This window comes from Macaca nemestrina, chromosome 8 (genome assembly GCF_043159975.1).
Source record: "Macaca nemestrina isolate mMacNem1 chromosome 8, mMacNem.hap1, whole genome shotgun sequence".
NCBI lineage: Eukaryota > Metazoa > Chordata > Mammalia > Primates > Cercopithecidae > Macaca > Macaca nemestrina.
In genome coordinates this window covers 47,247,304-47,372,873 of record NC_092132.1, presented here as the reverse complement: position 1 = coordinate 47,372,873, position 125,570 = coordinate 47,247,304, and the positions used below count along the sequence as shown (strand labels likewise).

At 43.0% G+C, this 125,570-nt stretch overlaps 3 protein-coding genes across 7 annotated transcripts; 2 read left to right on the top strand and 1 right to left on the bottom strand.

The window, feature by feature from the left end:
• Positions 1–7,920: 7,920 nt before the first annotated feature.
• Positions 7,921–36,742, top strand: LOC105476090 (glutamate rich 5). 3 transcript variants are annotated; one of them, XM_011731738.2, is made up of 4 exons: positions 7,921–8,326; positions 30,232–31,185; positions 34,273–34,434; positions 36,662–36,742. In XM_011731738.2, exons 1-3 carry the CDS (start codon positions 8,269–8,271, stop codon positions 34,383–34,385), a joined length of 1,125 nt encoding a protein of 374 aa, XP_011730040.2. In that variant the 5' UTR covers positions 7,921–8,268; the 3' UTR covers positions 34,386–34,434; positions 36,662–36,742. The 3 variants fall into 3 exon arrangements, with proteins under 3 accessions (XP_011730040.2, XP_011730039.2, XP_011730041.2); XM_011731737.2 differs by lacking the exon at positions 36,662–36,742 and having other exon boundaries at positions 34,273–34,787; XM_011731739.2 differs by lacking the exons at positions 30,232–31,185; positions 36,662–36,742 and having other exon boundaries at positions 34,273–34,787.
• An 8,678-nt stretch (positions 36,743–45,420) lies between these two features.
• LOC105476089 (reactive intermediate imine deaminase A homolog) lies at positions 45,421–61,948 on the bottom strand. Of its 2 annotated transcripts, none has more exons than XM_071067962.1 (6): positions 61,776–61,948; positions 51,941–52,046; positions 49,307–49,361; positions 48,973–49,041; positions 47,446–47,501; positions 45,421–45,973 (listed from the first exon to the last, which is right to left on the bottom strand). In XM_071067962.1, exons 1-6 carry the CDS (start codon positions 61,838–61,840, stop codon positions 45,911–45,913), a joined length of 414 nt encoding a protein of 137 aa, XP_070924063.1. In that variant the 5' UTR covers positions 61,841–61,948; the 3' UTR covers positions 45,421–45,910. The 2 variants fall into 2 exon arrangements, with proteins under 2 accessions (XP_070924063.1, XP_070924064.1); XM_071067963.1 differs by lacking the exon at positions 61,776–61,948 and adding an exon at positions 61,526–61,755 and having other exon boundaries at positions 51,941–52,008.
• An 87-nt stretch (positions 61,949–62,035) lies between these two features.
• Positions 62,036–105,688, top strand: LOC105476088 (POP1 homolog, ribonuclease P/MRP subunit). Of its 2 annotated transcripts, none has more exons than XM_011731734.2 (16): positions 62,036–62,134; positions 68,650–68,793; positions 72,926–73,093; positions 73,687–73,862; positions 75,491–75,739; positions 79,306–79,393; positions 79,808–79,995; positions 81,814–82,070; positions 82,193–82,286; positions 85,406–85,517; positions 86,117–86,236; positions 91,874–91,989; positions 94,429–94,620; positions 96,366–96,520; positions 101,917–102,279; positions 103,484–105,688. In XM_011731734.2, exons 2-16 carry the CDS (start codon positions 68,652–68,654, stop codon positions 104,136–104,138), a joined length of 3,075 nt encoding a protein of 1,024 aa, XP_011730036.2. In that variant the 5' UTR covers positions 62,036–62,134; positions 68,650–68,651; the 3' UTR covers positions 104,139–105,688. The 2 variants fall into 2 exon arrangements, with proteins under 2 accessions (XP_011730036.2, XP_011730037.2); XM_011731735.2 differs by having other exon boundaries at positions 62,061–62,168.
• Positions 105,689–125,570: the final 19,882 nt, after the last annotated feature.

The window sequence follows — 125,570 nt, the reverse complement described above, 5'->3', positions numbered from 1 at the left end:
AAAATGTATGTAGATAGGCAGGTAGAACAAATGCAACAAAATGTTAATTGTTGAATTTAGGTAGAGGGCATATGAGTGTTCATTTTGCTGTTCAACTTTTTGTAAATTTAAAAACCTTCATACCAAAAAGTTGGGAAATGTATATGCTTTAAGAAAGGACTTTGCCATCCAGATGTTATTCTTTCTGATACTAGTCTAGCATTTCAGAGTGACTTTGAAAGAATACCAACAGGTAAATGTTGGACAGAATTAACACAAGGCCCTCCTTTGGTTTTCCTTCACCAAAATTGCCGCTCCAAGTTTCTGAGAACTCCATATGCACCTGAAATTATTGTGCTTCTGGCTTTTACTTGCTATGAAAATTAAAAGTGACAAGGCTGCATTTCCTGTTGAAGCAAGTACTAACAAGTTCATCTGATTTGTATTGGCCCATCTCCTTATTGTCAAGCAGTGAAAAGTATCATATTCATTGTCATCTACTATTTAGTGTTCAGATTAGGAAGCCGCCTATTATTGATTTCGAACTTAATTTGCCTAACTCATCCTTCATATTCTTGCCAGTCATCCTGGACATTAAACATGCTCACAAAGATCAGGAGAGGGAAGGACAATGAATCCAAATGAGAGAACCCTGTAAACTCAGTGAAAGCTGGTGGCCTTACAGCTAACTAAAATATACATAGACTGGGCACTGTGGCTCATGCCTGTAATCCCAGCACTTTGGGAGGCCAAAGTGGGAGGATCACTTAAGCCCAGGATTTTGAGACCAGCTTGGGCAACATAGTGAGACTCCATCTCTATTAAAAAAAAAATTCATTTTAATTAGCCAGGCGTGGTGGTTGGCATGTGCCTATACTCTCAGCTACTCTGGAGGCTGAGGTGGGAGGATCGCTTGAGCACAGGAGGTCAAGGCTGCAGTGAGCTGTGATCATGCCACTGCACTGCAGCCTAGGCAACAAAGCAAGACCCTGTCTCAAAAACAAACAAACAAAACCCATAAAACATTAAAACATATATACACCTATACAGAATTCTGAACAGGGGACAAGAGGGAATGAAGGTTACCTATTCATCTCTACCATTTCTGCCTCCACAATAATAAGAGGGAATGAAGGTTACCTATTCATCTCTACCATTCCTGCCTCCACAATAATACGGAATCTGAAATACTTCTCTATTTCTTTCTGTTCAGACTGGGAGTGCTCCAGACTCTTAACAGTTTTGTTTTCTGGCCTTCACACTCTACGAATCCTGCTGGACTTGGTTAAAAATAGGCCAGATAAATGCTTTCTCCCATTTTTTTCTAAAACTTTTTTTAATCCAAAGAAGCATATGCTTTTTATATTCTGGGGTACAGAGAACTCACAGTACTTTATTCACTATTTTACTGTGGAGAAGTGACACTTCTGGAAAGTAAAATGTTATCTAAAAAGGTTGGTCTTTTGGTTGATTTACATTTCTTAGAGTCAGTTTTTGAAATTTTACTATAACTGATATTCCTGTGTGTCTCTGTCCACAAGAGTATGAAGTTTTACATACCATTTTCAATGATTTGAAAAGCCTACAATGTACTTTTGTCCTTAATAAAGCCAGGAAGCACAGGCTAAGATGTCACATGTTTTTTGCTTTTAGTCAGAGTAATATTAATATAACACTGCGTGTCATGCTGATCAGAAAATATCACTGATTACTTAATGGATCAATACATAATAAATGCAATTTTGTGATAAAATCAAAACATAAGTATGCGGAAGAAAAATGATAAAAGGAGTCCTTGGAGGTGAAAAGATTTATGAATTACTGTCTATTTTCAGCTATAAAAATCGCAATATTAGGCCAGGCAAGGTGGCTCACGCCCATAATCCCAGCACTTTGGGAGGCCGAGGCAGATGGATCACTTGGGCCCAGGAGTTTAAAACCAGCCTGGGCAAGATGGCAAAACTCCATCTCTATTAAAAATACAAAAACTTAGCCAGGTGAGGTGGCCCGTGCCTGTAGTCCCAGCTACTCAGGATGCTGAGGTGGGAGAATTACCCGAGCCCGGGAAGTCGAGGCTGAGGTGAGCTGTGATCATGCCACTAAACTCCAGCCTGGGCAACAGGAGTGAGACCCTGTCTCAAAAAAAAAAAATAATAATAGTAATAATAAATTTTTAAATCACAGTATCAGTTATGACCTGGTATGAAGTTAGTCATCAAATAAGACTAAAGAAATAAGACAGGACAGGTAATTGTTGAGAAAGCAGTCAGGAAAAGGGGAGGTGGTATAAGTGTGTGTATTAGTTTGGAGACTTATAAGCAACAGAAACAAAGTAGCTCAACTAAGCAGAAAAGAAATTTATTTTGCAGTTCAACAGGCACAGTGGCTCATGCCTGTGATCCTAGCACTTTGAGAGCCCTAGGAGGGAGGAACACATGAGCTCAGGTGTAGTCTGAGACCAGCCTGGGCAACATGGTGAAACCTCGTCTCTACAAAAAAAACACAAAAGTTAGCCAGGCATGATGGCATGCCTTTAGTCTTAGCTACTTGGGAGGCTGAGGTGGGAGGATGGCTTGAGCCCGGGAGGTGGAGGTTGAGTGAGCCAAGATAGCGCCACTGTACTCCAGCCTGGGTGACAGAGCCAGATCCTGTTTCTAAACCAAAACCAAAACCAAAACAAACAAACAAAAATGAACAAGAAGCCAGATCTGCATATGCAGGTCATGGGAGAAGCAGTACAAGTTATTAGTCACTGATTCAGAGCCCACCATGCAAACTGCAGGGTGGCACCTCAATCTTACCTTGTCTGGTACTATAATTGAGTGTTTTTTTTGACAGAGTCTTGCTATGTCACCCAGGCTGGAGTGCAGTGGCATGATCTTGGCTCACTGCAACCTCGGCCTCCCAGGTTCAAGCAATTCTACTGCCCCAGCCTCCCGAGTAGCTAGGATTACAGACATGCACCACTGCTCCCAGCTAATTTTTGTATTTTTAGTAGAGATGGGGTATCGCCATGTTGGCCAGGCTGGTCTCGAACTCCTGGCCTCAAGTGATCTGCCTGCCTCGACCTCCCAAAGTACTGGGATTACAGTCATGGGCCACCAACTCGGCCCCCTTTTTTTTTGAGTTGGAGTTTCACTCTTGTTACCCAGGCTGGAGTGCAATGGCACGATCTTGGCTCACTGCAACCTCGCCTCCTGGGTTCAAGCAATTCTCCTGCCTCAGTCTCCTGAGTAGCTGGGATTACAGGTGTGCAGCACCACACTCAGCTAATTTTTTGTATTTTTAGTAGAGATGGGGTTTCACCATGTTAGGCAGACTGGTCTCCAACTCCTGACCTCCGGTGATGCACCCGCCTCAGTCTCCCAAATTGCTGGGATTACAGGCGTGAACCACTGCGCCCGGCCTTGGCCAAATATTCAAGGTGCCATTCCACCATCGTATATGTTTGGCTGCTTCTGGATGATGAGGTAAATGGAAAGACCAGTAAATCACACAGAAATTAACCTATTACCTTACTTGTCTCACACTACCTTACAATAAAATGAGTTTCTTGATAAGATACAGTACGGTCTTCCATCAGTATCTCTGGGGAATTGGTTCCAGGACCCCCTCCCCTAGGATACCAAAATCCGTGGATGCACAAGTCCCTTATGTAAAATGGTGTGGTATTTGTATGTATTTTATGCACACCCTCCTGTGTACTTTAAATAATCTCTGGATTACTTGTAATACCTAATATAATGTAAATGTTATCCAAATAGTTGTTATACTGTATTGTTTTTTGTTTGCATTTTTTATTGTTGTATTGTTATTTTTATTGTTTTTTTCTGAATTATTTTGATCTGCAGTTGGTTGAATCGGTAGATGTGGAGCCTGCAAATATCAAGGGCCAACTGTACTGAATGTACTATCTTGCTGGCATGCACACTATTGGGTGATGCTGGCAGAAGCATGATAGGCAGGAAAAGCAAATCTAATGCAGTGTCCATTACAGTAAAGATCATCTGCTGTCCTCTCAAAGTATGGTACCATTTCAGCCTCTTGCTACTGCTGGCAAATTAGGCACTCAGCCAGGTAAACCTTAGTAAGAGGAAGAGCATGGTGTTGAGCCCATAATTATGGTTGTTCACCTAATTAAAAAATGTTTCCTCTGAAGAAAATAGAAGATACCATGGCTTGGCTGACAAATTACCCTTAAGGAAAAGTGAGAGATCCAAGGGAGCTCCTAAAAGATAATTGATGGGGAAAAGGGGGGAACTTAACTGGGCTCAATAAGCCCTGGTTTAACATGAAAGTATTAAGATTTGGAGAATTTTAAATTACATATTGATATTTAATCTGTGAGGTTATTGCATTTCTCTTTTGGGAAGAATGGAGTTTTTAGAAATTTCACTATCTAATAAAATTAAATGTGATTTTAATTTTAAAATGCGCCATCAGAAGTAGAAGCCTGCTGTCACCTGAATTGTGTTCCCCCCATCCGCAACCCAAATTCATATATTGAAATCCTAACCCCAATGTGACTGGATTTTTAGGAGATAACTAAGGTTAAATGAGGTCATAAGGGTCCGACCCTAAGTCAATAGGACTGTGGCCTAATAAGTGTAAGAGAATATAAGAAAGAGAGAGAGAGGCCAGGCGTGGTGGCTCATGCTTGTAGTCCCAGCACTTTGGGAGGCTGAGGCAGGTAGATCACCTGAGGTCAGGAGTTCCAGACCAGCCCGGCCAACATGGTGAAACCCTGTCTCTACCAAAAATACAAAAATTAGCGGGGTGTGGTGGCCCACACCTGTAATCCCAGCCACTCGGGAAGCTGAGGCAAGAGAATCACTTGAACCCCTGAGGTGAAGGTTGCAGTGAGCCAAGATTGTGCTACTGCACTCCAGTCTGGGTAACTGGAGTTACCCAGAGGGAGACTCTGTCTCAAAAAAAAAAAAAAAAAAAAAAAAAAAAAAAAAAAAAAAGAGAGAGATCCGCCATGTGAGAACAGAGCCAGAAAGTGGTTGTCTGCAAAGCCAGGAAAAGGGCCTCAGCAGGAACTGAATTGACCCCCACCTTGATCTTGGACTGTCCAGCCTCCAGAACTGTGAGAAATAAACTTCTGTTGTTTAAGCCACCCAGTCTATGGAATTTTGTTATGGAAGTCCAAGCTGACTAATACGGGGCCTTTTGTAAGCATTTACATAAGACACAAATACTCCCCACATCTGGACTCACTCTGAATGGTTCATCTAATTCATTTCCCCTAAACTCCTTGTGCTAATCCTGTAATCTTGTTCCTTCCAAGTCTCTAACCATACAGCGAAATCACTAGCCACTTTCAACATATTTCTCTTTCCTTGAGGCACAGTAACTCTTGGTGGAAGGCTGGAAGGTAGAATCACTGTACATATTGGTATTGTTATGAAGGACACTTCCTCAAAGGTACTCAGTCTCCCTGCATTCAAAGGGATTAGTGATTCGATTGCTAGGTGGCCAAGACTTTTTCAGGCCTGAATTACAGGGGAAAGAGGGCGAGGAAGACAAAGATAGTAAAAAAAAAGGAGAGGAACAGGAGGAGGAAAAAGAAGGAGAGAGGGAGGAAGGGAAGGAAAACAAAGAAGGAAGGGAAGGACCTCTAAACATATAGTAAAGCCCAGGGCTGTGTATACATGACCCATATAGACAAATAATGGCAAATGTTAGGCAATTTGAGCATCAAAGTAAATAATGACGGTGTTGTAATCCCAGCTTTTGGAGGTCAAGGCAGGAGAATCACATGAGGCCAAGAATTTGAGACCAGCCTGGGCAACATAGCAAGACCCCATCTCTATTAAAAAAATATTTTTTAATTACCCAGGCATGGTGGCGCATGCCTACAGTCCTAGCTACTCAGGCGGCTGAGGCTGGAGGATTGCTTGAGCTCAGGAGCTCGTGGCTGCAGCCAGCTATGATTGCACCACTGCACCCCAGCCTGGGTGACAGAGTGAGACTCTGTCTCAAATATTTTAAAATGATGCTATTATGGACTGAATTGTCTCCTGGGACACTTATATGCTGAAATCCTAACCCCCAGAACCTATGAATGTGACTGTACGGTATTTGGAAATATAGCCTTTGATTGGGTGATTAAGGTAAAATGAGGTTATATGGGCCCTAATCCAATATGACTGGTGTCCTTATAAGAGGGGGAGATTAGGACACAGACAAGCACAAGGGGAAGATTAAGTGAAGACATGGAGAAGGTGGCCATCTACCAGCCAAGAAGAGAAGCCCTCAGAAGAAACCAGTTCTGCTGACATCTTGATCTTTGACTTCTAATCTCAAGAACTATGAGGAAATACATGTCTGCACTTCCAGCCATCCAGTCTGTGGTACTTTGTTATAGCACCCCTAGCAAACTATTACAGATGGTAACATACTACATTGGATAGTGTGAGACTTCAAGAGTACTCACTGATGTAAGTGAATAAATGGGGGAAAGGAAAAGCACTTCCTTACTTCATAGTAGAATGGCAGCTAATCAATATAGAAGAAATAATGTAATTAGAAAATCACAGGCACAGTGTCTCATGCCTGTAATCCCAGCACTTTGGGGAGGCAGAGGGAGGAGGATCCCCTGAGGCAAAGAGTTCAAGACCAGCCTGGGCAACATGGCAACATACCCATCTCTACAAAAAAAAAATTTTTTTGGATGGAATCTTGCTCTATCATCCAGGCTGAAGAGCAGGCTTGTCACTGCAAACTCCACCTCCTAGATTCAAGAGATTCTCCTGCCTCAGCCTCCCAATAGCTGGGATTACAGGTGTGTGCCACCAACCCCAGTACTTTTTGTATTTTTAGTAGAGATGGGGTTTCGCCATGCTGGCCAGGCTGGTCTCAAACTCCCGACCTCAGGTGATCTGCCTGCGTCAGCCTCCCAAAGTGCTGGGATTACAGGCATGAGCCACTGCGCCTGGCCTCTCTCTCTATCTCTTTAAAAAAAGGCCCGGCCAGGCATGGTGCTCATGCCTGTAATCCCAGCACTTTGGGAGGCTGACGCAGGCAGATCACCTGAGGTCAGGAGTTTGAGACCAGCCTAACCAACATGGAGAAACCCCATCTCTCCTAAAAAATACAAAAAATAGCCAGACGTGGTGGCGCATGCCTGTAATCCCAGCTACTCAGGAGGCTGAAGCAGGGAGAGTTGCTTGAACCAGGGAGGTGGAGGTTGCAGTGAGCTGAGATCTTGCCACTACACTCCAGCCTTGGCGACACAGTGAGATTCAGTCTCCGGAAAAAAAAAAAAAAAAAAAAAAAAAAAAAAAAAAAAAAAAAAAAAAAGGCCACGCGCAGTGGCTCACGCTTGTAATCCCAACACTTTGAGAGGCCGAAGCAGGTGGATCACCTGAGGTCAGGAGTTCGAAACCAGCCAGACCAATATGGTGAAACCCTGTCCCTACTAAAATTACAAAAATTAGCTGGGAGCGGTGGCAGGCGCCTATAATCCTAGTTGTTCAGAGGCTGACGCTGGAGAATCGCTTGATCCCGGGAGGCAGAGGTTGCAGTGAGCCGAGATTGTGCCACTGCACTCCAGCCTAGGCAACAGAAAGAGACTCGGTTTCAGGAAAAAAAAAAAAAAAAGTCTGTTCTCTTAATAAATATCAAAGTCATGAACGACAAAGCAAGACAGGAGGAACTACTTCAGATTAAAGCAAACTAAAGAGAGACACAACTAAATGCAACGTGCAGTCCTGGATTGGACATTTGGCAACAATGAAACATGGAGGGTGGATTAAACCGTACTGTACCAAAGTTAAACTTTCTTGTGGTAATTGTAGTTATGTAAGAAAATAAGACTGTCATCGTACATCTAGTCCACCAATCAATAGCCCCTAGTCCCAAGGCTGCCTCCCGTCCCTGGCTATTTAGTGATGAGTCAGATGATACCTCCCAGCGCTTCGCCCTCGCCCCCTGACATCCTCTCTATCCCTGCTTTAGGGGTTTTTCCTCTCTGACCGTGCCATACCCTCCACCGTCTCCCCTCCTGCCTCCTGGGATCCACTTGTCCCTGCCCTCCTCTGCGTCCTGGCCCTCCCGCTCTCTTCCGCTCTGCCCTCCCTGGCTCCTTCCACCTCCTGCCAGCTACCTTTCTCCTCCAGGTGCGCACCCCTACGCCTAGCTCCGCTGCGCGCTTGCGCTCTACGCCCAAGGGAGCCGGGCTGCAGAGCTGGAGAAACTTCCGCGGCTACAGGTGCGGTTGCCTTCGGATCCCGGCTCCGGGCTGACACCCGCGCGGGGCTGAGACAGGTGTCTGCGCTCCCGGAGATGGGCTGCTCCAGCAGCGCTCTCAACAAGGCCGGCGACAGCAGCAAGTTCCCTAGCGGTGAGCAGGGGACTGGCGCCGCCGGCGTCCGGGCTGGGGACTCGGGTGGGCTAACTCCCCGGGAGGTCCAAAGGGTGTGCCCCGTGCCCACCCCGGCTGGCAGGAGCCAGGCCTCGCCCCGGAGGATGCCAGCAGAACCCGGGACAGAGCGCGATTTCCTCCCGAATCTGGAGCGGCGCTGCTGTGACCGCGGGTGCGGTGGCCCTGGTGCGCTCCGCAGCGCTCGCTGCCTGAGGCCGGGCGCTGGACTCACCCTGTCCGCTGATGGGATCTCGGGGAATTGGTGTTGAAGCCCTAAGGCGGTTAGCCTCGGCATTGCCTTAAACACAGGAGAAATGTCCTATCAAGGCCTTCTCCCAAGGCTGGGGGTCGTGACTGACGCCTGCAATCTCAGCACTTTGGGAGGCTGAGGCGGGGCGATCGCTTGAGACCAAAAGTTCGAGAACAACTTGGGTAACAAAGCGAGATCTTCCACTCCCCCATCTCTACTAAAACAACAACAAAAACCACTTTTCCCCATTTACGCCTCCCATTAGCGTTTCAGCATCAAAGATGGCAAAAGATGCGGAGAATCCAGAGGAGCATTCACTCCATCAAATGGGTTCCTGCACTCTGAATAGGTCAGACACACTTTCCCCTATCTTTGACTTAAGTATCCATTGAGAAGTATGTGTGATCAAAAGTGGTCATCACTGACTCTTGCTGAAGAAACTCAACAAGGACGTTTTGTACATGTACTATATAATACCCCAGTGCTTGGCTAGATGCTGGAGATACAAGTGGAGATTGTTTGTGGAGATTGAGGGTGGAGGAGACCGACAAGAAACACGTGAAACAATTGGCTAAGATCGTTTCTGACAGTGATAAGTACTGTGAAAAGCATACACGCAGATACATGAATTAGAGAATGGGTTTTACAGCCGACTCACTTTTCTTAGATTTTGAATGTCTAACATTTTGGACAATGTTATGGAGGTTAAGCAAACTCAGTCAAGCTAGTTTACAGTCTTCTGCAAGGCGAACTTTAGCAGGGATTTTGTACTGGAGTGAATTCCTTTTCACAGATCTTCTCTTAGCACCTTGTGTTATTGCAGTAACAGAAAAGTCTTCCTCTCTGATGTTGTTGGTAGAGCGCACCAGATGGTCATGAATGCTTTTCAAAGCTCAGCCACGGTGTCCTAGTCAGGAAATACGTTGTGTTTCTATTATTTTTGTGGTGTGTGGTAGTTTATTTCTAGTTTCCATAAATAACAGAAAGCAATGACAAGTCAGGAAGTAAACAAAAAATAAAAAAAAATTTTAAAAGTGATTCCAAACCCCTTTTCACAGACAACAATGTGAAAAGATGGAAAAATTCATTTATAATGCACAGTGCTCACTAACTTTTCTCCTAAAGAGCCCAGAGCTTCCATACCCCCAACGAGATGCCAGAGCAAGCTGTTTCTCCAATGTTTCATGTTTTATGTTATGAAATTAAGTAGAGTTTCGCATTCTGTCTCTGATAAATTTTTGTGGGTTTCAATATGAAAAGCCGAGGGAAAATGGATGCTTCAGGAAGATACATTTTATTATTCTGACTTCTCTTAACCCCTGCTGTGCTTCAGTTATCCTAGGAGGAGCATCCTGGTTTCACAAGCAGAGTACTGACTCACCATTACATAGTTCTAAACTGATTAAAACATGTATTTCAGGGAATGTAACTCTCGGGGCAAAAGTATTCAGTAGGTGTAATGCAGTTTTTAATCCTTTCAGAAAATAATGAATAACTTTATCTTAAAAAATATTTTATCATCAGTATTGATAACTATTCCACTTGAGTTATACTCTTCCATTTTTTATTCTAGAACTCATTGCTGTTCTGAGTTTTCACAGATGTTGTTATGGAAGAGGTGTTAAAACGCCTGACAACCAGTTCTAGCCTTTAGAAAATTAACCTAATATGCTGCATAAATTGCTCAACACACACGTTGAATCAATCAACAGGTCTATTTGCTTCTGACCCTCGATCAAACAATACTCTCTTGTAATTAGATACTATTCTGTGTTCGTCAACATTTCAACTTCATGATCTTAGGCCCAATAAATAATTCATTCCTGTTTCTGCAGCTTTAAACTTCTTTAAATCCTAGGTACAACCCCAAGCTTGAGTGTACATACTTTTAGACAAAAACAATCCAAGTTTATTACGTGTCTGGTACATGTATTTATTCACTGTACTCTCAGTGCCTAACAATGTTCAGCATATAATAGGTCTTCAGTAATGATTTGTTGAATGAATTACTTCATTTAATCCTTATAACAATGTTATGACTAAATATTATGGTTGTCCTGTTTTTACAGATAAGAGTAAATAATTTATCTAAGGTCACAGGGCTCCTAAGAATCAGAGCTGGTGCTTTGAACTCATATGCTTTGCTGGGCACAGAGGCTCATGCCTATAATTCCAGTGGCTCTGGAGGCTGATGGGAGAGGATTGCTTGAGGCCAGGAGTTCAAGACCAGCCTGGGAAACATAGTAAGACCCTGTATCTAAATTTTTTTTTTAATTGACACGTGTATTTCAGGGAATGTAACTCTTGGTGGTACAGACTGGAAGTCCCAGCTACTCAGGAGGCTGAGGTGAGAGGATTGCTTAAGCCCAGGAGTTCAAGTCTGCAGTGAACTATGATTGGGCCACTGCACTTCAGTCTGGGCAACAGAGTGAGACTCAATTAAAAAAAAAAAAATGAACCTATATGTTTAAACCAGCTTCTGCTAATGAGATGTAAATCTGTTTTTGCCTCGGATCACTCTGGATCCCCATTAGGTGTGTGGTCATCCACTATAAAAACAGTGAAATCAATACAATAAACACATTATACTATATATCTTTTTTTTTTTTCTTAGACGGCGTTTTTTAGACGGAGCCTCTGCCTCCCAGGTTCAAGCAATTCTACTGCCTCAGCCTCCCAAGTAGCTGGGATTACAGGCATGCGCCACCACACCTGGCTAATTTTGTATTTTTAGTAGAGATGGGGTTTCTCCATGTTGGTGGAACTCCCACCCTCAGGTGATCCACTCGTCTCAGCCTTCCAAAGTACTGGGATTAAAGGCGTGAGCCACTCTGCCCAGCCTATACTATATATATTATTTAGGGATAGAATAATCCCTTATTATGATTCTAAATATTAGTCTAATCCCTAAATAAGATACATATTATAATGTGTTATACAAATATTATATATTTATTTTACTTTTTATTAAAAAAATTGAGACAGGGTCTTGCTATGTTGCCCAGGCTGGTCTTGAACTTCTGAGCTCAAGTGATCCTCCCACCTTGGCCTCCCAAAGTGCTGGAATTACAGGTATGAGCCACTGTGCCCAGCCTTTGTTATAAATTTAAAGCAGACAGCAGCTACTAGTAGACAGACATTAGGTTGCACAGGAATAATCTATTCTACTGATTATGTGGGGATATTTGCCCTGACTCAGTAGACACTGAATCTCACAGAGCTTCTTCCTATTGCCTCCCAAGATGACTGACCAGATAGGTGTGTGTGTTGGGGAGAACAGAATTGGAGACTCTGATTGTAAACAATTATCCAGTGCTCCTCAAAGCGTAGAACAGTGCCTAATATGTGGTAGTCACACATCGATTTTTATGACGTGCCCTGAAATGTGTGAGGAAAGAGATTTTCTTTCCAAAGGATAATCAGACAGATTAAGTTTGGAATTTCTTGTGTTTGTGGAAGCAAGTTTTAAATATTAGGACAATTGCTGTTCTTTTGAGTGTCCTGAGGATCCGATGCAATCTGAACACAAAGGTTTTATTGACTCCACAGACTTTAATGTGCCCGAAGGTGTCTAGATGTTCACATCCAAACCCTCCTCCCAGTGTTCCTAGCCCTCTGCTAACATGGATAATCACTGCTCAATTCTTTCCTAATATAAATGCGATCTGTTTTGGCAGACTTCTTTCCAAGGTGTTACAGCCCAAGCACCAAACATGGACAAAGTCAATAGGTGGTAATTATTGACAAGTTCATTGCTAGGTTAATGTGTACATTTCCACTGACAGCTATAATCATTTGTTTGTTCTAACCTGAACTTTCACTAGCTGCTTGCTGTCCATGCTGCCTAGGCAATCAGATGAAGCTTGAATTTCACACAGTTATGTGAATTGTTCTTTGTACTGCGGTCATACCTTCAGTTTTCACCCAATATTTCACACTGTGACATCTAGTTAGGTCATCTGGTCCTAACTGCACGAAAGTTTTCCTTTTGAATTGAAGAAGAAACTTCATTAACATTAAACTTAATTTGTACAGGCTTTTCTTGCATATAGAAATTATATAAATTTTTTTTCTTTCAAATGTGTGCCTTTGTGTCATTTCTGGAGCCTGGCACATAAATAGCATTTGGTATGTCTTTGTGGTAGGCCTGGTGATTGCATACAGCTAATTGAAATGGAATAAAAAAACTACATACATGGTTCAAAAATGTGAAAATATTTGGAAAAGTCAGGCCTGAAAAGTACACCTTCCACCCCATCCTCATCATCTATTTAGTTCGAATCATACACATGAATAAACACTTATTATTTTAGGGGTTTTTTGGATATATTCTTTCAAAGTTTCTTTATGCATTGCAAATATTATTTCCTTCTCTCATCTTTATTTATAAATGTAGTGTACTATACCCACTGTTCCTCACTTTGTTTTTTTCACCTAAAATATGGAGATTTTTCCATGTTGATATATAGAGAACTTCTTTCTCCTTGTTTATACCTGCATAATAATTTCTTCCTTGATTTATTTAACCAGTCCCCTATTGAGGGACATTTGATTTGTTTACAGTCGTTTCCTGTTGCAGACAAGACTGCCATGAATTCCTTTGTGCCTACATCATTTTGAATGTGTGCAAGTATATCTATAGGACAGTTTCCCAGGAGTGGCATTACTAGGTCAAAATACGCACTGATAATTTTGATAGATAACTGCCTAAATGTGTTCTGTAAGAATTGAAGCAGTTTACACTGTCATCAACAATAAGGTAAATCTCTTTCTAAAATGGAAAACTTTCAGACATTTGGGTAATCGCATCGAAACATAGATGTGAGAGAGAAGTCAGGAGACAAGGTAGGGAGCATGCACTTGGTTTCAGGTGCTTTAGTTTGTGATCTCATTTAATCCTCACAATAGCCTTAAAACACAAACATTAGTTGCAGAAAATACAGCTAGAAAACGGAAGCTTGGTGCAGATAAGTCACTTGCCCTGGTCTCAGAGCTAGTAAGTCTAGTTAGCCTACTTACTAGATGGATAGATGGACCTGGGGCACATGGCTAACTTGTGTGACTCCAAAGCCCCTATTCTTTTCACAACTTCCAGTTCCATCTGGGATCTGGTCCTAGTTCTGCAAGAAACCTGTAGTGTGGCCTTACACATAGAACACATGCAATCAGCTGAATGTGGATGCTTGAGTCTGTAATCCCAGCTACTTGGGAGGCTGAGGCAGGAGAATCAGGAGGTCAAGCACCACTGTACTCCAGCCTGGGCAACAGACTGAGACTTCTCTCTAAAGAAAAGAAAAAAGAGGCCGGGCGCGGTGGCTCAAGCCTGTAATACCAGCACTTTGGGAGGCCGAGACAGGCGGATCACGAGGTTAGGAGACCGAGACCATCCTGGCTAACACGGTGAAACCCCGTCTCTACTAAAAAATACAAAAAACTAGCTGGGCGAGGTGGCGAGCACCTGTAGTCCCAGCTACTCGGGAGGCTGAGGCAGGAGAATGGCTCAAACCCGGGAGGCGGAGCTTGCAGTGAGCTGAGATCCGGCCACTGCACTCCAGCCTGGGTGACAAAGCGAGACTCCCTCTCAACAAAAAAAAAAAAAAAAAAGAAAAAAAAAGAAAAGAAAAGAAAAAAGAGAACGGGCACAGTGGCTCAAACCTGTAATCTCAGCACTTTGGGAGGCCAAGGTGGGCAGATCACCTGAGGTTGGGAGTTCGAGACCAGCCTGACCAACATGGAGAAACCCCATCTCTACTAAAAATATAAAAAATTAGCCAGACGTGGTGGCTAATTTTTTACAGGTATGCGCATGCCTGTAATCCCAGCTACTCAGCAGACTGAGGCAGGAGAATCACTTTAACCCGGGAGGTGGAGGTTACAGTGAGCCGAGATCATGCCATTGCACTCCAGCTTGGGCAACAAGAGCAAAACTCTGTCTCAAAAAAAACAAAAAAGAAAGAAAGAAAGAAAAAAAAAGAAAAGAAAAGAAGAGAGGCAACCAATAACTGTTGAGTAGTTGGATGGGTAAATGGATGATTGACAGAGACAGGGATTTAGGGAGGTAAGAGTATTACTCAGAAAAGTAGAGGAGGAATCAGAACCTAATGAATACCAGAAACTGAAAGGTAATATTGGCCAAGATGGGCTTGGGAAGAGAGTGTTGGGTTATGAAGAGGGCCTCCTAGCTATGCAGGAAAAGGTTAACACTGTAGAACAACGCTTGATTGACTACCATTAAATCATGCTTCTGGACTGAACGCAGTGGCTCACGCCTGTAATCCCAGCACTTTGGGAGGCCGAGGCGGGTAGATCACCTGAGGTCAAGAGTTTGAGACCAGCCTGGCCAACATGGTGAAACCCCGTTTCTACTAAAAATAAAAAAAAATTTGCTGGACGTAGTGGCAGCTGGTGGTAGCTAGGACCTCTAATCCTAGCTACTTGGGAAGCTGAGGCAGGCGAATCTCTTGAACCTGGGAGGCGGAGGTTGCAGTGGGCAGAGATCACGCCATTGCACTCCAGCTTGGGTGACAAGAGCAAAACTCTGTCTCCAAAAAAAAAAAAAAAAAAAAAAAAATCATGCTTCTGTAAGGTGGCCCCACATCCAGCTCATGTGTACAGTTTCACTTCTATGTTAATGTTTTAACAATATCAAGTTGAAAGAAACCCTGAATACCTGTGTGGGTTAATGAAAGGCTCACCAAAGCTGATAAAAACCTGACGAGGCTTCTAATCCTAGAGTGTGTAAGTGTGAGTAGTACTAGGTAGTTTTTTTTTCTTTTTTAGAGACAGGGTCTTGCTCTGTTGCCCAGGCTGGAGTGCAATGGTGGAATCAAAGCTCACTGCGGCTTGGACTCCTGGGCCCAAATTATCCTTCCACCTCAGCTTCCTAAAGCACTGGGATTACAGGCATGAGCCACTGTGCCCCACTGTAATTTTTTTTTTTTTTTTGAGCAAAATGCCAGACTATAGCTCTCCAGGTGTGTTTATGTCTTGAAAGTACTGTAATGACCTCAGAAGCTTCTTCACCCATCTCAGGGCTATTGCTGTTGTTCATAGTCCTTGAACCACTTCTTGGGAATTGCCTTTGGGCTCTCAAGTTCATTCATTGTATATAATCAAGGGTGTCTGAGCTTTGTCCTTTAAGGATGAAGATTGAAAAAACAATAATCCACATTGTTTTTATTTTATTTTTTAAGTTTTATTTATTATTTTTTTGGTAGAAACTGGTTCTCACTATGCTGCCCAGGCTGGTGTCAAACTCCCGGCTTCAAGCAACCCTAATACCTCAGTCAGCCTCCCAAAGTGCTGGGATTACAGGCATGAACCACCATGCCCAGCCCCACATGGTTGTTAGCAGCTAAAACCCCCTAGGAATTAAACCTTATGAAGGCGGGTGAAATAAGACAGGCAATGCAGGTGTGCATGATTTAGCACTACCTAAGTTGTTATATCAGAGTTTCCCAGCCTGTGAGAATAGATTATAGCCATGCCAGCATTTCTCCTAGCCTTTAGGGCAGCCAGGTGGGATCTTGACAGACTGAGCCATCTGGAAGCAGCTTCCTCCATTTGTTGCAGTGTAATGCACAAATATCATATTCTATGTATGTCATGACATTGAAAAGATCAGGAAGTGTTGGTGGCTCAGTGCAGTGGCTCATGCCTGTGATCACAGCACTTTGGGAGGTCTAGGCAGGAGGATCATCTGAGGTCAGGAGTTGGAGACCAGCTTGCCCAACATGGTGAAACCCCATCTCTACTAAAAACACAAAATAAATTAGCTGGGCATGGTGGCATGTACCTGTTGTCCCAGCTACTCAGGAGGCTGAGGCAGGAGAATCACTTGAACCCGGGAGGTAGAGGTTTCAGTGAACCGAGATTGTGCCACTGCCCTGCAGCCTGGGTGAGACTCCATTTCAAAAAAAAATAAATAAAATAAAAATTAAAATAAAAAAGAAAGTGTTGGGATGTGCATTCCAGCTCGTCTGTCATTTTCACTAGTAGTTTCTTTTGCTTAGAGATAACTTCTGCCTTCAGCCACCCCAGCAAGGACTTCTGTTGAAATGTTCTCCCTAAAGCGTTCTCTTTGCTTATTTCTTTTCCTCACTGTTAATGATAATGATAATGAACATTCTCTCTCTCTCTCTCTCTTTTTTTTTTTTTTCTGTAAGGTGATTTTTTTTGTGTGTGCCTGTTTCTGCATCTTCCCATTTTCTCAAGACTCTGATATAAACCACACAGTTTCTTTTTTGCTAATTTCCTTTACTTAGTACTTAGTCTACAGGTATAGGACCTGTAGACTAGATGTTATGGGAGGTTCTGGTTACCTGTACACCTTGCATTAATGTGTGGGTATGAATTTCAACATTTCATTTCAACTGAAAGACAGTATAGAGTGCTGATTAAGAATGTGGGCCTGGAGTTAGACTGGGTTCAAATCCTCATCCAGGATCAGTTATTAGTTGTGTGACTTTGAGCCAGGTACTGACCCTCTCCATGCTTCTTCATCTATAAAATAGGATCAACAATAGCACTTAATAGAGCTGAGGAATAAATGAGTTAATACATATAATGCACTGAGAATATAATCTGGGCCAGGAACAGTGACTCATACCTGTAATCCCAGCACTTTGGGAGACTAAGACAGGAATCTTGCTCTGTAGGCCAGGAGTTCGAGACCAGCCTAACCAACATAGTGAGACCCTCATTTTTTTTTTTTTGAGGCAGAGTCTTACTCTGTTGCCCAGGCTGGAGTGCAGTGCTGTGATCTTGGCTTACTGCAATCTCCTTCTCCCGGGTTCAAGAAATTCTCCTGCGTCAGCATCCAGAGTAGCAGGGATTACAGACATGTGCCACCATTCCCGGCTAATTTTTGAATATTTAGTAGAGATGGGTTTCACCATGTTGGCCAGGCTGGCCTCAAACTGCTGACCTCAGGTGATCCAACCACCTCAGCCTCCCAAAGTGTTGGGATTACAGGTGTAAGCCACCGCACACAGCATTTTTTGTTTGTTTAAGATCAAGTTCTAGATCTCTGAGTTTGTTGATTTCCTTCCTTTTTAAATTTTTTTTTTTTTTTTTTGGAGACAGGGTCTCACTCTGTCACTCTGTCACCCAGGCTGGAATGCAGTGGTGCGATCACAACTCACTGCAGCCTCAACCTCCCACCTCAGCCTCTCACCTCCACCTCAGCCCAGCAGCTGGGACTATAGGCATGCACCACCACACCTGGCTAATTTTTTGTGTGTTTTTTGGAGAGTTGACATTTTGCCATGTTGCCCAACCTGGTCCCTAACTCCTGGGCTCAAGTGATCCTCCTGCCTCAGCCTCCCAAAGTGGTGGGATTATAGGTGTGAGCCACCTCACCTGGCCTTGCTCACTTTTTTAAAAAGTAAATTTATTTAAAGAAAAATGGTGACAAAATATTAAGTCAATAATAGCACAAATGGTAAAGAAATATTCAAAAATCATAAAAGTGGTATGTGAATGGCCACAGTTTATGAGACAGTTTTTCTAAGGCTACCAGGTCTTCTTATTTAGCTAGATTACTTGCTCTTGTATTTGTGCTGCTATAATTTTTTAATTTTTTTATGTTAATTTACTTTTTTTTTAAGACAGGGTCTCACTCTGTCACTGAGTGTGGCCTCAACCTCCTGGATTCAAGTGATCCTCCTGCCTCTGCCTCCTGAGTAACTGGGACTACAGATGTGTACCACCATACCCAGCTAATTTTTTATTTTTCGTAGACAAGGTCTCACTATGTTACCCAGGCTGGTCTCAAACTGCTGGTCTCAAGTGATACTCCTGCCTCAGCCTCCCTGCTATAATTTTTAAAAATAAATTTTATTTTAGAATAGTTGTAGATTTACAGAAAAATTATGAAGTTAGTACAGAGAGTTCTCACATATTGCACACTCACTTTCCTCTTTTTTAACATCTTATATTAGTAGGATATGTTTGTCACAATTAATGAACCAAATCTGTTACGTGATTACTAACTAAAGTCCATGCTTTAGTCAGACGTTCTTAGTTTTTCCCTAATAACCTGTTTCACTTCCAGCGTCCCATCCAGAATCCCACATTGCAGGTAGTCATCATGCCTCCTTTGGCTCCTCGTGGCTAAGAGTTTCTCAGATTGTCCTGGTTTTTTGTTTTTTTTTTTGAGACAGAGTCTTGCTTTGTCGCCCAGGCTGGAGTGCAATGGCCGGATCTCAGCTCACTGCAAGCTCCGCCTCCCGGGTTTACGCCATTCTCCTGCGTCAGCCTCTTGAGTAGCTGGGACTACAGGCGCCCACCACCACACCCAGCTAGTTTTTTGTATTTTTTAGTAGAGATGTGGTTTCACCGTGTTAGCCAGGATGGTCTCGATCTCCTGACCTCGTGATCTGCCCGTCTCGGCCTCCCAAAGTGCTGGGATTACAGGCTTGAGCCACCGCGCCCGGCCTGTCCTTGTTTTTGATGACTCTGACAGTTTTGAGGAGCGCTGGTTAGGTATTTTGTGGAAGGTTCCTCAACTGGAATTTGTCTGGTATTTTTCTCAAGATGACACTGGAGTTATGGGTTTTTGTGTGAGTCACCATGCCTAGCCTATTCTTGTTTCTCTATATTTAAATTTCAACATTAAGTTTGTCTTCCAACTTCATCACATTTACTTTGTGATGATCAAAACGAATTCTAGATATGTAAATTCAGGTGCTTTTATTAAAAAAGAAAAGTGGTCTGACTGATTTTTATTTGCCCTCAAAGAATTTTTTGGTTGATAATTTTATATGTCAGTTACATGGAATATAACCTAAGTTCGCCTTTCTTCAAATGAGTGTCCTGTTGGCATCTACCAGCTGATGGAATGCACACTTGGGGATTAGCATTTGTACCATGGCACACAAGACAGTGTTTGTACACGCTTTGATGTGGGAAAAGGGCAAAAAGATCTAGAATAATGCTGCTTTACAAATGTTGACTGGATGGATGGATGAAGGATAGAATGGAATTGAGGCAAAAGCAAAGTAAGAAAATGAGAAGGAAGATGAGTGGACCACTCCTCTGGAGTTGACTCATGCTACATCTTGGTTCCAAAACGTCAAAAGCTCAAGAACCTAGAAATGGTGACAGCAAGGAAAAATACCAGGACCCCCTTCCTTACAAAGTTGCTCAAAAACCCAGCAGACAGGCCAGTGAAGTCTTTAGGATGTCTGATATGGCATGGTCTTAGGAAATAACGACAAGATTTTGTTTTTGTTGGGTAGGAACTTTTCACTTCTGATTAGGGTTGAACTGAGTTGAAAAGCTTCCACCATAATGTGAATTTCAGGTATGTTAGCTCTAGTTCTAATCCCTTCTGTAATGTTGCCTAGTATTTAGTTTCTTTGTGTGCCTATCACAACGGTGCTTACAACAAGGGTTCTGTTAGTTCAGCTGTCACACTGAATTTATGCATAGATCAATTTACAACAGAATCAAGGGAGATAATGAGCACCAAAGGATTAGGCTCAGAGCAGTGCATGATTTGATGAAATGTGGAGTTCAGAAAACAGACACATCTTTAAACAAATTCAGATGTGAAAACAATGCATCTGTCTACAATATTTATTATGTAATAACATAGATTAGGCATAGAATGTCTCCTGTTTGTGGACAAAAATATATCTCATTGCTTTTCAAGTTAGCCTGCTAGAAGAAATGATGTAGTACCTTTTTCTACCTTGCAGAGGTATGGTGAGGATTCACAAACTCATATGGACAGAGTATATGGAAATACTTGGGTAAGAGGTAATATATAGCCACCAAGTTGTGCTTAATGAAGGGAGTAGCTATTTGAATTTCCCTGAAGACAGTAAACCCTAGGATACCAGGAACCACATTTTCCTCTTTTTTTTTTTTCTTTTTTTGAGACAGGGTCTCTGTCTGTTGCCCAGGCTGGAATGCAGTGGCGCAATCATGGCTCACTACATCCTTGACCTCTGGGGCTTAAGCAATTCTCCCACCTCAGCCTCCAGAGTAGCAGGGACTACAGGTGCATGCCACCTTGCCCAGCTAATCCAAATCTTGCTACCTGCTAGAACCCCTGTGGCCACCCAGATCTTGCCTGTAGTATGCATTTGATGAAAATGTGATGAATGAGTGAAATCAAAGCCAGCAAACAGAATGAAACATTTATTTGTACACAAATTATGAATGGCCTTTATTAACCCCAATCAAGTTTAGTTAAATCATTGCTAATGTTACGAGTACTTTTATTTATTTATTTATTTATTTATTTGAGATGAAGTTTTGCTCTTGTTGCCCAGGTTGGAGTGCAGTGGCACCATCTTGGCTCACTGCAACCTCTGCCTCCCGGGTTCAAGTGATTCTCCTGCCTCAGCCTCCTGAGTAGCTGGGATTACAAGCATCCACCACCAGCCCAGCTAATTTTTTGTATTTTTAGTAGAAAAGGGGTTTCACCATGTTGACCAGTCTGGTCTCGAACTCCTGACCTCAGGTTATCTACTTGCCTCAGACTCCCAAAGTGCTGGGATTACAGGGTGAGCCACCGTGCCCAGCCTACTTTTCTATTATTTATCAATGATCATGTTTTAAACTGTACCATGATAACAATACAACTTTGTAGGTCAACACTGACAACTTCACAGTGTTTAGGAGACTGTGTAAGCCCTTTAATGTTGCAAGTTAGCTTTTCTGTTGCTAATTTAGCTATAGTGTATTGACAGGTCACTCCTGGTACTCAAGGGACCTTTGTACAATTAGAAAGAGGCCTTCCCCACCAACAACACATGCACCCTTCAGGTGCACCCAGGCTGGAGTTCTGCCTCATGCAGTGAGAAGCTTGTACAGCTGTGCGCTGCGTCCTTGTTTAGTGGCTACCTTTTCATGTCAGATACCATGCTGGGCAAATTATACACATTATCCACTCTGTCAGTTCCCCTAACAAGCCTGAAAGGCAAACAATATCCACATTTTACAGATAAGGAAACTGAGATCCAGAGAGGTTAGGAACTAACTTGTCCAGATTGCACAGTTAAGTAAATGAATGGCCAAGTCAGGATTCACACCCAGTGTTAGAACAGTCTGAATGCTCTGCTTTGGTTAGAGGGGAGGGAGGGAGATCAAACACTAAAAAATGTACTTCCTTCAGCAGCTCAAGGGTAAGAATAAGGTGAGGGTTATGTAATCTGGAGCCAGAAAGGAAGTTTTAATGGTAATTGTAGACTTTATTGTGTTCTCTGAGAGATGGTTCAAAACAACTATTTGTTTTCCAGTCTTTTCATTTATTTCCTCTATCTTTCTTCTTCTTCTCCTTCTCATTCTTCTTCTCATTCTTCTTCTTCTTCCTCCTCCTCATCCTCCCCCTCCTTTTCCTCCTCCTCTTCTTCTCCCACCTCTTCTTCTCCCTCCTCTCCTTCTTCCTCCTCTCCGTCTTCTCCATCTTCTTCGTCTTTGTCTTTGTCTTGCTGTGTTGCCCAGGCTGGAGTGCACTGGCATGATCTCTGCTCACTGCAACCTCTGCCTCTGAGGTTTAGGCAATTCTCCGGCCTCAGCCTTCCAAGTAGCTGAGATTACAGGTGCTCGCCACCATGGCCAGCTAATTTTTTGTATTTTTTTTTTTTTTAAAGAGATGGGGTTTCACCGTGTTGGCCAGGCTGGTCTCGAACTCCTGGCCTCAAGTGATTTGCCCGCCTCGGCCTCCCAAAGTGCTGGGATTAGAGGCGTGAGCCACCGTGCCCAGCCTAATCTTTCTTCTTTCACACAAATGTACCAATATTAGAATGAATGAAATCACCTTACTTTTCTGTTTGTGCATCATAATTTCTCTCTCTCTCTTCTTTTGAAACAGGTCTCCCAGGTTGGAGTGCAGTGGCGCAGTCATGGCTCACTGTGACCTGAACCTCCTGGGCTCAAGCTATCCTCCCATCTTGGCCTCCCAAGTAGCTGTGACTACAGGCCTGCACCACCACATCCGGCTAATTTTTACATTTTTTTGTAGGGACAGGGTTTCTCCATGTTGTCCAGGCTGGTCTCGAATTTCTGGGTTCAAGTGATCCACCTGCCTTGGCCTCCCACAGTGCTGGGATTACAAGTGTGAGCCACCACACCCAGACACTGTGCATCTAATTTCACCCTTGTTTGGGCCACTATGGGAGGTATAACAATAGTGATGCTAAGATTGACAAGATTAGTGGGTGCTAGTCTCTGTACTAGTTCTCAGTATTATCTCATATAATCCTCATGTCAGTTCCCTTGTTCAGTAATAACACTATTCCCACTTTATAGGTGATGAAACTGAGGCAGAGAGAGGCTTAATAAGGCTAGTAAGTGCAGGAACCGGAGTTAAAATCTACTACACTGGCCGGTGCCATGACTCACGCCTGTAATCCCAACACTTTGGGAGGCCGAGACAGGTGGATCACCTGAGGTCAGGAGTTCGAGACCAGCCTGGCCAACATGGAGAAACCCCCATCTCTACTAAAAATACAAAATTAGCCAGGCTGGTGGCTCATGCCTGTAGTCCCAGCTACTCGGGAGGCTATGGCAGGAGAATCGCTTGTGCCCGGGAGGCGGAGGTTGCAGTGAGCCGAGATCGCACCATTGCACTCCAGCCTGGGCAACAAGAGCAAAACTCCATCTCAAAAAAAAAAAAAAAAAAAAAGAATGAAAACGGACCGACCTGGGCAACATAGAGAGACCCTGTCTCTAAAAAATTTAACACTTAGCCGGGCGTGGTAGCACATGTCTGTAGTCCCAGCTACTTAGGAGGCTAAGGTGGCAGGATCACTTGGGCCTGGGAGGTTGAGGCTGCAGTAAGCTATGGTCATGCCATTGCACTCCAGCCTGGGTGACAGAGTGAGACCCTGTCTCAACAACAACAATAAAAGAATGAAAGTGAATGAATATCGTGATCATGGGTATGAATATTCTAGCTATGGCAAAAATCGACAGATCACTTGGACACTTAGGACACCATTTGTGGAGAAATCAATTTTCTCAAACTTTCGCAAAACTTTTTGTTGGGAGAGAAAACTTAGACTGATAACATAATATGTTTTTCAAAATGTAAAATTGTGTGGCTGTGTTTTGGGTGTGCCAGCACATTTTTTCCCACACAATTTTTGCTGTAGGAGAATGATGCCTTTAGAATGTACTCACTATTGGCACAGGTGGATGAAAATGGTTTGTCTCATTTAACTGACAGTACTAATCACTGTAATAACTATTTTACCAGAAAATATAATTTGGCAGACATCCGTGATTAGTACATTAACACATTTCCTGTTTTTTTCCCTAAGGCAATTATCACCAGACCATCCTTTATGTGATATCTAAATGCATTGTATTCTCAGGATGAATTTCTTTTCAGACCTGAAAAATCACCTTGATTAAGTCGCCCTACTTGCAATTAATTTGAAGGCTTCATTCATGATGAGGCAGAAGGGGGAGGTGAAAAATAGCCCTCTCCTCAATTCTAATTGAGCCCTAAGTCTCATAAGGTTTTTCTTGAGTTCTGCTTCTCTACTTCCAGCTGTAATCCCTCTCTGCAGGAGGATTCACACCTAGTCCCCGAGGCAGGGTAGAGATGCAGATATTCACACACACACACACACACACAGACACACACACACACACACACACCGCTACCCTCCTCATTTCCCTCCTCACAGGAACCTCTCTGTAAAAACTGCCCCTTTCTCAAAACAGAAGACATATTTGTTAATAAGATAGAGAGCTCAGCTCCAGGCTGTTACATATGTTTCCAGCTAAGATTTATGTCCAATAGCCTCCTGGATTTGCCACCAGGATGTACAATCTACAACCATCTCCAAGATGCCATGCTCCAGCCTGAGCAATTCATGTCTCTCTCACTGGCCCAAATCCATCTATCCCTCTCCCCTTCCCCAGAACACATATTTTTAGAGGCAGGGTCTCTCTTCCTTGCCCAGGCTGAGTGCAGTGGCACGATCACAGCTCACTGCAGCTTTGAACTCCTGGGCCCAAGTGATCCCCTCCATCAGCCTTCTAAGTAACTAGTACTACAGTTGCACACCACCATGCCCAGTTAATTTAAAAAATTTTTTGTAGTGATCAGGTCTTGCTATATTGCCTAGGCTGGTCTTGAACTCCTAGCCTCAAGTGATCCTCCTGCCTTAGCCTCCCAAAGTTCTGGGATTACAGGCATGCTGTGCCTGGTCTATCCTATATTTTCTATCTCCAGCATCAGAGCTATGAACCAGTGTTTCTCTAGACCCTCCCTCTCTCTCTCTTCAGCCCATGAACTGTCATTATATCCAGTCATTTTTACTTCTCATTTCTGAGTCCTATTTGCCCTGTGTCACTGGACACATTGACTTCTGTGTTGCCTGCCTCTAATTCATTCTACAGAGGGAGGTTTTTTTTGTTTTTTTTTTTTCTGGTTTTTTTTTTTTGAGATGAAGTCTCACTCTTGTCCCCCATGCTGGAGTGCAATAGTGCTATCTCGGCTCACTGCAACCTCTGCCTCCTGGGTTCAAGTGATTCTCCTGCCTCAGCCTCCCAAGTAGCTGGGATTACAGGTGCATTCAACCATGCCCGGCTAATTTTTGTAATTTTAGTAGAGACAGGGTTTCACCATATTGGCCAGGCTGGTCTCGAACTGCTGACCTCAGGTGATCCACCCACCTCGGCCTCCCAAAACGCTGGGATTACAGGCGTGAGCCACTGCACCCAGCTGGGAGGTTTTTAAAATCCAGATTGGATTGATTCATTTCTCTGCTCACAATTCTTTTTTTTAGTTATCTTTATTTTTATATTTTTTAAATGACCAGTTTTTGGAGGTATAATTGACATACAGTAAACTATACACATTTATAGTGTACATTGTAGTAAACTCTGGTATATCTGTACACCATAGAAGCATCAGCACAATCAAGATTGTGCCCCTTTGAAATCTCCCTCCTGTCTACCCAATCCCAGTCTCCAGAGAGCCATGGTTCTGCTTTCTATCACTGTAGATAAGTTGGTATTTTCTAGAGTTTATATAAATGGAATCATATGCTATGTAATCTTTTTGTCTTCTTTTACTCAGCATAATTATTTTGAAAATCATCCATGTTGTTGTACTTATCAATTGTTCATTTCTTTTTTTATTACTGGGTCATATTCCCTGGTGTGAACGTTCCACAGATTTTTTGGCCCATTCACCTGTTGATAGACATTTGGATTGTTTCCGGGTTTGGGCACTCACAAATAAAGATGCTATGAACATTTGTGTATAAGTGTATGGACATGTGGTTTCTTTTCTCTTGGGAAAATACCTATAAGTTAAATGGCCGAGCAATATGGTGCATGTATATTTATTTAACTTTTTTAAAAAGTCCTGCTAGAAATTCTTGTTCTTCGTGCTTCAAGGATAAAATCTAAACTCTTCAGCACCACCTGCAGGGCCCTCCCTGACCTGGCTTCTGCGCTAGCCTCCAGCCACACTATCCTTTCCTGAGTCCTCTAGTGTTCCCCGTGTGTTCTCCTGGAACTCGTAGAAACTTTCTCAGCACACTCAACTCATGTGTGACCTCTTGCCACTCTGAGTACACAGGGGTCACACAGCGTTTATCGCATGGGATTGTTTTTGTTAGATTACTGCTTCTGATGGCTTCACCTGTGGTACTAGAGCCTGTAGTTTTCATCTTTGCACGTAAACTGCTTTTGTACATCCCGTGTTTTCATTTGGAAAGTTTTCTTTTTTATGTTATAAATAATCTTTAAAGCATCTTCGGAGGTGTTGGTGAAGGTGGTAGATTGAAGATATGGATCTCATTTTGTGCTTTCCTGAAAACCACTAATATGACAGTAAAGAGATTTAAAAAATAGTTTAAACCCACAGAAATGGGAAGAACAGGAAAAAAAAAAGACAATAATAGAACAATACTGGAGTTTAGGAAGCAGACAGACATGTGATAACTCTTTTAACATGCCAAGGAAAGCTCAATTTGATTAGCAGTAGAGAAAACTGAGAACCACCCTAGATACCACAGGCTGCTTAAAATGCTCAGGAGCTGGTGGCTTGGTATCTCAGTAAGTCCTTCATCTTCATGAAGATTAAATTGATAGGCTGTTTGATATGAATACATGTGTTCAAAAGAGAGAAAAATGGCAGTGAGTTGAATAAATGATAATACCCGAACTCCTAGGAAATGAAAAAGCATGACAATTATTAACTCGGGGAAAAATAAAAAATTGTAATAACTTAATATATGGCTCAGTTCTTCACAGAAGACACAGTCATTATACAGACATATAATTGGATATTGGTATGATCCAAATTACAACATTACTATTTTAAATAATTAATATACAGTCACGAACTGAAAGGAAATGTGGGCCGGGCGCGGTGGCTCACGCCTGTAATCCCAACACTTTGGGAGGCCGAGACGGGCGGATCACGAGGTCGGGAGATCAAGACCCTCCTGGCTAACATGGTGAAACCCCGTCTCTACTAAAAATACAAATAAATTAGCTGGGCTTGGTGGCGGCGCCTGTAGTCCCAGCTACTCTGGAGGCTGAGGGAGGCTGAGGCAGGAGAATGGCGTGAACCCGGGAGGCGGAGCTTGCAGTGAGCCCAGATCGCGCCACTGCACTCCAGCCTGGGTGACAGAGTGAGACTCTGTTGTGACTAAGCGAATTATAGAGAAACGCCACACTTTGAGACAAATTAAAGAGTCCTTTTATTTGCCGGCGTCCGAGAGGCAGCTAACGCTCAAAATTCTCTGGGCGCCAAGGAAGGGGCTAGTTTTGTTTTTATACCGTGGTCTAAATAGGGGAGGGAGGGTTTTAGCTGAAGCAATTTTTACAGAAGCAGAACTGGCAAAAAGTTAAAAAATCAATTGGTTACAAATGCAGTTACAAAAAAACTAAACAGTTCCAGGTGCAGGGGCTTAAACTATCACAGAGATAAATGCAGAGGTTTGGGTGCCATCCACCGAGCGCGTCCCCAGGAGCTGCTGGTGCAGCTTGCCTCAATATCTTATCAGTAGGTGCATTCCTGGACGTGCTTTGAGTCAGTTTTACACTAGGTGTGCCTTAAGGGAGGGAGGTGAAAAGGAGCTGCAAGTGAAGAAACTAAAAATGGAGTCTGACTGGCTCTCTCTCTGCTAGGAGAGAGTCACTCGGGTAAAACAAGGTAGGGTATCACCACTCCCTCTCAAAAAAAAAAAAAAAAAAAAAAAGGAAAAGGAAATGTGAATTGTAACAGGAGAGAGTGGCTGGTGGTGGAGGAGAATAGGAAAAGAGCTAAGTTTTTATCTTCCAGAGTAAAAGTTAATTGAGCAGGGCGTGGTGGCTTACGCCTATAATCCCAGCACTTTGGGAGGTCAAGGCAGGTGGATCACTTGAGCCCAGGAGTTTGAGATCAGCCTGGGCAACTCGAACCGCGTGAGACCACATCGCTATTTAAAAAAAAAAAAAAAAAAAAAAAGTTAATTGAAAGGCCCAAACTGAAAAATCCTGAAGCACAATTCATTTAGCAACATAGAAAAAAATATTCCTCCAAAACAGCTAAAAGAATTAGCATCTGGCCGGGCGCGGTGGCTCAAGCCTGTAATCCCAGCACTTTGGGAGGCCGAGACGGGCGGATCACGAGGTCAGGAGATCGAGACCATCCTGGCTAACACGGTGAAACGCCGTCTCTACTAAAAAAATACAAAAAACTAGCCGGGCGAGGTGGCGGGCGCCTGTAGTCCCAGCTACTCGGGAGGCTGAGGCAGGAGAATGGCGTGAACCCGGGAGGCGGAGCTTGCAGTGAGTTGAGATCCGGCCACTGCACTCCAGCCTGGGCAACAGAGCAAGACTCTGTCTCAAAAAAAAAAAAAAAAAAAAAAAAAAAAGAATTAGCTTCTATAAGCGAATTGTTGCTTCTATAAGCAAATATTTCTTTTTTAGAAGGGGAAATGGGAGAGGAGACCTGAGTATTACTTGTCTTTAGCTTACACTAGATAAGCAGATAACTCTAAACTGCATGTACATATGACAGGTGGATGGTAACTTAGTGGGAAAAAAGAAAAGAAGAAAAACAATCTTTGGGGAAAAAAAGAAGAGGAAAAAGATCCCCTAGAGACCCGCTTTCACTTTTGACTTACTTTCTTCCAGTTTCCTCCCTGCTCATTTGTGATTTGTTTTCCCTTTTGCCCTCCCTCCCCTGCCTGCCTTTCTTTCAACATTGCTGTAATCATACTTTATATGAAATTGATAGCTAACTTGTTGAGCACTTAATTGCACAGTAGACTTTGGGTTAATAAGTACTTTATATGCATTACTTTATTTGACCAACCCAATCATGAGTGATTTCTCAACTTATTGTATCATAATTATTTTCTTATTTTAGCATCTGGTCTTCATAATCATCTTTTTCATGGTATAATAATATCCCATGGTATGGAATATTTATCCATTCTCTAACTTATTAGACTTTTAAGTTGTTTTCTAGCTTTTGCTGCTATAAAGAACACTGTGGGGTGGGTGTGGTGGCTCACGCCTATAAATCCTAGGACTTTGGGAGGCTGCAGCAGGAGAATCACTTGAGCCCAGGAGTTCAAGACCAGCCTGGGCAACATAGCGAGATCCTGTCTCTTTAAACAGAAAAGTAAAACAAAAATAAAAACATGGAAGAATATTGGGATTTTATATACATACACATATATATTCTCTCCCAAAGCATCTACATAGGTTTATGCTTTTAGAATAAATTTTCAAGAAGTAAAACAACGACAACAAAAATTTCCAGAAGTAAAACTGCTGGGTCAAAGAGTATCAACATTTTGCCAGTCTTAAACATATTGCCTATATTTAACTATCCAGCGCACTTTTGCATCCTTTAAACTATCATGCCTCATGCAACTCTGAGATCAATATGAGGGAGAGAAGAGAGATTCACTGCTGTTTTAGAGACAAGATCACTGGGAGCTAAGTTTCCAAGCTCATACAGTTGGAACAACGGTCAGAAGTAAAATGCATGTTTCCCTACTTTCTGTTGATTTCTTTTCCCACTGTGCCCCCCAAATTACATGAAACTCAGGCTGAACTGTCTCTGCTACTTCCCTTCCCAGACATCTTAGCCTTTTCCTATGAGGGCTTCTCTACCACAGTCCCTTTTCCATTTGCTGGGGGCTTTTCTGTGTTAGAAGGAAAGTAAGAGCTCTCTAGTGGCCCAAGGACCTCACATCATGAAACCTTCTAAGTTTGGGAATCTTCTATTGCCCTCCCCTCTGCAAAAAATGGAAAAAAAATTTCAAAAAAAAAAAAAAAAAAAAAAAAAGGAAACCTTCTAAGTCTCAAGACGAGAAAGTGTGAGACAAGGAAAAGAACAGAGAAACAACGTGGAGTAAGCTCAGTTAGAATCTGGGACAGGAGCCGTGAAAAGATGCACAAGGAGCAAACAGGAGAAAACTGTGGTTTTGGAGGACTTCAGAGCTTAAGATGAAATGTTTGAGCTGAAGACAATAAAGGGATTTGACTTGGAGAGTGTTAGGGTCATGGTATGGCCTTTCTGTACTCAGATATACTTGGAACTGTCTTGAACTGTTAAATCTACTTTGTGATGTCAATTCACTTTTCAAGATAAAACTAAACAATAATTTGTGTTTTCTCTTTTCTTTTTATTTTTCAAATGAATAACCAAAAGTAACTTCAAATGAGCATTTTTCAACCGCAGAAGAAAGTGGGTCCTGCTTTGCCCAACCAAAGCCACGTACACTGGGGAGAGAATCTACTGTTGTTGGCAATGTACAAAGGGAAAGCCATCTTCCCTTACAAAAGCTGAAGGTTTCAGCAGAGCCTACAGCAAATGGTGTTAAACCCCTCCAAGAACAGTCCCTGGCCAAGGACGTAGCCCCTGGAAGGGATGCTGCAGACGAATCAGGGTCCACAGAAAAGACTCAGCCTGGAGAGGGACTGAAGGAATCTGGGCCACCTCAGCCAGGTGGCAAAGAGGATGCCCCAGCAGCAGAAGGAAAGAAGAAAGATGCAGGAGCAGGGACAGAAGCTGAGCTTCTAAAAGGAAATGTGGAAGCTGAGCCTTTAGGACCAGAAGCCAAGGGTCAGCCTTTGGGGACAGCAGGAGAGAAGGACACCCTCAGAGCAGTGGAGGCCACTGAGAATCCACAAACTGCTGCAGAGATGAAGCCTCTAGGAGCAACTGAGAATGTTCTGCCTCTGCAAATAGCTGGAGAGCTACAACCTCAGGGCACAATGGGAAAGGATGAGCAGGCCCCGCTTCTAGAAACAATTTCCAAAGAGAACGAATCTCCAGAAATATTGGAAGGAAGTCAATTTGTGGAAACAGCTGAAGAGCAGCAACTTCAGGCAACACTGGGAAAAGAGGAGCAGCCCCAGCTTCTAGAAACAATTCCCAAAGAGAATGTAACACCGGAAGTATTGGACAGAAGTCAGCTTGTGGAAAAGCCTGTTATGAATGATCCACTCCATAAAACTCCTGAAGGTCCAGGAAACATGGAGCAGATTCAATCTGAAGGAATAGTTGGAAGCATGGAACATCCAGCACGAAATGTAGATACAGGAGCATATGTGGAAATGGTCAGGAACATCCATACTAATGAAGAGCACCAACACATTGAAGGTAAAAGTTATGCTGGCAAACCTTCTGGATGTTTAGATGTGTTCCATAGGAGACCAGCTCTGGGGGGTGGGGTGGGGTGACTGACACACAGTCCCTGAAGTCACTTTCAGGTGGTTGAAGTTCGTTTGAGCAAACCAAAAAGGCTTCTATGCCTGGGAAAGAGGCATTCTATTAATGCTCAGTTTATCAGCAAAACTTTTCCGAAACATCATCTCTGTCCAAAATTTTAACCTAGTGTTTAAATAGTATCTAACTTTGAAGGCAACATGTGAAACTTTCTGAATTTTTCCAAGTTGATGCTTCATCAGGCCCCATGTATGAAATAAGGGTTCAAAGTAAAGGTGAATAGATGATTACTGGAGGAATTCACTTTCCAATGAAATGATATATACATAATGGATCTTAGAATGTTATTTTCATCTTTGTGAAGCTTATCTTAGAAAATGACTGTCAGGACAGGGTGCAGTGGCTCACATCTGTAATCCCAGCACTTCAGGAGGCAGAGAGGGGAGGATAGCTTGAGCCCAGCAGTTCATGACCTGCCTGGACAACATAGTGAGACCTCGTTCTCCAAAAATAAAAATAAAAAAAGAAAATGACTGTCAGTCTGCTCTTGTTCTTCTGTAGTTTTAAAATCTGTATTAGAAGACCAGAGAAAATGTACTATGTCTTAGCATATAGTGTTTTAAAATTTTAAATGTATTTTACCAGCATAAAACAAATGATGTTTACAGTGTTCTTTATTGGTATTATAATTTAAAAAAATATTTTCTTCTGGGGTATGATTTACATTTTGGTAAATTTTGGCTTCACAGTTCAGTATAATTAAGTGAAGCATTCATCATAATCATCCATCTGTTTTTTTTTTAATTCTTTCACTTTATTTATTTATTTATTTATTTATTTATTTATTTATTGAGATGGAGTCTCGCTCTGTTGCCCAGGCTGGAGTGCCATGGCACAATCTCGGCTCACTGCAACCTCCGCCTTCTGGGTTCAAGCGATTCTCCTGCCTCAGCCTCCCGAGTAGCTGCGACTACAGGTGCACACCACCATACCCAGCTACTTTTTGTATTTTTAGTAGAGACAAGGTTTCACCATATTGGCCAGGCTGGTCTCCAACTCCTGACCTCATGATCCGCCACCTCGGTCTCCCAAACTGCTGGGATTACAGGCATGAGCCACTGTGTCTGGCCAATTCTTTCATTTATTAACTGAACATATGCTAGGTGCTGAGATGCAGACTGAGGAAGAGTTAGTCTCTGTCCTCAAGGGACTCACTGTCTAGTGTGGGAAGGCAGGATGTGTGTGCATCACCATAGTCTGTTGTGGGAATTGCTTTCCTAAGAATGTGTAAGAAGTGCTCTGGGAACAACTTGGGAGAGGCAAATAAAAGCAGATAGTTTTTACATCAGGATTGGCAAACTCAAAAGTCTTTAGGCCTAGGATACTGAAAATGAGTGAGGTGAAGGACACACGTCATATCGTGGGAGCCCAGGGGACCTTGGCAAACAGGAGAGCACAGCCTTTTCAAAAGAGGAAGCTCTGCACAGCTCCAGCCATGGAACTAGAGCCAATGTTGCCAAAGCCAACTTCTCGGGGAAACAGGGTTGTATATGCAATGTCCAGACTTGTTAGTGTTGGCTGTCTGTAAATGTTTAACGATTGTATTTAAACACATAATGGCCAAGCCAGACAGGTCTGGGGGCACCCCTGGACCACCCTTTGATTTACTTACAAATTAGTCTTGCTTGCTTTCTCTTTTCTCCCTTCTCTTCCCTTCCCTTCCCTTCCCTTCCCTTCCCTTCCCTTCCCTTCCCTTCCCTTCCCTTCCCTCCCCTCCCCTCCCCTCCCCTCCCCTCCCCTTCCCTCCCCTTCCCTTCCCTTCCCTTCCTTTCCCTTCCCTTCCCTTCCCTTCCTTTCCCTTCCCTTCCTTTCCTTTCCTTTCCTTTTTCTTTCTTCAGAGACAAGATCTTCAAGCTGGAGTGCAGTGATGCAATCATAGCTCACTATAATCTCCAACTCCTGGACTCAAGGGATCCTCTTGCCCCACCTCCCAAGTAGCTATAGAACTACAGGAATGTGCCACCATGCCTGGCTAATTTTTTTTTTCTTTTAAAAAATTATTATTATTATTATTATTGAGACAGAGTCTTGCTCTGTTACCCAGGCTGGAGTGCAGTAGTATTCTTAGCTCATTGTAACTTCTGCCTCCCAGGCTCAATACATTCTCCCTCCTCAGCCTCCTGAGTAGCTGGGTGCCACCGTCCCTGGCTAATTTTTGTATTTTTTGTAAAGACAAGGTTTTACCATGTTGGCCAGGCTGGTCTCAGACTTCTAGGCTCAAGCTATCTGCCTGCCTCAGCTTTCCAAAGTGCTGGAATTACAGGCGTGAACCACCACGCCCAGCTGCCCAGCTAATTTTTGAAAAACATTTTGTAAAGACAGGAGGTCTTGTTGCCCAGGCTGGTCTTGAACTCCTGGCCTCAAGTGATCCTCTTGCCTCAGCTTCCCAAAGCATTGGGATTACAGGTGTGAACCATCACACCTGGCCATGAACTTTCTATTGTAATATGTTCTACTGCCATTTCTTTGGTAATTTTGCATCCTGATTTTATAGAGAGAATTTATTTCATAAGAGTATGCCAAGACTCGAGATGTTAATTGACTCAACATCAGCCAGTCAGAGGCTCTGAGAGAATCGAGACGATTACTTTTCTTTTCCTTTTTTTTTTTTTTTTTTTGACAGAGTCTTCTGTCTCCCAGACTGGAGTGCAGTGGTGTGATCTCAGCTCACGGCCCAGCTAATTTTTGCATTTTTAGTAGAGACGCGGTTTCATTACTTTGGGCTAGGCTCCTGAACTCCTGACCTCAGGCAATCCACCTTCCTCGGCCTCCCAAGGTGTCGGATTACAGGTGTGAGCCCCTGCGCCCAGCCAAGATGATTACTTTTCTTGATACCTCCAGATAAACTTACTGTTCAGACCTAAAGATCAAGAACTGCCCCCCATTGGAGACAAACTGTGGGATAATTTATGTTAACTCTAAATAAGTGTCTCTTAGTATCTCCTTTGGTTACTTTTCCAGGTGAGACAGGGGAAAAGGTGGAAACAGAGATGGAGAATGAGAAAATGAGGGAAGGGGCTGAAACCAAAGAAGAAGAAACAGGAGAAGCGGTGAACCTTTCAACAGCCAAATAGATAGAAGAGTGAACCCACCCAGCATGTTATCACAGAGAAGACAAAAATGGTAGTGAAGCTTGTGGTTATGTATCTTATCTTTCTACATTTACATGTTTTCTGTAAGGAGTGCGGTTATAGAGAGACTGTTGGAACCATAAGAAGGATGTTTCCATGTTCTTGATTATATTGTTCTACAAAACTGCTAAGCCATGAACAGTTTTCTTAGCTACTTAGAATGGTTATACATTTAAAACGATAAAAACCAAAGCCAATAAAAATTATGTGATTATTTAAGAGTGTGAGGGTGACTTTCTTCATTGTGGCCATGGGGCCATTCAGTATAGAAAATGGGACCCTAAAAATGAAGTGTAAACCTTTAGGTACAGGTAGCTAGAGAAAGGAATTAGCGAATTTTAGGGAACTCACAATAATAAAGTCATACAGTCATAATCATGATGGAATGAGAATGAACAACAGCAAAAATAATAGGATGAGCTATATCAAATATTTCTGTTTTGTTACAGAATTCAGAACTGATAAGAACCTTAGGAAATATGTCATTTACACACTTGCTCTCCTTTAAGGTTGTCAACTACCACAGATCCTTATTTATCATGGAATATTAATTATGTTAACAGAATCCTTTGCAAAGGATGGCAAACTCTGGTGCTATCACAAGGTTAGGCATTTTTCACGACGAAAGGCTACACATTTTCCATGTGCCATTTTGAATCAGCTATTGATTTTTTTACTCACATGAGGTTTTTCAATTGTTATCCTTTTGAATAATATTAAAAGTATTTTAAATTAATTCACTTTTAAATGTATTTTGGAGACAATAAACAGCAAGGATTAAAACCTAGATTGTTGTTTATGTAGAGTCTACTCCTGGGCTCTATTCTTTTTTTTTTTTTGATATGGAGTCTTGCTTTGTCACCCAGGCTGGCGTGCAGTGGTACGATCTCGGCTCACTGCAATCTCCGCCTCCCGAGTTCAAGCAATTCTCCTGCCTCAGCCTCCTGAATAGCTGGGATTACAGGCGCCCGCCACCATGCCCAGCTAATTTTTGTATTTTTAGTAGAGGCGGGGATTCACCATGCTGGCCAGGCTGGTCTTGAACTCCTGACCTCGTGATCTACCCGCCTTGGCCTCCCAAAGTGCTGGGATTACAGGTGTGAGCCATTGCACCCAGCCACTCTATTCTTTTTTAGATGACTGCAATTTAATGGTAGGCTTTAGCAGTGGAAAAAGGCTAAGAAATCAAGATTTTAGAAACATTTATGACATTTCTTTAGTGATACACCACAGAGTCAGTTTTTGAGAATTCTTCTGAAGTTGGCAAGGGATTTTGGCAAGTGATTGTATGTAAGTAATGAAAATAATAGCTAACTTACCCACCAGTGAGTGCCTTGTGTTTTTGAGTATCAGAATAGTATTCTGGAAATATTTTGTTTATTTATCTTGTTTGTAAATATGTATTTTTCTTTTGCAAAAAATCCTGCTGGCCGGGCGCAGTGGCTCAAGCACTTTGGGAGGCCGAGAAGGGTGGATCAGGAGGTCAGGAGATCGAGACCATCCTGGCTAACACGGTGAAACTCTGTCTCTAGTAAAAATTACAAAAAACTAGCCAGGCGAGGTGGCAGACGCCTGTAGTCCTAGCTACTCGGGAGGCTGAGGCAGGAGAATGGCGTAAACCTGGGAGGTGGAGCTTGCAGTGAGCTGAGATCCGGCCACTACACTCCAGCCTGGGCGACAGAGTGAGACTCTGTCTCAAAAAAAAAAAGAAAAAATCCTACTATTTCCTAAATAAACATATATTTTTAAGGTAACTGCTCAGATGAATTAACTAGTCTCTTTATTTTTATTTTTTATTTTTTGAGAGAGGGTCTTGCTTTGTTGCCCAGGCTACAGTGTAGTGGTGTGATCATGGCTGAATGCAAGCTTGACCTCCTGGGTTCAAGCAATCCTCCCACCTCACCTGCCCTGAGTAGCTGGGACTACAGGCTTGTGCCACCATGCCTGGCTAATTTTTGTATTTTTAGTATAGACAGGGTTTTACAATGTTGCCAAGGCTGGTCTCGAACTCCTGAGCTCAAGCAATTCACCTGCCTCAGTCTCCCAAAGTGTTGGGACTACACGTATGAGCCACTCAGCCTAACTAGTCTCTTACTTTAGCTTCTACATTAAAATAACTACTAAGATGGCCTATAATTAATTATAAGAATACAGGATACAGGGAAAAATATATTCTCTTGATTCTGATTTTAATATTCATTTATGTTCTGACTGTAAAGTGCCAAGGAAGACAATAAAAGGAGCTCCTTGAGGAGATGACATCATCCTTTCCGCAAAGTGAAGGCACTGGACTGTGATTGCATTGAAAGCAAGCACTGTGTTTTATGCATTTTTGAATTCAGGCATTTAGCTCCTTTAATGGAATGTGGTAGGTACTTGATAAATATTTGTTGAATCAATAAATGAATAACAAATACCAAGGAGTCCCATTTAAACTTAATTCATTAAAAAGTAATACATATGAAAATATAAATTTGGCCAGGCATGGTGGCTCACACCTGTAACCCTAGCACTTTGGGAGGCCAAGGCAGTGGATTTCTTTTTTTTCTTTTCTTTTTTTTTTTTTTGAGACGGAGTCTTGCTCTGTTGCCCAGGCTGAAGTGCAGTGGCACGATCTCAGCTCACTGCAAGCTCCGCCTCCTGGGTTTACGCCATTCTCCTGCCTCAGCCTCCCAAGTAGCTGGGACTACAGGCGCCCGCCACCTCACCTGGCTAGTTTTTTGTATTTTTTAGTAGAGACGGGGTTTCACCGTGTTAGCCAGGATGGTCTCGATCTTCTGACCTCGTGATCCACCCGTCTTGGCCTCCCAAAGTGCTGGGATTACAGGCTTGAGCCACCGCGCCTGGCCGGCAGTGGATTTCTTGAGTCCAGGAGTTCAAGACCAACCTGGGCAACATGGTGAGACCCTGTCTCTACAAAAAATATAAAAAATTAGCTGGGCATGACGGCATGTGCCTGTAGTCCCAGCTACTCAGGAGGCTGAGACTCAAATCATTTATTTTCATAAAATTTTGGAAATTTATAAGAATTTCTGGTAGTTTCTCTACTTTTGTCTTTATCCTTTAATGTGGTTACTAAAACATTTTTGGAAACTTTTAAAAAATTCTTTTAGATAATATTCAGTTTTAACATTAAAAACCTATAAGAAAAATGTAAATATTTCACAATATCTGAACATTCCAAAATTTAAATAGTCCATCAAAATAAGCTGTTAATTTTAAAAAGTAATAGGTACGGTAAAAGTCAAATACAGAAGGGTATAAAATAGGTAGTGAAGTTTCCTTCCCATATCCTTTAGTCCTTCCATGAAAAAATAATATTTCTTGTGTATACTTCCAGAAAAAAAGGGTATATGTATATACCAGGCTATATGTATATGCTAAAATATAAGTGTATATTTACATATCTACATTTTAACTTTTTTATAGATGGGGTTTTGCTATGTTGTCTATGCTGGTCTTGAATTCTTGGCCTCAAGTGACCCTTCTGCCTGGGTCTCCCAAAGTGCTACAATTACAGGCATGAGCCACCACGCTCAGCCTATATATCCACATTTTATTTTATTTTATTATTTATTTATTTATTTTCCCATCATCAATATTTATTGAGCATTTACAGTGTATTAGGCACAATAGAACATACAGAAGACATTGTTCCTGCTCTTGAGGAGCTTACATTCTAAAAGAAAAAATACACCTCTTTTAAAATGGCATTTTTGTTTGGTGTTTTCTGTAAAGTACTGAGGAAATGTTTTGTTAAAGTGAGCTTTGGGTATAACTTAGCCCCATCATTATTTAGAGAAGAGAGGAAGAAAAGAGGAAGGATTTTAAAGGCAGACAATGACAGACCATTCAGGATAGGTAGGGTTTTAAAGGGAGATAAACACAATCTCATAAACTAAAGAGATATTTGCTGCAGTAAATAGGATAAGGGAAATAGTCTGTGGGGTGCAAGCAAAGGAAGCAGGGTGCCTTAGACATTGAGTGGAGCCAGAAAGATCATGTGGCCTTTTCCCAAGTACATGGCCACCAAGTAGGAATGGTTGGTGACAAGACAGAAGGCTAAAAAAGGAAGGTAATCTTGTGCACCTGACAAATAGAAAGACTAAAGGATCAAAATCAAAGACAGGCTATAAAAGTATCAAGAAATTCTTAAAAACCAAAAAGTGATTTGGAAGCACAAAACTTATAGTTAATGCTACCCAGTGGCATGATGGGCCAAGAACATTGTGGCTTCCTAAGTTAGAAAATGCCATATACCAAAATTTTAAATGGAATTCCAATCAATCTCCCCCTCTCTCAGAAAAAATAGGAACTCATTTTTTTCAGTGTGGGGAGGAAGAGAGGGGATCATGGGACATGGAAACAGTAGTTATATTAGTAGTATTTTTGTTGTTATTTTGTGTTTAAACTTCGTAAAAGCCCATTAGCTGCCAAGAGGGAATAAGGAATAAATTTCAAAAATTGTACAATTTCCTTTAGAGAAGTTTCAGAACCAAAAGACTAACTTACATGAAAAGCTGTAAAGTTGAAAAGTCCATTCATAAAACTTTTATTCCACTTACATGAATTTAATACACGTGTTCTTAACGATTATGCTTGGCTTGTTCATGAAAATTTCATAAGACATTAAACAAAGCTAGCCATCATCTCAAGGTATTTCCCTGTTCACTATTTTTACAGCACATGCATGTTAGGCAAGTATCAAAAAAGAAAAATCACGAAAGCAAAAAACCTAAAAAAATGTTAAATACATGGGTTTTTGTTTTACTGCTGTGCTTGATATACATGAAGTAATGAATACCAAGCAATTCATTTTTACTGCATCTTTACTTTTATATTTGTTCTTAGGTTGCCTAAAACATTTAAATACAAATAAAATGAGTGTAGCAAAAATAATGAAAGCTAACAGCAGGTAACTTTACAAATAATGGAATGTGAACCGTTTCTGCCCTTATCCAGAGTAACATGGGTCACAACTTTGTCTAAAGGAACACTTCTGCAGCTGTAGTCAAAGGTGTGCACATTAAGATTGAGTGTTCCACAGATACACATGGTTTAACCTGTGGTGTCCATGGGGTATGTTTCTACTACAGCCTTCTAAGTGCTCCAGACCTTAAAGTACCCACAATTACTACACCTGTGACTGGAACCAATGATCCCTTTTATTCCCCACCAGGACAAACCAATATGTAGGCAGTTTTCTTTGCTTAGACATGGAAGCGGTTTTACACTGGCCCTTGTGAAGCCACAATGTACCAAAAGTACTATGCCAAACATTTATAACTTGTATAAAAATTCCACATCCCCATATTGGCCACCTCAAGATGAAAACAGATAACTCCCTAAATGTTAACTGGCTCTACTCCCCTAATATTAAACATAAAAACTGCATGGGAAATATAGAAATTCTAATAGAAGTAACATAAACCTGTCATAAATTGTAAACAAAAAACTGTTTGTGGGACAGCATGGATGACAAATGGTCTACTGTGTAAATTTTAGAATGAGGCAGACAAAAGTTGGAAGACCGGTTAATTTTCCCCTCCTCCTGCTTCAGCTTTGTTTTCTCGGGTATCCGATGTCCACAATGTCAAATTGTCTCTCAGTAATTGCATTATTAGCATGCTGTCTTTCTATGACTCTTCACTTAATGTATCAAGTTCAGCAATGTCTTCATCAAAAGCTGTCTTTGCAAGAGAGCAGGCTTTCTCTGGGGAGTTCAGAATCTCATAATAGAACACAGAGAAGTTAATGGCGAGACCCAGTCTGATAGGCTACATATCCACATTTTAAAACACAAATGACAATTTACATAGCCCTTGTACTGTGAAAACTGCATGTAAAACCACTGATTGATCCTTTCCTACGTTAGAAATTTTTCCTTTTGCCTAAGACTGAGTCTTAACAGAGCAAAATGTATTCTGATCCTAGGTCCCTAGACCCTGAAAGGAGATGACCGGTTTTGTCCCCAGATTCAAAATGCACAAGATGGACAAATGCACAAGATGGACAACTCTCTATGAGTTGTTCACAGAGAAACTGCTAGCAGGGCTGGATTTTTCTTTTTCTTTTTCTTTTTTTTTTTTGAGACGGAGTCTCGTTCTGTCGCCCAGGCTGGAGTGCAATGGCCGGATCTCAGCTCACTGCAAGCTCCGCCTCCCGGGTTCACACCATTCTCCTGCCTCAGCCTCCCGAGTAGCTGGGACTACAGGCGCCCGCCACCACGCCTGGCTAGTTTTTTGTATTTTTTAGTAGAGACGGGGTTTCACCGTATTAGCCAGGATGGTCTCGATCTCCTGACCTCGTGATCCGCCCGTCTTGGCCTCCCAAAGTGCTGGGATTACAGGCTTGAGCCACTGCGCCCCGCCAACGGCTGGATTTTTCTATCCCTGGGGTGCTGTGCAACCACTTTGTAGTCCAGTTGTGTTCTTTCAATTAAGATAATTTCATTATTTCTGTACCTAATGTACCTCTAACTGGGATGGAAATGAACAAATTTCCCAATTCTCATTCTTGGGAGTGAACATTTGCATTTACCAGCAGGGGGTGCCAGTTTGCAAATCTAGGAAATCCCCAGACCAGACTCAAGTTCTTGGCCAGAAGTGCCAACCCCCTGAGGAACCCACAGGGTAGAAATGTGTAATTAATGGCTGGGTGTGGTGGCCCACACCTGTAATCCTAGCCCTTTGGGAGGCCAAGGCAGGAAAATTGCTTGAGCCCAGGAGTTCGGGACCAGCCCAGGCAATATAGGGAGACCCTGTCTCTACAGTAAATAGATAAATAAATAAATAAATAATTTTATTTATTTCTTTTAAAACAAGAAATGTGCGGTCAACCTATTACCTTACTGCTTTTTCCATTTAGACTTTGGAGTAAAAGCTCTTACCATATTTTGAGCAGTCAAAACACCCATACCACTCTGAACAAATGGTTTATTCCACATTGGGCCTTGAATTAAGAATTGCTTAATTAAGAAAAGGTTTCTTTCCACATGTAACTAATCAAAGAATGTTGGATGGTCATGGTCAAATAATCCTAGTAGGGTTTACATTGTACTCTTTTGGCAAATACAATAGCTCATTAGAGATGGCAAATATCTTTTTATTTTTTGGTCACTCAGGCTGGAGTACAGTGGTATGCTCTGGTCACTGCAACCTCCGCCTCCCAGTTTCAAGTGATTCTCCTGCTTCAGTCTCCCTTGTAGCTGGGATTACAGGCAGGCGCCACCATACCTGGCTAAGTTTTGTATTTTTAGTAGAGACAGAGTCTTACCGTGTTGGCCAGGCTGGTCTTGAACTCCTGAGCTTAAGCAATTCTCCTGCGTCGGCTTCCCAAAGTGCTGGGATTACAGGCTGAACCCCCGCACCTGGCCACATATCCCAATTTTATGAAGATAGTTTGGTGATCCAAATCTGAATTCTCTTTAACAAAGACCAGCGATGTGGACATCATAAAGCCATTCATTTGCCCACATACAAATATGTGTAAGGCAAAAGGTAAGGTAAAAGGAGAATGACCCTTCCCTTCTTCTTTCTCCCCACACCAGATAGCAAGGCATGCCGTGTTTGAAATGTTGAAAGCATTTGCTTATAAGATGTCATAACATCTAAAACTATGTCAGCTTCTCACCTCTCCAGGGTTTATAAACTTATGAGTGTTTGGTTATAACCTCAAGGCCTTATTGCCTATGCAGAATCGGTGTAATTTCAGAGAGCAGCTGAAAAGTATGGAATTTCTCTTCCAGTTCCTGTTAGTATCAACAAAAGTTGGCATTAGTATCAACAAAAGTTGGCATTAGTAATCCATGTACAGGCGAATGGCAGGCTTTTCACTTTACTCGTCAGTACCACACTCAGCACATTTATTGGGGAACATTTGAGTTGTTAAAAGTTAACAACCATATCATTATTCTTGTGCCTAATGAGAGAGGTCTCTGGACATCAAAGCCAGGGTTTAATAACTCCCAAAGGTAGAAGAAAGGCCAACCTATATTATTGTAAAACACTCTTTCAGTTTAATAATGTGCTACTGAAATTAATAAACATGCTACTTCCATCCACCACTGGGGACAGAGGTCTGCAAACCTCACTAATTTCCAGAAAAAGAGTTCTGAGAAACCAACTGGGGATACCAATTTTGTTTTGAGATCTGCCTCATTTTGTTTTCTCATAGAATATAGATATTTCTAAAATTTATTTTTTGTTGTTGTTTTTTTGAGACAGAGTCTTGCTCTGTCTCTCAGGCTGGAGTGCAATGGCATGATCTTGGCTCACTGCAACCTTCACCTCCTAGGTTCAAGCCATTCTCCTGCCTCAGCCTCCCAAGTAGCTGGGACTACAGGCATGTGCCACCATGCCAGATTAATTTTTCTATTTTTAGTAGAGATGGGGTTTCAACATGTTGGCCAGACTGGTCTCAAACTCCTGACCTCAAGTGATCTGCCTGCCTCGGCCTCCCAAAGTGCTGGGGTTACAGGCATGAGGCACCACGCCTGGCCTTAACATTTCTTAATAAAAGTAAGTATAGTGATTCATACTATCACATAAATTTAAAAATAATGCATGTTGTATTGAATTGATTTGTGTGACCCTGATTCTAGACACTTTTTTTTTTTTTGAGACAGAGTCCCACTCTGTCACCCAGGCTGGAGTGCAGTGGCGTGATCTTGGCTCACTGCAACTTCCGCCGCCTGGGTTCAATGGATTCTGGTGCCTCAGCCTTCTGAGTAGCTGGGACTACAGGTGCACGCCATTACACCCACCTAATTTTTGTATTTTTAGTAGAGACGGGGTCTAACCTTGTTGGTCAGGCTGGTTTGGACTCCCGACCTCAGGTGATCCGCCCGCCTTGGCCTCCCAAAGTGCTGGGATTACAGGCATGAGCCACCACACCTGGCCCTGATTCTTTTTTTTTTTTTGAGACGGAGTTTCTCCCTTGTCACCCAGGCTGGAGTGCAGTGGCGCGCTCTTGGCTCACTGCAATCTCTGCCTTCTGGGTTTAAGTGATTCTTCTGCCTCAGCCTCCTGAGTAGCTGGGATTACAGACTCTAGACACTTTAAAAAGTCATTTTGGCCAGGCGCGGTGACTCATGCCTATAATCCCAGCACTTTGGGCTCCTGACTGCTTGAGGTCAGGAGTTCAAGACTAACCTGGGCAACATAATGAGACCCTGTCTTTGCAAAAACATAAAAATATTAGTCGGGTGTGGTGGTGTCTGTAATCCCAGCTACTCAAGAGGCTGAAGTGGGAGGAATGCTTCAGACAGGAGTTTGAGGCTGCCATGAGACATGATTGTGCTATTGCACTCCAGCCTGGGTGACAGAGTGAGAACATCTCAAAAAATAAATTAAAGAAAAAGAAAAAAAAAGACCAACATGCAATGTTCCCCAAAATTAACAAATTCTAGTGATTCTCCTTCAGAGTGGAAAAGAAGACTCCAAGACAGGACCCAGCCACTAACAAATTAATTAACGTGGGTACCAGCATCTTTTTTTTTTTTTTTTTTTGAGACGGATTCTTGCTCTGTCGCCCAGGCTGGAGTGCAGTGGCGCGATCTCGGCTCACTGCAAGCTCCGCCTCCCGGGTTCACGCCATTCTCCTGCCTCAGCCTCCCGAGTAGCTGGGACTACAGGCGCCCACAACCGCGCCCGGCTAATTTTTTTTTTTGTATTTTTAGTAGAGACGGGGTTTCACCGTGGTCTCGATCTCCTGACCTTGTGATCCGCCCGCCTCGGCCTCCCAAAGTGCTGGGATTACAGGCGTGAGCCACCGCGCCCGGCCTTTTTTTTTTTTTTTTTTTTTTTTTTGAGACGGAGTCTCGCTCTGCTGCCCAGGCTGGAGTGCAGTGGCCGGATCTTGGCTCACTGCAAGCTCCGCCTCCCGGGTTCACGCCATTCTCCTGCCTCAGCCTCCCGAGTAGCTGGGACTACAGGCGCCCGCCACCGCGCCCGGCTAGTTTTTTGTATTTTTTAGTAGAGATGGGGTTTCACCGTGTTAGCCAGGATGGTCTCGACCTCCTGACCTTGTGATCCGCCCGTCTCGGCCTCCCAAAGTGCTGGGATTACAGGCTTGAGCCACCACGCCCGGCCAGGTACCAGCATCTTATTTCCAGCTCTTTCGTTCTAGAGTTTGATTTTGAAGTCATGCCCTATATACAACTATTCCCCCTAGACCTAACCTGGCCAGGGTGTCTAATTTCCTGGCTTTGGCTTAGGAACAGGCCCTTAAGCTGAGCTGGACCAATCAGAGGCTTCCCTGAGATTCTTCTGCCAGAGAGATCAGGAAATGGTTACCTTTCTGCTGGGGTTAGTGCACTCATAGCCTGTATCTGGGGTCTGCAGCATCTTCCCCCAAGAGACAGATGGAGCCGTGAGGTTTCTGGGCTACATGTGCCTAAAGCCAGCTGTACTCTGGCCTCTGTGACCTAAGCCTATGCATTTATCTCTTTTCTCCACTTAATACTAGTTTGAGTTGGGTTTCTGTAACTTACTAATAAAAGACTCAATATTAAAAGTACAAAAATGTGACTTATCAATGAGCTAGAGAAAATAATATAAGAGCAGAAATAATGATAAAGAAAGATATAATAAAAAGGATCAACAAAGCCAAAAAGTAGTTCTTTAAAAAGATTAATAATGGAAAAAAAAGAAGTCCAAATAAATCATATCAGAGATGAAAAGGGGGGACAGATAGAGCAGAGATTAAAAAGATATCTACAAATGTGAAAATTTACATGCAAATTCTGCAACACTGTAAATGGCCAAAACTGCTGAAGACTAGAAAGTTTAAATGATGTTTCATGTAATAATAGTTGGCTAAAACTGCTGAAAAAAATAAACTGTGTAAAAGTGTATGAAGTCAGAAATAGGCTTTGAAAAATAAAATAGTTGGAGATTTTAACTTTACCCACCCCAACTAGGCAATATGTTTTAATGTATAAACTGTTAAGAAATAAGTGAACAAAATCACACCAAAGGAAATCTGCATGTCTATTTTATTTCCATTAGAAAAATATTATCTATATTAAATTTTGGTCCACTTTCTTCTCCTTGACCTCAAATTTAAACACTTAAATTTTACTCAAGAAAGAGCAGAATCACATACCTGACATGAAAACTAAATTGTTCACATCATTAGTTTGAATTAGATATGTTCTTGATTATTTCTCAGGAATAATTACTCTTCTTTCCTACCTGTTATTTCTCTTTTATTTATTGAGTAACTATGTAATGGGTATCTCTTTCCTATATTCAGTAATACAGGTGTAATTTAAAACAGTAACTGGATTCCTTCTCTAATCTTCATGTTCAACTCTCCCTATTATATAGTATTTCCATAATAACTTCAGATATTTTCATCAAGCTCACACTGTCATCAATTGTGAAAATTAAAAGGTTAATTAAGATGTTACATCAATTGTAAAAATCAAAATGTTAACAAGTCCAGACTACAAAGCACTGGCCCACTTATAGTGATGCTGTTGTCAGCGGTCCTTGGACAGCTACTGCTTCGATTTCAATTCGACTACCCTGTGAGGAAAACAAAACAATTTGTTTTAATCATTTTGTACAAATTGCAAACTCTATAATACCTACTAAAAACATGAAACTAATAGCAATATAACATTTTTAACGTTAAGCTTTTCAAGGAAGGAAAGGAGAAGGAAATATTCACCAAGAATCTATAATAGACCAGGTTACCATGCTAAGTATATTCATATACTATATTAGCTTATATGATTCTCACAGCAGCCCTGTTAGAGAGATATTTTCCTGTCAATTCACAGAATGATATGCTGAAGTGTAGAAGGAGTAATTAACTCATCTCAGTCACAAGCTAGATAGCAGAGGTTGAACCCTTGTCTTTTGATTCCAAGTTCAGAGCTCTTTCTACTACAACCAGTACCTTAATAGGTCTGATAATGATCATTCCAAGTAACAACTAATTAAAGCAATACAAATTACACTCTTAAAACATAATTTTTCTTTAGTAGAAACTGCAAGTAGAAGTCAGTAAGAGCTGCTTTTTTATAGGCAGGAATATCGTGCTGCTAAGCTTCGAGTTAGAGTAGCAAAATCAAAATGGTGAGAAATATGTGTGCCCCTGGTTTAGAGATTATTTTTCTAGTGGAAGGTTTAGATTCCTTTTCTTTCCTTTTTTTTTTTTTTTGAGACGGAGTCTAGCTCTGTCGCCCAGGCTGGAGTGCAGTAGCGCAATCTCGGCTCACTGCAAGCTCCGCCTCCCGGGTTCACACCATTCTCCTCCCTCAGCCTCCTGAGTAGCTGAGACTACAGGCGCCCGTCACCACGCCGGTCTAATTTTTTTGTATTTTTAGTAGAGACGGGGTTTCACTGTGTTAGCCAGGATGGTCTCCATCTCCTGACCTTGTGATCCGCCTGCCTCGGCCTCCCAAAGTGCTGGTATTACAGGCGTGAGCCATCGTGCCCGGCCTTTTCTCACAATTTAAGTATTTTGATTTTGATTCTATGTTCACGTGTTGTCTTAAAAGGTTTTTTTTTTTCATGCATGTAATATAGGGTATTTCCTTTCAGACTTTAAGTCCCTGGGGAAGCAGGAACTATCTCTTTTCTTTTCTTTTCTTTTTTTTTAGAGACAAGGTCTCACTGTTACCCAGGCTGCAGCACAGTGGTTCGATTACAGCTCACTGCAGCTGTAATCTTCTGGGTTCAAGTGTTCCTCCCACCTCAGCCTCCCAAGTAGCTGGGACTACAGGTGTGCACCACCACCATGCATGGCTAATTTTAATTTTTTTTTTTTTGTAGAGATGGCTGTCTTGCTATGTTGCCCAGGCTGGTCTAGAACTCCGGGCCTCAAGCGATCCTCCTGTGTTGGCCTCTCAAAGCATTGGGATTACAGGGGTATGCCACCCTACCCAGGCTACTTCTTTTAAGTTTCCTTTCACAGTGCTTAGTTTACTTATAGAAGGAAAACAATGTAGAAATTGAAAACTGTGTACATTAGTCATTTAAAGTGTACTTACTTTGGGCAAAGCAGCAACTTGGTAAGCAGCTCTAGCAGGAAAATTACTCTTGAAATCTGAATTTAAAAGAATTTCATTTTTTTAATAGAGAAGAGTTGAAAAAATAAAGATCAAGTGAAAAATTTTATTTTAGTTTTCAGATATTGTACTGTTATTCAATATTCTACAATTAAGAATCTGGCAAGTGCTTCATATACTAGTCAGTTCTTAGATATAAGCAACATTTTATTTTTATTTTTTTGAAACAGAGTCTCGCTCTGTCACCCAGGTTGGAGTGAAGTGGTGCGATCTCAGCTCACTGCAACCTCTGTCTCCCATGTTCAAGAGATTCTCCTGCCTCAGCCTCCTGAGTAGCTGGGATTATAGGTGTGCACCACCACGCTTGGCTCATTTTTGTATTTTTAGTAGAGATGGGGCTTTGCCATGTTGGCCAGACTGGTCTCAAACTCCTGATGTCAAATGATCCACCCACCTCAGCCTCCCAAAGTGCTTGGATTACAGATGTAAGCCACTGCACCTGGCTTTAAGCAACATTTTAAAAAAGAGGCTCACTATCAGATTTGTTTGATAAAATATTTAGCCATATGATTCCTACCATAGTTAATACTTTTTAAAATCTCTTAGCTTTCTGGCAAAAAAAAAAAAAAAAAAAAAAAAGAAATACGTACTCTAACATTTTGATCTTGTTTGATGTGGAGTTTTGTTTTTAAAGTGATATTTATAAACTATTTATCTAAATAGGGAACAAGTGCCCACCTCTAGCAATTTTGGCAAGTACTTCCTCTGCCAACTTTGGTCTTTTCTAGTCATTTCTTCAGGAGAGAATAAGTAATGATGCTTTTTCCATGTTATACCTTTGCCTCATCCCACTAGGTGGTAGGGACACCAATTTTCTCCACTATGACATCAATGTTAATAATAGCTAACATTTACTCAGTGCTTATAACACACCAGCATCTAAGTGCTTTACATGTTGTACTGACTCATTTAATCATTCCAACAATCCTATAAGGTAGGAGTATATTATCTCCATTTTGCATATGAGAAAACCAAGGCTTAGAAATATTAAGTAACTAACTAATGAGTCTGAGAGAGCCAGGATAAAGATGGTGGCTGGACCATACAGCAATAGTAAATAAAACCTATGTGTAAAAAACTTTTTAGGAGAGTTTAAAAAGCCTGAAAAGGGTTTAATGAAATTAAACTTTTGAAAAATGGGTATGTAGGGTTTCACTACATTGTTTTAGGGAATGCAATAGAAATATCTTAGGACTTTTTCATGGGGGGTATACAACCTATTTCCAATCAGATTATTAATTCTTTTAGGACAAGATCTATGACCATTTCTTTAGCATCTCCTACCACTCTTAATTCATAATACACATTCATTAATGTGACCAGATTTATTTCTTTTTACAAATGGAAAATAGGAATAAAGCCAAATTACTTACACTGTTTGTAGATTTCATGTGACCAGATTTATTTCTTTTTACAAATGGAAAATAGGAATAAAGCCAAATTACTTACACTGTTTGTAGATTTCATTGACAGTATTGAAGTCATTTATGTCAGCCAGAAGAACAGTTGTTTTCACCACTAGAAGATACAAACATTGTCATTAGGTTTAGTTATTTGGTCTGACCCAAAATATTACTTAGAAAAGGACTATATGATTCTGAGACTGTCTTGATTAAAATGGGACTGAAATGGGACCAAAGAAGTGAAGGAGAACAGTTGCTGTTTAAAACAACTTTTAAGTAGCAACAAAGACATGGCACAGCATATTACTGGATGCCATATATTTTTGAAAAAGACCAAAGAAATATCAAAAAGAAATGTGAAATAATATCAAATTGCTCACCATTAGTGAAGTCACAGCCTGCAGCTTTCAGAATTTCACCCATGTTTTTAAGAGCCTGTGAACCAAGCCAAGAAAGGCCTAAGTCACTGATATTAGATTTAAAGCTTTAATTACATTCAATTAATCATCTTTTACTAATACCTCCTTAAATAGCTTATGTTGCAGAAAAATCTTCTCTACTCTTGTTAGGAAGCTTACAAGTGTGTTTCTTGGCTTCCCTTTAATAGAATGAGTCTTTCTGAAATACAGTGAGAAGGTTGTCTCCTTTTGTGCATAAAAAGACTGGGTTGAAGTCCCTTCTTCAGTGCTAAAATGTGTTAATTGTTCGGCCAATGTCCACAGAAATAATTTCTGGGGTTCTTCATTTGATACCACTTCAAGGATAAGGATGAGCTAATAAGCATTAAAACATGTTTTCTTTTAAAGCAATATTTGACTTTAAAGGGTTCTTTTTCCTTTTTCTCAAAAAATGATATTAGTAAATTATATAACTGTTTGAGACACTGGCTTCTGGAAAAGCATCTTTTTTTTGGATTCATTCTTCCTTCCCACTTTGCTGGTCACAATGTAATATTTCATTATATTCTTGTGTCTTTTAAAATAATCTTCTAAATAGGTAATACATGGATATGGCAACAACAACAACAAACTCAAAAGCTATTAAAAAAGCATATATAGTGTAAAGATCTCTCTCACCCTTCTCTCTCTCTCCCATGTTTCCCACCTCAGAGGTAACCACTGTTCCTAATTTATTGTATATCCTTCTAGGTACAGTCAATGCTTATGTTACATATTTTTAAACATAAAAGCACACACGGTAGCATACTGTGCATGCTGTTCTGCATCTTGGTTTTATTACCATGAAACAATTTACGTTGGAGATCTTTCCACATTACTTTAGTTGTATTGATCTAGCATAATTTATTCAACCGGTTCTTTATGAGTGGACATTTAGGTTTTTAAAAATCTTTCAGCTAGGCCAGGTCCGGTGGCTCACGCCTGTAATCTCAGCACTTTGGGAGGCTGAGGTGGGTGAAGCATGAGGTCAGGAGATCGAGACCATCCTGGCTAACATGGTAAAACCCCATCTCTACTAAAAATACAAAAAAATAAGCCAGATGTGGTGGCGGGCACTTGTAGTCCCAGTTACTTGGGAGGCTGAGACAAGAGAATTGCTTGAACCTGGAAGACAGAGGATGCAGTGAGCTGAGATCACGACACTGCACTCCAGCCTGGGCAACAGAGCGAGGCTGTCTCACAAAAACAAAGCAAAACAAACTTTCAGCATTATATGACTCAGTAAATGCATAAAATTATAGTTTATTGTTTTATTTTATTTTACTTTTTGAGACAGTGTCTTGCTCTGTGTCCCAGGCTGGAGTACAGTGGTGCAATCTTGGCTTACTGCAACCTCCACCTCCCAGGTTTAAGTGATTCTCCTGTATCAGCTTCCTGAGTAACGGGAACTATAGGCATGTGCCACCTCACTGGGTTAATTTTTTTTTTCTTTTTTTTTTGAGACGGGGTCTTGCCCTGTCGCCCAGGCTGGAGTGGAGTGGCGTGATCGAAGAGTTGGATATTTGATGGACCATGAATCATCTAACAACCAAAAGAGAGATTCCACCTCCTTAACACTAAAGTCACCTTAAACCTGAATCATTGACATCAGATGACATGCTGCCACTTCTACATGGATTGGGAAATTTTCTTTTCAGGGCCACTGACCTGCCCCTCTTAAAAAAAGAAAAAAAAATTACCACCACAGAAGTAAAAAGTCAACATTTAAAAAAATAAGCATGTGGAATATAATTCTAATTATATGTTGCTCACTGCAACTTCCGCCTTCCAGGCTCAAATGATTCTCATGCCTTAGCCTCCTGAGTAGCTGGGACTACAGGCACATGCCACCACACCTGGCTAATTTTTGTATTTTCAGTAGAGACAGGGTTTCACCATGTTGGCCAGGCTGGTCTTGAACTCCTGACCTCAGATGATCTGCCCACCTCAGCCTCCCAAAGTGCTGGGATTACAGGCGTGAGCCATTGTACCTGGCCTCCCCTGGCTAGTTTTTGTATTTTTAGTAGAGATGGGGTTTCACCATGTTGTCCAGGCTAGTCTTGAACTCCTGACCTAAAGTGATCTGCCAGCCTCGGCCTCCCAAAGTGCTGGGATTACAGGCGTGAGCCACCATGCCTGGCCTACATTATGGTTTAATTATATTTATTGGATTAGAATCATATTCCCCACCATGCTTATTTTTAAAAATGTTGACTTTTTACTTCTGTGGTGGTAAATTTTTTTTTTTTTTTTGAAGAGGGGCAGGTCAGTGGCCCTGAAAAGAAAATTTCCCAGTCCATTTGGAAGTGGCAGCATGTCATCTGACGTCAATGATTCAGGTTTAAGGTCACTTTAGTGTTAAGGAGGTAGAATCTCTCTTTTGGTTGTTAGATGATTCATGATCCATCAAATTTCCAACTCTTAGATCGAAAACTACGTTAAATCAAGCAGTAAGTAGTTTAAAAAAACATTTATCTGTTAATCTCTATAAAACAAATCAGGGAAGTGGATTCTTAATACTCTCCAACCTTAAAAAGGTAGAAGAAAAGGAAACTTCAAATGTGGAAAATGACTTACTTGTTTAGCTTCTTCTGCTACCCCTCCTGACACAAGCTGTCCACTTGAAGGGTCCATGCCTATCTGTCCTGAAATGTAAATGGTCCTGTCGACTAACACAGCTTGACTGCAATAAACAGAAAGCTAGTGTATTTATATAAGTATAAAACATAAAATTCAATGCTAGAAGACTTTTTTGATAGGACAGAGAAGTACAAATGGTTAAAAAAAAAAAAAAGATACATTGGACTTCACGAAAATTAAAAACTTTTATTTACCAAAGGTATCTTTTTTTTTTTTTTTTGAGACGGAGTCTTGCTCTGTCGTCCAGGCTTGAGTGCAGTGGCACGATCTCGGCTCACCATAAGCTCTGCCTCCTGGGTTGATGCCATTCTCCTGCCTCAACCTCCCAAGTAGCTGGGACTACAGGCGCCCGCCACCACGCCTGGCTAATTTTTTTTGTAGTTTTAGTAGAAACAGGGTTTCACTGTGTTAGCCAGGATGGTCTTGATCTCCTGACCTTGTGATCCGCCCGCCTCGGCCTCCCAAAGTGCTGGGATTACAGGTGTGAGCCACCGCGCCCGGCCTATCAAAGATACCTTTAAGAAAATGAAAAGGGGCTGGGTGCTGTAATCCTAGTGCTTTGGGAGGGTGAAGCAGGAGGATTGCTTGGGACCAGGAGTTTGCGACCAGCCTGGGCAACCACTCAGTCTCTACAAAAAACAATGAAAAACAGCCGAGTATGGTGACGCACACCCGTGGTCCCAGCTACTCAGGAGGTTAGGGTGATTGAATTGCGTAAGCCCAGGAGTTGAAGGCTGCAGTGAGCCATGTGTATATCACTGCGCTCCAGCCTCAGTTGGCACTGGGTAACAGACAGAGACCCAAAATAAAAAAAGGGGTTGGGGGAAGAAAAAGCAAGTGATAGATTGGGAGAAAAATATTTGCAAAACATATACCTAATAAAGTACCTATATCCAGAATATAAGAAGAACTCTTATAAGTCAATAATGTGAAGACAACCAATGAAATATGAGCAAATGATACTTTACAAAAGAAAACATACAAAGAGTTAGAGTACATTAAATTTGCTCAACATTATTAGTCATTGGAGAAATGCAAAGCAAAACCACACACTAAGACATCACTGATAAAACAAGCATTGGCAATGATGGGGAGCAACCCTCATACACTGTTGGTAGGAATGCAAAATGGTACAGCCACTTTAGAAATAGTTTGGCAGTTTCTTTAAAAATTTAAACATATATTTGACATACAACTCAGCAAACTCTTCTTTCAGAGACAGGGTTTTGCTCTGTCACCCAGGCTGGAGTGCAGTGGTAGGATGGTGGCTCACTGAAGCCTTGACTTCCCAGGCCCAAGCGATCCTCCCATCTCAGCCTCCCAAGTAGCTGGGACTAAAGGTGTGCATCACCATGCCCGGCTAATTTTTTATTTTATTTTTTATTTATTTTGCTTTTTTGTAGAGATGAGGTCTTGCTGTGTTGCCTAGGCTTGTCTCAAACTCCTGGACTCAAGTGATCCTCCTGCCTTGGCCTCCTAAAATGCTGGGATTACAGGCTTGAGCCTCAACTCAGCAATTTCTTTCCTAGGCAACTATCAAAGAGAAATGAAAACATATGTCCAAAGACTTTATGTGAATGTTCAGAATAGCATTATTTATAGCAAAAATGGAAGATGCACACACACGCACCCACTGATAGATCCAACAAAGGACTATATATTGTCTTATTTCACTTAAATGAAACCTTAGAAAGGACAATAGCAACAGCAGATGATTAACTGTTGTCTGGGGCCAGGGGTGATCATAAATGGGTACAAGGGAATTTTTTGGGAGTGATGGAAATGTTCTAAAATTTGACTATTATAGTGGATGCCTGATTCTATACATTTACCAAAACTCATGGAACACTACGTGAGTAACTTAATTAAAATGGGTAACTTGTTGTTTTGAGGTGGAGTCTCACTCTGTCACCCAGGCTGGAGTGCAGTGGCACAATCTTGGCTCACTGCAACCTCCGCCTCCGCGTTCAAACAATTCTCCTGCCTCAGCCTCCCAAGTAGCTGGGATTACAGGCGTGAGCCACCACGCCCAGCTAATTTTTGCATTTGTAGTAGAGATGGGGTTTTGCCATGTTGGCCAGGCTGGTCTTGAACTCCTGACCTCAGGTGATCCACCCACCTCGGCCTCCCAAAGTGCTGGGATTACAGTTGTGGGCCACCACACCCAGCCATTAAAATGGGTAACTTTTATAAGTAACTTATACCTCAATATAGCTGTAAAGCAAAAAAATGCAATTTCAAGAGCACTTTTAAAAACATAAGTAGTCATGGGGGCAGTTTCCCCCATGCTGTTCTCGTGATAGTGAGTTCTCACGTGATCTAACAGTTTTATAAGTGTCTGACAGTTCCTCCTACACACGCACACTCTCTCTTGCCTGCCATCATATATGATGTGCCTCTTCCCCTTCCGCCATTATTGTAAGTTTCTTGAGGTCTCCCCAGCCATGCGGAACGGTGAGTCAATTAAGCCTCTTTTCTTTATAAATACTTGGGTTGTATCTTTATAGCAGTGTGAAAATGAACTAATACAACTTCATTTCTGCAAAGTGCTTACTTCTGTAACTAACTTTTTCTGTTATGAAGATGTTAAATTTCAGAAGTAGGATAAAATCACAGGAAAAAGAATACAATACATTGATACCTGAAAAAAGCCAAACAAGTCCACTTTTTACAGGAATCATATTAGTTTTGGGATGAAGAAAGCCTGTCTGTTTTTTTAAGATGTTGAAGAAAGAAACCTTAATGTAATTTTAATTTAAAAGTGAAATGTGGTAGGGCATGGTGCCTCATACCTATAATCCCAGCACTTTGGGAGGCTGAGGCGGGCAGATCACTTGAGGTCAGGAGTTCAAGGCCAGCCTTGCCAACATGGGGAAATCCTGTCTCTATTAAAAAACACAAAACTTAGCCAGTGGTGGTGCACACCTGTAATTCCAGCTACTTGGGAGGCTGAGGCATGAGAATCACTTGAACCTGGGAGGTGGAGGTTGTAGTCAGCCAAGATTGCATTACTACACTCCAGCCTGGGCGACAGAGGAAGACTCTGTATCAAAAAAAAAAAAAAAAAGAAAAAAAAAAGTGAAATTTGTTTTAAAATTTCCATGTTTATTTATAAATTTAAGATAGTCTCATTTTAATCCTCTTCTTTTAGTTCCCTATTCTTCCATTTTCCAACATGCTCCAAACTTTCCTCTTTTATTTCATGAAGTTTTCCCTGGTCTTCTTGACCACATCTTTTGTTTTCCTTTATAATTTATTTTTGAATAGGAGTTCATATGGTTCAAAAATCCAGAAAATATACAAAGAATTGCAGTGAAAAGTCTTTCATTCTTGTTCCCTATTTGCTCAGTTCCCAGCCCAGAACCATTGTTCTTCTTTAGGTATTCATCCAGTCTCTTTAATGAACAGAAAACCAAAACAAATATATATTTTCTCTTTTCTTTTACATAAAATATGGTATATTAAACGTTCTTGTACACTTTGTTTTTTTCACTCAACGGAATATCATGAAGATCTTTCCATAAGTATATGTAGAGTGCTTCCTCATTTTTTGAAACAGCTATGTATGTTTTACAATATGGATATACTTTATTTAATTAGTCACCATTACTTCCAATATTTTGTTATAAATAAAACTACACTAACCACACACACACACACACACACACACACACACACACACACACACATACACACACACACAGACTTTCCCTAAGTAACTAAGCTTTTCTTTCTCCTGGATCCCAGGAGTGCTCTGGTTGTATCTTCCTTATACTATGTACAGGATCCTGCCTTGTGTTGTAACTCATCCTGTTATTATCCTATCTCCCAAGGTATCTTAGACTCTAAACTCCTTGAGTTTGGGGTAATGTCTTACCATGTCTCTGTAGCTCTGTAGGGTGTAGGTGATTCTTTGCATACAGTAGGCACACTATAACTACTTGCTGATGTTTTGCTCTTTAACCACTTAGTAGCATAAACAATTTTGGTTGTCAGTGAATGTCTTTTCAGCAGGACCTGTCGACTTACAGCAAATGCTTTGGAGAGAGCTAAGGAGGTATGTTTAAACTTGGTAACATGATTCAGAAAGTCTAGAAAGTTTTCTCAGCTATCTGGCTTTCACACTGGTCCACAAATAGATAACTACTGAGTTTGTTAATTTGTAATCTTTTCTCGGGTTAAATAATACCATCAGTAACACTGTTTTTTATTAACTGTCCTGTGTAGAATTAGGCCGTCTGCCCTAGGTCCTGTGCAAAGTGCCTTCAGCTTTCCCCATATCTGAAACACACTTTAAGACCAAATGCATTATTATTTATCAGAAACTTCACGGTAGTAAAAAGAAACTCTTTTATTTTCAAAATATAAAAAGTAAGCACTGACTGGAGCTGAGTCCATCTGAGCTATGTGAGTTATCTCTTATAGATCTAAAGAGGTTTGTTCATAAGAATAATTGTCTAGTTGACACTTTCTGAGCATAAGAATCCTACTATCCAAAGACATGTGGTTGGACTTCAGAAAATTTAAAAGTGCATTGTTCTACTTCCAGGTTAAAGGGTAATCACACTTTCAAAAGCGTTCTAATAATTCTCACATCATAGTCTATGCCACACGGGCTACTGCTTCAAAAATTTATTATTATGAGGACGGTGTGCAATATGCGCAATGCAAAGCAATGCAATGTTGAAATCTTTCAAGGTTCTGTCTGGAAGTATTCCTGAAATGTGCAGAGTTGATTGGCTAATTAGTGACAACACCCCATCCATTCCAATGCCAGAGACTGAAAGTTCAACACATTTGAATTCTTCCTGGAGAGGACCCAGGATTCTCAAAAAGTGTACTCACTACGCACTTCATGCACAAAAACTCGTTTCCAAAAGGTTCCTAAAACATGTCCAATTAACTTTATCAGAATATAAGTAGTTAGTTGGAGTTTGTTTTTTTCTTAAACATTAACTATTGAAAATAAGCACGATTTCTAGTCACCTAGTGCACAAGAGGCACAATGTCCTGGAAGTCTCCACACCACGAAGCTGGTTGGTGGCTTTTTTTTCTTGTCATATTGGCACATTCATACGATGATTCCCTTCCTTTTTGCTTTCAGCTTTATAAAGACAGTTGACTCCCACTCACCTTCAAGTCAACCAGGAACATTACTGTTATGCTTTCCTTCTTGAACAAAGTCCACAGAGTATCTCTAAATAGGTCAAGGAAGGGGTATACTCTTTAGCAGGCTCCAGGACAAAGTGTCTCTAATAATCACTTTGATTTGGTTGTGTCCCTCTTGTTTGAAGGTAAAAGTGTTTTTTTAAAATGCTATTACTGTGTGATTGAGAGAAAGACATTAGGGCAGAAGGAGAAAAAAGATTACAAATTTTCACTTACAATATCCCCTAACTATTCTCACTCTCTTAACCTCCAAATTTCTATCGGAATTACTATCAGAATTATCTTCTTAAAAGATCTGATCATGTTCCACCCTGTTTAAAAATATTTAGCCTGGGCAATGTGGTGAAACCCCAGCTCTACAAAAAATACAAAAATTATCCGGGCATGGTGGCTTGGGCCTGTAGTCCCAGCTACTTCGGAAGCTGAGGTGGGAGAATGGCTTGAGCTCAGGAGGTTGAGGCGACAATAAGCCATGATCCTGGCTCCAGCCTGGGTAACAGAGCGAGACACTGTCTCAACACACACACATACAAACACACAACCACAACAAAAAAACACGTTTGATTGTTCCTCATTATATACAAAATAAAATTTATATTCTTCCATTTAGTATTGGAAACCACCACAACCTGTATCTTGCTAAAATCTCCTTTTTTTTTTTTTTTTTTTTTTTTTTTAGACAGAGTCTCGCTCTGTAGCCCAGGCTGGAGTGCAGTGACGCGACCTCAGCTAACCACAACCTCTGCCTTCCAGGTTCAAGCAATTCTCTGCCTCAGCCTCCCGAGTAGCTGGGATTACAGGCATACACCACCATGCCCAGCTAATTTTTTTTTTTTTTGTATTTTTAGTAGAGATGGGGTTTCACCATCTTGGCCAGGCTGGTCTTGAACTCCTGACCATGTGATACACCCACCTCTGCCTCCCAAAGTGCTGGGATTACAGTCGTGAGCCACTGCGCCCGGCCAAAATCTAATTTTTATTGGTCACTTTTATTTAATTCCCACAATAATCTTATCAAGTGGTATTATTTATGCCCATTTAGAAGACAAAGAAGCAAACTAAGAGAGGTTAAGTCACTCTGCAAGGTTATATAATTAAAAAGAGGCAAAACAAAAATTCAAATCCAAATTCCAACTCTTAATCAGTATTCTCAAAGGAGTCAGTCATACACAGTGAAACACAGTAAGAAAATGACTCCTTTTCCAATTTTTTTTTCAATCTACACCAGGGACAACAAAGTAAATGATTAAGACTAGGCTCTAGGCCGGGCGCGGTGGCTCAAGCCTGTAATCCCAGCACTTTGGGAGGCCGAGACGGGCGGATCACGAGGTCAGGAGATCGAGACCATCCTGGCTAACACAATGAAACCCCGTCTCTACTAAAAATACAAAAAAATTAGCCGGGCGCGGTTGTGGGCGCCTGTAGTCCCAGCTACTCGGGAGGCTGAGGCAGGAGAATGGCGTAAACCCAGGAGGCGGAGCTTGCAGTGAGCCGAGATAGCGCCACTGCACTCCAGCCTGGGCGACAGAGCGAGACTCCGTCTCAAACAAACAAACAAAAAAAAAAAAAAAAAAAAAAAAAAAGACTAGGCTCTAGTACCCATTTCCTAAATTCAAATTTTGTTACATCACTTTTTAGTGGTGTAACTTTTGGCAAATTATTTAATTTTGCACACATCAGTTTCTTCATCCGAAAAATGGGGACTATAATACAACCATGCATATAAATCACTTAGAACCATGCCTGGTGCTGACCAGGCGTGGTGGCTGACACCTGTAATCCCAGAACTTTGGGAAGCCGATGTAGGTGGATCACTTTAGGTCAGGAGTTCAATACCAGCCTGACCAACACAGTGAAACCCTATCTCTACTAAAAATACAAAAATTATCCGAGTGTGGTGGCACATGCCTATAATCCCAGCTACTTGGGAGGCTGAGACATGAGAATCACTGGAATCTGTGGGGTGGAGGTTGCAGTGAGCCGAGATTGTGCCACTGCACTCTAGCCTGAGCAACAGAGCGAGACTCTGTCTCAAAAAAAAAAAAAAAAAAAAAAGGGGCCCGATGCTGCTGAGTAAGCATCAGTAAATGTTAGCAATGATGATTCTACCCCATTTGATTACATCAAGGAGAAAAAAATCATCTTTAGAAAACAAATTAAAACATCAATTGAAAGTTTTTAATTAAACTTTTTTTTCTAAAATAGAGATGGGGTCTCCCTATGTTGCCCAGGCTGGTCTTGAACTCCTGACCTCAAGCAGTCCTCTCACCTTGGCCTCCCACAGTGCTGGGATTACAGGCGTGAGACACAGTACCAGCCTAAAGAAACCTCACTCTTAACAAAGAGAGAGCAGGCCTCAGATTTTGAACCAACTGTAATGTCTAGTCCAGCTAAAATTTAATAACACCTTTTTTAAAATTGAGTTTATTTTTTACTATTACTTTCTATTGAAATGTTTTCTATTTCGTGTACTGTTGTAAAGTTTCCCTTTTCAATTAACTTGTTAAATAAAATGAAGTGAGCCATCTCAAAGAAATAGGTTAAGTAAATTATAAGTGATATACAGATTTGGCAAACAAACAAAAAAGATAGAAGTAGCACTTGAATTATGAAAACTTTCTCCCCAAAATCTTTATACCATGCATTCTTCTACCTCCATGCCCTCACTCAAGCCATTCCCTTTACCTGACTTCTACCTCCACGCCCTTCACTCAATGACTTCCTGTTGAAATCCTTAATAAATTAATTTAAAAATCAAACTTCACAAGACTATTATAAATGACAAAACCAACCTTCAAAACCAAAGGACTACCTCTCACAAGTAACCTTCCTAAATCTTCTCTTTCCTCTTCCACCCCAAGTTAAAATCAATATGTCTTTTTTCTGCTTTACTCCCTACCCCACTTGCCCTCTCACTCCCACTGCATTTTATTTCCAAGTTTTCTATATTAATTCCTGTTCTGCCACATCTCAGTGCCTTTTCTCACAGCAGTAGGTTTAAAGGAGGGAGCTAGGGCTTGACTTCAAATCAAAATGTCACTTGTAGACTCTCTGACCTTGACTTTGAGCTTCAGTTTTCTTTTTGTAAAATGGGGATGGGACTTAAGAGAAGGTGGTTGTCATGGTGCCTGGCATAGAGCATGTGCTAAATTAAAATGTTCATTTTTCTTTTCCCCATATATATTAATGTTTTTCACACTGGGTTGTCTTTATACATTTTTGTACTCCTAAGTGCTTGGCATATAGTAGGCATTCAATGCACATCTATAAGAGTTTCAGCTGCAGAAGTTTTCCCACTTTGGTTCTTTAACAGTGAGCAGATACTATAAACTGTATTTTAAATAGAAAAAAATTGAAAAAGGGTTGCGAAGTATACTTTAGTGAAGAATTGATCCAATAGTTTTAAAGCTGAGACATTTTAAGAATATGAAGCTTAAAAATAAAATTAACTTTTCCATTTAAAAGCACTTCTGACAAGTGGAAACAAAAGCACAAGTGGAAACAAACACAGGTTAGACTTTCTGGCCAGTATACATATATTTAGCTAGAGTATGTTGGCACAGTCTTAGAAAATAATGTTTGCTACGATTTGTATTTAGTAGTGGGAAATAAGAATGGGCAATGAATTGATAAACATTACAATGCATTTCCATATGTTGTAGAAACCAGTGGCTTGCGTAGATGTGCAGGGATTTGCTAAGCATTTCTGTTAAAGGAACTCAGCTCTCCACAGAAGAGACAACCACATCTGTTGACAGGGCTCTTCTCAATTGAGAGAGGGCTCTGTTTCCTCTTCCACCCCAAGTTAAAATCAATTTGTCTTTTTTCTCCTTTACTGCCTACCCTACTTGCCCTCTCACTCCCATTGCATTTTATTTCCAAGTTTTCTGTAATAATTCCTGTTCTGCCACATTTCAGTGCCTTTTCTCACAGCAGGAGGTTTAAAGGAGGGAGCTGTTGATGGGGTTCTTTTCAATTGAGAGAGGGGTAGACCAAGTATGAAGCTAATGAAAGAAGCTGGTCATAAAGGACCACATGTTTTATGATTAAATTTATAGGAAATGTCCACAATCAGCAAATCCATGAAGATGCAAGTAGATCGTCCGGGGCCGGGGGAGAGGAGAATGGGAAGTGAATGCTAATGGGGATGGGATTTATTTTTGGGGTGATGAAAATGGTTCTGAAGAAAGTGGTGATGGCTGCATAACTGTGAGTATGGTCAAAATCACTGAATTGTACATGCTAAAGGGGGTGAATCTTATGGTACGTGAATTATATCTCAATAAAGCTGTTACCAAGAAAACAAAAACTACCCCCTTCCCCCAAAAAACACAGCGTCTGAAGACTTCTAACCGGGGAGAGCTGTCTGGCAGGCTGGGCTCCGCAGCGAGGCAGCCCCAGAACGAGCAAAGTCCCGTGGAGTGCAGGCTCCCGGTCCCATCGTGGCTCCCAACTCTCTGTGGGTCTTTGGGTGCGTTGCCCCTTTCCAGGCTCAATTTCCTCGCGTGTTCGCTGGGCCTCTGACCCGGAGGGACCCCAACCGGGCCCGAATCCCCGAACCCATACGCCCCGGGTCCGTCACTGCTCCCACCAGCCTCGTTACCTGTAGGGTCCTATGGCCCCTGGAGCTTTCGCGGTGCTGATCACCCTTCTGATCAAGGACGACATGGCTAAGTCTTCCCTCTTGCAGCCCCTTCAGGAGAAGAAGCCCCAGCACCAGCCCTGCTCGCTTCTGGTGCGACTGACCAACCCTAGCAGCGCCTCTGCCGGACAGCGCCTGCTGGGGGCGGGCTCGCGCGTCATTCTGGGAATTGTAGTTTCGGCGACGCTCCAGGCCACGTGGAGGAAGCGCCTGGTCTGGCGCATGCGCTCTCCAGCGCGCTCGCCAGGCGCTTTGGCTCGGTGGGGACTGTCGCGGAGGCTTGTCATTCTGACCCGGGAAGTCCTCAGAGCGTCTGGCAGGTTGGTCGTGAGGGGCTCGTGCCTTCCAGAGGCTGTGAGTGTCGGGGGGACTGTTTGTGGTGGTCCCCCGCTCGGCGCCCGTCTCCCCTTTTCATCTTTTCTCCCTCAGACTCCTCTGACCTCTTCTTTCCTTGCTGCCTATGCCCGGGGCCCCTCTTCCTAGTGTCGCATCTCCTTCGGCCCCTGCGCTCGAGCCCCCTACGTCAGTCATTTCCCTTCATTGCCCCGCCGGGCGGAGGCCGTCCTGGGATGGATTTGCATCCCCTGTTCTGCAACCCCAAAGGACTAAGATGGGTCATTCAGGCGACCACGCTGGGATCTGGGCGTTGGTCCTCCCGTGTTCGCTTTCCTGCTCCTCCCGTGTTCCCTTCTCTAGGGTGCTCCTCGGGCTTTACAAGGTCACTATCTGAACAGAGCCCTAGTGTTTGGGGTATCATTTCAGAAAGAAAGATAGTGATCTGGAATGGCCCAGATCCCTTATGAGTATTCTGCTGTGTCAGAAGGGATGGTACTTGGCTAAATATTTCTTATCCTGTTAATATTTGCATTGTAAGTACGCTTCATTTCTTCATTTATGCGGGCACTCACAAATATATAATGAGTCCCTACTTGGTGTAAGGCACTCTGCTAGATGCTAGGAATGCAACAGTTAAAAAAAAAAAAAAAAGTAAAATCTCTGCTTTCCCTGCTTCTTAAAGATAATATAAGAAAATCTCCTTTATTCCCTTTCATTTTGTCCTACATACTGCTTAGGTTTTGGCCTTCCTACTTCTGGCTCAGGAACCCTCTGATCTTTTTCACTGGTTTGGGGCCTGGAATAAAAGACCTTCCAATCTGGCTTCCCCTTGCCTATTCAACTTTCATTGTCATCTACTCCCTCTTCCCACTAGCGTCCTCCTGTATTCACACAGTAGATTCCTGAATACTCTTTCTTCCTCATCTATGCAAATTCCAGCTAACTGAAAGCCTATTTTCTCTTTGATTTTTCCTATCAATTCACATATTTTTTCTTTTTCTTCTTTCCTTCCTTTCCTTTTCTTTTTCTTTCTTTTCTTTCTTTCAAGACAGGATCTCACTCTGTCACCCCGGCTGGAGTGCAGTGGCATGATCTTGGCTCACTGAAACCTTAAGCTCCTGGGCTGAAGTGATCCTTCAGCCTAAGCATCTCAAGTAGTTGGGATTACAGGTGCACGCCGGCTAATTTTTGTATTTTCTGTGGAGACAGGGCTTCTTCATGTTGGCCAGGCTGGTCTCCAACTCCTGGGCTCAAGCAATTCTCCTGCCTCAGTCTCCCAAAGTGCAGTGTAACCATCACCCCCAGCCACATTTTTTTTTCTTTCCCTTCTCCTGTTTCCTATTGTGCTGTACTGCATAATTTAGTATTTTATTATATGAGGTCCTATTTTCTAATTGTTACGTGTTTCAAGAATAGTGGATTGGAGAGGGAAGGGGCAGAAAGAAAAAAGAAGAATAGTGGATAGAGTCAGACTGCCTGGTTTGAATCTCAGCACAGTCACAAGCTTAGTAGCCTTGGGCTGGTATATAGCATCTCTGTGCTTCAATTTCTTCATTTATAAGATGGGAATAATACTAGTGACCACAGAGTTGTGAGAATTAAATGAATAAGTCATGTAGAATAATGCCTGCCACATCAAGTTCTCAATGCTGCCTAAGATGACAAAATTCTTATTCTACTTTGGTATTATACACAGCCTGAAACTATTAGGCACATAGTAGGTGCCCAAAAGTTTGCTAAATTTGATTAAACTAGATAATTAAGAGATGCTTTTTATTTACAAAATAATTCACCATTTAAGTTTTTAACTAAGAAGCTACCTTGGAGCATTACAAATGATTCAACTTGTGTAAAATATTTCTTGTGAAATGAGGTACCTTTATTCTTAAGGCAGATTTTATATCAAGTCTGAATCACCAACTTTTTAGATCTAGAAGAAAATAGACATCATCTAGTTAGTTCCCAGGTTCTCAAACTGGGAACTAACACCAAAGGTTGTGTCTGGCCAATCAGGGATACTAAGCTGTGTCAGAAAATATAACGTATCCATTTTATTTGAAGATTTGGGGAAAATATTTTTATAAAGGCAGCACATATTTAGTGCTTATTAAAGTTTTGACAAAACTGACTTGAAGGTGAAGGTAAGAGTTAAGATTCCTTCTGGAAACTTTTTTTTTTTTTTTTTTTTTTTGAGACAGGGTCTTGCTCTGTCACCCAGGCTGGAGTGCAGTAGTGTGATCAAGGCTCACTCACTGCAGCCTTGACCTCCCTGTCTCAGGCCATCTTCCCACTTCAGCCTCCTGAGTAGGTGGGACCACAAGCACATAACCATGCCTAGCTTATTTTTTGATTTTTTTGTAGAGATGAATTCTCACTATGTTGCTCAGGTTGGTTTCTAACTACTGAGCTCAAGCAATCCTCCCACCTTGGCCTCCCAAAGCGCTGGGATTACAGGTGTGAGCCACCACACCAGGCCTCTGGAAACTTTTAAACTAAGTCCTCAGACTTCATAAAGATGCATCCTATATTCATTCCCTTTTGCTGTTAGACCACTGCTAGTTTGATTTACTCATTTTTTAATCTGGACCCAAAGCTCCGGGATGTTCCCAAGGTTATCCTAGGTTGGAGGCAGCACCAAACTTTTCTTGGCCCATTCTGATCCTGAGGGGAGCTAGAGTTCCGATGGTGTTCTTGTCTAGTCTTGCTGGTGAGTTCTGATTCAAGCAGGTAACAGTAGGTTAACTAAGTTGTTTTGTGGAATATTTGGAATGGCTTTTAATGCAGACTGATCTGAACCATGTGCTTCACTAGCCAACCAGTTCTGCAGGACTCCATTTACTTCCTTCATACTGTTTAATTTGAAAAATGTTTTTGCGTGTAGATATAGTTGTCTTTCATTTAGTTGAAATTAGTGGAGTAGACAGTGAAATGGCATCAATCCCTGCTATCTCATTTATTATTTAAGAATAATAGCTACCATAAACTAAGCATTTAGTTAGCATAAAGCCCCATGCTAAGTGAGTTGTGTATATGCATTTTGCAAAGCCAAAACCACATACAGTATGTATATGTTTGTTTATTTTTTAATTTTGAGACAGAGTCTCACTCTATCGCTCAGGCTGGAGTGCCGTGGCTGTGATCTCAGCTCACCGCAACCTCCAACTCCTGAGTTCAAAGAATTCTCGTGCCTCAGCCTCAGCTGGGATTACAAGCGCATGCCATCACATCTGGCTCATTTTTGTATTTTTTTTTTTTTTGAAATGGAGTCTTGCTCTGTCACCCAGGCTGGAGTGCAGTGGCACGCTCTCTCAGATCGCTGCAAGCTCCGCCTCCCAGGTTCACGCCATTTTCCTGCCTCAGCCTCCCGAGTAGCTGGGACTACAGGCGCCGGCCACCACACCCGGCTAATTTTTTGTGTTTTTAGTAGAGATGGGGTCTCACCGTGTTAGCCAGGATGGTCTCCATCTTCTGACCTCATGATCCGCCTGCCTCGGCCTCCCAAAGTGTTGGGATTACAGGCGTGAGCCACCGCGCCCGGCCTCATTTTTGTATTTTTTAGTAGAGATGCGGTTTCACTATGTACGCCAGGCTGGTCTTGAACTCCTGGCCTCAAGTGATCCACTCGCCTTGGCCTCCCATAGTGCTGGGATTACAGGCATAAGCCATCCCACCTGGCCTGTATATAATGTTTAATTCTCACAGCAACTTTAGAGGAAGAGGCTGAGGCTGAAAGTGAGAAAGTAATTTTCCTAAGATTATGTAACTAAAAAGTATAAAGAAGGAATTTGAACGCACATCTTTCAAACTCTGTAGTGTTGTACGTGAGTGAGTGAGAGAAACGCTACACTCTGAGATGAATTTAAAAGTCCTTTATTAGCCAGCGACCCAGAAATGGCTAACGCTCAAAATTCTCTCTGCCCCAGGAAGGGGCTTGATTTTCTTTTATCCTTCGGGTTAGGAAGGGGAGGAGGAGCTCAGTTGCAACAATTCTACAGAAGTAAAAACATGTAAAAAAGTTAAAAAGATAAATGGTTATAGAGAAAAAACAGTTTCCAGGTGCAGGGGCTCTAAGTCTTTCCTAAGATGTTTTATATGGGGGCTCCGCCAGACACAAACTCACGGCTTTATGGTGTTATCTTTTGAGCAAAATCCTGGGAACTTCGTACATTGCTTGCTTCAGTACCTTATCAGTTAATTGGACTCTTTGATATGTTGAGAGTCTGCTTACACAAGTTAACTCCTTGAGGAAGTGGGGTGGGTAAGGAGTCCTTGAAGCCTTGTAAATGAAGGAGCGGAAAGGAGTATGTCTGGCTTTCTCAGCTAAGCGAGAGCCTATTCATGTGGCAACAAGGCTAGGTGATTAAGGGAGAGTCTAAAAACAAGGTTAGGTATTACAATAGTGAAAGCCCTTAAACGCTTTACCATATAGGCAAGTCTTAATTTTGTGCGACGTCTTGCATTGGAAAAGGAAGTAAGTGAATGGGGGTAGTTAATTTAGTAGCTCTCAGTGGAAGTGGGCAAATTCTGATGTGACTGGCATTTTGGAAGTTTGTGCAGGTATTTTGGTTGGCATAATTGGGCTAACATTGCTGGCATTTTTTGGGCAGGGACCAGGGATGTTAGACAACCTGCTATGTGCAGAAAAGCCCCGTAGTAGCCCAGTACCTAATTTATATAAAATTATTGGTTACACAGGTTTCCCGCCCCCGCCCCCCCCGCCCCCCCGAGATGGAGACTTGCTCTGTTGGCCAGCTTGGAGTGCAGTGGTACGATCTCGGCTCACTGCAACCTCCACCTACCGGGTTCAAGCGATTCTCCTGTCTCAGCCTCCCAAGTAGCTGGGATTACAGGTGCAGGCCACTGCGCCCAACTAATTTTTTTTTTTTTTTTTGAGACGGAGTCTCGCTCTGTTGCCCAGGCTGGAGTGCAGTGGCTCGATCTTGGCTCACTGCAAGCTCCTCCTCCCAGGTTCACGCCATTCTCCTGCCTCAGCCTCCTGAGTAGCTGGGACTACAGGTTCCCGCCATCACGCCCGGCTAATTTCTTTGTATTTTTTTAGTAGAGATGGGGTTTCACCATGTTAGCCAGGATGATACCGATCTCCTGACCTTGTGATCCACCCGCCTCGGCCTCCCAAAGTGCTGGGATTACAGGCGTGATCCACCGCGCCTGGCCCACCCAACTAATTTTAGTATTTCTAATAGAGATAGGGTTTCGCCATGGTGGCCAGGTTGGTCTCGAACTCCTGACCTCAAGTGATCCACCTGCCTCAGCCTCCCTAACTGCTGGGATTACAGGCATGAGCCACCGCACCTGGCCTGGTTACACAGTTTTAATATGCACTGAATATTCCAGTAATGCAGTAAGTCAAAGCAAGTTTGTACTTTTCCAATTGGTGTTCACCAATTTGGAAATTTATGTCATTAGTGGCATTGTTACCTTCTCTTGGAGGCACTAGTACAATGCACCTGTGCTGCTTTGCCTTTGTAGCTGTTGAATTCATGGTAATTCTAGGTATAGGTAGAAGTAAAGACTGGTATTAAAATATTGAACTGCTCTGAGAACTGTTTGGTGAATACCAGCTGCTCTGAGCTGCCCTACCTCCTAGTGTGTCCATGTATAGGGCCCTTCAGATTTCCTACCGTTAGCAATGAAAGAGTTAATCACTGGTGCCTCGGGGTTGGAGGGCTTCCAGGACCATTCTCCAACTTTATGGATTGTGCCAATGCCTGTGCTAGTGCCTATGTGGATGTTGTTATCCCCTGGGTTCAAAATCTATTTCAAAATATCATCTAGTGTAGTTGTGGTGAAATGGTTACATACTGAAATATATATTATTTTATTAAAATTACTTCTTAGGTCTCCTTTTTGTTACATTTAGGGCATCTATTGTAGGCTATGTCTTGATATGTGTCTAATAGGTTATAACATTCATTTCATTTAAAAGTAGAAAACAGCTGCTTCAAACTGAATCAGTAAAAATAGGGGATGTTGAGTTTGAGAGTTGGGAACTGCTGAGTGGTAAATCAGTCGGAGTCCCACTGCTTTTGTCCTTTATCTTGCTTCAAATTGAAATCATTATCTATTCCTTTTGTAAATTAAATATATAGCTGGCCACATCTGAGTAGCAGAAATGAAAGCATCAGTAATCTGTGTTGTTTTTAATAGAGTTTCTCCTTTTGGAATAGGGTGTTTTATATTTCATTGATTCGGGTGGCTCTTATTTCATCCAAGAATCAAGATAAAGTATTTGAACTAATTAATTTTTTTATCATCCATAGCAATCTTATCTCATTTTTCATTTTTCTAACAGACTTTATTTGGTATCAACAGTTGTATATGATTTAATTATTTGACAGTGCAAACTGGAATGTACTAATAGGGTCTCTTCCGTCAGTAGACTTATTTTGAATCACATGAATATTTACTCATTAAATTTATTTTTATTTTTAAGTGAAAGTTTCCTTTCCCTGTGTTAAATGTATTACTTTCTTTCCAGAAATGTCTAATGCAAAAGAAAGAAAACACGCCAAGAAAATGAGAAACCAGCCCACCAATGTGACTCTGTCCTCTGGCTTTGTGGCTGACAGAGGCGTAAAGCACCACAGTGGAGGTGAAAAACCTTTCCAAGCTCAAAAACAAGGTAAGATACACAAAACAGACCAGCCATGGTGGCTCACGCCTGTAATCCCAGCACTTTGGGAGGCTGAAGCGGGCGGTTCATGAGGTCAAGATATCGAGACCATCCTGGCCAACATGGTGAAACCTTGGCTCTACTAAAAATACAAAAATTAACTGGGTGTGGTGGCACGTGCCTGTAGTCCCAGCTACTCAGGAGGCTGAGGCAGGAGAATTGCTTGAACCCAGGAGGTGGAGGTTACAGTGAGCCGAGATTGTGATACTGCACTCTAGCCTAAAAACAGAGGGAGACTCTGTCTCAAAAAAAAAAAAAAAAAAAAAAGATACACATGATGCTCTCTCCAATCCCATTTTGATCAAATTGCTTTTGTTAGCTCTTTTGATAGTCATTATCTAAATAGTAAATGAGCTGAATTAAAAACAGATACAGTAGACCCTTATTATTATTTTTCAATTTCCTATTTGCAAGTTTGCCTTCTTGCCAAAGCTTATTTGTAACTCCAATATCAATACCCATGGAGCTTTGCTATCATTTTTGGACATACATAGAGCAGGAAAAATTTGAGTTGCCCTGTGTTTGTGTTCCCAGCCGAGGTTCCCAGCTTTCATGCAGAAATGGCCGGAGGATGGTGGTAGTACAGGGGCAGGGCAGTACAGTGCAAGAAGCTCCAGCTCTCCTGGGGTTTGAATCTCAGCCCTGGGGCAGCCTCATGCAGGTCACTTAGCATTTCTAGACTTCATTTTCTCTTTTGTAAAATAAAGGAAATAGACTCTGCCAGGAGGAGTTGTTTTTAGGATTTAAGATTATAATATGGCCATGGGCAGTGGCTCACACCTGTAATCCCAGCACTCTCGAAGGCTGAGGTGGGCAGATCACCTGAAGTCAGGAGTTCGAGACTAGATTGGCCAACATGGCGAAACCCCGTCTCTACTAAAAATACAAAAATTAGCCATGCATGGTGGTGCATGCCTGTAGTCCCAGCCACTCGGGAGGCTGAGGCAGGAGAATCGCTTGAACCTGGGAGGTGGAGGTTGCAGTGAGCCAAGATCATGCCATTGCACTCCAGCCTGGGTGACAGAGTGAGACTGTCTCAAAAAAAAAAAGAAAAAAAAAAGATTATAATTTACGTGAGATGAAGATATATATGTATCCCCACTAGGAGGAATGGTTTGGTATTCACTGATTCATTGACATAATTTAGTGACTGTATGAAACATAACTACTATAAATAATGAAAATTAGCTATGCATATTTTAGAGCTGGTATATTTTATTTCTACTTTAACATCAGTGATTATTATACTTCTGTATTTCCTAAGAGAAGTGCAGTATAGTCATCATATCTGTATTTCACTGATGTGCTGATTTTAGAACCTTATGAAGGGATAGGAAGATCACAGTTGTTCATTAGGGCAGTGGTAGAAAATGCTAATTTGGGAAGACAGCAAACGCAAGTGGCCAAGAACTTGTTTGGAATGCTTTTAAAAACTGCACTGGGTCTGATTAAGTAAACTTTAGAGTCAAGTTCGTAAGGTCTAGATTCAGATCCTACAGTTGATGCCCACCATGCCATGTGATAAACACATATTATCCTCACAGTGTTTTAAGATTATAGTGGCTTAATAATTAACACCACAATTGAAATAAGCAGAAACACTATGAAATTCTCTACTGATCTCTCCTTTAATTTACAGACAGTTTTTTTTTTTTTTTTTTTTTTTTTTTTTGAGACAGAGTCTTGCTATGTCGCCCAGGCTGGAGTACAATGGTGCGATCTTGGCTCACTGCAACATCCACCTCCTGGGTTCAAGCGATTTTCCTGCCTCAGCCACCTGAGTGGCCGAGACTACAGGCGTGTGCCGCCACTCTTGGCTAATTTTTGTACTTTTAGTAGAGACAGGGTTTCACCATGTTGGCCAGTCTGGTCTCAAATTCCTAACCTCAAGTGATCCACCTGCTTTAGCCTCCCAAAGTGCTGGGATTACAGGCGTGAGCCACTGCACCTGGCCACAGGCAGATATTTAATGTTGTCTTATAGTCATAATTCCCAGACACTTGTGTGCTAGTGTTGCCTTTTTTTTTGGAGACAGAGTCTTGCTCTGTTGCCTGTGCTGGAGTGCAGTGGTGCTATCTTGGCCCATGGCAACCTCTGCCTCCTGGATTCAAGCAATTATCCTGCCTCAGCCTCCCAAGTAGCTGGGACTACAGTCACATGCTGCCACACCCGGGTAATTTTTTGTATTTTAGTAGAGATGGGGTTTAACGTGTTGCCCAGGCTGGTCTTGAACTCCTGAGCTCAGGCAATCCGCCCACCTTGGCCTCCCAAAGTGCTGGGATTACAGGCGTGAACTACTGCGCCTGGCTGGAAATCTTGCTTTTAAAATTTTTAAGACAGCGTCCCACTCTGTTGCCCATGCTGGAGTGCAATGGCACAGTCGTGGCTCATTACAACCTTGACCGCCTGGGCTCACGTGATCCTCCCACCTCAGCTTCCCGAGTAGCTGGAGCTACAAGCGTGTGCCACTGTGCCCAGCTAATTTTTTTTTTTTTTTTGTAGAGACAGGGTTTCGCCACGTTGACCAGTTAGTCTCAAACTCCTGGACTCAAGTGATCCGCCCACCTTGGCCTCTCAAAGTGCTGGGATTAGAGGTGTGAGCCACCACATCCATCCTGGAACTTTGCTTTTAGTTATTTATTTAGTATAGTAGCTCTCAATTTGAGTGTGGTGGAGAATTAGGATAAAATACTGTATACAATCATGTGGATTATAGTATTAAGGGAGTGTCGTTTGGGCTGCTGTAACAAAATACAGGTTGAGCATTCTTGATCCAAAGATCTGAAATCTGAAATCCTCCAAAATCCAAAACTTTTTGAGCACTGACATGACACAACAGGTGGCAAATTCCACATCCTACCTCACGTAATGGGTCACAGTCGAAATGCAGGCATATAACACACAGTTTATTCAGCATTCCCATGGGAAAACAGATGTTCCCAGCCCCCTTCAGCTGGGATATAAATATTTCCAAGCACTCCTAGATTTCACCACCTAAGCACACCTGCAAAGACAAATAAAATGGCATGTAATTTTTACTGTTAAATACTTACATGTGAATCAGCGTGAGAAAGTGATTTCTTATCAGTAGCATATAGATTCCGAGTCAGGAAGGGTGCTGATGCCAGCCAACCACAGATTGTCCACAGGGTGGCTGAGATAGTGGCACCTTTGCTTTCTGATGCTTCAAGTATACAATGTGCAAAAAGTTTCCTGCACAAATTATTAAAAATATTGTATAAAATTACCTTCGGGCTGTGAGTGATAAGGTAAAAGAAACATAATTGAATTTTGTCTTTAGACTTGTGTTCTAAGATACCTTAGACTTGTGTTCAAGATACCTCATTTTATATGTGTATGAATATTCCAAAATCCAAAAAAAATTGGAATTTGAAACACTTCTGGTCCCAGTTATTTCAGATGAGGGATACTCAACCTGTATCTTACTGGGTAGCTTATAAATAACAAATGTATTTCTCACAGTTCTGAGGGCTGAAAAGTCCAAGATGAAGGAGCCAGCAGGTTTGGTGACTGGTGTGGGCCTGCCTTCTGCTTCATATACATCACCTTTTTACTGGGTTCTCACATGGTGGAAGGAGCGAGGATCTCTGTGAGCACTCCTTTATAAGGATACTAATCTCATTCATGAAGGCTCTACCCTCATGACCTAATCGCCTCCTAAAGGCCCCACCTCCTAATACCATCACCTTGGGGGTTAGAATTTCAACATTGGAATTTTGGGGGACATAAGCATTCAGACCATACCAGGGAGCTTAGATTTGACATTCATGTTGCACTGTTTATAGGAGAAAATTTCCCCTGTATCTGTTATATCCAGGGTCCTTTATATGTCATCCTGACATGATTACCTTGTGTGCTACCTACTAGCTTTGTGACCTCAGGCAAGTGAATTCACCTTCCTACTTAAGATTCCTCTTTAAAAATAAGTAGTAATAGCCACCTTACAGGGTGACTATAGGATTGAAAACACGGTCAGTGTTGCCACCCAACAAATACTAGTTCTCCACTATAATTTTTATCTCTGATAAAGGTGACATGTTTCTTTTTGAAAATATACTAGAGCCTCATCCTGGAACTTCACGACAGTGGCAAACCAGAGTCAACCCCCACTCTCTGCCTGACCCTGATGTGAATGAGCAGTCTTCCTCCAAAGGGATGTTTAGAAAAAAGGGAGGATGGAAAGCAGGTCCCGAGGGCACGTCTCAGGAGATCCCCAAGTATATAACCGGTGGGTACTCATAAAGAAGTGCAGTTTGCTTGTATTTTGAGCTCTTCATGTCTAGTGCAGCAACAAACTGACCTCCTTGTTGTCCTGGCTCTGCCTCCCCTGCCTCTCCTCTCCTCCTCCCACTTCAGATCCTTCTCACCTCTAGCCTGGACTTTGACCAGAGCTTCCTTGGGCTTAATGGCTCTCACTTCTTCAGTTTCTCTCCCTGTCTCTTACTCGTCTTCTTACAAGTCTTTGTGAACTGTTCCTCTTTGTCTTAGCCCCCACGCCTGTCTTGTTTTACATATGCCATCCATACTCAGCATGGCATTCTCCAAAGATGGAAAATTGCATATGCACTAATGGCAACCAAACCTTTATTTAAAGGGCCTGTCTCCAGGCCCTTTCCAGCCTCTTCTGTTCTTCACCCTATAATCCCCAACCACACTACCACATTAAACCCTGTATTCCTTGTACATACCTTAGATGTGCTTTCTGGTCTCTCTTTACGCCTTCTTGGTGGAGGAATTCACTTAAATTTCCCCAGCAGCCTGTTTATTCTCCAGCGTTAATTCAAGATTGGTGTTTAATGACGTTGTCAATTCTTTCAACAGCTTCTACTTTTGCTCAAGCACGAGCTGCTGAAATCAGTGCTATGTTAAAAGCTGTGACCCAGAAGTCTTCAAATTCACTGGTTTTCCAGACTCTGCCACGGCACATGCGACGAAGAGCCATGAGCCACAATGTCAAACGTCTTCCCAGACGGTTACAGGAGATTGCACAGAAAGAGGTTGGAGTTCCACTTAGTGTAAATGTTTAGAGTAGTAACTCCTAGAAGAAATTGAGAAGTATTGACCTAATAGAATTTATTAAAAATGAAAACCAAGGCTGGGCATGGTGGCTTACACCTGTAATCCCAGCACTTTGAGAGGCTGAGGTGGGCAGATTGCTTGAGCCCAGGAGTTCAAGACCAGCCTGAGCAACATGGCGAAACCTCATCTCTACAAAAAAATCCCAAAATTAGCTGGGCGTGGTGGTGCATGTGTGCCTGTAGTCCCAGCTACTTGGAAACTGAGATGGGAGGATCCCCTGAGCCAGGGGAGGCTGAGGCTACAATGAGCTGTGATCGCGCTACTGTACTCCAGCCTGGGCGACAGTGAGACCTTGTCTAAAGAGAAAACAAACAAACAAAAACCTCAGAAAACAACACCCTCATGGTTTTTGTTTTTGTTTTGCATATATTTGATTTAATTATTATCCAAACTTCTGCTTCCCTCCAAGCCAAATTAACAGACAATTGGCTATTACAGGTGCTTTGAAATACAGCATTTGATACTCCTCTCTTGTAAGGATGTTGAATAGTTTATGTTCCCTTCCCAAATGTAAAAAAAACCTGACCCTCTTACCAAGTAGTTTTGGATTTGTGTTTTTGGAGTGTGGCCAGCTTGGGGTAGGAAGGTTAAAAAAAGCAACATCAATGCTTAGCATTTGCTTTCTGACTTTTTCAAAGTTGAAAACTTGAACTGGGTTTTAATTTTTGTGCAAGTCTAATTGTGTTTTGGCTTCACCAGAATTCTAGACTTGAACATTCTAAGATTAAGCCAATGTCTTTACTAATTGGCTTAAAACCTATTTATTGAGCAGCCTTCTATGTACCATTGCTATGCTAGTGGTGGGGTTTGAGTTCAAGAGGGAAAACTAACAAGGAATTTTATACTTTCTGGATTTAAATGTAAAGTCTATTTGCCAGTGATAGCATTCAGCATGTGTCTGTCTGTAGCCTAACTGAAATGAAATGTGTGGATTTTCCTCACTTATATTATTTTTGGTCTTAAGTTTTTGGTTTTAGTTACAGTTCTACAGGTTAAAATGACAACAAGAAGCTAACATTTGACTTCTTCTTTCTTGCCCTCTAATACTAATAGCCATATATCTTCCTTCTCTACTTACATTGAAGAAACCAAGTTAACAATTTTTTTTTTTTTTTTTTTTTTTGAGACAGAGTCTCGCTTTGTCCCCCAGGCTGGAGTGCAGTGGCGCGATCTCGGCTCACTGCAAGCTCCGGTTCCCGGGTTCACACCATTCTCCTGCCTCAGCCTCCCAAGTAGCTGGGACTGCAGGCGCCTACCACCACACCCGCTAATTTTTTGTATTTTTTTTAGTAGAGACGGGATTTCACCGTGTTAGCCAGGATGTTCTTGATCTCCTGACCTCGTGATTTGCCCACCTTGGCCTCCCAAAGTGCTGGGATTACAAGCATGAGCCATTGCGCCCGGCCCCAAGTTAACAATTTAAGCAAACTAATGGGATCTACAAAATATTCCACTTAATCTAAAGTTATTTGTTTGCATTCCTAACCATTAACTCTGTTTTGAGATTCTTACAAACTGGGATATGTCTCTTTTCTTGAAACTATAGGCGGAGAAAGCTGTACATCAGAAAAAAGAACATTCAAAAAATAAATGCCATAAAGCTCGAAGATGTCACATGAACCGGACGCTAGAATTTAACCGTAGACAAAAGAAGAACATTTGGTTAGAAACCCACATCTGGCATGCCAAGCGGTTTCACATGGTCAGGAAGTGGGGCTACTGCCTTGGGGAGAGGCCAACAGTCAAGAGCCACAGAGCCTGCTATCGAGCCATGACAAACCGGTGCCTCCTGCAGGTGAGCTTTCCCAGTGGGCTTTCTTGTTATTTTTGTTTGATCCTTTCCTATTGAGACCTTTAGAATAGTTGATGGTATGCCAAGCCCCGTTTATGTGGTTATTCATTGGAAAAATGATTCCTGAGCATAAGGCCCGGGTCCTTTGCCAGATACTGGAGATCAGGCAGCCTATAGTTAGGGGAGTGACTGACATTGATCAAATGATTTCCAGATATGTGATTGTAAGGGAAAAGCATACAGTATGATGAGCATTTCTAACCTGCTCATCACACTGGAGGGCATCCCCTAGAAGTGCTGCTTGAACTGAGCTCTCAGGGATAAGATGGGAGAGGGGGAAGGCAGAAGGAAGCCAGGTGAGAGTGAAGAACTGGAATCAATTCTGTGTGACAGAGATGAAGAGGAGAGCAAGGCAACATGAGGGCGAGGTTAGGCTGGAGAAAAGAGTAGGAACCAGATCGTGCAGGTCTCGTTGATCATATCAAGCTTTATTCACTATAGATTAATCTAACAGTCATTCACCAATAACAGATATTTCAGAATCTACTGTGTACCCTGAACAGTGTTCAAAATGCTGGTCTAGGTGTTTATGGGTCAGTGGGATGCTATAGGATGTTTTAAATTTTAAAAGCTTTGAGAGGACACATTATTTTAGAGCCTGTTAATAGTATTTATCTGATTGTTCCCTCCTCTCCGTAGCTAATTCAATTGCTTTCTATTTCTTCCAATACATATTTAGAAATTTGTTCTTTGCAGAAGGGCCTATCTTTCAATGGCAGAATGGCCTTGGCCAAATTTTGAAAGCGATTATTATTGGTGTCCTTTGATACCCCTTGAGAGTAAGCAATACAAGAATCTTTTTTAAAAATCGTGGTCAAATATACATAACAAAACCATTTGACCATTTTAAGTGTACAGTTCTGTGGCATTAAGTATGTTTATGTTGTGTAATCAGTACCACCATCCATCTCCATTTTATCCTCCCAAACTGAAACTCTGTACTCATTAAACACTAACTCCCCATTCCTTCAGCCCCTGGCAGCCACCATTCTACTGTCTATCCAATAATTTGATCCTATAGGTACTTCATAGGAGTGAAATCGTACGATATTTGTCTTTTTGTGACTGGCTGATTTCATTTAGTATAATGTCTTAAAATTCATCCATGTTGTAGCATATGTCAGAATTCCCTTCCCTTTTAAGGCTGAAGATGTATTCCATTGTAGGTATATACCATATCTTGATTATCCATTTATCTGTCAGTGGACATTTGGCTTACTTCCACCTTTTGGCTATTGTAAATAATGCTGCTGTGAGCATGGATATGCAAATATCACTACAATCCCTGCTTTCAGTCCCTTTGAGTATATCCCCAGAAGTGTAATTGCTGGATCATATGATAATTGTATGGTAATTTTATGTTTAATTTTTTGAGGTACTGCTTTACCATTTTCCATAGCAACTGTATCATTTTACATTCCCGCCAGCAATACACAAGGGTTCCAATTTCCCCTCATCCTTGTCAGTACTTATTACTTATTTATTTGTTTGATCACAGTCATTATAATGAGTGTGAAGTGAATAAGAGCACCTTTTAGGAGTCTTTAATTTGAGAACTCAGCAGCAGAAATCATAGATTATAGTCAAGTTCCTCATTCACATTGAGGAAGCTGGGTTCTAGAGAGATGAAGTGACTTGCCTGGGCTCACACAGCTTGTTGGTGGCCTACATAGCACTTGGGTGGCTGATTCCCTTGGCCTGCGCTTTTTCCACTGTCCTCTGCCAATGAGTTACTTTTCATTTTGGGCAGAATTTTTGCTAAAGTTATTAGATACTTTTTTAAAAATTTGATCAGCCCTAAGTAATAAAAATAATAAGTAATAATAACAAATATTAGTGAGTGCTTAATATACGCCCTACCCAGTTTTAAATGCTTTGCATGTGTTTACTCATTTAATCCTCACAATAGTATGAGGTAAGGAGTTACCATTATTTTCATTTTACAGATGGAGAAACTGAGGTACAGAGAGGTTAGGTAATTTACCCATGACCATATGGCCAATGAGTGTTGAGGTTCAGATTTGAGCCCAGTTGCCTGACTCCAGGGTTCCACACTCTCAACCATTATTCTCTGCTGTCACTTGTTTGCACACATTTGGGTGAGGTTCCTCTGGCCACTGACAGCTGAGAGCTGGTCACTGGATAGGAAGATTTCTTTGTGTGAGTGATCATATTGATTAATGTGTGTTGTCAGAATCATAGCTATAATTTGCCTTTTAGTTCTAGTTGCTGAGTGCACTGAAACTGCTTAAAGGTGCCATAGCAGAAGGGTTGGTTTGGCAGGTCACCGAGCCTGATTAGAATGCTGGCTTCTCCACTTAATGACTCTGTGTCTTTGTTCAAGTAACAATCTCTGTGTCACAGTGTCCTTGTCTATCAGATAAGATAACCATACTTGGTACATCTGGTTGTGAGGAAGACTAAATGACAGTTCATGTAAAGAGTTAACTCATTGCTGGTACTCAGTAACCCTTCAATGACTATTAACTATTACAGGCCAGGCATGGCAGCTCATGCTTAGAATCACAGCACTTTGGGAGGCTGAGGCAGGAGGATTGCTTGAGTCCTGGGGTTCAAGACCAGTCTGGGCAACATAGTGAGACTCTGTCTCTGAAAAAAAAAAAAAAAAAAAAAAAAGCTGGGTGTGGTGGCTCATACCTGTAGTCCAGCTACTTGGGAGGCTGAGGCAGGAGGATTGCTTGAGCCTAGGAAGTTGAGATTTCTGTAGCTGTGATTGCACCTCTGTACTCTAGCATTGGCAACAGAGTAAGACCCCGTCTCAAAAACAAAACAAAACAAACTATTAGAACTGTTATTATGATTATGGATACTATAACTATTGAAACTTTTAACATTGATTTCATTAGCTTAGTTTGATCTCTCTTCATCTTACTTAAAATTCTATGTTATTACTTTTACTTTCTTTGTACTGTGCTTAAAGTTGCATATCATGGTTAAGATTGAGCATGGGAGAAATATGGGATGGATTAATTGCAATATTGTATCTCTAGGCTTAGTGTTAAGTAATCTTGAGGTCCTGAATTACCTAACCAAATTGAGCAACCTGAGCATAATTTTTCAGAATTCATTACTGTTTTCCTTATTTTACTCTGGTTTCTTATCTTAGGTAGATTTTGGGGGTGAACGGTTCTTTACTTAGAAGCAACAGTTATATACCTTCCATAGAACCTGTCTATGAATATGGGATAAAACGTAGATTATCTAAAAGGTAGGATACTGTAACTTACATTTTTAAATGGAGATTCATTTTTATTTTGGTTCGGATTGGTTTAAAAATATTTGCTAAGGTAACAGGAATGGACGGGTTTAGGTATTTTTTCCCCTAAACCATTGGGCAGGAGAAGGTTTAGATTTTGACATATGAGAACATAGCTTTAGCAATTTGTTTTGTGTCTTAAGCCTCTAAAGGTTTTGTGATGTGGCTTTTGGCTTCTTAGCAGTTTTGCCTGTGTAAATTCCTAAGTACTTGTGTCTCCCGCTTTGTGCAGGATTTATCCTACTACTGTTGTTTGGAGTTGAAAGGCAAAGAGGAAGAAATACTAAAGGCACTTTCTGGAATGTGTAGCATAGACACAGGTAAACTTGTTTTAAAGCTGAGTTCTATTTTAGTCTTTATATATTTATTCCTTTCATAAAGAAGTGTCTACTGTAAGCATTTTGGAATTCAAACATATAGAAAAATGTGTGAGACACTAATCATTCCCGATGAAAATATTAATTTAAGAACAGTTGGGTTGGCTTTTAAATCATTTCTAAAGAGTCATTTTTCTGGTGGGGTGAACTTGACAGAAAGAAACTTGAAGCTCTCATTATTCATTTAACACATATTTGTTGAGAACTTACTGTGTGCCAGGCTTTGATCTGAGCAATCCTCACAACCAAAACTTCACCTCTCATGGAGGCAGACAGTGAATGACAGTGTGGCTATCTGGAAATAGGACTGCAGTCTCAATACCTGGAATTATGGAATTTTGCTTTTGTTGATGTCAGGACTGACGTTTGCAGCAGTTCACTGCTTGTCTGGAAAGCGCCAAGGGAGCCTTGTGCTTTATCGGGTGAATAAATATCCCAGAGAAATGCTTGGGCCTGTTACGTTTATCTGGAAGTCCCAGAGGACCCCTGGTGACACTTCTGAGAGCAGGCAGCTGTGGATCTGGTTGCATCCAACCCTTAAACAGGTATAATCTTTCAGGTTAGCTCCTATTATTCTGAAACTGCATTTTTAATTACAGCTGGAAGTCAATACTGTAGAAATGTACATAGTGTAAAGATTTGTCTGATAGTCTGATATTTGTATATGGGAGGCTCTGTGAATATTGAATGAAGTGAATTTTTAAAAAACTTATAAAATTTGTGTTTAAAAATGTCTAGTTGACAAAAAGCAAATATATTCGCAGTATATAATATGATGATTTGATGTACATGTTGTGTACCACAATCAAATAACACATCCATCACCACCCATGCTGTACGTTAGATCCCCAGAACTTGTTCTTCAAGTAGAATGAAGTGAGGGCGGGGCATGGTTTCTCATGCCTGTAATCCCCCCACTTTGGGAGGCTGAAGCAATTGGATCGCTTGAATCCAAGAGTTTGAGACTAGGCTGGGCAACATGGTGAAACCCCGTCTCTGCAAAAAAGACAAAAATTAGCTGGGATTGGTGGCATGCGCCTGTAGTCTCAGCTACTTGGGAGGCTGAGGCAGGAGGATTGCTTTGAGCCCAGGAGGCAGAGTTGCAGTGAGGTGAAATCGTGCTATTGTGCTCCAGCCTGGGTGACAGTGAGACCCTGTCTTGAAAAAAAAAAAAAATGAAACTAATCCTGACCTCTTATATTTTTAGTAAGTCATAAGTAGAAGTAGAGATAAAAACCAGCCTTATGCTAATTATTTGAAATGTTGAATTGGAACTAATGTTTCTACCATGACTGAAGTGGTTCACTAGTATCTAGGTGCTAATTGGAGCCTATTTGATAATGAAAAGCTATTTCTGAGTACTTCTGATGATTTTTCACACTGAATTCAGCTTAGCTTCCCTTCTTTAGCATACTCACTACTTAAAAAAAATTTAGTCAGAGTGATCATGTTGTTTTCATAATATTTGACTAACCCTACCCCTAACCCCAGCCCTAACCCATTTTAAATTTTAAATTTCATTTTTTTTTGTTTAAAGTGACATGCACTACTCAGAACACCTCAAAACGCTTTTTTAAAAAATTAAAATTAGGTTAAAATATATATATATTTTTTGAGACAGGGTTTTGCTCTGTCATTGAGACTTGAGTGCAGTGGTGCAGTCATAGCCCACTGCAGCCTCTACTTCCTGGGCTCAAGTGATCCTCCTACCTCAGCCTCCTGAGTAGCTTAGACTACAGGGGTATGCCACTGTGTCCACCTAAATATTTTTTTATTTTGTGTAGAAACAAGGTCTCCCTATGTTGTCCAGGGTGGTCTCAAACTCCTGGGCGGAAGCCATCCTCCCGCCTCAGCTTCCCAAAGTGCTGGGATTACAGACGTGAGCCACCACACCTGGTCCAAAAAAGCTTTTTGGTGATTAATTTAAGTTAATCTGTGAAGGGATAAAAATGTGAATTTTTTTTTGAGATGGAGTCTCGCTCTGTTGCTCAGGCTGGATTGCGATGGCATGATCTCAGCTCACTGCAACCTCTGCCTCCCAGGTTCAAGCGATTCTCCTTCCTCAGCCTCCTGAGTAGCAGAGATTACAGGTGCCTGCCACCACACCCAACTAGTTTTTGTACTTTTTAGTAGAGATGGAGTTTTGCCATGTTGGTCAGGCTGGTCTCGAACTCCTGACCTCGGGCGATCTACCCACTTCAGCCTCCCAAAGTGCTGGGATTACAGGTATGAGCCACCATGCCCGGCCAAAAATGTTAATTTTTAAAGCGATAAAAAAACAAAACAAAACATAACCCAACTAAATTTGTCATAATATATTTAAATTTCAGGATTTTAAAGTGAATATTTAAATATATTTTTAGGATATCTTAGAGGAAATAAAAGCAGCATGCCAGTGCGTGGAACCCGTCAAATCAACTGTCTGCCTCACTGACCCACTTCTGACACAATCCCAAGAAAACAGCCAAACTGAATTGCCTGATGAGAAAATTGGCAAGAAAAGAAAAAGGAAAGATGATGGAGAAAATGCTAAACCAATTAAAAAAATTATCGGCGATGGAACTAGAGATCCATGTCTACCATACGCTTGGATCTCTCCAACCACAGGCATTGTAATCAGGTATGAGTTGAATTTACTTTGAACCTACTGAATATTTTCAGTGAAAACTTGCTCTGTTTTTGTCAGTGGCACAGATGTTGTGTGATGGAAGTTTCCATTTTAAGATCTTCTTTCTTTTTCAGCGATTTGACGATGGAGATGAACAGATTCCGGCTGATTGGGCCACTTTCCCACTCCATCCTAACTGAAGCAATAAAAGCTGCTTCTGTCCACACTGTAAGAGTAAAAGTGATGGTAGTGTTTTATTCTAATTATGTTTTTCCTGTCAAATTTGTGAAACCTAATATATAATTTGGTAACATTTTGGGCCATGGCTTTTAGATGTTTATTTCCCTACTTATTATCAAAGATTTTGTTATCTTTCACTTCTCCTAGAAGACCACAACTAAGTGGATATGATCAGTAAACTGACTGTTCTTATTTAAATACAGACTGCTCTGGTAGCTATGAGCCTTGTAGAGGGTCTTAACTTCGGCTTCATAGGTAGGGAGTCTCTAAAATCCCTGAAATTGTGTGCCAGATTTTGTGCATTTGTGCTTGTGCCACGTAGGTTTTCTTTCTTTTTTTTTTTTTTCCCCAAGATGGAGTCACGTTCCGTCGCCCAGGCTGGAGTGCAATGGTGCAATCTTAGCTCACTGCACCCTCTGCCTCCCGGGTTCAAGCGCTTCTCTTGCCTCAGCCTCCCGAGTAGCTGAGACTATAGGTGCGCACCACCAGGCCCAGCTAATTTTTGTATTTTTAGTAGAGACAGTGTTTCACCATGTTGACCAGGCTGGTCTTGAACTCCTAACCTCAGGTGATCCACCCACTGTGGCCTCCCAAAATGCTGGGATTACAGATGTGAGCCACCACACCCGGCTGGTTTTCTGGGGCTAGTTTTAGGACTCTAGAATCCCTAAAAAGGTTAAGAGCACTATGTCTAGGGCAGAACTTCCAGTAGAGCTTTCTGTGAGGATGATGTTCCTTTGTGCTGTCCAGTACGATAGCCGTTAGCCACATGTGGCAGCTGAATACTTGAATTGTGGCTGGAGTGACTGAGGGACTGAATTTATACCTTTACTTAACTTTAATTAACTAAAAATTAAGTCTGAGTAGCTCTATTGGCAAGTGGCTAGCATAGAGACTAGATTAGGAATCCGTACCCTAGGTTCAGGTCCAGTTTGTTTTCTGGTCTTAGTGCAATTAACTTTTCAATGCCTGTGCCTCTCACTGACTTGACATGGTCAAATATGATGATAGAGCTGAATAGATTCTGAGTTTTTAGAAGTTTTTAAAATACCAAAGCTACTTTTCTCCATCTTCACTGCCTCTGCTCTACTCTCAACCAGTGTTGTCTCTTACCTGAACACTTAGGGGATCAGGAAAGGATTCTAGAGGGAACCTTAAGTTTCCTCCATTCCTCCTCTTTTTCAGCCCATTCTCCACACAGGAGGCAGAGTGATTTTTTGATAATTTATTCACCTCTTGTTGCTTCCTGATAAAAAGTTTTTGAATAGCTTCTCATTATAATTAAGATAAAATCCAAAGTGCTCAATGTGACCCACGTAATCTTGTGCCTTCTTGCCTCTGAGGCCTCATTTCTTCTCACCTTCTACACTTCAGCCACTCTGACCTTCTTTCAGGTTCTAGAATGTCAGTTCTTGTCTCCCTTAGAGCTTTTGCACCTGTTTTTTTCTTCCAACTACTGAGCATTCTGCCTCCACCACTCTTTGCTTGGCTGAACCATCCTCATTCTTCAGGTTTCAGTCTCTAACATTTCCCTCTAGTATCCTTTCCTGATCCCCCAAGTTAAACTACATCCCTCCTGTTGTTTTCAGAGCATCTTGCAAATTTCCTCAATTTGTATGTATGGATTTGTGTATTTATGTAATGTCTGTGTCTCTCACGACTGTGAGCTTCATAAGGGTGAGGATAGGGTTGGTCCTGTTTTTTACTCTCTCCCCAGTGCTTAGCACAATGCCTGGCACAGAGAGGGTGCCCCGTAGTAGCTAATAAGTTGTGGAGCAAAGATTTGAACCTACGAAGTTGGTTCCAGAGCCTGTACTGTAAACCACTAAGCTGTGCTACCTGAGTTTCTGTGAGTAAATGGTACCTTTGCTTTTGCTTTTTTTTTTTTTTTTTTTTGTGAGACAGAGTCTCGCTGTGTCACCCAGGCTGGCGTGCAGTGGCACAATCTCAGCTCACTACAACCTCCACCTCTTAGGTTCAAGCAGTTCTCATACCTCAGCCTCCTGAGTAGCTGGGATTACAGGCGCCAGCCAACACACCTGGCTAATTTTTTGTGTATTTTTAGTAGAGGTTTCGCCATATTGGCCAGGCTGGTCTCCAACTCCTGGCCTCAAGTGATCCGCCTGCCTCGGCCACCCAAAATGCTGTCATTACAGGCGTGAGCCACTGCACCCGGCCATGATTGCTTCTTTAGGATCTGTAAGTGCACATCCTACTTCAATGAACTTCAGCATGAGTTGTGGCTATAGATTCCCTTCTTGCCATGCACATGATACTTGAAGAGCTTTTTGAAATCTTCCTCAATTCCTAGTTCCATGTGGAAAAGATAAACATTTCTAGGAATACTGTAGTAGTAGTATATCCTTTATCTGGAGAGTTCTTCAAGAGGTACTGGTTTGATTTTCCTTCGGTGAGGAACATTTTATTGCTTACATTGGAGATGATGAAGTTAGCTCTAGTGGAAGAGGACCAGGCGCGGTGGCTCACACCTGAAATCCCAGCTCATTGGAAGGCTGAGGTGGGTTGATTGCTTGAGCCCAGAAATTCAAGACCAGCCTGGGCACCATAGTGAGGCAATGTATCTACAAAAAATAAGTTTAAAAAATTAGCTGGACATGGTGGCGTGTGACTGTAGTTCCAGCTCCCAGCCACTTGAGAGGCTGAAGTGGGAGGATCACTTGAGCCTGGGAGATTGAGGCTGCAGTGAACCGTGGTCGGGCCACTGCACTCCAGACTGGGTGACAGAGTGAGACTGTGTCAAAAAAATAAAAAAAGGTAAGAGAGGAGCGAGGCCTCCTTTGTTGGTACTGTGCTCTGGAGAGACTGGGTGTGAAGTATCTTAGTGAGTTAGTCTATGAAAGCCATAGATGATTTTCCTCATGTGAAATCTTGAGAGAAGTGTAATACTATATCCTTGCTGCTAACTGAAAGAGTAGTCTGGTATCAACTACTATGTTAAGTATAGTGGCAGCTTCCCTGGTTCACCCCATAACACATTCATTTCCACACACAGAAGAAGAAAGAGTGGGGGCTGATATCACAACCATGACAAAATTATGAGGGTGGATTCATTGTTCGCCCGGTGAATAGCGGTTGTTGTTTTTCAGGTGGGAGAGGACACAGAGGAGACACCTCACCGCTGGTGGATAGAAACCTGTAAGAATCCTGACAGCGTTTCCCTTCATTGCAGACAAGAAGCCATTTTCGAGTTGTTGGGAGGTATACAAAGGGAAGACCGGGTTGTGTTGGGGAGGGAAGGGGGCTAAAAGAGCCTTTTGCAGTTGGGCCTCCAACGTGTAGTATTGCTTTTTAACCTGCTGCTATTGTGACACAGCAAGAGGACCAAGTAAGAGAGGGACTGAACTCAGTGAATAAACACTATATTCATGCCTGGTCATGAAACAACAAACAAATGAGATGTTCATATTCTAAGTAACTGGCATTCTGATAGTGGAGATAAATGCATACGCCAGGTACTGACCTAAACTCTGTACTTACCTGCACACAACTGTGTTTTTGCTCATAGCTGCTATAGTTATCACTGATAGAAGCATATGTGTTCATTTCATAAAAGAACCTTTTTTTTATGTTGGCTTCATGTTTTTTTGTGAGAAACCTCATTCTTTATGAATGTTAACTTATTCTCTAAAAGTATCAATGGGAAGAGAGGGAATACATGCTTTTAAGTAATTAGTCCAAGAAAAATGTTTCATTGGAAAATCTGAAAGATTTAAAAATACAAACAAATATAGATGTATTATGAATGACCTTCTGTAAGCTTCTTTTGGTTGTTTTTGTTCTTTTTGTTGTTGTTAAAGGAATAACATCACCAGCAGAAATTCCGGCAGGTACTATTCTGGGACTGACAGTTGGGGATCCTCGAATAAATTTGCCCCAAAAGAAGTCCAAAGCTTTGCCCAATCCAGAAAAATGCCAAGGTAAAGTTCTAAAAACACCCCAGGTTTTCCTTACGATTTTGAGCAGGCCAGTCTTATTAGAAGAGTTCTGTCTCTGACACATCTCCAGTAACTTCATCTGTAAAAAATTAGGGCAGTCTCCTTACCTGCCCACTTTACAAACTGATTATGATCTGAGGAAATGGTACATGTGGAAGTGTCTTTTAGCTGTAAAACATGTAGCCTGATACTTATGTTCATTTTATTTTCCGAGTTCTCTTTTTTTAGTATCTAGTAAAACCTGTCTCTCTGCAAACTACGTTCTCTGAAAATGTCTGGCGTTTCAGAATTTTAATTGTGAGGAAGGGATCTGCACCCGAAGCTGGTCTTGTGCTCAGTGGAAGCCTCTGTCTGACCATACAGATGATCCAGGTTCGAATCCTGGCAAGGCCATCCCAGGTGCTGAAATATAAGATGTTTTGCTTTAGACTAAGTAGAATGGCCTGAGAAAGTTGTTTGGCTGGGGTGGCATAGGAGGTGGGTAAGGGGCTGGCTAAAATTTTGTTCTGATCTGAGATTGGCGGAAATTTTGATAGTGTCTCATTGTATTTACTGTCATTTAAACATGATCAGTTGGAGGAATAATTAAAATTACCATGGCAATCTTTGGAGGTAAAGTACAGGTTTGTGTTGTAACGACTTCAGAATTTTTTTTTTTTGAGATGGAGTCTTGCTGTTGTCACCCAGGCTGGAGTGCAATGGCGTGATCACTTCTACCTCTGCGTCTCAGGTTCAAGCGATTCTCCTGCCTCAGCCTCCCGAGTAGCTGGGATTACAGGCGTCCACCACAACGCCTGGCTAATTTTTTTTTGTATTTTTCGTAGAGATGGGGATTCACCATGTTAGCCAGGCTGATCTCAAACTCCTGACCTCAGGTGATCCACCCAGTTCAGCCTCCCAAAGTGCTGGGATTACAGGCATGAGCCACCACGCCCGACCCAGAATTTTTTAAAAATGTAGTTAGATAGCTTATTGAGGGGGCAATAAATTACTCTGTCAGAACTTCACATAAAAGGTGGATTGGATGAGAGAGGAGTTTGAAGATACATAGGTAAGTTAGTTAATTATGAAGCCTAAGACTTCACTCAGTGAGTCATTGCCTCTTTCTTTTCTTTTCTTTTTTAATATCGATGTGGTCTGGTGCAACGTAAAAGTTGCAGCATTTACTACACCATTAAATGTTGACTATTATAATCACCTTAAAGCTATAAACTCTACTTAGTTTCTCTTGCTACCTCAAATCCTTTTTTGGAATGAGGTGATTATTAAATCCTCTCTAAGGCTTTTGTTTTAATATGAATCAGCTCAAGGAAAATTAAAAGTCTATCTTGAAAAACGTGATTTAATTTGACTCCTGAAGTCAAGCAATCCTTCTGCCTCGGCCTCCCAAAGTGCTGGGATTACAGGTGTGAGCCACCATTCCCAGCTAGAGAGCTTTTAAAAGGGAGGGTACATGAAGAACCTGAAGTGATAATGAATATTCTTAGATGCTTTGGAAAAGTTTGCTTGATCAGCTGGTTCTAGAATTTGAATTAAATCTTAATAATGTGTTTCTGCAAATCTTTTCAACTTTATTAACACAACATTTCACTATATAAGTAACTGGTTTTCTAGGTGAGATTTAAAAATATAATTTCTGCCGTACTAGCTGTTATTTTATTTGCGATCTTTAGTATTTGCCATTTTGCTTTGATGGATTATTTTAATTAGTTCTTACCTGTGAGAGATCAATTTCCTTTAGGAAATACTGAATTTACATCGTGCTCGTGGGCTTATCATCTTTCCCTTTGAACACTCTTTGGACTTTCCCGTACTACCCAAAACATGGAAGGAGAACAGCTGCCTTTGGCGTGATAGGCTGCAGGTCGTCCTTTATATTTTAGAGCTCTTGCAAGCACTTTGAGAGCACTGACCTGCAGTGGACTTGAGCAGTGCCCAGTTAGCAGTCATTTCTCCGCTTCCCCTGGGCCCTTTGAACTGTTTTGCATATTTTATTTAAAATAGTTTAATCTGAAGGCTATAACTTTGTTTTTATTTGATTTCCAAATGAGAAAGCCTTTTACTGGTTACCTTTGCTTCTCTGAGTAAAACTCATTAAAAGAAAGTTTAATGTAACATTTGGTGATCTTTAAACACGTTTAAGAAAGAAGAAAGCCAGCGCCTGTCTTCAGTCTTTAAGTCACATTCTGGAGTTAATATAATCAATTCAAGAACTTTTGTCTGTGAAAGAAAACATGCTTTATATGAGTCTGGGGGAAGGACTCAGAATTACATTCACAAGTGGCAGTCATTCTAGGCACACTGATGTGGGTACTGATTCTAGGGTACTGATGTGAGTCTCAGCTGGGGGTATTGTTTTTCTCTTCCCAGTAAAGACTATTGACCTAAAAGGGCCTTCCCCTTAGCCTTCAGACATACTCCACTTTGTTGTAAATAGACTTTATTTTTTAATGCAGCTTTAGGTTCACAGCAAAATTGAGCATAAAGTACTAAGATCCCATGAACTTCCATCCCCCTCTATGCACCGCCACCACACAGTCCATGTCCTTACTAGAGTGGTGCGTTTGTTACAGTCCGTGAACCGACATTAACACATCATTATCACCTAAAGTCCTCAGTTTGTATTAGGGTTCACTCCTGGTGGTATATATACTCTATCGATTTTGACAAAGGTGTAATGACATACTCACCATAATAGCATCATACAGAATAGATTCACTGCCCTCCAAATCCTGTGTGCTCTGCCTATTCATCCTTTCTTTACCCCTAACTTCTGGTAACCACTGATCTTTTTACTACCTCCATAGTTTTGTGTTTTTTAGAATATTATATAAATGGAATCATACAATACATAGCCTTTTCAGATCGGCTTCTTTCACTTAGTAATATGCACTTAAATTTCCTCTATGTAGGCCAGGCATGGTGCCTCATGCCTGTAATCCCAGCACTTTGGGAGGCTGAGGCGGGCAGATCACCTGTGGTCAGGAGTTCAAGACCAGCTTGGCTAACATGGTGAAACCCTGTCTTTACTAAAAAAAAAAAAAAAAAAAAAAAAAAAAAAATTGGCATAGTGATGGGTGCCTGTAATCCCAGCTACTCAGGAGGCCAAGGCAGGAGAATAGCTTGAACTTGGGAGGCAGAGGCTGCAGTGAGCTGAGATTGTGCCACTGCGCTCCAGTCTGGGCAACAGAGCAAGACTCCATCTTAAAAAAACAAAAAATTCCTCTGTGTTTCGCATGGCTCAATAGCGCATTTCTTTTTAGCTCAATAATATTCCCTTGTCTGGACATACTGTCTACTTTGTTTTATCTGTTATTATTATTATCATTATTATTATTTTATTTATTTTTGAGACAGAGTCTCACTCTGTCACCCAGACCTAAGTGCAGTGGCGCAATCATGGCTCACTGCAGCCTGGACCTCCTAGACTCAAGCGATCCTCCCACCTCAGCCCCCCATGTAGCTGGGATTATAGGCATGTACCACTATGCCTGGCTAATTTTTAACTTTTTGTAGAGACAGGGTCTCACTAAATTGCCCAGGCTGGTCTTGAACTTGTAGGATCAAGTGATCCTCCCAACTCAGCCTACCAAAGTGCTAGGATTACAGGCATAAGCCACTTTTGCCAGACCTATCTATTATTATCTTTTAGAATATTTGAAGATGAGGTAGTACTTTCCTGGGTCTTTATACCATAAGTATCAACTATCTCTTGTTTGCAGCTTAGTCTGACTAAAATCCCAATCATGACCCCAAATGCGTGGCAGTGCTCCACAGGAAAGCACTCTGGGTACCCAGGCTGTTGGAAGTGGCGCTTGACTGCTCCTAGATAGGCCATGTGAACCTGCAGCACATAGCACTGTGGCTTGAGGATCTGATGGTGGTTATCTCTGTGAGGAAGAGCAGTGTACTGAAGCTGCTGTGGCTTTTAAAAATTTTTTATTTTGCTTTATTTTTTTTGAGACAGGGTCTGGCTCTGTCACCCAGGCTGGAGTGGTGTGGCACGATCTCAGCTCACTGCAACTTCTGCCTCCTGGGCTCAAGCCATCCTCCTACCTCAGCCTCTCAAGTAGCTGGGACTACAGGCACACACCACCACACCCAGCTAATTCTTGTAGAGACAGGGTTTTGCCATGTTGCCCAGGCTGGTCTTGAACTCCTGAGCTGAAGCAATCTGCCCACCTTGGCCTCTCAAAGTGCTGGGATTATAGACATGAGCCATTGTGCCTGGCCTGTTGTGGCTTTTAAACAGTTTTTAATCTCAGATCTTTTCATCAACTTAATTTTTTTCTAACTTTGTTCTCCCTTAAAATCTGTCACACTATGGCCCAATTGCTCCCAACTTATTTTTTACTAGCCATCAGACCCATGCAGGCAGGTATGTGCCTTTGAGTGATGTTTCTTTGTGGACAGTTTAGAACCATAACCCAAACTCAAAAATTGTCTTTTTTTTTCTAATGAAAATTCATCAGTTCAACAAAATAAGATTTGGGAGATACTTTTCCCTGGGGATTAAATGACTGCATGTAGGAAGTTCCTTCTATCAATATAGAAGCTTGTCACTGATAAAGTTTCTTCCTCTTTCTGCTTGAGTACTTGCTAGAATGGTACAGCTTATTTAAAGGGATAAAATACTATGTATCACTGAAAATATGCTTATTTAAAAGGGATGAGGCTGGGCACGGTGGCTCACACCTGTAATCCCAGCACTTTGGGAGGCCGAGGCAGGTGGATCACTTGAGGTCAGGAGTTCGAGACCAGCCTGGCCAACATGGCGAAATCCTGTCTCTACTAAAAATAGCAAAATTAGCCAGCAATGGTGACACGTGCCTGTAATCCCAGCTACTTGGGAGGCTGAGGCAGGAGAATCATGTGAACCTGGGAGGGGGAGGTTGCAGTGAACTAAGACTGTGCCACTGCACTCCAGGCTGGGCGACAGAGTGAGACTCTGTCTCAAAGAAAAAAAAAATGGATGCAAAAATACATTTTACAGAAAGGAATAAGTAGTTCAATATAAATAGGTTATCAGAGACTTAAAATAATGGGGCAGAAGAGAAGATGATGATATCTGTTGGCTCACCACCATTGGATGAGGAATGATACACAAAGCCCTGAAGCCAGTAGCTGAAATATGACATGTATTTATAATATGGCATATTATTATTTAGAGATGGGGTCTTGCTATGTGGCCCAGCTGGACTTAAACTCCTGGTCTTAAGTGACCCTCCCCCCTTAGCCTCCCAAGTGGCTGGAATTACAGGTGTGCACCACCATGCCTGGCTTAATGTGCCATAGTGTTTGCCTTTGCAGTGGCTACTAGAATTTGATTATCTTGCATGTGGAATTAGGCAGTTTTTTGGAGGCAATTTAATATTGTGATATTTGCATCTTATACATGAAAAATCAATACCAAAGAAAACTGCATAGGAGCCTTTGCTATGTCATAGACTGTAAAACTGACTATAAGAATAATTTAATTTCTTGTCAAGTAAATTCTTCTAAACTAAGTAAATGCCTATGAAATATTGTTTTGTAACAAAAGGCCTACTGCCAACGTTTGGAGTTTGATTTCATTGATCTGAAGGATGTGGTTTGAAGGCTATTTCTTTTCCCTCTTAGATAATGAGAAAGTTAGACAGCTGCTTCTGGAGGGTGTGCCTGTGGAATGTACGCATAGCTTTATCTGGAACCAAGATATCTGTAAGAGTGTCACAGAGAATAAAATCTCGGATCAGGTAACTAATTAGTGTAAGGATTATTGGTAAAGTCATGAATGACAGGTTAAATATATCATTCTAGAGACCATAAAAAGTTATTTCATACTTCATAGAATTCCATAGACTTTCTTTTGTTTTCAAACAAGTTGTTGATCCCTGACTCATGATATGTACTGTGATTTTCTTCTGTTCTTAGAGATAATCTAAGATTAAGGATAGGGATATAAGAATAAGGATCTTATCTGTTATCCAAGGATAAGAATCTAAGAATAAAGATACATACTGTGATTTTTTTCTGTTCTTAGAGATAAAGTAAGAATAATCTCTAGAAAATGTTAATACAAAGACTTTTTCTTGAAATGATGATCTCATGGTTTATTTTTTTTTTTTTTTTTTTTTTTTTTTGAGACGGAGTCTCGCTCTGTCACCCAGGCTGGAGTGCAGTGGCCGGATCTCAGCTCACTGCAAGCTCCGCCTCCCGGGTTCACACCATTCTCCTGCCTCAGCCTCCCGAGTAGCTGGGACTACAGGCGCCTGCCACCTCACCCGGCTAAGTTTTTGTATTTTTAGTAGAGACGGGGTTTCACTGTGTTAGCCAGGATGGTCTCGATCTCCTGACCTCGTGATCCGCCTGTCTCGGCCTCCCAAAGTGCTGGGATTACAGGCTTGAGCCACCGCGCCCGGCCTAATCTCATGGTTTAAATACGTTTTTCTTTTATTGTTTTCTTTTCCCTTAAATGTTCTCTGTCTTTAATTTTACTATGATTGGGGAACTTCCAGGGCCAGACATTGTGTGAGATGCTGGGATAGATGACTTAGATGTGGTCAAAGAAAGTACAGGGCACTCAGGAAATCTCTAGAAGGGGTACTGAGCTCAGATGAGAAAAATGAGGCTGGCCTCCTGGATGGAAGAGCAGGCATTTGAACTGACTCTCAGATGGGAGCCAGAAGTCACCAGACTTCTTGGAGGCAGAGTCAAGGTTTCAGTGAAGATAAGATTGCAGGAAGTGAGAAAAGCACGTGCAGGAGCCCAGGCAGAAACCAGGAAGACTCTCCAAGTGGATCAGGAGCTAGGAATCAGAAACGGGGTGAGAAATGAAGCTGAAGACACAAATGGGGCTAGAGCATGAAAGACCTTGAAGCCTTTTAAGGATTTGGAGATGTGGGACACCCTTAAAGGTTTTAAGGTTGGCCATGACATGATGAGATTTCACACTGGCAGCAGTGGGGGGTTGGAGATGGGAGGTGAGGGAGCTGGAGGGAGACTGTGGGTTAGATGGCCTTAAAAAGACCTTTGAAATATTCAAGTATGACATGATGGGGGCCTGAATTGTGGCGATGTGGCTGGAGTGGAGAGGGTGAGGTTTAACGCATATTCCTGGAAGGTGAAATTGACGAGGCTTGGTGGTTGGTTGGAAGATGGGAGGTGAAAAAGGAGGAGGCGTGTCGATTAGGTCCTGATATTCTAGCTTGGATTTAGGATTTCAGCTAAAAGAGAGCCAGAGCCATGTCTTACTTGCTCACTGATGTATTTCCAGGTTCTAGAAAAGTGTGTGGGACATAGAAGTGCTCAGTAAATATTTGAATGGCTGAATAAATGGAGTGTGTGAATTGTGGTGTCATTCAGCTAGGTGGGGGATACAGGAAGAGAGCAAATACAGTGGAAGGGTGATGAGTTCAATCTTGAGCTTGAGGGGCTGTGGGACTTCCCAAGAGCAGAGGTCCAGGAGGCAGGTTTCGATCCCAGAAGGAAAAGTCAGGGCTAAAGAGAGATAGTTTGGAATTACTAACACATAGATGGTAGCGGAAACTCCGAAAGTGAAAAAGAAGATTGGACCTGGCTTGAAGAGCGTTCATGAGGTAGCAGTTAGACTATGGCCTGGAGGCAGTTTCTTGCATAGTTTTTTCTAAACTGAGTGATAGCCATCTTACCTACCTGTTAATCTCTTTTTACAGCTCCAAGAAAAGTCTGAAAGGATGTTATCCACCCCCTACATTCCCCTTAACAATAATTTTAACCATCTTCTATTTTGATTCTTTAAGACCTGGTGGGCAATTTTCTCAAGAGCCAGTGCATTTCTCTAGTTGCACATCCTTGAGAAGGTGTCACTTAATTGTTTATACCTTTTTTACTTCATGACACCAAATCTTAAAATCAATGTAAGGACAGAATATCAACATACAAGATTAATCCTGATATAAGAGATCAACAGAATGAATGCTGATAATGAATGATATAAGACAATTTGGCATTTCTACCTAAATACTTGTATAGAGGAAAATATCTGTAGGAGGAATACCTTATACTTAAAATGGCTCACATTTATTTATTGAGAATGTTTTTCTCTTACTTTTTTAAAAGAGCATTTAACTTTCTAAAGCTGCTTATAGGGAGACCCAGGAGGATCTCCCAGAAGACTAGGGCTGTTGGTCTTGAATTATTTTCTTCCACTTTAGGATTTAAACCGGATGAGGAGTGAATTGCTGGTGCCTGGGTCACAGCTTATTTTAGGTCCCCATGAATCCAAGATACCTATAATTTTGATTCAGCAGCCAGGAAAAGTGACTGGTGAAGACCGACTAGGCTGGGGAAGTGGCTGGGATGTCCTACTCCCAAAGGGCTGGGGCATGGCTTTCTGGATTCCATTTGTAAGTGACTTTTTGATTCTAACAGTTGCAATATTTAAAATAGATTCCTAATAAATGCTAAGTACTCAAAATGTTCCAGACTTTATGTACAACTTAGGAGGAATTGAGTGGTATATTTCTGCCCTTAGAGCTATAGTCCCGGATATAAGATACTTCATACATATAGTTCCTGGAGCCAGGTTCTCATTATAAGACCTGTGCTGACATATCGTTAATTGTCGAGGTTTTTAAAGTGACCTGATTTTTGAATAGTAGTGGCAACAAAAATGTCTAGCTATTTGATTTGAAGAAATTTGTTATAGTTTAAAAGCAAAGGACTTAACTTTTACAGACAGAATACTTTTTTAAAAAAATGTTAACTATAACCCTATACCCCTATTTATCAACTGCAGCTAAAAATTTTATTAGAATCGAATGTGTCTTTTTTTTCCTGGTTATTTTAAATATTACTTTCAAGGCTGGGTGTGGTGGTTCATGCCTGTAATAATCCCAGCACTTTGGGAGGCCGAGGTGGGCAGATCACTTGAGGTCAGGAGTTTGAGGCCAGCCTGGCCAACATGGTGAAACCCCGTCTCTACTAAAAATACAAAAATTAGCTGGGTATGATGGCTCCTTGGGAGACTGAGGCATAAGAATCCCTTGAACCTAGGAGGCGGAGTTGCAGTGAGCTGAGATCACACCACTGCACTCCAGCCAGGGTGACAGAGCGAGACTCTGCCTCAAAAATGAAAATAAATAAATAAATATTACTTTGATCCTAGAGAGTGTAAAAGGCATGTGAGACTTTTAGATTCATGCCGGTAATTAATTTTTAGCATGCCTAGTGCAAGGACATCCAGTTAATCATTCAGGAGTAGGAATATTTAAAAATAATCCTACTTAATTTTTTTTTTTTTTTTTTTTTTTTTTTTTTTTTTGAGACGGAGTCTCGCTCTGTCGCCCAGGCTGGAGTGCAGTGGCCGGATCTCAGCTCACTGCAAGCTCCGCCTCCCGGGTTTACGCCATTCTCCTGCCTCAGCCTCCCGAGTAGCTGGGACTACAGGCGCCCACCACCTCGCCCGGCTAAGTTTTTGTATTTTTTTTAGTAGAGACGGGGTTTCACCGTGTCAGCCAGGATGGTCTCGATCTCCTGACCTCGTGATCCGCCCGTCTCGGCCTCCCAAAGTGCTGGGATTACAGGCTTGAGCCACTGCGCCCGGCCTATTTTTTACTATGAGATGCTTTCAAGCATACAAAAAAGAATAGATGCTGATGTAGTGAATGCCTGTGTGCCATTTACCCAGCATCTGGCTTAAAGAAATAAAACACTACAGATGCATCAGTGCACCCTGTGTACCTCTCTCCAGTTTCATTTCCCTCCCTCCTTTTAAAATAATCACTCCTCTGATTTCGATGTTTGCTGCTACCATGCATATTTTTATAGCTTTATTGAAGTATGTTTGTATCCCACAGTAAAATAACTATTTAGACTTGACACGTTTTTAAAGTATATACCTCACTGTATATATGATTTTGCAACTTGCTGTATTCACTTGGCATTGAGATTCTTTTCCATATTTATTAATGAAGCATGATGAAGCTCAATTTCATTCATTTTTACTATTGCATGGTAATCCATTGTGTGTATTTCTATCCATTCTCCTTTTGAGGGGCATTTAGGTTGTTTCTCATTTTCCCCCATATAAACATTAAGCAATTGACTTTAAGTTGGTAGACTGACAGTATCTTTTTGACATTTCTTTTAGATCTATCGAGGTGCGAGAGTCGGAGGGTTGAAAGAGTCTGCAGTGCATTCTCAGTATAAGAGGTCGCCTAATGTCCCAGGCGATTTTCCAGACTGCCCTGCCGGGATGCTGTTTGCAGAAGAGCAAGCTAAGAATCTTCTTGAAAAGTACAAAAGGTAAGAGACTGGCTTCTCTAGTTTGATAATGTATTAAGGAGAAGAGAAGTGCCTGCTTATATTGGTATCCCAAGCATTAGGATGGCTTTGGTAATTCTTATTATCTAACATGGAGTTTTCATAGACTTTTCAGTGAGTTCAGCATTACTGAGAAATAATTAAGAAGATATTACTTAAGTGAGGAGATTGTCTTATGTCTGTCTGGCTTTTATAGGCCCATTTTGGTTATAAACCCTTTTGTTTGTTATTTATTTCTATCAATAATAATGTACACTTAAACTTGGACATGAGTCTCAGACACTTGTTAATAGATTTCTACTACCAACCCCTCTCTCCCTCCAAAATGGAAATTGTGTTTTTGAAACGTATTATAGAAGTAATATATAGTTATAAAATTTTAATTAAACTATGAAAATATATAAAAAGATAAATTGGTATAGACCTGCCATCCAGAGAGATAAGTACTGTTTGTTTGTTTGTTTTTTGAGATGGTGGTCTTGCTCTGTTGCCCAGGCTGGAGTTCAGTGGTATGATCTTGGCTCACTGAAACCTCCGCCTCCTGGGCTCAAGCGATTCTTTCACCTCACCTGTGTAGCTGAGAGTAAAGGCATGTGCCAGTGTGCCTGGCTAACTTCTGTATTTTCTGTAGAGATGGGGTTTCACCATGTTGCCCAGGCTGGTCTCAATACCAGTTTTCCATGGATGCACCGGCCTCGGCCTCCCAAAGTGCCAAGATTATAGGTATGAGCCACTGTACCTGGCCAAGCACTGTTTTTATATCTTAGTACCTATCCATTTAGACTTTTATTTTTTCACTGGAAGTGTGGCCAATGAGGGTCATGATTTCCTTTATATTACAAAGTATATTCTAACATTTGGAATTTGTTGCCCCCTAAATTGTAGGCTTCCAGAAGCACAGAAGCTGTCTCTCTTTATTGTGGCATTTGCAGTGTCTATAGCCAGTGCCTGGTGCACAGTAGGTCTTAATAACCTTTATTTGTTGTCTGATGAATGACTGGTTGAATATTGTGGTTCCTTGATGGTGAGCTTCATGAGGACAGAATTGTGTTTTCTTGTTCATTGCTGCAACCATAACTGTAGAGACAGGCAGTCTGCCTAGCTTTTTTTTGGGGGGGTGGAGTTGGGGGGGACAGGATCTCACTCTGTCACCCAGGCTGGAGTACAGTGGCATGATCATGGCTGACCACAGCCTCCACCTCCCGGACCCAGGTGATACTCCCACCTCAGCCTCCTGAGTAGCTGGGACTACAGGTACCTGCCACCACACCTGGCTAAGTTTTGTATTTTTTGTAGAGATGAGGTTTTGTGATGTTTCCCAGGGTGTTCGTGAACTCCTGGGCTCAAGTGATCCACTTGCTTTGGCCTCCCAAAGTGCTAGGGTTACAGGCGTGAGCTACCCTGCCTGGCCTGTGCCTGGGTTTCAAACTATTTGCGGAGTGGTGGATGAATGAGTGACTAGTGATATATTCCTGGATTGCTAGCTTACCAGCTCTTTGAGGGCAGCAATCACATGTTATACATCTTTGTGTCTCCCATAGAACGTAGTTGAGAGGCTTCTATGTGTTTGTTAAATAATAGTTGACAATAATACTGATTTCTTACTCTTCAGAGCTTTTTATGCATGCAAATTTTCCATAGATACACATATTTTTTTAAAGAATGGTATTACATACATTATTTTGAAACCTGCCTTTTTGGTTTAACAATATGGTATGTATAGTTTTACCATATCAAAAAATATGACTCTAAACCAAGTATTGACAAACTTTTTTGGTAGAGGGCCAGATGCTAAATATTTTTGGCTTTGTGGAGCCTTTGGTTTCCATGGCAACTACTCAACTCTGCCATTGTGGCTTCCAAGCAGCTGCAGATGACATGTAAGAGAACGAGCACGGCTGTGTTCCAATCATGCTTTATATATGGACACTCAGATTTGAATTTCATATAATTTTCATGTGTCATGAAATATTACTCTTTTGCTTTTTCAGCCATTTAAAATTGTAGAAACCATTCTTAGCTCATGGGTGGTACAAAAACAGACAGCAGGCCACATTTGGCCTGTGAGTCAGCCTGCCAGCCTTGCTCAAAATGTCACTTTGAATGGCCGCATGCAATTGCAGTGTGGATGTCCTGTAATTTATCAGTGGCTCTTGAGGTTATTTCTGATGTTTTGCTGTGTGTTTCTGTGAACATCTTCCTGTGTGCATCTTTATATATTTGTCTCATTTATTCCTTCATTTAACATACATTTCTTTAGCACCTACTGTGTGTCAAACACCATTCTAGGTGCTGGGGTGACAGCGGGGCAAGGCAGACAAGTCTGTCTCTGCCTTCATGGAGCTTATATTCTTCTTTTATTTCTTGAGACAGGGTCTTGCTCTGTCACCCAGGCTGGAGTGCAGTGGTGTGATCATAGCTTACTGCAGCCTCCAACTCCTGGGCTCAAGCAATCCTCCCATCTCAGCCTCCTGAGTAGCTGGGACTGTAGGTGTGCACCACCACTCCTGGCTAATTTTTAAATTTTTTGTAGACAGGGTCTCGCTTTGTTGCCCAAGCTGGTCTTGAACTCCTGGCCTCAAGCAATCCTCCTACCCCAGCCTCCCAAAATGCTGGGATTACAGGAATGTGCCATTATACCTGGCCATGTAACTTATGTTCTCGATGGAGGCACAAGTTTCTAGGCTGGTTGGGGGTACCCAGGAGATGGGAGGGAGGCTAAAATGTAAGAGCTAAGTCCTTGGACAAGGAAGAAGGGGTGGGATTCAGGGCACAAGTAGAGGAGGCAGTATCTGTTGGGATTGAGTGCAGTTCTTCTGAATATAAGACTGTTAGACTGCCACTGATGCCATTTAATCTGCTTTTATTTCTTTGGCTATCTTCCAAATAGATTTACAAACAGTTCTGACTCTTTTTTTTTTTTTTGAGGTGGAGTCTCGCTCTGTCACCAGGCTGGAGTGCAGTGGCATGATCTTGGCTCATTGCAACCTCCGCCTCCCAGGTTCAAGCGATTCTCCTGCTTCAGCCTCCCGAGTAGCTGGGATTACAGGTGCCTGCCACCAGGCCCAGCTAATTTTTGTATTTTTAGTAGAGATAGGGTTTCACCACCAGGATGGTCTTGATCTGTTGACCTTGTGATCCGCCTGTCTCGGCCTCCCAAAGTGCTGGGATTACAGGCATGAGCCACCGCGCACAGCCCTGACTCTTAATCCTATTTTCCAAACCACTTTCTTTCTGTAATTCTTAAGTTGGCTAGTTCTTCTTCCTCAGAAAAATTAATATAAGACTGTTAGACTGCCACTGAAATCTGAACATGGATTTATTTAGCTAGGTTAGATTCTGCGGTGGGGGGATTAAGTAGCACACTGCTGATTGTGACTGTCTTCATGAAAAAAGAGGCACAGCTATCAGCCAGCAGTAAGATGGGGGAGAGAGGCTGTTGGAGATTTGAGGAGAGAGGAATTGTAAGCAGTTTCTGGGAGAGTGGACGGTGGAATTGAGAGGAGAAACATGGGATCTGTAAGATGTAGAGAGCGCCTATTTGAGATTTGTGTTTATAAAGGAAGACCATTCAGGACCATTTTGAGTTCTTCCTCAGCTGTGCTCTGCCACTCGGGCTGGCATGGGGTCATTGGAGAGTCAGCTGCGCCCAGGTGGACTTTCCAGTGGAGGGAGTGGGGGCATTTGTAGGGGAGGGACGGTGGTGTGAACCATGGAGTCTAGGCTGATGAAGAGCGAGGCAGCTGCTGCGAGCCGCCGGGAGGTGCTGATGTAAATGGATGGTTGGGGCATTGTTGTGGGAGGGTAAGTGGGTGGAAAACAGGAGGCATGGCTCTGAGAGTGGGATACTGACGTCGCGGTTTGAAGCTGGAGCAGGTGTTGGCAGTGACCACACCTAAGGTATGAGCAGCGAGTGGGTGCTTGAGGTGGGGTGAAGTAAAAGATGCGAAGTGAGGGTGGGAAGGTGACTGGTGGGGTATTGGAAGGATGATTTAGGCAGATGCTGAAGCCACTGGGAGTGACAACAAGAGCCATGGTGGCACAGGGGAAGGCAGAGTAACCGTCAAGATCATTCATTGCAGCCTTGTTTGGAGGAACAAAAGCTTGAAGACAATCAAAATGTCCTTTCATAGAGGACTGTCTAAATCAATAAGGGCATATTCATTCAGTAGAATAAGAGACAAGATACACAGCCTTTTAAAAAGAAAGAATGAGGGAGCTTTCAGTACTGGCATAAAGTAATCAAGATATTTTGTTAAGTGAGAAAAGTGAAGTTAAGCAAAAAGTGTACTGTATCTAGTATGCTGCTATTTGTATAAAAATAAATAAAAAGGAAGAAATATGTACATATCTGCTTGTATGTACATAAAATGTCTCTGGAAGGCTATGTAAAAAACTGATAATGATATTTATTGTTTTTGTGGAGGGTAGCTGGGTCACTGGAGGTCAAGAGTAAAACAGTAACTTCATGTAACCTTGAGCTTAGTGTATAGGAAAATCGTGGTGCAACTCCAGGGGCACCAGTTCCTTGTAGCTTTCAAGAATGAACCCCCTGGTGTGGTTCAGTGGCCACATGGGGCTACATTGTTTATTGAAAACCAGAGAAAACAAAAAAGCTTGGCCAATAGAGTTGGTTGTTATTATTATTTTATTTATTTATTTTTGGAGATGGAGTTTTGCTCTTGTCACCCAGGATGGAGTGCAGTGGCATGATCTCAGCTTACTGCAACCTCTGCCTCCCGGGTTCAAGTGATTCTTCTGCCTCAGCCTCCCTAGTAGCTGGGATTACAGGCACGTGCCACCACACCTGGCTAATTTTTTTTTAATTTTTAGTAGAGACGGGGTTTCACCATGTTGGCCAGGCTGGTCTCGAACTCCTGACCTCCGGTGATCCACCCGCCTGGGCCTCCCAAAGTGCTGGGATTACAAGTATGAGCCACCGCGCCTGGCCTATTACTATTATATTTTGAGACGGAATCTTACTTTGTTGCCCAGGCTGGAGTGCAGTGGCGCGATCTTGGCTCACTGCAGCCTCTGCCTCCTGGGTTTAAGTGATTCGTCTGCCTCAGCCTCCCAAGTAGCTGGGATTATAGGCACCCTCCACCATGCCTGGCTAATTTTTGTATTTTTAGTAGAGCTTTCACCATGTTGGCCAGGCTGGTCTCGAACTCCTGACCTTGGCCTTCTAAAGTGCTGGGATTACAGGCATGAGCCACTGAGCCCAGCCTATTATTCTTTATCATATGTTTCTTGGAAAGCTTGTGTGTGTGTGTGTGTGTGTGTGTGTGAAAATAGAGATGCATTATAATGGTTATAATTATTTCAATTTTGCAGTCCTAAATTGTTCAACATTGGTTCTCCTCTGTGTTTTTCTTTAGACGCCCTCCCGCAAAACGGCCCAACTACGTTAAGCTTGGCACTCTGGCACCTTTCTGCTGTCCCTGGGAGCAGTTAACTCATGACTGGGAGTCAAGAGGCCAGGCCCATGAAGAACCTTCTGTAGCTTCATCTCCAAATGGTAAGGAGAGTGAGCTAAGAAGATCTGAGGCGCCTTGTGCTCCCATGCCTAAAAAACCTCATCAGCCATCTGATGAAGTGGGCACAGCCATAGAGCACCCCAGGGAGGCAGAAGAGGTAATGGATGCAGGGTGTCAAGAATCGCCAGGGCCTGAGAGCATCACAGACCAGGACGCCAGTGAAAACCATGTTGCTGCCACAGGGAGTCAACTCTGTGTTCTCAGGTAAGTGTCGGTGACTTCTGGGTACATTTTGGATTATTTATTTTAATACTGAAGAGGCTACAAGATATAAGCATCATCACTGTTTGTTTATGCAAAATCCAAGGGAATTTATAGACTTTCTGAAAGGGAAAGCCAGTCTTTCATATTTCATAGAGGGCTCAGGGAAACAGCTTAATAATATTTGATGTAAGGCATGATGCTAATTGATGAAATGATTTACAATATTGTCATCAATAGATCTAAACCAAGGCATTTTTTTTTTCTGACATATTTTATGCAGTTTGAGCAAGGATTCTTTGCTTTAAATCACCAAATTAGATTTTTTCTAGTTCCTTTTGTATTATATGGATTCATAATAGAGTAGCAACCAGTTAGATGTAATATGGTCCTAGCCAGAGAGGCTACCAGATACACTATGTTCTCCTCTCAATATTGCTGCGGGTCAGGTTCTGCTCATCAACAACCCTGCATTCTGTGCTTTGCTCTGATTTTTTTTTTTTTTGAGATGGAGTCTTGCTCTATCGCCCAGGCAGGAGTGCAGTGGTGTGATCTTGGCTCACTGCAACCTCTACCTCCTGGATTCAAGCGATTCTCCTGCCTCAGCCTCCCAAGTAGTTGGGACTACAGGTGCATGCCACCACGCTTGGCTAATTTTCACCATGTTGGTCAGGCTGGTCTCAAACTCCTTACCTCATATGATCCGCCCACCACCGCCTCCCAAAACTGCTAGGATTACAGGTGTGAGCCACTACGCCTGGCCTGTGCTATGATTTTTAAAAAGTGCTTATCCCTCTAGTCTTGTGCTTACTTTTCCATATAGTAGCCTCTTAATTTCCTATCATTCTTTCTTACTTTACATGTAACTATTGTCCCTTACAGTTCCTTTACTCATTAAAATCTTAGTGCCTCTTTATTTTCACCCTCACTGCGATTACAATCCTAGATTCTATTTCACTGTCTTGTTTTGCCTGCCTTCAACTTCTTAAACCTTTAGTCCCTGAGTTTCAGAATGGCAAACACATAAAAGGAAAAATATCAGTACTAAAATGTACTACAGTGTATTTCTAATTTTTTAAAAATTGTAGTTTTGATTCTTATATAGTATAAAAGAATCAAATTAATTCTAGCAGTGTCTAATCTTCTGATTGTATGTTTTTTTTCTGGAACAAAATATCCTCAAACGTATGTCTCCAACTTCATGTAGGAGTAGAAAATTACTGAAGCAGCTGTCAGCCTGGTGTGGGCCCAGTTCTGAGGACACTCGGGGAGCCCGGCGAGCTCCTGGCAGAGGCCAGCAAGGATTGACCAGAGAGGCCTGCCTGTCCATCTTGGGCCACTTCCCCAGGGCCCTGGTGTGGGTCAGCCTGTCCCTGCTCAGCAAGGGCAGCCCCGAGCCTCACACCATGATCTGCGTCCCAGCCAAGGAGGACTTCCTCCAGCTCCGTGAGGACTGGCATTACTGTGGGCCCCAGGAATCCAAACACAGTGACCCATTCAGGAGCAAGATCCTGGAACAGAAAGAGAAGAAGAAAAGGGAGAAGAGGCAGAAGGCGGGATGCGCCTCTTCTGATGGCCCAGTGTGGGAAGAGCCCGTGGCTGGGCAGGAAGCTCTGACTCTGGGGCTGTGGTCAGGCCCTCTGCCGCGTGTGACGATGCACTGCTCCAGAACTCTCCTAGGCTTTGTGACTCAGGGAGATTTTTCCATGGCTGTTGGCTGTGGAGAAGCCCTGGGGTTTGTTAGCTTGACAGGCTTGCTGGATATGCTGTCCAGCCAGCCGGCGGTGCAGAGGGGCTTAGTGCTACTGAGGCCTCCCGCCTCTCTGCAATATCGATTTGCGAGGATTGCTATTGAGGTGTGAACGTGCGCTTATATCCCAGCAGGGCATAGATAATACGTTATTATTGTCTGCCAAGTTTCACATGTGGAGAGTCTGCTTCTGCTTCAAAACATCATGTGAAACTCCTTGGAAACAAGAATAAAAAATTATGTATTATGCAGATGATAAAATGTTTACATCATTCCAGTAATGTCATTGATTTCCATCTTTCCCTGTCCTTGCTGTAATACTTTTAAATTATTGGGCCAAAAGCTTTGTATTATGATCTCTTGGTCTGTGTAGTTGTGGCTGAAAATAATTAGAAGCTCTACAAGTTATCATCCCCCTTTTTTGTTAGGAACAAAGGGCTTGTCAGGTCTATTTGAAAAACCTTGTAGTCATGTGATAAGCAACAATAGATGTTTAATGATTTCACTGTTACAACAGAAGACAAGACAAGACGCTTGGCCTCTGGACATGAAATATGGGCCCCTGATGGGCCACATTCAATTCTGTACTGTGATTACCATGCTGAACAACTCAAAGGGAGAAATCATGGACAACTGATTGCTACCTGTTTTCAGGCAGGCAAAGTTTATGGCGACAGTGCTAGGCTGGAATTAGAAAGGGGGGGTCTATGACGTGGACTTCCTGACTCTTTGATCTCTTTGTTGTTGACCGACACATGATCCTACTAGTTACTTAATTTTTTTAAGTAAAAAAATTATTATTGTTTTGTTTCTGCAAAGAATTTCTCAAAGCCATAGAGGAGCATTTCTCAGATTGTGTTCTATGAAATGTGTCACCCCCAAAAATAAGAGATTCCAAGGTCAGGTTGATATGGAAACTCTGGGTTAAAGTTAAGCATTTCTTTATGAAAGGACTTCTGGAAACTTCCATGTGATACTGTACATTGTTGATCTCCAGGAAGGGAATGATAGTGTATAGTATTTTCTAAATACTTTGATTCCTAAAGTTCTCTTACAAGGAGCACTTTGTAGGACCAGTGTTCTTAGGAGCGCGCTTTGGGCAGTGTGGCTGTGTAGTGCATAGCTACCTCTGCAAGGTGATAACTAAGCCGGCAAGCTGCCTTTCGACATTCATGCAGTCACATTGTCCACCTGAGATTCTCAACAGGGTATAAAAGAAAGGTGTTATCCTGCCCCACAGGAAGAGTGGGCTCAGTGTGACTTTTTTTCTACGAATGGAGAAACTCAGTGCTCATCTACTTTTAGTTGCCACATACGGCTCACTCATAGCCTTGGTCCTTAACTTTCCTGCCATAAATTTCTAGAAGAGCATAAGCGGGATTTTTTTCTAAAAATTGTAAATGTGCAGTTAGGCATTATTTTATGTAAATGCATTGGGTTTTTACTGTAGCGTTTGGCAGTAAATGGCTTTGGGGATGATGAGGTGGGGAAGGATACGGCAGGTGGTACAGTAGTCAGAAAGTACCTGCCACCAATGAGATGTCTGATGCTTTGCCTCTCACCATGCCTCTGAATGTCTTTGGATCCAACCCAGATGAGACCGAGAAAAACCAGTGTAACTACGTGGCGCCTGTAAACAGAATAAATGAAAATGTCACCTGATGTTCAGTTGTGAATATTTATTGGACCATTCCTTATTTGTTTTCTGGGCTCTCAGTCACCTCATTTGTGGCTGAGCTCACTCGATGACAGAAGTCTGAGTGTGCTGCGTGGTCACCTAACCTCATTCTGTGCAGCCCTGCCCTCATTATAGAGGACAGGGCACGTTTGCAGCCACTCTGCCTTGTGGGTGGTAGGTCAAAGAGCTGTGCACCAGAAAGATAGACTAGTATTTCCCAAAATGTATTCCTGGGAGTACTAGTCCCTGCAGCTGTTCCTGGAGAAAAGTGTTCTATGGCTAAATAAATTTGGGAAAAGCTATATATGGTATCCTCCTATTGCGATTCACAATGAATAATTGTATAGTCAAAGCTCTGCAAAGCTCTTTAGGAAAGAAATCTGTCTTTCAGACCCCACACACGTACCTTTTTTTGGTTTTTGCATACCTATTGTCCAAAGAAAACTAGTTTCACAGAAGATACTTTGAAAAACTAACAGAATCTGCAGAGGCAGTAAAGAATCCATGTTCCTTATGGAAAAGACTGATAGGGGAATGGCTTACTTTCTGGCAGCTGAATTGATTAGCATGTTGATCTTGATCCTTCCAAGTGCCTGCCATGCTGTACTAGAGCTGCGTAGCTACCAAATAAGCACAATGTGGCCCTTGTCCTCTTGTTGAGGGAGCAATGCTTTTAGGGTTCTTGAAGCATCCTGACCAACATGGTGAAACCCCATCTCTACCAAAAATACAAAATCATCCGGGCATGGTGGCGCATGCCTGCCATCCCAGCTACTTGAGAGGCAAGAGAGTGGAACTCTACCTCAAAAAACAAACAAACAAAAAAAGGTAAGAGTTGTGAGCTGAACACTTATAGACCAGCTATGCACTTAAGTTCTGTAAGAAACAATGGATTCTTTTTGGTATTTGTGCTCTAGTAACATTGGTCATATCAGTCATCCATATTCATCATAAAACAATTAGAAAATGAAGATAAGCAACAACAATAACAAAATTTGAATCACCTGGATTTTCACCAGCCAATGTAACTAGTTACCTTCTGGTATGTATCCTAGATGTTAAGATGTATGTGGATAGCTTTCTTTTAATAACATAAGCCATTGCTTATGTCAACAGCTATACCATACAAGTGCAGCAAAGTGCATATTACCAGTTTTTTTTATTGGTGCTTGACTGGCAAGAGCTTTAAGGATAATGCTCCTTTTTTTTTTTTAAATGGGAATTTACTAGGTAACCACCCATCATGTACTAAATGTAGCATTGCCGTCTTGGCGGCCACGTGCCTTGCGTGAGTTCTTTCTTCCCAGCCAGTGGGAGGTGAGGGGAGCAGTTGACAAGCTATATGGAATCCCTTGTAGTCTTAACTGGCCTACTCGTAACCAGCCGATCTGAGGCCTGGGGAGCACAGAGATAGGTCCAGGACTGAGCTGCATTAGCAGAGAATACAAAGCCTGCAGCAATTGTGGGCCACTCAAGCAGCAACCCGTTACACAGCGGTTCTGGTTATTGTAGACCTCCTGGGGACATAGAGGAGTACAGGTGCTGCCTTTTCTTTGGCAACAGCAGCTTCCAGTCTTGGCTGCGTTTTTTAAAATTAATTAATATATTTATTGATGACAGAGTCTCACTCTGTCTGCCCAGGCTGAAGGGCAGTGGTGTGATCTTTGCTCACGGCAACCTCTGCTTCCCAGGTTTATGCAATTCTTCTGTCTCAGCCTCCCGAGTAGCTAGGATTACAGGTACATGCCACCATACTCGGCTAATTTTTGTATTTTTTTAGTAGAGATGGGGCTTCACTATGTTAGCCTGGCTGGTCTCAAACTCCTGACCTCAAGTGATCTGCCCACCTTGGCCTCCCAAAGTGCTGACTTTACAAATGTGAGCCATCACGCCCGGCCTTTGGCTGCATTTTACAATCACCCAACAGCCCAAGCCGCAGCCCAGAAATCAGTCTTGGGCTGGGCCCAAGGATCAGTATTTATGAGCTCCCCAGGCCATTGTGATGTGCTGCTTAGCTGAGAATCGCCGCCTTAGGAGGTCTGGCTCTTGGACCCTCTGCACCTTGGGGAAGTGTGACTGAGTAACAAGGCCGTGGAAACTCCCGGGCCTGTGGCAGGCCTGCTTGCCATCATGAAAAAGTACGTTTCTGCAAAGTCAGCTCACAGGGTCTGTTGACTGCATTGTGAAGCGTCCAGGTGGGAACGTAATGAGAGCGTAGTGTCGAGGGCTGGGTGGCCCAGAGTGGGGGCTTCCACCTGAGGAAGAGGCCTGGTCTGAAAAAGGAAACAGCCTCATTACTTGTGTAGCCATCTCTACCTGAGAATATCAAATAGGTGTCTTGTTTTTCTCTTGATGAGTATCCTTCCAGATCAGCTGTTCTCAGCCTTGGCTGCACACGGGAATCACCTGCAGGCTTTCAAAGCACCGGTGCCCAGGGCCCACCCTCCTGGGATGAAGCTTTAACTGGTCAAGGGTGTGAGCTAGACTGGGGGGTTTTAACAGCTCCCAGATGATTTGCAGCCAAGATTGAGAACCACTCTTCCAGACTTTAAAAATGAACTTCCAACATAAGTAATTAAAGATGCAGCTTATCAGTAATGGGGACCCTGAAGCAGGGCGTGGGGAGCAGATGCAGCTGTCTTGAGGGGCACACAGCTGTGATCCATGGCCCCGGTAGGGGCCTGCTAGAGTTGAGCACGTGGCCAAGCTCATATCAAGGCATTTTCCCTTCCCCCGTGTTTTGAAAATTTAATCAGATATTGTTCTGGAGGAGCCCACCCTAACCATTTGTGTGCTTTCACTTGAGGAAAAGTTTACAAACATGGAACTCCCCTCGTTTCTCTCTCCAGTCCCACTGCGCCCCTCTGGCCTCACTCACTGGGCTCTGAACATGCTGGCCTCAGCTCCTTGAACAGCCAAGCTCTTAGCTCCTCCACAATTGTCCATGTGGAGAGGCTTTCTCTGCCCACCATTTATTTTATTTTATTTTTTATTTTTTGAGACAGGGTCTTGCTCAGTGTCTCAGGCTGGAGTGCAGTGGCGTGAACACGGCTTACTGTTGCCTTGACCTCCTGGGCTCAAGCAATCCTCCTCCCTCAGCCTCCTGAGTATCTGGGAGCCACACATGCGTGCCAACACACGCAGCTAATTTTTGTATTTTTTGTTCTTTTTTTTTTTTTTTCGAGACAGTCTCGCTCTGTTGCCCAGGCTAGAGTGCAGTGACATGATCTCAGCTCACTGCAGCCTCTGCCTCCCGGGTTCAAGTGATCCTCCCACCTCAGCCTCCTGAGTAGCTGGAATTACAGGCAGGTGCCACCATACCTGGCTAATTTTTGTATTTTTGTAGAGACAGGCATCTCACTATGTTGCCCGGGCTGGTCTTGAACTCCTGACCTCAAGTAATTCGCCCGCCTGGGGCTCCCAAAGTGTTGGGATTATAGGTGTGAGCCACCGCACTGGCTTTGCCAATACTACTTAAAATAGCCTCTTCCTGCTTACATTACTCTATATCACACAATGGGTTTGTTTCCTGACATCACAATATAAAACAATTCTTTTGTTGTTTACATGTTTATTGTCTAGTCCATTAGAATATGAGCCTCATGAAGGTGAGACCATGTTTTGTTTAATTAGTGTGGCACCCCAGGTGATGGCACAATGCTTAACCCATAACTTGTATTTAATACCTTTTTGTTGAATTGATGCATTAATCAAAAATGGTGTATGTATTAAACTTTACAGCTAATACTCTTGTAGGCCAGGCACATGTTGTAATGAACAAAGGAAACCACTAGGTGGTGCTAAGACCTCATGAATAAACAGCCCTCTCTGGAAAAAACATCAGCTGAAAGCACAGTTCAATGGTCTATGTCCTTGGACTGGGGGAGTTTATGAGGTCACTTATCAATAAACATTCCCCCCTTTTGGGGCAGACTCATACTAACAGAATCTTAGTTTGAAAAGGATTCGTGATTTTTAAAGAGGTGCCTAGAAAAGGAATAACTTTAGGGTGGGCGTGGTGGCTCACACCTGTAATCCCAGCTACTCAGGAGGCTGAGGCAAGAGAATCGCTTGAACCTGGGAAGCGGAGGTTGCAGTGAGCCGAGATCATGCCACTGCACTCCAGCCTGGGTGACAGAGTGAGACTCCATCCAAAAAAAAAAAAAAAAGGAATAACTTCAAAAGCTTTATTCAAAGAATGAATCCCATCCACATTATCCCCAGGAAGTCTACCCCTCTCCATCACAAGCTGAATGCCTCTGATGATGGGGAGCTCATAACTTCACCAGAAGACGCCATCTCCTCTTTGGCAGCATACCGATGGGTGAAATGGCCCTTCAGCTCCAGGTCAGTCCTATCTCCCTGCATTCTTACATCAGCTAACAATGAGAACCACCCACTTATTTTTATGAGGTTGGTTTTTAACCTTTTCTCCAGGCCAAATAAGCCTTGTTTCTTTAGCTTTCCTTCTCTTGCTTCCAACGTCGCACAGAGGACCTTAAATTATTTTTTGGACACAACATAATTTGTTATCAGAACCCTGCACAGCTGCAGTGAGCCTCAGGCAGGGGCTGCAGCTTTAGGGAGAGCCTCTGGTGGTCTGGGTCACTGTGGGCCGGCCATCTCTGAAGTCTGCAGCCCCCTCCTTCCTCCTTGTTCTGCAGGATTTAGCCACTACCACTGGAGGGCATGGGTTAGCCAGGTTTTTCTCTAAAACAGAGCCTGGCATGGCTTTCGTGCAGGGAGGCTGGGAAAGTGAACTAGAGAAGGAGGAAAGCCTATCCGAGTATGCATTGTGAGCTGGTTACCCTTGGAGGCAACTGGGGCTCCATCCCTCTGGGGACAGTCTGATGAACGGAGTGCTTTGTCTACAGGAGGCCCGGGAGAGGAAAATCTTTATTTACCAGCTCCCATTTCTATTGCCCAAGGGTTCCCCTAGGGACTGTTCATTTCCGCCAGATTTGCACAGGTGCTAGAATGGCTGGGCCTGCTCAGTGAGCATCTCACAGAAGGCAGGACGGGAAGCCCCAGGGGCAGAAGACTAGGGGCGGCTAAGGCAAGGTGCCCTTGGCCTACACCTGTGCCCAGCCAGTTGCTGCAGCAAGGGCTGAGCACAAAGTGGGTCAAGGGAATGAGAGACTGGATAGGTGTTCGGCACAGGGCCCTCAGAAGACAGGGGGATTATTTCCTGTTGCAACTTGTGGAGCCACATTTGTCTGTGTGTGTGTGTGTGTGTGTGTGTGTGTGTGTGTGTGTGTGTACACTGTATACACAGGGTGGAGGGGTGTCTGGAGCCACACCTCTGTGTGTGTGTGTGTGTGTGTGTGTGTGTGTGCACGTGCACACCTGTATACACAGGGTGGAGGGGTGTCAGGGAGTGCCTCATGCGCACCCTGGAACACAGGCCAGAGGTTGGCATGTAGACTCTAAAGTTGATCTTGCCAAAGAGTGGGGTAGTTACAGTTCAGCTGCCCAGCAAGCCCTCAGTCCCAGGGGCCCGTGCAGAGTTCTAGTTCCCACTGCACACCTGCAATGATCACTAGGAAACAAGCCCCAAGACTGTTGTCTGGTAAGAAAATGACCAAGTGGAGATTCTGGGGCTGGCTTTGAAACCAGCTTTACCATCATTCTTAGTTTTTTTTTTTGGGGGGGGGGGTTGCGGGGAGAGTCTTGCTCTGTTGCCCAGGCTGCAGCAGTGGCACAATCTTGGCTTACTGCAACCTCCGCCTCCTGGGCTCAAGGAGTCTTCCTGTGTCAGCCTCCCGAGTGGCTGGGACCATAGGCGTGAGCCACTATGCCTGGCTAATTTTTGTATTTTTTGTAGAGACAGGGTTTTGCCATGTTGCCCAGGATGGTCTCGAACTCCTAACTCAAGCAATCCTCTTGCCCTGACCTCCCTCCAAAGTGCTGAGATTACTATCATTCTTGATCAATTAGCTTGCAGCTTCCTTTCAGCTCAGCTCCCACTCATGTCATTTTTTTTTATCTTTCAACTCAGCAGTTCTCCTCTCGACTTCCCTTATATATGCTCCTCAGTTTATCTGTTTCTCAGTCAAGTGAGGGAGGTTGGAGAACAGTCTGGACACTTCAAGTATGGTTTTAGGACCAGCAGCATCAGCAACAGAAATGCAGAATCCCAGGCCCCATTCAGACCCGGAATAGAATCTGCATTTATACAAGATCACCAGGTGGTTTGCACGCACAGGAAAGGTTCGGGAGCAGTGGGCCAAGTCAGTGGTTTCCAAACCTCATTGTCATCAGAGCACTTGGGGAGCTTACTAAACTCACAAATGCTTAGTGTCAGCCACGAGAGATTCCAGCCCAACTAGGTCTGTAGGGTGGCCCTGAAACCTGTGATTTTTATTAGGCTCCCTATGTGATTTCATGGGATCATGTTTGAGAATCACCAGGAAAGATACTCTTTTGAATTTTTTGTCCACTTGTAAGATTCTGATATTTTTGCCAGAATTGACTGTTCACAAATTTGAATGTCACTCTTTTTGGGTGTTATGAATTAGGGCATAAAGTTTTAATTTTTTTTTTTTTTTTTAACATTGAGATCTGGATGACTGTAGGCCTTTTCCTTCTTTCTCTCTTTCTTTCCTTTCCTTTTCTTTTTTTAAACAGTGAGGCCTAGCTTCTGGTTGCTGAATATTGAATATTCTGGTCAGGAACTTGTCTTTCTTCTAACATCTAGCAGCTGCCCCTTTACGTAACTTCTGGGTATTTCACATGCCCTGTAAGCTCCCACGGCATCACACTTCTGCAGGGACATATAAGTTCTGCTGGAGCCTGGGATGGCATTTTGCCGCCCTCGCTCAGCCGCTAGGCGCTGGAGGGGATGTTTCTGAGACACCCCGTCCTGACTGTCTGTGTGGCTCTTGACAGATGAGGCCTGGGGGAACTGCAGAAGGTCAGAATGTGTTTTCTTCTGGTCTCGGCATCTTGGGGCCATTCCTGTCCCGATGCGTCACCCCACACAAGCCTGAGTGACCTTCAAGAAAGTAACCTCGATCCTTTGCCCTGGGAGCCTTGGCTAGGGCATCAGGAGGCACCCCCCATGGCTGGGCATCATAAGGGGAGAAAAACTTGCCGGATGGGGCACGAACTGGCCTCAGGGAGCACGGGGCACTTCCAGGTGAGCAGAGAGAGGATGAAGACTTCAGAGGTACCCCCACCAAGCTGAGGCGTTAGAACGTATTGGAGGCTCCAAACCAATAGAAAGCCTTCCTTAGAAGGTCCTCCTGAAGTGGCAGGTCCCCTGCAAAGCCTAAGTAAGTGTCTCCTCCCATACATTTCCTTCTTGAGTCACTGATTGTTTTCTGCCTGTGAGGCGCTGTAGAGCTCTCTTTGTGGAGCTGGGAGAAAAGGTAGAAATTTCTTCTTACCCAGGGCAGAGCATGGCTCCCACAAACACTTGTCACTGGCTCAGGGGCACCCCCCCCCCCCAACGCGAAGCAAGCGGCAGTCAAGGGGAAGCTGGCCTTCAGCATGGGGCCAACATCACTCACAGAGCTGCCTGGCTCTGCCCCTCCACCCGGAGGCCAGGGGCGGGGTGGCTGCGGTCTGGGCCTCCACCTCACTCCCAGGCAGAATCTGCGGATCCTCCCCTAAGTCTGGAGGGCACTGGGGAGTGACTGGAGGGGAGTGTCTGTCTCTACTGTGGTGACCACAGAGTCAAGCTGGGAACAGGGACAGCTAGGGTTCCCCAAACGCCAGCATGAGACCCCCTGCCTCATAGTTACCAGTGCTTCCTCAGCCTCCGTCTCCCTGAGTGTGAAGAAAACACAGTTGTTCCACCAGCGTGGCATTTGGAATGGCTTTTAACATTTTCAACGGCTTTAATCAGTCATTAGGAATGGAAGACAGGGACGCTGGCCGAGTCTTCCCTACACAGGCTCTGACTTGTCCTCAGGCAGCTCAAGAGCAACAACAGCTCCCCGCTTCGGGGCCACGTGAAGAGTGTCGAGGATTTTGACCCTCGGTCTGGCACAGGAATCTGGTCTTTCTCATCCTGACGTTTTCCTCGGAAAGATGGCCCTGGAGTCCTGATAGATTTATTTCATTTGTTTTTCTCTGTCTTTAATTCTGCCCTGATATGCTGCTGTTATTTTCAACTAGAGCACCACCCAAGCCATTCATCTTCGCCTAGTTAGGCAGTTATGAAAGGCCCGTGATTACGTCTACCGATTGGCCCGCTCTTGTTTGAAACATCAGCCAAAAGCAAAACAATGAAACATAGGCACACAGCCGTCCCGCACCCAGAAAGGCGTGGGTACACCACGCGGGCGCTCTCCTCTCAGCTGAGAGGTGGCAGGGAGCAGTGACCTCTCCTCCCACTCTGCCGTGGGTCAGCCTTTGGAGCCTGGGCAGGTTGAATTCTTTTAATCTGGCCAGCGAAAGGCCGGGCTCCCCGCCCACAGGGCTCTGCGCCTGCGGAGCTCCTGGCTCTGCGTGCAGCGTTTTGGGCACAGTGACTCAGTCCCCACTGGGGATTAATGCTAATCTCCTGTTCACATGATCGAGTTAAGAGTTATTCTTTCCATCTGTCACGCGCCGGGGCACAGTTCTGGGTCCTTTCTTCCTCCTCGGAGGTCTCTGAGGCCACATGGTGACACCCCTTGGCCATGGATGTCCACAGAGTGGTGGTGGGCAGCTTCCCCACAGGGCACCTGAAAAGCGTGGGGAGGGACTGGTGTGGGGCTGAAGGGCCCCGGAGCAGGCATCTTGACCCACCCTCTCCCTCATTTTGTCAAGGAGGAAACTGAGTCCCAGAGAGGGGGTATCACGTGTCCAAAGTCAGCCAGTCACACCACTGCGTCACAGCAGGGCCAGAACCAGAGCCCAGACCTCCTAACAGTGCTGGGTGCTTCTCAGGACAAACTTTTTGTCTTTTTAGTTTTTTGTTTGTTTGTTTTGTTTTGTTTTTTCTTGAGACAGAGTCTCACTCTGTTGCCCAAGCTGGAGGGGAGTGGCACAGTCTTGGCTCACTGCAACCTCTATCTCCTTGGTTCATGCAATTCTCATGTCTCAGCCTCCCGAATAGCTGGGATTACAGGCTAGCACCACCACACCCAGCTAATTTTTGTATTTTTAGTAGAGACGGGGTTTCACCATGTTTTTTAGTTTTTTTGTTGTTGTTTGTACAGATGGGGGTCTTGCTATGTTGTCCAGGCTGGTCTCCAACTCCTGGACCTCAAGAGATTCTCCCGCCCTCAGCCTCCAACTGTGCCTGGCTGAACTTTTTGAATAAAGCATTTTTTTCCCTCCCGCAGAAAGAGGGTCTGACATCCATAAGGGAAAAGAGCAGTTTGCTGTCTTGGACTTGCACTGTGTCTCCTCTCTCTTCTCTCTTTTGGCCTTCCCAGTTTTCCCGCAGCATTCTGCCCTCTGCATCTTCTTTCAGGGGACTCCTGGAATGTTGGCAAGCACCAAAAGGCTTGGCTTCAAGCCCATCATTCCCTGACTGAAAGACCTCAGGCCAGTCCCTTCCACTCTCTGAGCCTCAGTGTACTTATCAATACAATGGAAATATTAATGTTTACCTCACTAACCTGAAGCAAGACTCTGATGGAGTAACAGAAGCATAGGTGCTTTGAATTTTTATTTGTTGAACACTTACTATGTGCCAGCCATGGAGCCTTAGCTTATTTTATATGAATTATGTCTTTTAATACAGCGATTCTGGGTTCTATCATCCCCATTTTATAGAGAGGGAAACTGAGGCCCGGTGGGGTGAAGTAGCTCTGCAGGGTCCGAGCTAGGGAGTGGTTGTGTTGGGCTCAAACCCGTCTCTGCCAGCATTCTTTACCAGCATGCGCTTCAGTAAGGGGTTAACACGTCCTGTCTTTGTCCCTTTCTCTCACGTGTGGCTTGAATTCTCATTGCCACCTCCCACTCATAATCTGACAAGCGGGGCTTAGGATGTCAGGACCCAAATAACCGTAGTGAAGCAGTGCCTGGACATTGTTGGAGACTTTATAGAGGGAAGAAGGTGGGCTGAGGATTCCAGCCCTGGAAGGGGTGACAATGGCGGGAGAGCGGGGCTCCACGGCACTGTCCGGGAAGGTGCAGTTGCCAGGTGTGACCGCGGGGTGGCGCGGTGCACCGGCGCCCGAGTTCGCAGACTTCCAGGGAGAGAAACCTCCGTGCAGCCCAGGGGCTGACGTGGATGCCACCCTGGGGTGGGTATTGAGTTTTGTTTGTTCCAAACTGAAGCCCAGCATGAGACCTGTGTTCCTTTCCATCCAACAGGCGTTTGTGGGGACTCCAGGCGCAGCCCAGGCCCTCGGCTCAGGGAACCCAGGGGACTACATGACCAGGTCTGTTTCTGCCTCTGGGAGCGCACATTCACTTGGGGGACAGTGGCAGACGCCCCCCCTCCCCACACACTCCCTTCTAGATGAATACGAAGAAAGCAGGGCATTTTGCCATAGCCTTAAAAAAGAAAAAGCTCGCATTTTCTGTATCGAGAGTAAATGAGACCTTCACGCTTTCCCAGACCCTCACCCCTATCCCTGGAGCCACTCGGAGTGACCCAGCCTCAACAGAATGTGGCGTCTGAGAATCCCAGGCCTTCCTCGAAGGTTCTAAAAACCTGCTACACACATCCACCATTCATAACCAATCTCCCCCATCTCCCCTGGGGCACCCTGGCTCATTTAACCTGGCAAGCTCTACTTCTTCCTCAAAATGCTGCTCATCCCACCCTTTTATAATGTAGCGTTTCCTGAATCCTTTGGAATGAACCGCCGCCTCCTCGGTGTTGTATATGCTCCCGCTCCTGGAATTGTGCATTTACCACGTATGTCAGTTTCCACATCTGCCCTGCAAGAACAAAATGTCCCTGAGGACAGGGTCCCTGGGCTTGTATCCCCAGCACCTGACACAGGGCCAGGCTAGTAGAGCGTGCTTATTAGGCGCTTGTCCAATTTTAAAAATTGATACATAGTATTTTTGCATATTTATGGGATACATATGCTATTTTGCTACATGCCTAGAATGTGTAACGATCAAGTCGGGGTATTTGGGCTATCCATCACCTCGAGTATTTATCATTTCAATGTGTTGAGAACATTGCAAGTCCTTACTTCTAGCTCTTTTGAAACACATATAGAATACATGGTTGTTTACTGCAGTTACCCCACACTACTTGGAGAATGCCCACATGATTTTTAAGTTATTACCTAATTCAGTTCTAACAAAAACCCTATGTACTTGCTATTATCTACATTATTATTACTATTTTTTTAATCCCAGAAGATTATCTGCATATTTTATAGATGAGGCAATGCTAGTTGCTGCTAAAGAGAGATCCTGAAATCTCAAGGGCTTAACACACTCAGAGGTTCTATCTCACATCACAGCCTGCGTGAGTTGGGCAGCCTCCTTCCATCTTCATGCTACTTCACCTAGAATGCATGTCTCTAAGCCTCCTGGTTTAGTTTGCTTGAGCTGCTGTAACAAAATACTATGGACTAGGTGGCTTAAACAACAGACATTTATTTCTCACAGTTCTGGAGGCTGGGAAGCCCAAGATCAAGGTGCCAGTAAATGTAATTCCTAGTGAGGGCCCTCTTCCTGGGTTGCAGGTGTCCTCACATGGCTGAATGACAGAAGACTCTGGTCTTGCTTACTCGTCTTACAAGGGCACTAATCCCGTCATGGGCCCTACCCACTAATCTCATCATGGGGCCCTACCCTCATGACCTCATCTACACCTAATTACCTTCCAAAGGCCCCACCTCCAAATACCATCACATTACAGGTCAGGGCTTCAGTGTGTGAATCTTAGGGGACACAAACGTTTAGTTCATGACAGCTGCCACTACTAGAGCATGTGGGCACTAAGTTGCCCCAGCCAGAAGTCACTTCTGTTCACAATTCATTGGCCAAAACTAGCCATACTGCCCCAACATGAAGACCAGGGGGACTGAGAAACAAGAAGCACAGGCATAGTGAGTGGGCACCATCCAACTCTGCCACGAAGCCACACACACCGGTGCATACCTGCCCGTATCGACAAATGCACACGTATCCACATACATATACATACACAAAGGTACATACCTATCAATCATGCCTGAACACATGTAATAAGTACTATAATGACCTACGTAGACACATGGAGTCTGCAGAACATCATGTGTCCAACAAAAAGCACATGCAAAATAATCCCCCTGTGAGAAGGGCTGCATTTCTTACAGAAGATTTTTTTTTTCACCATTATTGGCTAAGTTGTATGCTTAGGACTGAAAAAAAAAGATGTTTTTGGAGAAAACTTAAAGAACAGCAGGCAAAAGCAATGGCAACAAAGAAGAGATGATAATGTTCTCTCTGGTTTTGAGGATAATAGAGTTCTGGAGGCAAGCAGTTCTTGGGCGGTTCACTTAGAGAGCAGCGAGACATAATCTTCGCAAGATTTCCCTTGAGAGCCAGAGACAATTGTTTTATTTCTTATAACTATTTAGCATATATATAGAAACAAGAGAGGCAGGCAGAGGGGATGATACACCCACTGCCTCACCGCTGCTTTGTGGCGCCAAAGCTGCGTGGGTGTTGATGCCGCCGCAGAGGTTAAACGCGACTTTGGGGAGGTTACTTGATGACATTTTGACATTGTGGAGACTGGAGGTGACACATTTGTGTGGGAATTAAAATATTAGGACCAATTATATCAATAAACATGACTTAAAGGGAAAAACAGCAAAGATTGGCAGCTCCTGGCATTGATTGATCTCGCGTTCTCTCTCTCCAGGAGATCTAGAGTGAGTGTGGGGGACAAAGGCATTCTTTCACTGGGGCATTTCTGGTCCTGCTCAGGGAGGATGAGGTTCCCTGGGAGTTTTGGATTTCACTTCAACAGTTCAACCCAATTTGATCAATATTCATGGGGTGACTCCTGTGGGCCTGGCACCTCTCTGGGTGCTCAGCCCCCAATGTTCTTGTAGTTTCTGCCTGCAGGGAGCTTGCAGTTTGGCAAGAGAGAGAACAGATGTGCTTTAATATCTGCAAGCCAGAGGAAAGTGGGGAATTCTGCAGAGGTGGGCAGGGGAAGGTGGAGTTAATGGGGAGTAATTCAGAAGTCTCCAAAGGAGGTCTTGGAAAGTGGGTAGGATTTACTCCTCTGGACCTGAGAAGAACATATATGAAGTGTTGCAGGGTGCAGATGACTCCAGAAGTCAGTGAAAAGGTTGGGAGGGAGGCTGGAGCCACACCTTGGCGGCTCTGCCTGCCATGACATTTGACGTTCCCTGGACCATCAGAAGCCCCCACATCAGCTGTTTAGGAAGCTGCTTCTTGTAGTGGGGCCCTGGCTGACTGGAGCGAGGAAGCATCAGAGGCTGAGACAAGAATTTAAAGAGGGGAGGTGGGCGTGGCTGCGGGGGGATAGATGGGGACAGGGGTTTGTCCCTCTGGGGTCTTCCCTTGGAATCCAGGCAGCAGCAGCAGGTGCAGCTGGTTGCATGAGAAGGAAACATCATGACTGCCAACAGCAGCCAGCCTTGCCCCTCAGAGCGTCTACCTTGCGTGAGGAACTGTACCAAGGGCTCTTCCAAGGGAGCTGAGAATTAGGGAGCCCAGCTTACCCCTCCAGCAAGTTTCTTGATTTTTTTTTAAAGCTCAGTTTCTTCTTCTGCAAAGTGGAGCAAGTAATAGCAACTGTTCATTAAGCACTTACCATATGTCAGGCCGTTAGTTTTGGAGCCTGTGCTGTTAGCCACAAAGCTCTGCTCCCTAATGCTGCCCTGTGAGCTTGGGATGGGGGTAAAGCAGTTAGCATAGTCTGGCACATGGAGACTCCTCCGGTAAGTGATGGACGGTTGTGGACTCAGTGTGCCCCCAAGAATTCATAGGAACCCCAGCTCCAAATGTGATAGTATTTGTTTTGGAGGTAGGGCCTTTGGGAGGGCAGTTGGGTTAGATGACATTGTGAGGGTGGGGCCCTCATGATGGGATTAGTGCCCTTATAAGAAAAGACACCAGAGAGCTTGCTGTCTCCCCCACCCCGCATGTGAGCACAAAGAAGAGGTCATGTGAGCACATAGCCAGATGGTGGCCTCCTGCAAGCCAGGGGAAGAGGTCTCAGAATGAAACCTACCTTGCTGACACCTTGGTCTTGATCTTGGACTTCTCAGCCTCCAGAACTGTGAGAAATAAATTTCTTTTGTTTAAGCCACCCAGCCTGTGGTATTTAATTATGGCATCCCAGGCAGACTGGCAGTTACCTAACTTAATCCTTAAATGACTCTCAGATCATCATCATTAGACTCATATTCAAGATGAGAAACAGGCAAAGGAAGTTTAAGTCACACAATATAGGTGACACAGGTATCCAAGTCACAATTCTTGGTTGTTTTTTTTTTTTTTTTTTGAGATAGAGTCTTGCTCTGTCACCCAGGCTGGAGTGCAATGGCATGATCTTGGCTCACTGCCACTTCTCCTCCCAGGTTCAGTCAATTATGCTGCCTCAGCCTCTCAAGTAGCTGAGACTACAGGCACCCACCACCATGCCTGGGTAATTTTGTATTTTTACAACGAGATTTCGCCATGTTGGCCAGGCTGGTCTCGAACTCCTGACTTCAGGTGATCTGCCTGCCTCGGCCTCCCAAAGTGTCGGGATTACAGGCGTGAGCCACCACGCCTGGCCTGCAAGTCCCAGTTCTATCCCAAACTTTGAAACACGCCTCCTGGTGGGAGATGAGAAGCTTGGCTGCTTGAATTCAAGTCTGGAGTACTGACATTTCACTCTATTGCCCTTGGCAAGTTCCCTTTCATCAGTGCAACTCAGGATTTTCATCTGTGAAATATGTGTAATTTGGGAAGGTTAGTGTGTAACAACAACACTCAGTGCCAGCAAACGAAGGCTCTCTGTTGAGGTATTACCTCAGACAATAAGATTGAGTGAGAAAGACCTGGAAGGAGTGACAGGGCTTTGCAGGATGGCTGCTGTTCAGTAATCATTAAATTATTAATAACTATTATATAATAACGATTACAGAAAACAGTATGGTGGTTCTTCAAAAAAGTAGAAACAGAATTATCATCTGATCCAGCAATTCCATTTCTGGGTATACACCCAAAAGAATTGAAAGCAGAGTCTCAAAGAGGTATTTGTACACCCATGTTCATAGCATTATTTTCAATAGCTAACAGGTGAAAATAACCCATGTATCCATATGATAGATTGATGGAGAAGCAAAATGTGGTATATACAAGTAATATAATATTACTTGGCTTTAAAAAGGAAGGACATTCTGATGCATGCTGCCACATGCACGAACCTGGAGGATGTAAGTCAAGATGAAATAAGCCAGTCAAAAAGACAAACACTGTGTAATAACTTAGAATTCTCATGGTAAGAGGCACTGCCTTTAACATCTAGCCAGAGAGACTGGACTTGAGCCTTTGGGAGGATTTCCTGTGAGTGAGGGCTGCTTGCCTAGACGAAGCTGGGTGAGCATATGCCAGGGTTTCTCTCCCTGGTAATTTTTGTGATAGGATAGAAAGCCGCCAGCCCGTAGTCCTGGGCCTTATGTTGGTAAATGGCAGTGGTGGCCACACAGCTCCAGCCTCGTCTCCTTGCCACAGCATGAGAGCTGTGTCGAACATGATAGTCTGTGGGATGTGCTGTTTGGGCGCTGAGGTCAGAAGATCGGGCTGTGATGCTCTGATCTGTGACAAGGAATAAGATATTCAGCCTCTTTCTGTCTCTCTGACTGCACAAGGGCTGGGAAGCTTCACTTCATGGGTGTGTGGAGTGACACCTCCTCTGTGAAGCCCTCCCAATCTTCCCCAGCACAGACTTCATGTGCTTCTTCCTCTGTGCTCCTGGTGGACCTTAGAACATACCTCCATGAGGACGCATGCCATACAGAATCAATTTTGGGCGGGAGGTCTGAGTTACTACTGGGTCCCTAGCACATTGTTGATGCAATTAATATTTATTCAATAGGTGAATGCAACAGGGGGTCCTGAGTGTGGAGGAAAGAAGACCTTTGTTTGGTTTTTCTTCTCACTTCCCTTCCCAGCCCCCACCTCACTCTCACTGCTATGTCATTTCACTCTCCTCTTTGATTTCCTCTGCTGCCTGTGGTGAGGACCGCAATGCAACAGATGAGTTTCCTCCCGAATCCCTTCAGATTCTCAGTCACAGTTTCCATGACTGTTTTAGGAAAAAAACAAAACAAAAAACAAAAACAAACAAAAAAAACCAAAAAAACCCCCAAAAAACCAGGTTAGGTATAATTTCCTTCTAGAATCTGGAGGGAGGAAGAGATGAAAATGCCGAAAAAATATTTAAATCTTATATGACCAGTGAACTTATTTTGCTCCTAAGTTATTCTAAGCAAAAAGACATACTGAACCAGAGAGCAAAGGCCTTGAGGGCAGGCACTGTGTGTCTTCTCCCTGTCTCTCATTCATTCACTCATTTGTCCACCTGTTCATTCACTCATTCATGCATTCGTTCATTCATCTCTCCAACAATGTGCATGCAAGTACTAGCTGTCAGGCATAATGATAAGCACTGGAGAGACAGCAACGGCAAATAATTCCTGCCCTTGGGGGAATTTACAATACACACAAAAATAAGTAAAATATACTCAAGTTGAATATTTGCTGGCAAAGCATACTGTGAAGACAAATAAAGAAGAGGAGATGGAGAGCAAGTGTCAGGGGGTGGCTGCTGTGTTAGTGAGTGAGCCAGGAAGGCCTCTTGGAGCAGGTGACATCGAGGACAGGTTGACCGAGGTAAGGCCTGAAAGTCCTGTGATTCCTGAGGGAATCCAGGCAGAGGAGCAGTTCGTGCAGAAGCCCTGCGGCGGGAGCAGCCAGAGGTTTTCCAGAGCTGGTGAAAGCCTGTGTGATGGAGCCCTGTGAGCGAGTGCCCTGTGAGCGAGAGCCCTGTGAGCGAGAGCCCTGTGAGCGAGTGCCCTGTGAGCGAGAGCCCTGTGAGCGAGAGCCCTGTGAGCGAGTGCCCTGTGAAGGAGTGCCAGAGTAGCAGGGGCTGGGGTCACAGGGCGGGGTGGGGGGGTAAGATGTGGTACGTGGGCATTTACTCTCAGTGAGCTGGAGTCATGTAGAGTCTTGGCAGCCATGTTTTGTGGCAGAGCACATTCTTCCTGTGTCTCCTTTACCCTAACGTCTCCTGTTAGATGCAGACAGGGACCTAAAGTTCCAGTCCCCATCTGCTCATGCAGGGCCTTCCCCGCTTCCCTTGCCCATGGAGTCTCGGGTGTATTTATACAGTAGGCCCTTGGCAAGGGTTGCAGTAGCAGATATGCAAGTATGTGGGCATTCAGATGTGCAGGTGTGCCAGGTTGGGCCTCTCTAATCCCTGACATCCATTCTCCGAGAGCCGTGTGGAGCAGCCTCACCAGGGCCTCGCTGCTGGAGCCCCTTGTGGGAGCACCCATGTGGGTGCTCCTAAGTCCCCTTTTCCTAGGGAGCTGGCAAAGTGCAGATTCTGTGCAGGGGCAGCAAAGAGACCATCTCCCCCCATCTCTGGGACACCTGTGTCACCTCTGTGCCCAAGGTCACTGCTGTGGGACCCAGCTAACCCCGTCTTTCCACCAAGAAGCACCCCCGGAGATGGCTTTCACCCACCTGTGAGCCCACACAGACACAGAAGCCAGGGCACATTCTCGCTCTTCTTTTGCCCAGCATGAACTCCACCCTTCTCATGTGATACAGAAAGGCCTGGATTCTGGTGGGCGCAGAAGGTGATGAGAGCTGTCAACACTAGTAGGGTCTGTGGGCCCGGGCCAGGTGGCCAAATGCCCAGGATGCTCACATTTGGACACTGGTGTCACTGCTTTCTGAGAGCCCTTCACACTCATCTCCTCTGATCACTTCTCATATCACCACGTTTGGTTTGGCAACTCTTTGCGGGTGGCTGCCAGGCTCTCTTCTCTGCAGGCCCCTTCTGCTTCTTCAGCGTGGACCAGAGTTTTTGCCCTTGGTGGCACTTCAATTTAATGTTTACCACCTGAGTCACGTAGTAGGTGCTTGGCCACTTCTGGAGACAGCCTGAGACAAATGTTGCCTGACAATCTTAGACACCTTCGAGGGGTGTCTTCACGTGTTTGCAATGTGCACGTTACACAGTTGTGTGCATGCCAACACCGACAAAGCCCCCATGTCCCACTGCTGAGCAATTTTCAAGCACAGCTGTTGTCCTCGCTGCTCTGACACGGTCTCCTTGCTATTGTTTTCATCTTTATTCTTCAGACCTCAGCTGAGATAAATCCTCAAGCTCTTCGTCCCTGCCTGAGCAAGGCTATGACTCATGAAGCCCCACGCTTGAGAACAAACAGGCTGTCCCCTCTTCCCCGCCTCTGCCCTCTGTGACCCAGTGCTCTTTCTCCAGCGATGAGGAACCTTTATTGCAGCGATGGGGCAGGGTTTGGTCCTGGGATGGTGACATTATTAAAAACAGATTTAGCAACGCTCCAAGTAGTTAGTCCGTCTGCTCAGTAATGGTTTATCATAGTCAGAAAGCTAAACGGGACCGTTAGGGTCAGCTGATCTCTGCTTTTAGACACGACCACACCTACATCATTCCAACGAGTTGGAATTATCTTTTATTTGTTGTTATTTTTTAAAGGCCTCCAGAGAGAGCTTAGAGCTCCCACTCCTTCAGAAACCTCTGGTGTTACAGTGTTGCTGGGGCCATGTCATTGATCTGTGTGTGTGCACGTGTGTGTGTGTGTGCATGTGTGTGATGCACACACACTGGGTTTCTACAGTGATTTCTGCCTCCGCCACTTGCTCTCTATCTGCCCTTCTTCAGGCGCAGGGTCTGAGACAATCACAGCAGAGGAGCCTGCAGACAGCAGTGCAGGTGGGAGCTTGTGGCGTGGGAAGAGGCTACATATTTCGGCGCCTGGATTCTAATCTGCCTCCTTCACTGACTTGCTGTGACCCAAGGCAAAGCTGATTAGTCTCCCTGAGCCTCAGTTCCCTCAAGTGTGAAAGTCGTAATAACTATGACTTTGCAGTGTCACCAGGATTGGAGGTAATATATGCAAAGTACCTTGTCCATAGTAGATGCCCCATAAATACCTGCTATTATTGGGGATAGAAAGAAAGTGCCTGTGGGTGGCAATGGGAACATTCTGACTTGAGCCTCTCCTGAGAACAGAATGTGTGGTCTGTGTGGGCATCCATCAGTCAGGGGTGGGTCCTCCTGGGAAGCCTCCACCGCTCACTGCATGGGGACCCGAGACTGCCTGAGCTGGGGTGGTGCTGGCCCCAGGGCCATCTGCACCCCTACACTTCCAGCTGACTGGCCAGAGCATCCCGTCCTCTGGCTGTGGAGGGAATGGTGCAGGTCTGTGTGTTCTGCGGCGTGTGATGCACGTTGCCTGACTTCATGAAAAGCAACCTGTCCCTAGGCTGTTGGTTTCCATGGCAGCGCAGGGAAGAGCAGCCAAGCAACCAGGCAGCTAGGCTTAAAAAGAAAAGTAGCATGATTTGGGAACCTACTGACTATCATAGTCAGGAGTATGCGGAATTCAGAGATTTGTTTATGTAACAAATATTTACTGGGTCTCTCCCATGTACCAGGCACCCAGGACACATCAGTGAGCATAATAGATCAAGATCCCTGTTCTTGAGGGGCTCACTTTGTGGCAGGTGGGGATGGGGAGGCAGACAATGATCAATAAACATAATAAAAAATTATTCAGTATTCTAGGAGGTGATCTCTGCTACAGAGAGAAAAAAAGCAGGGCAACAGGACTAAGGGTATAGGGTGGAGGTGGGGTGGGTTGCAAGATTATAAATAAGGAGGTCAGGGTGACCTCCTCAACAAAGTGACATTTGGGCAAAAACTTAAAGAAGCTGAGGGACTTACCCTGTGCA

Bases quoted from the DNA above. Each gene is read 5' to 3' on its own strand.
- LOC105476089 (XM_071067962.1), bottom strand. From the start codon at position 61,840: ATGTCGTCCTTGATCAGAAGGGTGATCAGCACCGCGAAAGCTCCAGGG. The intron at 52,047-61,775 runs GTAACGAGGCTG...TGTTTATTGCAG, and splicing joins GGGGCCATAGGACCCTACAG to TCAAGCTGTGTTAGTCGACA. The intron at 49,042-49,306 runs GTGAGCAATTTG...TGTATCTTCTAG, and splicing joins AGGCTGTGACTTCACTAATG to TGGTGAAAACAACTGTTCTT.
- LOC105476090 (XM_011731738.2), top strand. From the start codon at position 8,269: ATGGGCTGCTCCAGCAGCGCTCTCAACAAGGCCGGCGACAGCAGCAAG. The intron at 8,327-30,231 runs GTGAGCAGGGGA...AATAACCAAAAG, and splicing joins CAGCAGCAAGTTCCCTAGCG to TAACTTCAAATGAGCATTTT. The intron at 31,186-34,272 runs GTAAAAGTTATG...TTACTTTTCCAG, and splicing joins AGAGCACCAACACATTGAAG to GTGAGACAGGGGAAAAGGTG.
- LOC105476088 (XM_011731734.2), top strand. From the start codon at position 68,652: ATGTCTAATGCAAAAGAAAGAAAACACGCCAAGAAAATGAGAAACCAG. The intron at 79,394-79,807 runs GTAAACTTGTTT...TGTTGATGTCAG, and splicing joins AATGTGTAGCATAGACACAG to GACTGACGTTTGCAGCAGTT. The intron at 96,521-101,916 runs GTAAGAGACTGG...GTTTTTCTTTAG, and splicing joins CTTCTTGAAAAGTACAAAAG to ACGCCCTCCCGCAAAACGGC.